Source organism: Athene cunicularia, assembly GCF_003259725.1.
Source record: "Athene cunicularia isolate RWA chromosome Z unlocalized genomic scaffold, athCun1 chrZ_part4, whole genome shotgun sequence".
Taxonomy (NCBI): Eukaryota; Metazoa; Chordata; class Aves; order Strigiformes; family Strigidae; genus Athene; species Athene cunicularia.
Window position 1 is genome coordinate 164906 of NW_020799145.1, and position 123791 is coordinate 288696.

Here is a 123791-nt window from a genome sequence, read left to right on the forward strand (position 1 = left end):
GGGCCCTACCCGCAGCCCTGGCGGGCGAGGAGGAGGAAGAGGCGAAGGAGGAGTGGGGTGACGCCCTGTTAGTCACGCCCCCGAGGCGCTGGGGCAGTCCGCCGCCCGTGGCGCTGAGGGCCAGGCGGAGACGGCCGCCCCGGGTGGTTGTAAGGCGGGTCACGGCGGTGCGGGTGTGTTTGCCGCCCGGCTGCGGAGATTTCCAAGCTAACGGGCGGGAGTGCGGGCGCAGCTCGCTGGGCAGGGCCATTGCTGGCGTGTGTATGTGTCCAAGGTCCGATGGGCTCCTGAAAGAATGGTGGCTGTGAGGTGAGGCGGGTGAGCAGCGCTCTCAGAGAGGTTGTGCCACATCTCCCATTTCAGGAGCCCTCCTTGTCGCTGTAGGCCTTACTTCTGCACGCTTGGGAACTTGCTAGGCATTAAAGACAAGTCAAGCTTAGATGTGACTGATTTCTTCAGTGCTGAACCAGTTCAGTCACTGGAAATGGGAGAAGATGCTTTTTGTCTTGCTTGCTAGGTGCAGGCAGTGTGGAGGAAGAGGCCAGCTTTGGTAGGAGAGGTGAGAGAGCCCTGAAGTGCAAGAAGCAGCTGTGTGAGAGGACAATAAGTCAGAGAAGAAAGGTCAGGATGCGCCACTTGTAAGTGGGTGTAGCAGCAGTAGGACCTGAATGGCAGTGGGACTAAAGCTGCCCTGCTGGGTTAGGTGCAGCGTTGTAGCTGGTGAGTTGTGAGGGAAACAATTTGGGTTTATGCGAGTCAATATGAGAGAAGCCAGAACAGCGGTGAAAGGTGGAGTGATGCCTGGGAAATAGATGACAGGAGGAAAAGGGAGTGGATTAAAGCCCTGCTTGAGGGGGAGATAGTTTGGTTAGATGATGACATTGGGGGAAGATAGGATGTATAGGTTTTTGGAGGGTATCTGGTTTTGTGTAGACAACTAGGGAAAATGGAATTGAATGAAGAACCAAAGAGTGTATGGAAGTACATGTAGGGTGTAGGAAGGAGCTTGTGATGGGTGGAAGGCTTCAGGCTTTCCAGAGTTGTAGATTTCTGGATGTTAGTGACCCTTCGCTGTCTCAACTCTTTTATATCCCAACTCAGCTACCACTGACTGGAAGGTGGGCTTCAGTTGTGCAACACTTGGATACTGCTGTGAAGAGTCTTGCGGTTAGGAAAGATGAGGAAGTAACCATTCCTGTATTCTGTGAAGTATTTCAGTGAAGAAAAAAAGCAGGAAGTTTTAAAAAAAGCCTGAAGAGAATGGAAAAAAAAGATGGGCACTGTTTGTTATGACCACAAGCCGAAACTGAAGAGTGAAAGAGCATAAAAATGTATAATCAGACTATTTAAGGACATTTAATTATGTTTATATGGAAGTTTTCTATTATCTGATTCTGGTTCTGTTCTTCTAATATAGAGCTTTAATAATTAAAAAATATTTATCTGGTGCTTATTTTTATATGAAGTATTTTGTCAGGCTAAACTTTAAGTTGTCTAATACCACTGAATGATTAGACTGCTGCTGTGATATGTATTCTCTCTCTTTTCCTGTTTCCTTTTATATAAATACTTTTTGTGCCAAACCTGTCTTACAAATTTAACTTAAAAAAAAAAAATCTTGACAAAACTTAAGAAGCTTGTTGGCTAGCATCTACGTGCAAATGATTTCTCTCTCCAAAGGATGTCATCAGCTTTTCCCCTCCATACACCACTTGGGTTTCTTGTAGTGTTGGGCTTTGGGATTTGATGCCTGTGATGAAAGACAGGATTTCAGGAATATAATTCTTCAGTTTGTGAGATTCTGACTCAACCTGGCATGAGTTTTCAGTGAATTAAGTGGATGTTGATTCCTCTCATATGACTATAGTCATAAAACTGTAATCTTGAGCCATATTTTGTGATTTAAGATAAGAATTATTTTTAACTGTTTTGTTGGTTTGGTTTTTTTTTTAACCCTTTTAATATAGTAACTGTTTAACTATGAGTAATGCATATTTTAATTCCAGACCCAAAGTGGTAATATTTGGCAAAAGTGGAGCGGAAGTGTTTTTTGCCTTACAGGAAAGTACTGAGGGAGTTGTTTGGTTAAGTCTGCACCTGGTTGTATGACAGTGGTTTTGGATGTTGATGCTAACAGAGAAAATAAATATTTTGGACTGCCAAGGAAAGCAATCCTAGAACTGTAGAAAGATACAGTGTATTTACACCTGGAGTATACAAGAAGCCCAGAACAACCAGGAAGTCATTGCTTTTGAAATAATTTCTGGGGTCACAGTGAATAACACTTCTGAAGACAATGACAAGAAGATTACCATTTGAGGTGATAAGCAGAGAAGTACAGATGTTAATTTATTGGTTGGGTATTAGTCAAGGCTCTTTTGATGGACGATGCTTCTTATAACAATAACCTGATGAAATAGAAATGAAAATTGCTAACTTTGCATTCCTTTTTTTTTTTTTTTTAATTAGCAAACATGCTTATAATTGGCAAAGACATTTATGTGATTTTGATTGTTTGCCTAATGATGATGGTCTCTAGAAATGAGGACACAAGTGCAGTAAGTAAAACTAAATGCTGGTCACTTCTAGAACAAAATCCACAGTGCAGAAGAGATGGTAATATGAGATTGCTCAATAAAATCACAGCTGTTAGAGTAATTTTTCTCTAACGTGAAATAGTGGATGTGCTGAGATTGTGCCCTGTTCAGATGTTTGAAAACAGAGTGACAGAATCCAGACTGTCCCACACTGTCCTGAAGAGAATGTAACCACTAGAGGAATATCCAGTGTTTATAGTTCACAGCACACTTGAAAGCTTTTCCATTGTTTTTCTGAAATTGTACAAGATCCTTGAGTCAAGGCTGATGCTACTTGCTTTGGTTCAGTGAGAGCTGACCTTTATTAGTATACTTTGAAATGAGCTGCTGAAAAGTGCATGGAGATAACGTGTAGTAATTTTGACTTTATAAATGGCAACTTGTGCGCTGTGAAGGTGTGGACTAAATGAGGTGATGGCGCAGAAGTCAAGGGTGACCCAGTTCTACGGTTCCCGTTAAGTTCTGTACGGCCAGTTCACAGCAAGCACTTGGTATGCATAGAAACTGCAAAGCTCAGTTGAATAAGAACAGTGTGTTTTGCTTTATTTAAATTCTGGTAGACTCAAAAGAGTTATACTTAGAAATACAAGGATATAAAAATGTTTGTTTTATTAGAATTGTCAATTCATAGGCTCAGAAATGACAAAAGCATTGCTGCAAACATTCTGTAAGCTTGTGAACCAAACTTAATTAACGTTGAAATAGTTCTTTACAGTTTGGCAGATAGCTACAAAAGAACCACAGAAAAGAGTATCATGCTGGCTGTAATGGAAGGGAGGGTGAAGTAGGCATTGACATCCTCCCCCCAAAACAGCAGCCGACTGGATCTGTGTCACTGTGCTCATGCAGTGTACCCTAGTGACCTGTGAAGGTCCCTCCTCCAGGAGGAACTGAGAAAGACCCAATAAGAAAAACAAGCTGACTGCTCTTTTGGGGCCTGGGCATGCCAGGAGTGTTCATGACTTGGCTGATGGTCACTGCCTTCACCTCACACCCTTCTAAGAAGTGTGTGAATGCAACAGTCTTGTTAGCTTTTCTGTTAGCAAATCATAGACTCATAAAATAGTTTGGGTTGATAGGGACATTTAAAGGTCATCTAGTCCAACTCCCCTGCAGTAAGCTGGAGCACCTTCCGGGTTGTTCAGAGCCCCATCCAGCCTGATCTTGAATGTTTCCAGGGACAGGGCATCTACCATCTTTCTGGGCAACCTGTTCCAGTGTTTCACCACCTTAATTGTAAAGAATTTCTTCCTTATCTCTACTCTGAATCTACCTTCTTAGTTTAAAACCATTACCCCTTGTCCTACTGCAACAGGACCTACTAAAAGATCTGTCCCATCTTTCTTATAAGGACCCTTTAAGCATTGAAAGGAAATTAAGATGTTTGGAGAGAAGTGATTAAAAGTTAATAAAATTCAAAGAGGTTATGCATTAACCCTAATAAAAATCAAATAGCTTTGTTTTGCCAGAAGAGGTAGACCTGTATCTTACATCTGAATCTTAATTTGTTGGGTTCGCTTATCACGTTTGCATTTAAGGGAAAGGCGTGCCAGATGCTTCAGCTGGTGGTGCTGGTGGTGCTGGCAACCCTTAACCTGTCGCACTGCACTGTGACGGGATCAGGAGAGGAAGGTAGGCCCCGTGAGTGTTCCTGCATATGCCGCACCTGTCAGAATAGGTGTCTGCGACAGATACCCCTTCCCTGGATGAAGGCTGTGCTGCCTGTCATAGTCAGGAATCAAAGGCAGCACAAGGAGCACAAAGGAGAAGGGCAGCTTGGTCGTGCTGAGGAAGGAAGCAAAGGGGATGCAGAGCTCCTCCATTTCTTATCATTCAGTGCACACAGAGACCCAGTCTGGACTTGAGGGAACTCTTCTCTGTGTAAGCTAAACTGCACATTTCTAAAGTAGCCTTAAAAGACTTGTAATTTTCATTTTAAGTGTCCATCATCAGTGCCCTTATTTAAAAGGAATACAAGGCCAGTCGGTTGGGTATATATCAGAAGAAAATGCACATTGATGGTGTGTCACTGACGAGTTCAATTAACTTCTAAATGTAAATGAGTAAGTGGCCCCAGTCCAGGAGAAACCCCTTACTAGAATTCCTCACTACAAGAAAGACACTGAGGTGCTGGAGTGTCCAAAGAAGGACAACAAAGCTGGTGAAGGATCTTGAGCATAAGTCTTGTGAGGAACGGCTGAGGGAACTGAGGGTTGTTTAGCCTGGAGAAAAGGAGGCTGAGGGGAGACCTTACTGCTCTCTACAACTGCCTGAAAGGAGGTTGTAGTGAGGTGGGTGTTGGTCTCTTCTCCCAGGTAACAAGCAATAGGACAAAAGGAAATGGCCTCAAGTTGTGGAGGTTTAGATTGGATATTATGAAAAATTTCTTCACTGAAAGGGTTGTCAAGCACTGGGACAGGCTGCCCACAGAAGTGGTTGAGTCACCATCACTGGAGGTATTGGAAAGACATGTAGATGTGGTGCTTAGGGATGTGGTTTAGTGGTGCACTTGGCAGTGTTAGATTAATGGTTGGACTCGATGATCTTAAGCTCTTTTCCAACCTAAATGATTCTGTGACTCCAAGGGTTAAGTGTTCATTTCTAGGCTACAAGGTCAGACTGCTTACTTTGTGACCTGTGAGTCTTGTATTTTGGTTCAGCAGAGGTCTGCATCCAGGTATTTTTGTCTTCCCATTGTGTTATATTTTCCAGAGCTGTAGGTGCTGGTTTTACAGCAGTTTGAGTAGAAGAGAATCCTTGATCTTCCAGACTGAGGGTAGGTCCCAGCTGGAGGTTATTTGCAGGTGAGGATCTGTTTGGAAATATACAGTGAAATCTGCCATTTTGAGGTTGACACTATTGAAAGTGCTTGAGTTGAGTGGTCAACATGTAGTGGTTTACATTTATCTTAGTGAAAGGATCAATATTTGTATGACAGATGGTGACACTATATCATCAGTTTGTGATATCAGAGCTAAGGTTGTTTTACTTTTGGATTGACACATGCTGAATGGGAAGTAATATCTCTTAAGGTTATAGAGCAAAACCTTACCAAGTTGTACGCCAGATGTTATTGGCTTGATAGGTATTTTGAACACTTCTAAGTAGAACACACAGAATATGCTGGAGGCATGTCAGTGCAGGTTATGATTGCAGAGGTCTTCTTGCTTCCAGCTGTTCGTATTTATGAAGTTCATGAGGGCATGGGCATTTGCATGGAATTCACTGGTTCATGAACTAACCAAATGGTTAAGTAAGTGATGTATGTAGGTGGATTGCTCTCAAAAAACAGAAATTTATTTTTAACAGTCCTACTTCGTATTTAGAGAGGAGGACTTCTGTAGTGAAATTCAGATTTTGCTGTTTCACTACTGATTTTTGTGGATAAATAAAATGAGCTGTATAAAGCTTACTTTGCCTGCTGATATTACCAGGCCACACATCAAATGAGGGCTTCATCACACTGGGCACACTTTGATGTAGAACGTATCCCTGAGAAGGTTTAATGATGCCCTTGATTAGGGGTATATAGATCTGAAGGAGAGGTAAGAATTCTGTAAATACTGTTTACTGTTCCTTAGTAACACTATTTTGACATACTATGGCCTTCTTGTCAACATTTCTTTATTAATTTTATCTAAAGCAGACGCATATGTAGAGTGTAAGGTGTTTCTGTTGTGTAGGTGATTGATCCAAACTGAGGATGGTGTTTATGTCAGCTTACAAGTTCTCTTTTTGTGGTAATACTTAAAGGATATGTGTCTCCAGTTTCAAAATAAGGATGAACTGCATTCTGATGGACCCACAAGTGAAAAAGGAAAAAAAACCCAACAAACAAACAAACAAACAAACCCCCAACCTTACAGGTATTATTTTACTGGCCCTTCAACAAAGAAGTTACAGACCTGGAAGGATTGTTTATTGGAATTGCATTTGAGGTGGTTCTTAGGAATTGTTCAAACTTAGTTTTCTATTACAGCCTGTAAAGTGCCAGCCATGGAATGTTTATCACCTCCTCCTCCTTAAATTAGAGTACATGTCTTAAGAAGTCACACAGTCTTTGTTTTAAAATCAAGTAGCTAAAGAACCTATCATAAGCCCTGTTAGTCATATACAAGTTTGGTTCACCTTTCCTTTACTGTGCTGTTGCCACACATGGAATGCTGGTTTTATACCTATGTTCATGTCAGGTGTGATGAAGTCACTCCTTAGACTTCAGTAGTACAAAATAGACGCAAATCTTTGGTGTCCTGTTCCAGTCATTTTGTAAGTGCCATGTTTTTTTCTTTTCATATTGGCTTTAAAGTAAATTAAATTCAATAGCATTTTTAATGTCTTCTACATTTTACATTTTAGTGCATCCTGCTTAAAAATTAAAAAAAAGAAACAAAGAGTGTTAGCTTAATCATGACCAGTACTTTCAGGTATGATTATAAATGCGGTAGTTGGGGTTTTTTGGAGGAACTTTGCCTAAGATTATTTTTTTGATGTTTTGCTTGCTTTATGTAATTATTTTGTCATTATTAATGATGAGAATTCATTTCTGTGCAATCTCAAAGTTTGTTCTCCTATGTTGTAGAATTCATCATCACAGAAGAAAGGCAGGTTACTGATTTTTCTGGGTGTTGTAAGTGCATGCTTGTGCATGGATGTATCCAGGTACTGGAGCTGAAAGCCTTTCTCTAATGGTACCAATGGGATACTGCCACACACCTAAGATACTTGTCTCTCAGTGTGAAAAGTGATTTAAATGGCTGTGCAGCACCACAAGTTGTTGGATTTTCTCAAACTTAGATTTCTCTTCCTTATTCAGGAAACTTGTAGCCACAGGTAATTTCTGAAAGCCTTGAGACAGAGAGAAAGGGAGAGGGTTAGTTTATGTGTCACGAAGAAGAATTCTGAATATTAGTCCTATCTTTTTTCTAACATATGGCCTGTAGGCCTTTTTATACTCTGAATGACTCCAAGCAGACAGTCACTAATAAACTTTGGATTATCTGAAAAAAGATTCCAGAAACCTAAGATGAAAGTAACTAGGAGACTGCTCTACCTAGGAGACTACACCAAGGTCTGTGTCTTCTCTACATGGTACCTGACTATACTATAGTGTATACAATTTAAATCAGCTTTGTGGGTAGAGCTCTTATTTAAGGGATAAGAATGTTTGACTTGGTCCCATAACATGTGCTTGAATCATATCAGTCAGCTTAATTGTCTTCAAGGGCCTGGTAGGATCTGACACAGACACTGGGAAAAGATGGGTGGAGACTGCAGGAAGATCCTTGGAGAAAGCAACAACAGAAATGTGTTCTGTCCAAATAAAATCTAAGCATGTTAGTATGTAGGGTAGAGGGTGTTGCTTGTGTTGTGGATGAACAAGATTTAGGACATGATGGAGGGAGGTGTAGTTTGGACTACATGAAGCTCAGAAATTACCTTTCTGTAGGAACTTTAGGTCAGTCTAAAGTGAACCTTGCCTCTAAAACTCTTTTGTATAGGCAGATCTGTCACACTGGCCTATTTCTTTTCCATTCATTCTAGCTGAAGTAAAAGACACCAGATAGCAAGTTTTATTGAGGTGGAAAAGCGTAAATGAAAACAAAAGCTCACCTCACTATACCATTGAGGTCAAGAGAGTAAAATTAAGCTTTCTTCACAAGGAACTTGTTTCTTCATTAGAAGAAAAACTTGAAGGAAGATGCTGAGAATGGAGCTTTAATCAAGTGGGTTTGAATAAAAGGAATAAAATAATGGAGTACTAGTGGTAGTTAAATAGATACTCACTGAACTAAAATGAGGTCCAGAAAGCCAATATAGCCTGGAAGAGGTTGTTCTAGTAAATGAAGGAATGGTTGTTTCCACAGAAATCACTCATTTTTTGAACTCTTTCTTGTCAAACATATTTTAATCTCTGAAGAGTTCATTAGTTTGGCAATACTTCAAGTCTGTCCCTGCTTTGAGGAGGGGACATGGCTAGATGATCTCCTTCTAGCCTCAGCTCTTCTGTGATCCCATGAAGATCTGCAGATTTGTTGCCTGCAGTTCTAGCCCTGGATGTCTTTTAAGAATAGTTGAGAAAAGTCTCTAGTAATCCCATAGTGATATGTTATTTTGCTCTTGTTTATTTGATCCTCAAGTATCTTCATGCCATTTTGTGTGATGATTAAGTGGTGAAAACTGTTTATACCTGAGATGTAATTTATTTTTTTTTCTCCTTCAGTCTTCTGTCATCTGCAAAACTTCAGTATTTTAATATCAGATAACTGGAAAAGTATTAAATATTATGAAGTCTGCAGGAATCCACCAGAAATGCGCTTAAAGTTGATTCCCCTTTTAATTATGTCTTAAGACTAATTTTTAATCTGTCATGTTCTTGCATTGCTCTAGTTATAAGCCAGAATGTTGTGTACTGCTAAATCGGGAATCTTACATAAATCATTTTTTCCTTTGACCCTATTACTCTTATGATCCAGTTTTTAAACCTAATCCTAAATTAGTTTAAGACTCTATTCAGCACATCCATAACAGATACTAATTAACTATTTTAATTTTGTTATCAAGTTCTATATTACAGTTATTTGGATTGTCACCTTTTTTTTTCCCCCTCTTTTTTGTAATGGTGCACTGTTAGCTTTCTTCTAATCTTCTAATACTTTCCAGCATTTTGAGTTTTTAAGCATATTATTTTAAGGACTTTTTAAAAAGCATTTTAAATTAAGCATATTATTTTAAGTAAATAAAAATTAATGGTCCATAGTATGGCTTATTCAATTTACTGAATTCTTGGATGTTGTTTATCTGATCTGCTAGTTTAAAAATATTTAGCTTTAGTAGATGATGTGTTAATATCTCTCTTTAGATACTGTTGGACTGCAAAGTATTTTCACCATGTGACTACATAATCTAGATATCCTGTAAGAAATGTGGCAATGTATTTATCAAGTAATTTTCTTTCTCCCTGTTTTGTGTTCTTACTGGTTCTGGCATTTCCAGCTAGTATGGGTCTGATGACACAGTGGAAGTTAGACATTTGTGTTGTTTTTCAGAATAAACTCCTTTCCATCACCCTCAGTTAAACTATCTACATGGACTTTCGTACCCCCGGTGTTTATTTGCATTTCTTATCAATCTCTTGCAGTTTATGACTTTAGGCTTTTTAGCCATCATTAAGAGAAGTCTTTCATTATGTCATTGGAGCCAGTTGCTTTTAGTTCCCCTCTGGCTGTGGTTTAGTGAACATCTGAGCCAGCCCAATGATATGTTCCTGCCAAAAGGGGAAGATCTCGTTCCTTACCTGTTCCGTGCTCTTAGGCTGGGACCTGTGCCCGGTGTTTGCCAGACCATGCTGCAACCTGGTTCAGGTGGCTTAATTTAGCATAAATATTTTCTTCTTCCCCCTCTGCATTCCATGTGTATCTTGTTGGTGAGTAAAGCTGACTCATAAATAGATATGATGCACAACAGAGCTGGTACAAGGTGTGGTGGGTGAAGACGGAGAACATGGCCTACATCCTTTGGCAATATTGAACTGCTCAACAGGCTCATCATGAAACTGTAGCCTAAGCCAGTTTGGCTGGTTTTAATTCATGTAGGCATCTCAATCTCAATCATGGGATTATTGATTTATGAGCATCTAGAAAAATCTAAAAGTTGACCTGAAGTACCACCTGCCCATACAATTTGAATCTGATTATAAACAACAAATTCAATCAAGTAATGGTGACTTGCTTTTCACTAATATTTGGTTGTGAAGTCCAGCCAGGCAGCTTAAAATGAGGTATAGTTTATGATTCTTTGTCTGGTGACTGCATCAGAGAGTGCTTCATTTATGTTTATTTCTTTCCACAACCTCTATGCTCCAACCTCCAGTTTTCAGCTGTTTGGGGCACTACAAATGAATTGCCCATAATCAGCTCACAGCCAGCAAGCATGGGAGCTTCTGAAGTTTAGGACCCTCCTAGAGGAAAGCAGCTGCTGTACAGCAATTACAGAATTTCTTAACTCAGGAAAGTACAGGCCAAAGGGAGTCTCCAAGATTAGATATGGCTGACAGCAGATCATTCCAATGCTAACAGTATCTCTCTAAGTCAAGGTCTGAGCAGACTGTCAGAAGTTCCAACATGGTCCTCATGGGCAGCCCTCTGTGTTTCTGATTTACAAGTACATCTTGACTACAGCAAGGAGGTCTCTTGCATCTCTGTGCAGGGTGCTTTATTCTGGAAGGATGGCACGTTTCTTCACTACAGAAATACTCCTACATTGCATTTAACATATTCCTTTCCTTGACCTGATTGCTACAGTTACCTTAGTTGGATTACAGAGATGACAGTGGAGTGTGTACAACATACCGAGAATATTCTCTGTAGAGCCAGTGAAGTCTGGGGGGAACACTGAAAAATGTACCTGATGTGACCTAACATTCATTTGAATCAGTATTTGCAAATACCTGGTTAGATCTGGTTGTGTATCTATTGTAAACATACAATTCATGTGTGTCTTTAAATATAGCTAGTGGCAGCAATAACAGTAGAAAAAAACCTACCTTGCTGGGAGAGAGGTGAAGAAAGCTTTGCTAAATATTTATGGTGGAGACACAGAGGCAAGTACAGAATACTTTAAAAAGTCTAAGAGAATAGAAGATCCTTTAACTGAAAGAAAGCGTTCAGAAGAGACTTGAGAAGAATTTTAATGCAGTTGGGTAATACATCTTTGGACTGGACAGATGGGTGGTTGCAAATATTGTTGTTCACTATGAACACTAACCAAGGTCTTAAAAATAGCCTATTGTTTTCTTAATTCCAGAGAAAAAACAGTAGAAGAGATTATGGGGCTTCAAATACAGTGTCAGGAGATTCCAAATGTTGCCAGTTAACTTTTACAGGGTGATGTGGAAATCTGTCTTACTTTTAAACTGTTGTATATGGCACATTATGCTGTGAATACCTTACAACTTCTTTGGAGCGCATAGCAGGCTGCTGGTGGTGCTGGACGTAGGAGTAAGGTCTTAAGATTTGCTTCAGATGCTAAAATAACAGCTTGTAGACTATTGTTAGTAGTTGAAATAGGGAACATGTCTTCTGAATAGGAGGTATAGCTGTGTCAATGTTCTCCTGGGCTGGGAATGACTCTTTAAGAGCAAAACTCAGCATAATTTTTGCTTATAAATTGGTGCTGAGATAACAGTTACCACTTAAGGAAGATGGAACATTTTTTGAAAGCTTGTTTTCAACTTGTGACAATTGTTGGCTTTTCCTAATTGTAGATAGTATGAAAAGCAGGACACTGCACTGCTGCTGTCACACAGGGGACGAACTGCTTCCTGAAACATAAATTACGGTTTTACCCTTTTTGATCAAAACCAGGTTATTGTAGGACTGTTTTAAGCTGGATAATCCCTTGGAGGAAAGGCTAGAAAATGCTATTTGCCAAAACCCTCTAAATTCTAATGTGTATTTTTGTGGTGTCTCTTGGGGATCAGCTGGCAAAAGTGCTGCCACTTTGAGCAATCTGGAAAGGTCATAGCTCAGGGAAATGGGGGAACAGGTTCTCCACTTCTCCTTCTAGGAAACTTGTTGCCTGGAAGCAGAGACTGATGCACTGAAGTGAACTATGCTGCCCATGCTCGGTCAGCATGGAGTGAAGTAATGTCACATTCTAGCTCATAGCTATGTGGACAGAGCAGCACTTCTTACAAGGGAAGACAACCTGCATGCTCTCCCACAGTATTAAAGATAAAACTTCAGTTTTGAGAAGGTTGAGGGTCTCCTTAAATATCTTGCAAAATGCTGAGAATAGCTGTAATGGCCATTGACATTTTTTTAAGTTTTCACCTCTATGGGAAAATTGTGTCAAATACATATTCTTCCCCTTAAACTAAAGAGAATGCTGGAGCCCACATTTGTTTTTCCATGTATTTTCCTTATGATGTCTCCTGTGAGTATAGTGTTTGTTCTATATTGCCTAGAGAAGTTATGCCAGTTTGTTCATCTGAGGCCAAGTTTCTTGTCCTAGATGTACAAGATGCAATTCTTAGATCAAGAAATCTTCTGCATTTTATATCTTAAATAAAACTATATTTATTCTGTCTTCTCACTAGAAGTGGACATCCAGCCTACTGTTTGTTATCAAGTGACTCAGAACATGGAAATGTGATTTCAGCAGGAGAAAAGATGCAGCAGCATTTGGCTATGGGAACAGACAGCTGAGACTTGGAGAGATGTCAGCTACAGAGATGGCAGATCACAGATTGTTACATTCCTCCTGTGCTCACATACCCAAGTATTTAGTGTCTAGGAATGCTCAGAAGCAAAAAAGGACTTGCATACAGATAGATGCTGAGGGATTCTGACATGTGGAGGACAAACTTGTGTTCAAGAATGAAGTCAGGTGCTTAGTCAGGGGCTGAAAGTTGTGTTTGTTTGAACTTTGGTTCTCTGTCAAAATTCACAGTTCTGCAAGACTCCAGAGAAACAGTGTGCAACATATGTGAAAGGTAAGTAACTTTTTGGGCTTGGGTTGTTGTGTTTTGGGTTTTTTTCCTTCCCAAGTTGTACTGGTGCATCTTGCCTGGATGCAATGTCTCATCAGTATTAACACTGGGACAGCTTTAAGATTTTTCTATTAGTGATGAGTATTGATAAAACCTACCAATTTTCCAGTAGTGGAAAGTGGAAGACTGTGCATATTATAGAAGGAGTTTATCTATAATTATAAAGCAGGAGGGGACATCTGGAGGGCAGAACCAGCAATTGCTGTAAAAATGGGCTGCTTCATTTACCCGTGATGAAGAAAGAATTGACTCATCACTGAACATATGACCACTGCTAATTTTCTGGAGCAGAAAACATGACTTAGGAAATAAGAACTTCAAGAAGGCAGACTGGGTGATGCTAAGAGGAAAGAGGAAAAGTTGAATCGTAATCAGAGTGGTGAAACTGGCATGATTTATGGCTTGTGATTATTAACCTGCTTCTTAAAAAAGAAACAGCTGAGTTTTAATAATTAAAAAAAGAGCTAAGTTACAGAACAAGGCTTTTTAAAAGAAATACAGCTGGGATAATGGCAAACAAAATCATACTTTAGGCTAAAATTAAAATAGCCATCCCAGATTTAAAAAAAGAATGGATCCCAAAGGAAGCAAAAGCACCTATGGAAAAGGCAGAATTTTAGTATTAAGTATTTAATAAGTAATCCAGAAGAGACCTCTTGTGTTTTAAAAATTATTTTATTCTCTAAAGGCTGTATGTTTTCTATTTGTTATTGAATGAACTATGGGAGAACTTAAAAAGCAACATGTCAGTAAAAACTGAGGTCAAACTGAGTTGAGAAGGAATACTCAGTACTGTAATAATATGCAGAGTTGAAGATAAACATTGTTTTCAATTAAGAGGCCCGGTAATCAGTCCAATCAAGTGCACCACACAGTAAATATGTTATTTGCTGCTTTAGTACCCTGAACTGTTTTTAGCTTACTCTGTCCTTGGAGGAATTCCCAGTTTTTTTTCTTGCATGCTCTAAAATTGCTCTTTCATGACAACTGAAATGGAAACCAATTATCTAGCAATTCCAAGAAAAAAAAGGTACACAGATATTAAGATGCCTATCTTAAGCTTCTCAAACACACAAGATTTGAAATGTAATCCTTTCTGGCATGATGCAAGACCTTCCTTTCTAGTTAGATAGCAAAATCCACTACACCTGTAACTCCCATGCTGTTCCAGTTGATAATCAAATACCTTAGCTCCTTCAAATACCCAACATAAATATTATTCGGCAGTGGTAGAGGTAGTCAGTTATCCCTGAAAAACTACCTGATCATGTACTTAGATAATCACAAACTTGCTTGAGCAGTATAAATCCAGTTTATAGTAGTTGTGAGTAGTATGTGGGCAGTGGCTTACGGTTAACAAAGGTCAAATGCTAACAGAACTGCCATAGCAGTAATCTCAGACACTACGTTCAGTGAATACTAGAAGAACTGAGCAGCGCTGTACCCTTTTACATCCTTAACCAATAACTGAGGATGCTGAGGGACTCGAAAGGAAATGGCTTGTGGCCTCTCCATGCCATAGTCTGTTCATTGGCCATTGTTGAAGACAAACTACTGAGCTAGATGGACCATTCGGTCTGACTGTTGGGCACTTGAATTCTTCACTCCTGCTTTTCAGCAAAAGATAGGAATCAAGCCCTTGGACTATTGCTTTCCAGCATGACAAGAATGGTACTTACTGCAGTGATATCCAGCCAGCTGAGAAAGTCAATTTAATAAGTCATTACTAAACTTACACAGGCTGTGGTTATCAGTAGGAAAGAAACAGATTCAAATGCATTTGTTCAGTTTCAACTTCTGTTTCTGTGCTTGCAACTTAGAAGGAATATTCTCAGGCTGCTGAAGTAGTACTTTAATCGCCTACTTTTTTTGACTAGTGGAACATAAATCTGAATTACTTCAATCAAATTTTTTTTTTTTTCCTGTGCATTCAACAAAATATAAGCTTATTAAGGAAGTTAGGGAATGTATTTGATAGCACTATTTACAAAGGGCAGTTCATGTCTACAAGTCGAGATTTTTCTGATAAACATATCTGGAGTTTTACCTAATCTAAGTTATTAGTTAAGCATATCAATTTAGTAAACGCATAAGTAATTGCAGACATCGCGGGCATTCCAGTTTAGTAAAGATACAACTCTTCGCAGAAGTCATCTTTCCACCTACCTTCTCTGTGATCTTTTTACATATATAGAAGAGTTCATATACTATCTACCCCGTGTCACTTAAAAATCAATTAGCACTTCTAAAATGTTCAATACAGGCATAGTTTTCTTCTGTTATCTTATTGCTTAGAAGCTCTGTGGGACTAACTGCAAAAGTATAGGCATTATAAATCAGTATTTAAATTATATATTACATGTTTATTATGGGTGCAAATTTTTTAAAAATTTACATTTTATGAAAAATCAGAAGTATTTACAATTTTTCTAAGATAAACTTGTATGCTCTAATTTACAGTCTGACGTAGTAACAATTCATAAAAATTCAGATCCTTTAGAGCTGTGTTTACAAATCAATTTTCTTAGGAGGCAGCTACAACGGATATTGCTGTATACACAAGCAAGAACCAGCTTGCTATATACGTGGGTTTTTTATCAGATAGCTACAGGTACTTTTTACATTGTTTCTGAATTTCTTTACAAAAAGTCTATATAAACTTGTATGGCTTCAAAATTGTAACCTGCACCCAATGCAAATGTATGTATAATCACCTGAATGAAGGCTAGTTTAAAAGTGCTGAAACATAACTACTTCATTTAACTTAGAAATGAAAGTAATACTTGATTAAGAATAGCAATAGAGTTTTGAGTTTTCACTAACAAAATATTGTCATGTTAAACACAGTTTGACTGTAAAGCAGATTACAATTAAGATTCCAGTAAAAAGACTGTACCATTTGATGAGTTAAAAATTTACCATTCAATAAGATTAGCAAATTAAGAGCCAAATCTACTCTTCCAATCAAATCTACAGTACAGTATGTACTTAGTGCTAACAACGAAACTCTCCATCTGCAAAACTGTGTGATATACATTAGAATTTATGCAGCCTCTACAAAGCTTAATTTCTTGTAAAGCTTCAGCAGTCCAAGTCGTTACTGGTTTTGCATGAATTAGTTCAAGCATGTTTTATGGTTTTAATAGACAATTTGAAATAGATACTGGTATTCAAAATGGTCACATGAAATTTCCATGTGCAGTTTATTGAATTATTTTGCCCCAATACTTTTAATTTCAGCACTGAAAAAATACTTGACAATACGAAGATATAGAAGATTTTCTAAATTAGTGACTTACTTTAAAAAATGCTACTAATGTGTCACTTCCCTGTGCTTAGGCTGTGGCAAGCAGATTAGATGACAATACAAATATTAAAATTGGTGGCTAAGGAAAAGATTTAAACTAATAGAAAGGGCAGTACTTGTCATCCTGCCGCCATAGAATACCCTTCTATAACACTATTCCTTCCAAAGTACTATGTTTACATTCACATCACACAACCCCAAATCCACTCTTAAGTCCAAAGACTTGCAGTCACAGTGAAGGGAAATGCTGTTTGCTTTTACCACTGTTGGTGATTTTTCAGGCATCTCATCTCTGGTGACTTTAAAGTTACTGTATCAGTGTTTCAAAGACCTGCATGATGCATCTCCCTTTACTATGACCACATTTATTGCAATTACCCCATGAGGAAGTAATCCAGTATTTTAAACCTCTTTTAAAACAATCTCCAGTTTTTGCAAATCTGCCTTCTAAATAAATCCCAGTCAAAGGATTTTTTATAAAGTTGTGTGTATTATACAAACACTGTGCTTTCTTGATGAAGAGCCAAACTTTGAAACAGGAAGTGAGGCACGTGAATAAAAAATTGGATAGGCACAGGCTTTTTTTAAAGGCACAAATGTTATGCATTTCATAGAAAAATAAATTAAATCTACAGCATTAATTAAAGCAAACAAAACACCCCAAAAATTTACTAAATGCAGAAGTAAATCTCTGCTGTCTTTTGCAATTTTGTAACACATTGCACTTAGGAAAAAAAACCTTTATAACCCAACTTACATGTTAATAATATATGATACAGGAGCATCAAGTTACATTTCTTTTATACATCTCTAACTCAGCTGGTTTTGTGGCATGAGTGGATAGACGAACTACACGAGACTTTGCCTCTGCTTTCTTTAAAAAGTGGCAATTAAGAAATATGAAAAATTAATATTACTTATGGAAAGCGCAAATATTTCTTAATTGCTCTCCTACATTTTTAGGCTTAATGTTTACAGTATAACATACAATTCCATACTTTCATTGCAACTATGGACTAATATTTTAACTTCATCTATGTAAATTTACTGAAATTTCAACAATTTTCCCCAAATATTGTAGTTGATCATTTACAGACAGTGTTGAAGTTAACTTCAGTGCTATTATAAAGTAATTAAAAGTTTGCAAAATGACTTTAGAAAGTGCATTTTCTGTACTTCAGCCTCAAAGTTGGTCAACATTTTGAAAAAATTAATGCATGTTAATATAGTGTTTAAAAAGTAGAGAGGGCAGAGTGAGCTTCTTACACTCCTTTGATCCAATGGCTTTCTTGGGTACATCAGCAGTCTGCCATATACCGTCCTGAAAAATAAAGGCAGATTTTCTGCAGTCAGTAAATAAAACAGATTTTTGTCACTGGGAACAGTCTGAGTAACTATGGAAAATCAAAAACCTCTGAAACAGTTTTCAGCCATGTTTTAATTAAAAATAACTATTTATGCATCACTTATCTAACAGTTTCATATTTTATAATTTATAGAATATATAATATTCATTTGGATATACAAGCATGTCAGTGTCTTACCAGTGGCAAATCTCTTCTTAAGGAGGGAAAGCCGATAGCCAGTGCCTACAAGTTCCACATCTACTCCTGAAAGAGTGCTTCCTTCACTAATGAATTGCACTGCAAGCGTTGCTGGTTTACTGGGTCCTTCTGAAAGTTCAAATTTTGCCCTGAGGGATCCAGAACCTATACAAATAACAAAACAGAAAAGCTGGTTGATTTGCAAGAACAAGATGATCTCCCAAAAATTTCAGTAGTAAGAAGTGAAACTAAGATGGTGATATTTGAGATCTATTCCTAGTAGCAGTCCTACATAAATTTTCAAAGAGATGAGCCTACAGGTCTGTTTTTCCAATACTCTGTTTAAGACAATGACTAGTGAATGATTTAAACAATACACATTTCTGCAGATTATACAGAATATGTGTATCAGACAGTCTGGTAATCATTGGTAATTATTACTTGAAATATCTGATCAGTCCCTATAATATTTATGCTTGCTGGTCTGTAATGACTTAATATTATACACTTATCTTGTATGTAGTACTTTTCATTAGCAGATTTTAAAGTACATCAGAGTATTTAAATGTTGTCACAATCTGTCTGGATGAGCGTACATAAACAAATTCACTGAAAGAAATGCAGCTATGCAGTAATATATAGCTGCATTCTTAGAGGAAAGAAATTCTTATTTTTTCTAATAAAGTCAAAGACTGATTAAATACTTTTCCCCACAAATTTCAGTTAATTTCTCAGAGATAGTAGTAAAGTGTCATCATTTTGATGCTATTATGAAGCAGTAATAGTTCAAAATTACTTTAAGTATATTTCTGTAGTCAGTGCTGGGGAAAATGAGATTTAAATAATTAATAATGGAATAATTAAAGTCAACTATTTTTTACTTCTTTAAAACAACTTGCTATTCCTAGTCAATAGGAACTGCTAAATGACAAGGAAAGTTAGCAACTGAAATGTTACTGGGATAAAAGCAGGAATTAATGAATGAAATTGTTTTATGCAACGGCTTGTTCTTGATAAATGTGGCTTAAGGTCAATTTAATTTCTTCAGTAGGTCTGTCATAGTTTGGGTAAATTGGTACTTCTTTCCACTGTAAGCATGGAAACTCAAATATTTAAGTGCTTTGAAAGTTTGTTCTGTGTTTTATCTCTGTCTGCAACTGACAGCTTATATAATGTGTTGGATCATAAAAAAACCCAAACCAGAATAAAGTACACCAGAATAAAGTACACCAGAATAAAGAAGACTTCAAGATGTTTGTCCTAGTATTAACAGTGCTTGTGCAAGTTCTGCCTTTGTTTCTGTAAGTGTAAGACCAGGATAGTATTGCTTCCTTTTAAACACATAATTGTGAGTTCTATGTGTTTATACTCAAAGAGGAAGAAAGATGGTGGGAAGAGAAGGGAATATAGCAGAAGCAGTGGGATATGTGCAGTTCTACTGAACACACACAAGATGCAATCTGCATCACTGGCAGCCCATTTTATGCTGTTCTGCGGGTGTATGTTTTTTATGCTGCTCTTCATCTGGCTGCATTTGTGTTTTAGTGTGATTTTTTTCTTTTAAAAGAAGCTCTGCAGTTTGGAAAAGGAAAAAAAAAGAGGTCTATCCCTATGTAATCATAATGAAAGACAGGTGGCAAAGAACTGTGAGGTCAGTGAAGGGCAAAGTACACCAGACTACAGCAACAATCTGTCAGATAAAATTCTCTCCAATTTTTGTTTGAATGATGACCACAACTTTGCAGTCTTTGCACAAATAGAAGAGGTCCTTCCTTTCCAGGCTTGTGGTTTCTAGTCATATTTACATGCAAATCTGCTTTCTTAATGCCCTTCACCAAATTATTAACAAGGGCTAAATGCCTTTCCTTTACACCATGAATTAATTTCTCCACAGAGGCTTTGAGGATGAGATGCCTCCCTTTGGCTCCTATTTTTCTGCTTCAGAAAAACACTGCACCTACAGGGGCTGCAAGGGCTGTGACATCAACTGGACCTCCCCGAAAGGCAGCTGGGCAGAGCATAACTAGTGGTACCTTACAAAATGCTATATAAATTACCACTCCAAGCAGATGTGTATAGATTTTTTTTTTTTTTCCCCTGGAGTTCTATATGGTAAAAACAAAGACCCTCAAAATGTTGGTCAAGAATCATTTATGGTTGAGTCTATCTCAGCACAGGACTTTGGGATTTTTTTTTTTTCTCCTTTCCCCCAGTTCTTCCACTTACCTCTTTCTACTTTATTTCAGTTGTCGGTGTGTGAAAAGACACATAGATTAAACATATTTTCCTTTGAATAACTGCTCATTTCCAATCTGCTCATCCATTGATGTTAATAATTTTCTACCTGGTCTAAGCTCCCTTTTAGAACTACTAACTGTTTTCAGGGGGCTTCTCTATTTTTACTTTCACAGCTAATTAATAAATTTATATTTTGACATCACACTGCAATGGAATCTCTCAGGAGGAAATTAATTGAGAAGGATGTGAACTGATAAATAGGATACAGCATGAGAAGACATGAAAACAAGCATGAGGGTGTAGAGGCTAAAATAATAGCCTTTTTGCTGTTACAATTTTTCTGTACAAGAAAACAAAACAAAAGAGGTTAACTTGCCTCCATTCTCAGACTTCTCTGAAATACTAGATATTTTCCAATATGCTTTCATCTGCTCTGCATTCCTGTAAGAGAATGGTAGATTAGTTATAAGCATCAGTTTTAGCATATTATTTCCCTAGATTTACACTAGTATGTTACACACATCTCTACATGGAAGTTTATAAAAATACTTGATCACTTTAAGGTAAGTTTCTGGAAAACTATACAAAACAACCAGGAAAAGAGAAGGGTGTGTCTGCATTGCCCCACAGCAGCAGAACTGAAGTACGCGCCACCTTTTCATGCAGCTAACACTGTCCTATGCCCGGTTATGGCTCCGTAACTCGAAGCCCTCTGTAGCCTGAAAAAGCAAGGACAGGCCAACACCCTGGGAGTAGTTTGAAAGCTATGTCTTTGTGCTTCAAGATGGTGGTATGAGGGGAAGCAGTGGTGATTGTTCTCCCCTATGTGAGACTGCTGGCAGGATGAATCTTATTCCATTTCCATTCTAGTAAAACTAGTTGGTAAGTGACACAGGGTTTAAACTAAATTCTGACATTGTAAGGGGGCAGAAAGGGGCACCAAGCACCAGAGTCTCTAAACTGACAGGGCATTTTAATTCCTGGAGTACTTTGCAGCAGTTCCATCAAAGGAAAGTCAACAATTTAAACCTCAGAGCAGCAGTGCAGATGGGTTTGAAATTGCTTTTGGCATGGTTTATCAGGAGTTAAATGCTCACACAGGTAGCACAGATGGTAGTGGTTACTTGCAGGACATCAATTTACAAAACATTTATTTTTAAAAGAAACAGCTGCCCCCCCTGCCATCCACTAGACCAAACAGGTAGCACAACTAGAGCTTTCTGTGACATGACTGTATTTTTTTTTTTTTTTTCCAGTCAGCTTTACAGGCTCAAACAGCCTTGTATAGTTGCCTAGGTGAAAGAGAATCGGGGCTCAAGTCCCTTAATCTGATGAATCTGTAATGAAACTGTCACTGTGATTTGTGTTTTCCTAGCTAACGCTATGTGTTCTGCATGGGTGTTTCTGCTCTCAGGCTGCATTACAGCAGGGTTTGTGGAAGAAGCCTGGGCAGGAACACTGGCTTCATCGGACATGTTGTTCAGGCAGGATAATGAACCTGTCCTTGCTCAGAATAAGCTTAAGGTGATTTGATTAAAAATATTGCTCCCTTGAAATACCAAGTCAAGAAAGATTCAGTCTTGCTAGGATTTTTTCCACTTAAAATGATACTGTATTACTACTTAGTCCAATTAACACATTTAAATGTATTGCCTCCAGAAACATCAGAACTTATCTCGTAAATGCAACAAGTTTATTTTTCTTCTGAACCTTGCTTTCTAAGGTAAACTGATCTGTAAGTAACAAGGTTAACAACGCCAACTTGGTATTCTTTTCCTTCTCCATGTTAAAAAGACCCTCTTGGAAATAAATAGTCCAGGAATTACATTACAGCTGGGCAGGTACCTGCATGCTGCCAACCTACATGCACAGTGGTTGAATTCTACTCACCTTTTGCTTCAGGGATGTACCACTCTGCCCAGTCCCACTACACTCTGCTTGTTTTCACAAACTTGTAGAAGCATAATTACCGGAGATCTGTGTCTCACTTTCAAGTGTTACTGTAAATGCAGGCTTAGAAGGTGGTGGCAGGTAGCTGCTAGTCAGATAATAATCTGCATGACACTTGAATTGAGAGACAATGCTACCTGGCTTATGAAGAGCTTGCTCCTCAGTTACTGAGGTTTGTTTTAAAACCATTTCAATTAGAAGGTAATACTTAAGCTAGAACAATCAAGAAATCTTTTCAAGAACTGCATTTCTTCTACTCTATGGATATATTTACACCCACAGAGAATATTTTTTAGCCATTAAGAGATTTTGGTTTTAAATTACTATATTAAAAATGTCTATCCAGTCTATTGGCCAAAAGAAGGCAAACACTGGATATTTCATAAAGGCTTGTATTATTACAGTTGGAATAGGTGCATATTGTCTCAGTTTATGTGAACTGGCTACACATTATCTGTTTTGGACCAGAAAATGTTGTAAACATCTGATACTACTCATTTTATCAAGACCAAAACCACTAATTGTTTCTTTCAGTGAAAATTTTCAGGCTATGACACTAATGAATACACCGAAATAAATCTGAAATAATAGAAGTATTCATATTACCATTTTGCAGGTGGAAGTGATTGCATGTTTGTGACTCCTCCATCTACTGGGACCACAACCTGGATATTAGATAGCATACTAGGCACATTCATAGACTCTGGATTGTACTTATAATCCACTCTCACATCAGTAGTGCTAGCATTACATTTCCAGTAAGTTGCAAGGTTCAAGGGAGTGGACTGGATGCCGTTTGAAGATACCTGTGTAAGAATAAACCATTGAAAGCAGCTTGATTAAAATACTTCCTTTTTGAGCAGAATTAGGGAATGATGGTAATGAATATAACTCTTAAATCGTGACAAAATATCAAGAGAACAATTGACCTCTGAGTCCTTAATCACAGAATTCCTAAGACTGCTGTAGCCTAAAGTAATTCCCATTCTTTTAATTTTAAATTAAAATAATTAAAGAAAAGGTTTAAACTCCCTCTGGCTCATGAGGCTCCTTCCTATTCTGGCTTTTACAAGTCAAAGTAGTTTTGTTTCAGTCTTGTGTTCTGCCTCACACACAAAGCATGCTTCCAACAAAATGACTTAATTCTTAGCAGTTATGTGCTGTACTAGTTCAGCAGCCCAAGCAGCCAGCAGCAGAGGGTAATACCTGTCATTATGGGACAGGCATCCAGTAGAACAGTTCTCACCCATTCAAAACATTACTTTCCTGCTGCAGGAGGGCTGAATGCTGCTTCTGTAGCTGAGATTGTGCTACTGCCCTGCTGTGTTTCTACCACCTTCCTAGTCTACTTGAGGAACCTCTATGTCCAGGTGCCCCCTCTCACCTTTCCTTGGCAGCCCAGAACATTTTCTGTCTGCCAGGGCTTTCACCTGCCAATGACACATTTTTCCCTGACAGCAAAGATCTTAAATAGATACCATACTTTCACAATACTCATTTCTGCAATCCACAGAAGTGTTTTCTTCCATTTTTCTCAGGAATTCTGTGTGCCTAAACATGCTTTTCATAGATTCAGTATGCCAAGATTTTAAACTATACTGGGAGTATGTGGAATCTACAATGGTATCAATAGCTGGACTGACAGGTTGTTTTGTTTTTTGATGTAGACAATTTCTCAGATGTTCAACCATTTAAGTGCAGGCCTAGCAAATGCCTGTTTTCTCTCTGAGGTGAGTCTATCTGTCTTGAATTTTCATGAAGATTTATTATTGACAGGCAGAACACCTTCTCACAGATTCACAGAATAGTTGAGGGTGGACGGGATCTCTGGAGGTAATCTGGTCCAACTCCCCTGCTCAAGCAGGGCCACCTTGGGCTAGCTGCCAGGACCATGTCTATATGGCTTTTGGATATCTCCAAGGATGAAGACCCCACTACCTCTCTGGGCAACCTGTTCCACCACTGCTTGGTCCCCCTCACAGGAAAAAAATGTTTCCTGATGTTCAGGGGGAAACCTCCTGTGTTTCAGTTTGTGCCCATTGTCTGTGGTCCCTGTCACTGGACATCACTAAGAGCCTGGCTCTGTCCTCTTTACACCCTCCCTTCAGGTATTCGTATACATCATTAAGGTCCCCTCCTGAACCGTCCCTTCTCCATGCTGAACAGTCCCAGCTCTCCCTCACAGGAGAGATGCTCCAGACTTCATCATCTTTGCGGCCCTTTACTGGACTCTCTTCAGTATGTCCATGTCTCTTTTGCAATGGACATCCCAGTACTCCAAGTGTGACCTCACCAGTGCTGCATATAGGGGAAAGATCACCTCCCTTGACCTGCTAGCAATATTTTGCCTAATGCAGCCCAGGAGAAAGTTTGTGGCCTTTGCAGCAAGGGCACATTGTTGGCTCATGTTTGACAACATGTCCCCCAAGTCCTTTTCTACCAAGCTGATTTACAGCTGGGTAGTTCCCAGAGTATATTGGTGCATGGGGTTGTTCCTAACCAGGTGCACTTGTTGAACTTCATGAGGTTCCTGTCAACCTGTTCCTCCAGCTAGTTGAGGTCCAGTATATCCAGAGGGTCCTCCCAGTTCAATGTCATCAGCAAACCTGTGGAGGGTACATTCTGCCCCACCATTCAGATTATTAATGAAGCTGTTAAATAGGACTGTAAACTCAGTATTGACCCCTGGGGTATACTTGCTAGTTAAGGGCCTTCAACTAGACTTCATGCCACTGACCATTACCCTCTGGGACTGCCCATTCAGCCAGTTTTCAGTCCACTTCTGTGTCTGCTCATCCAGCCTGTACTTCACCAGCTTCTCTATGAGGATACTATGGGAGACAGTGTCGAAACCTTTCCTGAAGTCTAAGACAATATCCACTGTGTCCCCTCATCCACCAGGTCAGTTATTTCATCACAGAAGTTTATTAAGTTGGCCAAGCATGACTTTCTCTTGGTATATCCACCCTAACTATTCCTGATGACCCTGTCCTTCATGTGCCTGTAAATGGTTTCCAGGATGAGATGTTTCATTATAGTGTGAGAGGTCAGAACGTCGCATGTTCTCATATATTACAATTTGGCAGCTACAGCATCAAAACTTATGTAATTACAAGCTCAAAGACAGTACAAACTCAAACAACCCCCCAAGCCCCTAAATACAGAGAAAATTTGGCTCTGCTAACAAATACCTAAAGAAGCAGTGTTTGAAGCTTGCACACATGAATTGGAGTGACATGAGAGCAAGCTGCAAGAGGTCATGAATCCAAGGGAATGAGATGAAGCATAGCAGGAATGCACTAAGCCTGGGCACAGCCTATGCATTGTAAGCAGTGGCATACCCAGAATTGGTCTAGATGAGGGATGACAGTTCATCTGCATGCTAGCAGGCAAAGAACAATTCTTTTAATTTCTGTGTAGACATAAAATCTGCCAGAGTTCCTTAAAAAATTCCAAAGGGAAAAAAGTGTTTACCTGATACTTTAAAACATCCACATTGTAATAGGATGCAGATGGATTCTGTTCTGATAATTTCTTGAGGTAGACAGTTATAGCTTGCATGTTCATCCAAAAATCCTTAGTACTGGAGTCACTTTGTGACTGATCACTACAAAGAAAAGTAGGAGTCAGAAGGCAACACTGATTTTTATTTTTATGAATGGTTAAAAAATTAAGACTAGATCATTCCCCTTCTTCACTATTTCAAGCAAGAATTTGTTCTAGTGCTTTGTAGCACATAATTGTACATTCCTAAATATTAAGACAAATTAACTACTTGTTATATCTGGTAAAAATTCTCCTTCCAGGTTGTGGAGCAGTGATATTCCTCCAATGATGATCTGCATCACAAGATGGAGTTAATGCTGAATTTGCATTTTACATTTAATAAAACACAATTTTAATACCATTAGGTGCTGTGAGGATGTGGGAGGTGGGTATGAAAGTTGTAGTTGAAAAGGGATGTTATCCAATTTGGAATAAATCCTAAAATTATAATTAGTTTGGGTTATGATGTAGCTTCAGGTGCTGTATGGGTTACCATACTTTCATATATTTGTAGAGAGTGTAAGCTTTCAAATTTTTTTCAATTAAAAGCGATTTTAAAATTATTGTAAACAATTGTTTTGCAGATACTTACAGATACATTCAATCATAGAATTTATTATATCACTTCTCTATGCAGGTAAGAGCGTACATGACTGCAGAAGCAAAATAATGTTTGGGAGCTACTGGAGCGTGGTGTTCGGCAGATCAATAATATCTTCAGCTCTGTTTGCATCAGGTTTATTTCGAATAAGTATAAATCTTTTAAGAAAAGTGATTCAAACACAAAATTCAAATCACTTAAGAATCAAAGACCTCCTCTGAATGTCTGTGGATACAGTGAGGAACTGCATCCACCCCTAAGGAGGAGTAAATATGTAAAGTAAATATGACCACAGTATGCATACAGTTAAATATGACCCCAATGGGTTGAATATCCTAGGACAGTGACTTACGTACCAGTAGATTGTCCAATTTACTTAAAATTTGGTTCTCAATACACTGCTGTGATTCAGGAAATTTCCATTTTCCATAAAATATGTAGATAAACACTTATCACTACAGAGGCCTTCCACAGTTTAAATAAATAAAACCAGTAGTAAAATCTTTGTGCTGTTCCACAGCCAAGTGCAATTCAAATCAGAAATTCTGGCATCACCTCAAATATCACTCTCATTAAAAACTTTAATCGCTATAAATACTAAGCAAATGTAGTATATGATGAAAAGTCCATTACTATATGAGCATAGCTTCATAAATATCCATTACATGCTTCCTTTCTAATTAAAGATGAAGTGTTACAGCACAGACAAGAACAGACATTTTCACTTTTTTTGCAAAACACACTTTTTCAGTATAATTCACTGTCAGATACAGCTCTGCTAGATTTTCAGTTATAAACTATCATGTCAAAAAGCTTAATTTTGTATGAATTATTCAATACATTAAGTATGAATGATCAAAATGAAACTAAATATAACAGAATGGATGCATATGGTTTGATTCTGTATTTCAGTAATTTAAAAAATTGAGCATCTAAAAGCATTTAACTAATTTTCAAATAATTTCTCAAATAAATTAAATAGAAACTGCTCAGCTGAAACAGTTCTCTGCTAAATAATTACAGCTCTTATAATTTTCTTTAAAAGATATCCAAGTGCTGTAATTTCAGCAGTTATCCCAATCAACAGCCTTTTTTCTTAAGAACTCTCCCAAGCATCCTGCTACACACTTGAGAGAGTGTTATGTAATGAATCAGATCTACTGAAGAAATGATACAACCTAAGAATACACTAGTAAGTGACAAATTAGATTAGGTGTAGCTCTGCTACTTGTTTTTCATTTAAGGTTACTGTTTCATCATTTATCTTACCGGTGTTACCACTGTATAAAGAAATAATATATAAAATGCATGTAAAAGCACAACTACATTTACAAACTATTTTTCATGGCTCCTGTTACACTCAGCACAAGTTTCAAGTCCAGTAATGACTAGATTTTTAATGGTGACAGGGAAGAGGACTCAGCTGAGCAAGATTAGTTCAGGAAATTAAATTATGTATAAGCAAATCAACAAGACTGTAGAGAATTCCGATTTACATATACAACAACTCACATTTTACAAATCATGTAGGTTACTATTATATTAAAAAAAATACAAAACCTGTATACAAGTTGTGCATTTGGAAGAATCTGCTCTAGTTTGCTTGTGTTTTTCACCCTGAAGCACAGCACAGCTGGAGATGGGTTGCTGGTGAAGACTTTAATAATCCCACTTGGGAATGACACTGTCATATCACCAGTTATCTTCACGATACATCTAGAAGAGAATGAAAACATCAGTTTCATTGCAACTCATTAACTACCTAGTTTTAATATTAAAGCAACCACTGTACTTTCACAGTCTGATGAACTGAATTAAAAGCAGAAAATCAGTTTCAAATTAGGGTAATGTGACAATGTATTGTCACTCTCAACTTGGAAGTCAGATGAAATAAAGAAAAAAATCTTAGCTGGTTAAGCATACAGTAGGCTTGGTGGACATTTTCCAGGCTTTGAAAACATGGCAAAACTATGCTTAGGCAAGGCCTAAGTAGCATAGTAAGGGATGTGACAGAAGGAAAGAGGTGCTTTTAGCTGCCCAAATTTACATGTAGCACCTATCTGACTACGATAAAAACCCTTCTCATTTTCAGTGTTCTCACTGAAAACGTTTTTGTAAAGCAGGGATATATATGAACTTGTAGCAAAATGCAGGCCAATACAGAGCAATAAGCCACTGTTGTCACTTACACTATGGAAAAAAATCCCTCTTTGAATCCCCCTTCCAATTTTATATACATTATCCCCAAAAATATTAAAAGCAAACCCTGTGTTTTCTTATTGTAACTTATTACATTCAAAACAATTCACTATTTAAACTAACTTTGTGGGGTCTGCTCCTTTAAAGTAGGCGTTAACAGATTCAGTAAGGGCTACTGCAACAGGCAAGGTGTCCTGGTTTCCAAGGCTGACAGGGCTGGGACCACGTGAAACACCTAGAATACATACAGCATATAGGTTTAATTTTCAAAAAGCTTAGCAACAGATTTCAGAATGGTTGACTACATCTGCAGTTTTCACAAAGGGTACTACCGTCAAGGTCATAGTAGTGTCTGAAGTATTACTTGAAAAGTATGTAGAAAAATGTAAACAATCGTACCATCAAAACACTGCTTAGCAGCCTAAGAAAACAGGACTATCAGTATGACATTATGTAAATGGACAGACACAAGGAAATATATACGAGACGGAGGAATATTGCATTAAAATGGCTAGTGATAAAAGTCAACAGATCCAAAGGAAATTAGACATTGACTAGAATACTTAAAAAAACCACAACACCCTACTGTATGCTTATTTCATGGAAAAAAGTATGATAAAATGGTGATGGAAATGCAAAGAATTCATTTACAGTATGCATGAATTTAAATGCAAATACATTAATATTACCCCACATAAGTCAACTGCTGAACATTCTTTTAACTACTTCAGTCAACAAAGATTACAGCTCCCATGCAGGTATTGTTGGAGAAGCCTTCACATATGCCTGTGCCAACACAACACATTTCTAATGCATAACTATAAAAATCAACTCAGACCTCATGCTAAGGCTTTTTGAAACGTGTGTCTACAATTGACAAAACTGATTGTCATGGGATTTTGCTTTTCAACAATTTTCTATGTGTGTACTGAATGTAAAAGGCAATACTGGAAGTCCCATCCTTTTATTAGTTCAGTAGTGTAGTGCAGAGCATCTTACTAATTTTTTGTACCACTGCTGAAATGGCCTGTATCACATACTATTACCATCACAAAGGAGGCACAATCTTTCTCTTTTCATGAGCAAAATGAGACATTTTTCTTTCATACTACTATAAAGTAGAAACAAAATGCTGCCATATAATATTGCTCATGGCAAACTAATCCTATTTACAACAGCCTTCTGAGCTCTTTCAGAAGCAATAAGGAAGTTGGGAACTTGTTCTTCTCAGAAGGTCTGAGATATTAGACCTTACATTCAGAGATAAGTGAAAGAAGCAGAAACAGAGATTAAAAGATAGGAGTTGATGTAATTCTGCTACCTCATACCTCACTCTCCATCATGATTTCTTGCCTAAGATAGTAAAATGTTCCGAATATTTCTCAGCACCATCAAAAAAATCTTAGTGCAACATTTAGGCCTCCTTAGATCAAAAGTGAACACTTGTGACTAGACTATCAAAACCAAAAATTCTTAGATGAGTAAAAGATTATGATGCTGGCTACAAAACACTGATTTACTTTTTCAACATGAACAGTAGGTTGGTTTTATTTATTCTTTCAGACAATACATAGGACATGTTTCCAAAGTCTTCTTTCTCTCCCTGAAAAATACCAGTAAAAGCTGTGATTTTCAATAGTCCCAAAAATTCAGAAATCATGGTTTCAAGAAGCAAATGTGCAATAAAATAATGAGTTAAAAACAGCCACAAGTTCTGTCTGGTGAAATACTGAACACCAGAAGTATTCTCCACTAAAACTGAGTGCCAAATATGCACTCAATGGATGTGCCACTACCGTTGCCAGGGTGTGTTACTGTCTTTTCCCCCAATTCACTAAGGAACAACAAACAACTGCAGAGCAGATCGGAGGTGATTACCCCACATTAATTATGCCAGCTTGTTTACAGATGTATAAATTATTTTAACATACTATACTTATAATGGCCTCTGTATATTTTTTATATTGATATTTGAAAATCATGCAGAGTAATGCAAATATATAAATGATATTCCTATCAGTAAAAGACAAATACTGATTTCTTGACTGAAGAGTGAAATTTATTAGGAATAAGAACACTATTTTTACTTTTGTTGGGAAATATCAAAACAAATATATATATATGTGTATATACATTTCTCTAAGATGTCTTTGATGGACTACAAATGAGATAGCTTCTTTCTTATCTGCTTTGCCCCCACAGTTCATCATGTTTTGATTCATAAAAATCTATGCATTCTCCTAAAAATCAGTAAATTGAAACAAACGTAACTGCTTAACCTCACTTTTGTTGTCTTGCTGCTTTGTCACTGTTTTGTTGTCTTGCTGCTGAAAATAACAATGCAGTGCAGTGATATCCAGCTTCAGGGTCTTCCATACCTGCTGTGAGCTCTCAGAGGGATGGGATGTCAAAGAGCTGCACCAACGTGGCCGCATGCATCTCAGGCTGCAGCCCAGCTCCAGGCTCCAGCTCTAGCACAGTGACAGCAGAGCTGGCTGGCTTTGATGCCCCATCACCTACCTCAGCCCTAACCACCATTAACAGCCCCAGAGCTGTGCTGACACAAGAGCTAGTGACACAGCCATGCAAACAGTTGCACTGACACTCTCAAGGAGGTTGCCAAACTGCATTATTGCCCCCAAAAAGGGCAAATAAATAAACAAACCTGCTCAAATTGGTTTAGGTCAGTTTAGGAACAAAGATACATAAAATTCTAATATTAGCTAAATAGCTGTCATGAAAATAAAATTTATTTTTTAAAAAGATTACCTATATTATGTGTATTTTCAAAGATTTCTATTATATGTAAATATAGAAACATTTTTATCTGCTTGCTTTATGAGACTAAGGATTGTCAAAGTAAAAATGTATTCAAGTTACTTGAAAGAAAGTAGTAGTGACAAACTGAAGAAGCAAGACCAAGTTTCAGCTTGATTGGTGGGGGGATGGGGCAAGGATAGAAAAAGGTTACATTATATAAAACCAGTTCTATCTTTTGGTGATTTCAACAACATATAACTTGTTAAGTAGTTGCATTTTCAAGCTACTTGCATCTGCCAGATACCAGAAATAGCTGAAGAAATTCGTTTCAAAACAAATACCATTTCATTAGGTATAGTGTATTAGGATGATTAGTTAACATGTAAATCTGCTTTAAGTAAAATACCTGGTGGTGTCTCACAAAGCTTTTCAATTGTAGGAAGATTTCCAATCAAAAGATAAACCTCTATTACATTTAAATGAAACAAAGCATTGCAAAAACCCAAAATATTTCAAGCAAAAATAGATGTTAAAAAATTTAATATAAATAAAAATACTTTGCAAATTAAAATAAGGCTAAAGCATAAAAGAGACATTAATTATACATGCCTCCAAGTTCACTTAGGAAAAGATAAATGAATCAACGCCCTGTTATTTGTAACAAATGGCGCAAGGGAAACACTGGATTGTGCAAAAGTCAAAAGAATACACAGTAGTGCAGAGTATATCCTCATGCCCTGAAGTTATTCAGCTGTCTGCACTGTCCTTCCCAGCTCTCCAGGACTATTTAATTCATACAGTCGGTGCAGATGGAACTGGCCTTGTTTATTTTTGCTAGGCCAGGTTAAGAACCATGTCAAACTTTGGTGTCAGCACACACCTCCTTACCTCTTCCCTCACCTCATGATTTTATTCTGTCACTGTCTCCAACAACACACACTCAGAGCTGGGGATATTGATGCTGCTGCCACCAACTTTTGGTTCCTTGGCACCAGTGTTGAGGCCTGAAGATGTGAACCGGGATGGACTTTGTCAACCAAAATACCAGTTATCTTTCTGTGATGCTTCTCAGCATTTGGGAAACTGGTGGACACTGAACTGTAGCAACTAAGGCTGGGCAGACCTTAGTAGCTTTGGTCCTGCACAAGGTGGAAACAGCTGCAGTGCATTCAGTGCAGAACTCCCACTAGAAGCTTTGCAGATGCTCTTCTGAGCTGCTGAGCCTGGGCAAGGAATCCTTGGCATCAGTAACATTCACAGCTAACTGAGCGTTAACTCAAAAACCAGATATATCTTGGGGCTGAAGTGGTAATGTTCAAAAATGAAATACTTAAATTCTGCTACAGAAACAAGTTAAAATGTCTAAAAAGATCACACACACCCCCTCACTCCCAAGTCTCCTTTTACTTTGCTATAGCCAAATATCAAAACTGAAGTACTTTCCTTTAAAAACATCAGAAAACCTGAAATTAGTGGCAACACATGAAGACTGATTTGCTTTTCATCTTTATCTTTTTTGTTTGGTTTTTGTTTTGCTTTTACTAAACACTTCTGTTTAGCTTCTATACTTCAATAACTTGGAAGAAAAAAGATGCATTAGTTTAATTTTTTTTGAAACGCAATTACAGGATAACAAAATAAAAAGAACATAGAAGAACTCAATTTTGTGAACATTTATATGAATTCAAATTTATCAGTATTCAAAATATTGCTGGACCTATACAATAATATCTTCAGAACAAACACATGATAACACGTTGTGCTTGACGAATGCATATACAAGCATACCAAATAAGAATTCATGGAGTATTACTTTTGAAAAATATTTCCCTAAAGAACATGCCATAACTGGATCTATGGTCTAATCTAACTGAATCTACTGTCTCTCAGTGTCATTTAGAATCAGGTATCACAAAGGATGCTTGAACTACCTAGACTGGACTCACATATGGAACAACTAAGTCCAGTGAACGGTTTTCCTGACAAGTGAAACCTAGTGGCATAATTATGATATTTCTAAAGTAAGTTGAAATGGTTAATTTAACTTACCAACTGTAGGTGTGTTGGCAGCACTGAGGGAAGCAGAAGAGGATATTGAGGAAATGCTCTCTGCACGTGCCAAGGGAGCTGCAGGAGGTGGACTTGAGTTAGAGGTCAACGGAGGACTGAATGGCCTAGGCTGAACAAAAGAAATTACAACAGTATTACACAGTGGTTTTAAAGAGATGAAAAAATGACTGTAAATAGAAATGTTCTTCATTTCATGTCCCAATCAATTTCTCAACATAGTTCCTTTAATGCCTTATCCACCCTAGTTTTTAGTATAAAACAAAGAACTTCTATTTTCCACTGGAATCAATTCCATTATTTAATAGTTTATCATTGTTAATTTTTTGCCTGGGTAGTTAAGTCTAATATATTTGATTATGTAGCAGCCTGTCAATAATTGTGCCATAACACAGTAGCAGAACATAAGCCCTACAGCCCTGTGCTATGTATGCAGCAAATGTGGATTTACAGAGATAAGGAAGAGCTACTAACATAACTGAGAGTCCAGCAGAGGGCAACTAAAATAGTTGGGACTGGAGTACATGAGAGAGAGGAACAGGCTGAGGGACCTGGGTTTGTTCTGCTTGGAGAACAGAAGCTTAAGAGATCTACTAGCAGTCTTTTACTAGCTAAAAGGAGGTACAAAGAAGGTGGTGTCAGGCTCTTATCAGATGCAACAGCTACAGCAAAGGAAATTTCAGCTGAACCTAGGGAAAAAATTCCTTCTTGTTACCTTGTGATTAAACCCTGGGACAGGTTGCCCAAAGAGACTAAGATCTCCCTCTCTGGAGTTTTTCAAAACTCAGCATGTTCCTAAGCAACCTGACGCAATTTTGAAGTTGGCCCTTCTTTGAGCAGGAAGTTGGCCTAGAGATCTTCAGAAGTCCCTTCCATCCTAAATCTATGGATGGTTTTATGATACACTTAACTGTTAAGGTATTAAACTAACTAATGATCATTTTGGGATTAAGCTATCTAAAAGGCACTAGAACCAAAGAAGCATCTATTTTTTGGCTGAGTACTGGCTGGATTTCTTATTTATTTAGGTCCAATCACACTTTTTGCTGGGTACGAGGCTTTTGTACAAAATATGGGAATTGTAAAAGGAGTTGATATATATTAAAGCTGAGTGACAATCTTCCACTTATATCCGGATAATAGCCAGTTTCTAAAACAACAGTATAAAATGAATGTAGCTTTGTGCACAATCATACTTTATAGCAGAACAGCTCCAGATAAATTCTTCTCTTTATTTATAATATGAAGAATAGATTCCTTGGTCTAAGAGCAATTACTAAAATTTTATATTGGAACGAGAAAAGAACCTCAAAATGAACCCTATTCTGACCTTTCATAACTGCGAAATAGTTCAAAAATGTTTTGGTTTTGTGAAAGCATTAAGACCAGAATTTTGTCCGTAACAAGAATATGCTGAAAATATTTTGCTACTCTGCAAGACAGTAAGAGTATCTTACCACGGTAACATTTTTCCAAGTCAGTAAGTCAAATGAAATCTAAAGACTCCTCATATTCACAGAGGAGATTAAGTGTAGGTTGTTTGGATATGCTGGCTGTGTATTTGTATTCTTTGCCACATTCCTTACTGGCAGGTAGACCTGCACTGCAGGCAGTGAGCAGGATGCAGGCAGTGTGCAACCTCTCAGTATGCTGATGGGCAGCAGCTGCAGTCTGCCACCTCCCTTCTTCACCAACCAGCACCAAGAGCAGGAATAAGTCACAGCAGGGCTACTTGTGTCAACATGACTGATAAAGATCTACTTAATACCATTCATTCCCTGAAGCTTTGGTGATTTCCCTAAATCAATGGATCTTTGTTAATAACTTCACTAGTATTTCACATTTTAAAAACTTCAGCCTCATACACATAGTATACTTTCATTATCAAATTACTGGTTTGTTCAATTAAAAACCTTCAGCTGATGCAAAAATTATGTTTTGGACCTCTGTAGTTATGATAAGAATTATTTCATTATAGTAATATAGTTATCATACTTCCAGGCCTATCCAACAATGGTGAAAATCTGCGTATGTGATTCCTTGAACACTGGATGGAAAGTAACCCCACTGTAACAGTGTAAATGAATGGTACATCTGAAATCAAGTTACAATGGAGAATAAAAAAACCCAATCAATACATACTATTTCATTAATCCCACTAAGTTTCCCGGTAGACAGCTTTGGTCTTGAAGCAGGCCTTGGAGGGGGTACAATGGTGCCTACAGAAAGAGGAGTTGTGGGCCTTGCTGAAAGAAAGCAAATTTAAGGAAATTAGTATTAGATCACACTGAACATAAATACATACTCACTTTAATAGAATAGCTGGAAGTTACGTTTCTATTAGAAGTTCCTATTTTACAAGCTCCATTTTGTAAGATTTGACACTAACCATAAATGCTTTTAAAACAGGGCCATGTGATACCCTGAAAAGTGACTCTAAAAATGGCATCATGGGCTTTCTCATTGCTCTCAAATGATTTTATACCAACTGTTCTTGGAGGTGTGTATGTAAAAAGATGGTTTTACCTGTGTTTCCTTTGATGTAGAGTCTATAGATTCAGAATATAGCTCAGTCTTTCATGTCTCACCACAAAGGGAAAATTCAGTGGAAATTCATATTTGGTCCCGGCTAACAATGGCATAAGTCAGTTCACACCGAATTTTGCCTACTGAAATTGCGTTGACTTCAGTAAGTATATACCAGTGTAACAGACAAACTACTCCGTTGATTGTAAGAATGCACTAACTCCTTATTATCTCTTAGCTGAGTTATCAGAAGTAAAAAACAGTTAAAAAAAAGTACTGACCCCTTGTCTTTCTAAACCTAACAGAAACAACTAGCAGAAGGTGGCAGCAGTACAAAGATGCCACTTTTACAAAGTCACTTTTCTGAATAGAATGAACAGAACTGTATTTCAAAATAGATGTTAGATGCTATCCAATGAGTAAACCAGATCTAAAATTAACTTCAAAATAGACTGAAATCATAATATACAACTATGTTGTTGCAGCATGTCCTACTGCCTCATTTAAATTATTTTGGATGTTTTTTTTTTCCTTAAATCAGTTAATGTTACTTAAAATGTGACTTTTAGATATGGACTTTTCTCAGGCATTCAGCATAACTCTGTTGTTATTTAAATACAGGAGTTTCATCACTGACTTAGGAAGAAAGAAATTAGACTAATATTGCCCACATCCCCTTAAGTGTTGCAAACTCAAACATCCCCAGATAAATTAACTTCTAAAATATCAGTCATTCCTTTAAAATTCTTATTATGCTCTAAGATGACAGTGTATGCTAAACACTGAGTAGTCTGCTGCAGTACCACGGGTATGCAGTTAATCATGGCACACTTGCCCAAATGCACTTTCCTTTGCCCTCTTAATATGTTGTATTACCGTGATACCATCCATGCTTCAAAATAATGGGTGTTAAAAAGGAACAGGTATAGATCTACGTAAATATCCACACAATATCTACACAAAGCCATTTAGGAATGGAATTGTTTTTGCAAATTCAATCACTTAGAGATCTACATTTCACAAAAATACATTCCTATTTCTAGAAAAGCAAAGCTCTGCATAGTTAAGAGAAAGCAATGCCTTTAATTGAATAAGTTTAATTTATCTTCTTATTTCAACCTGAATATTTACTACATTGTCCTAACTTTCAAGGAAGTTGGTGCTAACAAGCAGTTTAGTACATTCTAAGTAAGAAGATGAGTTAATTTTAACATCAGGTGAGCAATAATAACAAAAATAAAATGAGTCCACAGCTTGCTTTTTGGAGTCAGTTATTAGCAAAAAGCAGTAAACAGTGCATGCTTGCCATACCCTTATCTGTATGAGCACAAGAAGACACTAAACTATAGTCCAGTAGTGCTGAAGATGATGCAGGAGAAATTTCAGCAGCAGTGCCAGTTTCTTCAATGAATAATTGTTCATGGCATATAGTATTATTGAAAAGGTCACTTTGATCTTCAGAAGCACAGCTGTTGGAAGAATTCCCAAGCAAAGCAGGAGAAGCAAGGCAGGCATTTTCAGGTTTAAAATGCAATCTTTGGGGCTCCTTGTTGTCTGCACGTGTGTGTCTAATTGTAAGAAGTTCATCAGCAAAGGAAATCCACTGACTCTGAGACTGTGAAACATAGGATGGAGCACTGGTACTCCCTGATGGCGCTGCTGTAACACCAGATTTGAACAAAGTGCTAATAGTAAAGTCTGGTGAGGATGGGCTTGTAGACCCAGAATCTGTCTGGTGTACAAGCAAAGACTGAGATACTCTACACCCAGGCAAATCAGTGGTAGATGAAGAGGAGCTCCTATTGTGCTCTTTTAGTGTAGCTGAAGGAAAAGGGAAGAATTGAAACTAGGACCAGCACTGAAAAGATAAAAATGTCAATATTCAAAAAAGTATTCAATATGCACTACATGAGGTATCCAGCATCCACAGCCAGCATGAAAAATAACTGCTCTACTAGACTAAAAATCCCATCACTGACAAATAAAAGAAAAAAAATCCCATCCACATATCACATGTAATTTGTTCATACTTCCAGCCACGTCACTTTCCATTTTTTAAGTAAGCCAAAAAGGAATTTATTGTGTTTCTCTCCACTTAAGGCCCTACTTCTCATGACTTTCCTCATTCCTCTAACTTCCTCCCTGTTATGATTTAACTTCCTCTCATCTTTGTCTTTTCCTTCTTGTGTACTACTCCACTTTTGTTTCCCCTCCATAGTTTTCTGCTTTTCATTTATTTCAAAAGTATTTAATCAAATCTATCTTATCTTGTTCCTTCCAAACATTTTTATCCTCTTACCCTTAACATTTATAATGGGAAAGCCCAACATAAATGGCTGTCTGGTGAATGAATGAAGGCAATGAAGACATCAGATCCTGTTTTATATTCTTCTGTCTGCATCTCATGATTAACTGTATGTATGAGGCAACATCCACTGCAGTTTATTTCCTCTCTATCCTATAGTCTTCAGGCTGCCGGAAAACAGGAGTTTTCCACAAGTAATCTCTGTACTTGGCTATTGCCTGTTGCAGCAGATGACAACAGAAGCAGAATATATGACACTAGTTAATTCTCAACATCTTGCACACTGGAGAAACACCAGAGTGACATAGAGAGTCAAAAAAGAGCTCAACAAATTTAAAAATTCAAATCAAAAGTATAGGTGTCCTCTCTAGACTGGTCCTTTTGCCATGAACAAGTACATTCTCTAAGCCCACATAAATGGAGTTTTAACATGGCTCTCCCTTTCCAATATATATTTTGCATATCATTCAAAGGCTTTAAAATACTACTATAAATCCTATTCAAAAAGCAGTGTGGAACTATTCAAAACTATTTAAAAAATACATATGGGTGAAAATAAGGAAGATAAATAAAAAGCATTTTTACAATATCATTAGCTGGCTAAAAAAAATGTTTGTTGTGTTTGTTGAAGGTAACCAAGTTAGCTTAAACTTCTAATAAAGCAGGATTATTCATGGATGACCAAAGTTTACTTCTGTGCTAAATAAATCACTGTCTGCTCAAATATCATGGTAGTTTAGGCATTCAATGATTAACAAAGACTTATGAAACAATATCTAAAGAAATGTTTTAACACTAAAAGGAAAAAAAGTAATCAGTGGAATATGCTGTATCATGATACGCAGATATGCTGTATACAAAACAACTAATTCATGCAATTTAAATTTTGGATTGAGATTTCAAAAGCTTTAAGCATCAGCTTACCAATATTAACCTTCAAGTTGAAGATAAACCACTAATTTCAAGGAAAATACAACCAGATCCACTGGCCAATAATCTTGACAAAATTTAAAAATGTATTTTTAGAAGTCTTTAGAACTAAGGTGTAGCTTAGTGAGCATCAGAACTTGATTTAAACAGCAATATGACCTACACCAGTCCACTTTCCCCCCCAAAATGTATTAGTAATTTGTTATATTTTAGAACATTCACTTACTACTTAACTCCATGGATCATTTCATAAGTGCAGATACCTTAGTTAACTCATAGAACAACCACACTTTAAATAATTATTTAGAAGGTAAAGTTTGCCAAGGCATAGGTATTTTATATCTAAAATCCCTTACGCCCACAGGACACTATATTACACCACTTTCAACGAAATGTAGGGCACTGTGCATAAGTCTCTTTTGGGTATGAGGGCTCGGGTAGATGACTACCCTCAGATATAACTACAAAGGATGTTATGGATCCCAATTACCTGTTACTACTCATCAGTCAGAGGCTACTTTTTCCACAGCCCTGCTGCCAGAAGGGACTGTATGGACATTTCCTAATTTGCTTTGACTTCCCATTCAAGCATAGCAATAAACAACCCAATACAGTAAAAACGACCAGCACAACAAATTAAGCATCCTCTGCTTTCTTCTACAGAATCCTAACACGAGATCAAAGCTAGTAAAACAGATTATTCTGACAAAGCACCACTTCTTTTCAGCATATTCCAGTACTACATAATTCTATAGAGTTTATCATTAAATATGTTACAAATTTGGATCCACTGGCCAATAATCTTGACTGGTTACCTTACTGAGGAAGAAACAATCTAATGATTTCTGTAAGCTAGATTTGTTAAAAACTGTAACATCTAAGGAAAGCAAACATAGTGAAAGAGTACGTTCCACTTAAAACCAAAGGGTTACATAACAATGTTGGTTGCTGTTAAAAGGACATTACTAAGGCCAAGAAGAATTAACACTAGTTGTGTGGAATTTCCCTACTGATATATGCACTCTTCCTTACTATTCTTCCATCTGTATGATCAAGCAAAGAGGATAACCACTAGGAAGCTGTGACTGTGAATGAAGAAGTGATGTCTATTATAATTTTTGGACTATGAATACCTAGATAAAAGAAATACTGTTCACTTCCTTTCTCAGGCATGTGGGAGGTGAAGAGTCTCTACATTAAGACAGCAGGGGTTGGAAAATAGATACACAGTAGGCAGACTGAAAAGAACTATGGAAACAACCTATCTGCTACTGTGAGTAAATAGCAGATTCTGCCTTAAATCCCTGGAGATAATCCACATAAACAATGAAATATTTAAATTAATACTTTTAGTAAGGAGATCTAACAAAGCCATAATACCTGTTTTTGTTTTGGTCTCTTCCTTTTTCTGAACTAGTTTCTCAACATCTGCTCTCAACCTCTTCAACATACATATCTACTCATATTCTGCCTCCCTCTCCTTCACTACTTTTTGAATATAACAATCAATATAAACTGTTTGGTTTGTTTTTTTTTTCCCAAAGACCAGGTTTCTGCAAAGCCTGCCAGTGTCTCGTCCACACTAATATCCTCTAGAAACCTGCACCCCAAAATTCCCACACAACATCTGTCCTCTCCCTCCACCTCCCATATTCCTCAGTCCACCCTTTTCTTCCCACTAGTCCTGCTCTCAGAGAACTCTCTCTTCATTCTCGTCTCAGCCCTGCCATTATTATCCAGCTCCCCTTTGATTATGCCCACATATCTCCTAACAGTCATGGTTTCCTACTACATAGCTTAACAGACTTTCCTGGAAAGAAGAAACCCTCACCTATTCAAAGTGGAAGCTCAACTTGTCTCTCAGTTGCTGTGATAACCTCCATTTCATTTCTCAGCCTTACCAGCTGAAAAAATAGGATTATATTCTAGATGGTGATAATTTTTTTGGCAAGTGAGAGAAGGTGCTAAAAAAAGGCAGAAGCAAGATAGAATTTTCTGAAGGTTTCTAGTGTTTCTTCTTCCTCCTTGATCCCTAGCTTGGAAGCGTGACACACTGCACCCTCAGCTGTGTATTACTTATAAGGTAGTATACTGTTTTACAAAATTCTTTCATTTCAATAGTCAAAGCACATCTCCTTGCAATAACTAAAAAAGCAGTAACAGAACATTCTGAAGTACATAGAGAAAACATTTTCTACTACCAAATATTTCACCTGAGGAGGATGAGGATGCCAAGGAAGCTGAAGAGGAAGATTCAAGAGAACTGCTGAAGAGCGGATCCCATGCCAGGAGGTCACTGTTCCCCTTTCTATATTGAGTTATAATTGAATATAAATTAAATATACTCATGAGATATAAAAATCAATCTACAAATTCAGTGGTAGTTTGATAATATAATTAACATAATAAAGTGATAAATAAAATTGATAAATTCTTCTTTATTGTTTAGTCTTTGCATCTAAATATAAAAGTACTTACAAATTGCCGGTCAAGGAACTGGTTTACACATAAGGACACTATCTGAACTGACACCTTGGTGCAAGTTTGTGTGTGGATATAATTCACAACGTCAGTTAAATGACTGTCATTTATACATCTTCAAAGCCATTTATTTCAGTATATATATATATATATATATATATATATATATATATATATATATATATATATTAGCAATGCATATAGATCTGTCCAAATTTGGGACTTGCAATTTTATATACTTTATCATGGAACAGTACAGGACTGAAGCTAAACCTGTCTTATTTGAAACCTGATATTTTAATGAAAAACAATATTTTTGAATTATTTAATTATAAATATGAATTGAGACAAATCACAGTGAAGCAAATGCATTAGAAGGGGAAAACAAATGAACAGAAATCTCCATTGTTACATATGATGCAATCAATGCCCAACTTAAAATAGCAGTCAGCTGATACTTTCAATGAGTTTCTGAGTATTAGATCAAAATAAGACAAAATTCCTACAAAAATGCATTTGATAGAATTTTAAATTTGAACTTACTCATTAGTTGGAGCAGAAAGCTTTGATTTTGTTAACTCTTCACCTAAGCAAAAGACACAATATTATCACCAAAGCTGACACTCAAAAATTTCAGCTTCATTATAGATAGTATAATAATAATAATAATAACTAAAGATAGTAAATACTAATGGTTTCAGTTCAGCAGTAATTATGAATGATTAAAATGGAAAAGAGAAAATGCATTATTTCTGATAAAGTCAGATACTCCTGAAATACCTTCTAATAGGAGAGGACTACACCAAGCAATGCATTTTGAGAGGAAGTGCTGTTCACTTGAAATTTCTTCCTTAAATTATACTGTTTACATAAATATTATTCTTCAGCAAATCTGGCTTGGTTTCCTACTGAAAGAAAACCCTATAGGATAGAGGCTGATGCTCTGTCCTCTGTCTCCATGGCCATGTTTTATGTGTTTGCCTATAAAACAGAGAGAGTGTGCTTTGCTGGTTTGTGGGTCATACTAAACTTGAGCAGGTGGAAAGGTTTTAAGAATTTGCACAGGAGTCTCTTCCATGGGGTCGCCCACTTTGGCTCTTGGATGTGTTCCTCATCACTGACACAGACTGATCTGTTTCCCAGAATAGGGAACAGCTGAGTATATAGAAAAAGAAGAGGTATCTAGAACTGACAAGAGAAATATTTTTTTTTTTCCTATTTAAAATATAGATACTTACAATGTTTATTTCTTCAACAACTGAAAAAAAAATCTATTTTCATGCTATGTTAAAAAGCTAACATAAATAGACTAAAAGTTAAAAATTCACACTTACTGGATGAATTTCGAGTAATCTGTGCCTGAAACCGGAAAAAAAAATTAAGAATAAAGTCTTTTACTAACTGTCAAATAGAATGCTTAATAGTCCTAAGCTTCTTATTTCCACTCAACTTTATGTGAGATGCTTTGCTTTCAATGTCAGGCAAAACATTCTGAGCTTTCAGAAGACCAGAACGTGATCCAGGGCAGAGCAACCAGTGCACACCCACCATACCAGTAAGAAAAGGCAGGGAACGAACACTGTAGAGCTGACAAAGGGAGCAGGATTACTAAATCCCTTTACAGGCTGGGGCAGTAAAATTAAACAGCTTATATATCACATGGTATATATGAAAAGAAACATTCCTGAGATTTTCCTAGTAACTCTTCTCACATACTACACTTACTTGGTTTTAATCTAAGTGTGAATGAAAAGCCATTCTGTACTTACAGGACTGTGTCTCTGCTTTCAAAATGTGGGGGGAAAAAAAGAGAAAAATCATAATTATTATTTTAATATGTTATGCACAATATTTTCCTTAAAATCAGAGCCATTTTTATTCTGATCTGAATATTGTACTAGTGTATGTTGATACTATTTATTTGTAATATCATCTCATAGCATAAAGGATCATTCTGTGGATTGGCAGAATATATCAGCAAAGACGCACTGCAAATGTTACATGTATCTATATTATATGGTCTGTTTTAAAGGTTTCTTTATTACTGAATACTAATTAGTAAACTATGTTAAAGGTCATGCTCAGCTAACTCCACAATGTATTCACATGTCTTGTGGTGGCAACAGTAGAAAGACAAGGGCTGAGCACTCCCAAGACTCAAAGAAAAGTTCACTGGTACACTGCAATACAGTGTACAAAAGATGACCTAATGCACAAGAAAAAAAGAAACACTGAACTCGAAGACAGAATAAAACCTGAACAATAAAAACATACATTTACACTACAGATTCTTTTACCACTTTTCTCTCCTATGCATTAAAATTAAAAGGAACGAAATAACTTACAGATACTGCTGGAGAAAGAGTGATGTTTCCTATAGATACTTTTAATTCATCCAAGGAAGGCATGGTATATTGAGAACTATTATTTGGCTGGACAGGTTTTATTTCTACATGGAACCTCCTAGGTTCATCATCTTCAGAGTCAGAATCACTGGATGAATAGAAATGGTTCTCTTTGGTATGTTTTTCTCAGTTAAGGTGGAAATACTTCAGAATTAATCTGCTTAATCCACTTCACAAATGTGCTCTACAAAATGCTCATATTAAGTGAATACCACAGACAAAATGCTGCCTAACCTCTTTGTGTATTTATGCAGAAACTTCAAATAAATCCACTGTCCAAAATTCACAACTCAGAGTTTAAATTATTTTTCATATTCCATTAATCTTTGTGATTATGTTGTTCTTGTGTTCTGAAAGGCACAATATCATATAACTAAACAACTGCATATTCAAAGGCATCAGGATAAATTAAAGATTTGACAGTAGCAACAGTTCTGCATGTTAAATTTATGATTTGTAAGACTCAACTAGGGATTTTAACACATGTATGAAAAATGTAGAAATTATTTTAAACCAAGTGAAGGAAAGCCCTAGCCTTTTTAATTAGCAGTAGAATGCTCATTGTACCTGTACAAGCATTAACAGTACAGGAAGAAGCAGCAACAGTCACCGTTCACAGAGTGGCACTGAAAATTTTGCAAGAACTTACCAGTTACATAGAAGGCTGCACAGTAAACTGAACAATGTCAGCTGCTTGAAGCACTGTGGTCCTTGGCAAAAAAGGAATCACAATGACAACTCAGTCCTCAAACTAAGCAACATATACAGATGAATTTAGCCTTGGTTCTTTATATGCACAGGAGCTGCACTGAATAAAACTTATGAAAGGCCTATGCTAAGTCTTAAAAGACGAAATTGTTTTGACAAGGAATAATTTGAAAATTTTTCTCTACTTAAACACCTAAGGGAAGCATACATATTATATAACTTGCTTCTGCTATTTTCACTTGGAAATATGCCAGACATCTGAATTAAATCTCTTCAAACTACGCCCTGACAAAGATTAAAACCTGAACCCAAACGACATTCCACATCCATTTCAACTGAATATCTCTGAGCCATGGTGAGGAAAAAAATCAAGTGTCTTCATCTTATAGCCTATCCATCCCCCAAAATGAATCATATCTAAAAAAGAATGTTTCAAAGACAAGTTGTTTTTCATTTCATGAAAAGATGTCTTGAAAGTTTCAAGATTCATCTCCTACTAATCAGACAACTCTTGTAAAGTGCTCTTCCAACATTTAAGACTAGACTTATTAAGACTGACTGCCATTATGGTAAAATAATGTCCTCCAACAAATCATCTTAAGAGTTCCCATCCACAGAATAAATATCCATTCTTGGAGGCTAATAGAGAAAAGAAGAAGGGAACTGCTGAGTTCCTGAATCCAGTCAAGATTTTCAGAAGCTGAAGTATTACCTGGCTGACTGGGATTGCAAATCATTGAGCTTTCTCACTGAAAGTATGGCCTTTTTGATTGTTTCACAACATAGACGATAATGCAGAAAAGGATGCCCAGATGAATAACTTACAAAGCATGAACGTAGTTCACTCCTCTCTCCCTTTCATAAATACATGCAAAGCATGAAATAATGTCCCTCTAAGAACTGAATAAAACCATTTCACTTTTAGATCTGTTTTGTAAATAGGAGATAACACAAACTGCTTTTATCGGTACAGGAATCTTCACTGGGTCAACAGAGGCATATTCTGCAAGGCTGGTGAAAACAGAGAAGCTGTGATGATGGACTGGCCCACTTCAAGGTGCTGTTAACTGCTTATAAGTTTTCACAATTTAAGGTAATTGCAAAATGTAACTCTACCTTTTATCTGCAGTACCCCAAAAATTCAGTGAATACATTTCCAAAAATTAGCTATTTGCTAATTGGCTAACATATTAGGCTTGCTTAGATCTACAGCATTATTCCTAGTAGTAGAGCTTCCCTCTGCTTCTGATGGGGGCGAAAAAGGACAATAATTTTTTTCTTTCAAAGGAAGAGCAGAAAAAAATCACAAGCATCCATAAAAAATTACTTATAATGAAAATCTATGCTGCATATCAGAGCTATTATTAAAAAGACAATACAAGCTAGAAGCACCAATTAGAAGCAGCATGTGGTCTAATGACTTCACTAAGTAACAGAAATTCTATTTCTAGACTGCTGGACCTCCCTATCATTTTAATGGTGTGTCCTGATCCAATGTCAAGGGAGGGTTTCTGGGTGACACCCCCCAGACCAATTCACAGGCTGCAGCAGCTTCTCTTGGAGGTTTGCACAGACACAAGCAAGCTTTGAGACAGTCATAGGACATTTCAGTCTCTCATATGGTGTTATAAATAAGTGGGAGGTTACAGATATAGAACCAATAACCACTCTGTATGCTTAAAAAAGTTTACAAACTTTAGAAACTTTCTGAGAGCTTTTCAAGGATAAAGATCAACATGGTCACCTTGAAGCTTTTGTTCAGGCTTTTTGTTCTGTTTTGTTTTTACTGTCAGACACAAACCATTCTCTAGAGTTCCAAAGACATCTGATCTAATCTTTAACATTTACACACACACAAAATCTAAGACAGACAAAATTTTGTATGTTTTCCAAAAGCTATGAACATAAGAATACAACTTTGCAACATAAGCATGAAAGTCATTCATCTCCCTTTAATTAACACTTTAATTACTACTTCCTCTCTTCAAATGGTAGTAACATTAAATAACTTGGCACAATAACAGTGAAAAGGATATCCTGTGTTGCTTCTGGTTTAATGCTGTATCCTTCATCATCTACATCAGGAATATTCTAAAAACAACAGAAATTATGATATTGACAAATTACAAAAAATGTTGTTCTTAGATCAGATTTAATATCATTGACAAATTAAAATTTGATTATGACAGCTCATGAAAGTCATTGTTATTCATCATTAATTACTAGTTATCTCAAGTTATGATCTGTAGTTCAGAAGTAGCATGACAAGATACTTCAGGAACAAAATACAACAGAACAACCTCCAAATTTCCTATAAGAACTGGCAAGTTTGAATGCATCTGCTTTTACTGGTAAGCTATCAAAAAGGTCAGAAACCAAAAGAAGCATTTTAGCTTTATTACTGTTAAATAAGCCTACAATTCTCTTGGCCCCAAATATTTTATACTTTTAGTTCTCTCAGCTAAGTCACTGGAGGCTCTGATGGTGCAGGATCAAAACCTTTCCTAAGTATTAATCAGTATTTTAATATGTGAGTAAAAGTATTCCAGGTTACACAAGTTGAAACTTAAAAAGGCAGCAAGTGTGCACTATTGCTTTAGCAAATATTCACATTAATTAAAAGTTATGGATCAAACTTAAATACAAGTGCTCCAAACCAGGTTCCAAAGTTTTCCTTTACACATCTCCAGCACCATCCTGGATGTTCAAAGCTAATAAGCATCTGGGAATTTCAGACTAGTTCTCTTTTTCAGTTCTTGCAGTCAATTAAACATAAATTGAAGAGAATTATGTTAAAATCATTTAGAATACTTAGCTAAGCACTTAGTTGCATAAAAAAGTTTTGGGGCAGAGAGAAATAAGTCTCTAAAAAATAAATAAATTTTAAAAATGTGCAAAACCCCACACTCCTTTATATTATATATAAAAGGGGTAAACTTTGATACACAGATACTCTCCCCATTCAGAATATAAAAGCTTACTCATGATTTTGTATGCAGTTAGTCTATATGAAGTGCTCAAATGCCTCAGTAAGTTTATTGTAAAAAAACACAATCCAAGTGCCTTCAAAATGTAATGATATCAGCAGTTATAAATTTCTTACAAAAATGACAAGATTCATACAAAAAAAGTTTTTTTTTTTCCTAGTGTATTAAACAATACACTACCAGACAGTAGGTACTGGGAGGCAGTTTGACTAATATACAGTATGGCCAAAATATACTTTTCTGTTATAAGTCATGAGATATAACAAAATGACTTACACTGGAGACTTCAAGTGGATTAGCAAGGAACCACTTGACTTCACCTAAAATTTGAAGCCAAATTTAAAAAGATATTCACTTTGAATAACTTTTGAATTATAGAGGAAGATAAACATAAACATATGTAGTTGTCCCTCTATTCCTATCACAGATACCACAAATAGGATATCTGATATTTTACTATGAAAGATTCTCTTTTGTACAGCTCTCTAAATCTAGCACTTCTGAATTAAATGGAATGAATTTAAACATAGACCAAACTTGCTGCTAAAAAGACTTAAAAATACAATCCTGTATAGGAGATGTAACACTGTACCCAATTAAACAGCGTGTCAAACTAAGGCCAAAAAATAACTTTTAAGCTCAAACCTTAAAATATGGAACATATAGATACAATTCCTTGAAATACTTGTAAGATCTGGACTTCACCACTATTTGATTAAAAAAAAAAAAAAAAGAGGAGGTAAGGAACTGAACAGAAAAAAAGTTGTAAGAGTAGGATCACACGGTCCAGTACCTTAGCTCTACTTGCTCAAATCAGGGTTCTTAGCTACGCTTGACCTCAGGTTGACCTTGTTTATATACCAACAAACACTAATGAAATTTGACATCAAAGTAAACAGAACAAATCATATAGCTAGAGGGTAGGTAAATTTTCCTACAGTACTACAAGTTCCAAATTCTGAAATATTTTTAGTTGTTATGCTAGGCAATTTTCAACAGATCAGGATCATTTATAGTTAAAATGAATTGAAAAACCAACAAAAATCTTTAAATATACAACATTTAGTTTTTCTTCCAGCTGGGCCAAATATGTAAAGGATATTATTATGAGGCACACACAGCATGCACAACATTACTAGCAAATCTGACTATTCTGATATAAAATTGTGAAAGAACTTAGTATGCAGAAGTTCTCTTCATTCCATTATTTTTAATTTACCAAGTAATAGCTAGTAAATCCTTAGCACTAATATCTTAAAAGCTCTTAAATATATTTCTTAATATTTTCATGTTAATTATTTCTTATCTTGCAAAGGTATTTGAATCTATTCCTCAGCAATGGCATTTTACCAAATTGAGATAAATCTTGTACCAATTTATGATCATTCTTATACCTTTTACTTTCATTAGTGAGATACTGAATTTACATTTTTGTGTAAACCAGCAGAAGAAAAGGGTGGACGAGATACTCGATGTATCAAAGCAAGTAGTACCTCAAAATCTTACTTACCAGTTAAATAGTAATTTCAAAATATTGTTTTCAATATTTTGAAATGCTGAACAGGTGAACGGTTCTGCTTTCTGAAACATCAACTGTATTTACTAGTCTACATTTTGTAACAGTGGTAGAGGACACAGCATTTTGAGAGAGATACATATTCATGAATCTGATGTTAATGAAGGCATTTACATACACTTGTCTAATTCACACTTTCTTCTCCGTAATTCTACAGAACTGTATGTTATGTTGCAGATAACAATGTATCTTTTAAGTACCAGGCACACCATACAGACAAGACCTGATTTGCCTACCATGTTGGTCAGAGGAGAAAACCACAACCTTATTGTATGCGTGTAATTTTGAAGCTCCAACACAGAGGAAGATCATCTTTGCAAACTGTGTTTCTATAAGAAGTAGTTATTAATACAATGCAAATGAAAGTCTTGTCTAGTCCCCTACCCAAACACTTTATTTGTAGCCTTTGCAGTTAAAAAAAACACAACAACTCAATATAGATGTAAATTGAACTCTGTGGAAGTAACTGGAAAGGAGGACTTCCATGGAAGAAGGTTTCACATCCTCAGAGGGTCTGTTAAGCAATGAAACACATAGCTATAAACCCCACAGTTTTATCTGTGTTTGCAGATGTAACACAACACATTATTAAGTAAGGTATTGCATAGTTTTAAATATATGTTAAAAATTTAGGCTTATAACTCTGTCTTTGCATTGTGTGTTCTATGAACTTTATGGAGTGAATAATTTTTTGAAGAAATAAAACATAAAAACATAATAAATAACAAAATAAAACTGCCTATACAAAAAGCATGAGGACTAGGCATTCTATTGCCAAAACTTATTTTTTGAGTTTTGGTGAATACTTTGTCTCAGTTTCCTTGCTCTCTCCCATCTGTCATGCAAAAGCAATGGAAGAAGCCACACCCTTAGCATGTCATTAGTTCCTCTGGGCTACATACGACGGCCAAGAGAGGAACCTGCGGAGCATATTGCAGTCTAGTTACTTCATTTGGCCCTGCATCAGCAATGTTAGCACTGCTTAACAGGTTGATCATCGGTCAAGAAGCAAAGAACCTTCACGGCACTTCAGCTTGATTTATGTCTATTTTATCTTCTCCTGGGATATCTACACTGGTTATGAGAGTTGCTTATCAAGGTTTCCTCAGTGTATGCTTCAAGAGACAGCACAACTGAACAGCTCACTCTTTCTTTTTCTGCCAGAGGAACTTTCTACCATTTTACTGAACTGGACTGACTTCCTGTAATCCAGATGAGGACTAAAGCAAACTCAAAGTAAGCAACTGAAGCTCATAGCCTGGAAGAAGAGAAAAAAAGAGCCTGTCCACTTTTGATATATTTGAGACGTAAATTTGATGCAGGTATATCCTTAGGTTAAGACAGAGGTATTACATATTATTAGACTCCTCTCCTTAGGGTGCCTATTAATTCAAAAGACACAGAAGAAAGTAGCCAGTCAGTTTCTTTCACTGCAGAGATACATAAAGAAAAATATGTGTTCAAAGTGCCCGTTTGCTGTGTTGTGACGACAAAGCCTCATACCCTGTATCAATGGCAGCTATTCAAAATATGTCAGAATTAAACATTACAAAACACAAATAAAGAAAAGCATTCGAATTTCAGTAAATATAAGGTTATACTTGTGTTCCACTAATTAGAGTTTGAAGGTTCCAAATTCAATCAGTCCCCAGCAATAAAAATAACAAAAATGGTGTATAATTCTATACAACTGCAATTGCACTACACTCATATGTAAAGAGGTTAATGAAAAATTTTGGATGCCTCAATATATTTGCTTCCATTCCTATGAAAAAAAGTTGCAGCATTATGTTCTGTGCATCTGTGGCTCCTTTCTTAATTACTTTTGAACTTACTGGACAATTTCAAATGGATTTGACAGACAGAACAGAGGACTCAAAGATAATTACATTACTACAGTCTTCATGAAAATAGGCAGTCAAGTAGAAGAAGTTTATCTGCAAGTATCCCAACCAAGGGAAGAGTTGCAATCCAAATTCAGATCTTACTGAACACAAGTGGAACACTGTATATCCTTCCTCAAAAGAAAAGTTTCTACTACAGCTCATATATTCCTACAGACCATCCCTAGAGACATGGTAAACTCATGGGAAATTCTGCGTTTAAAAAAACTTGCTAAGTAACAAACACATATAGAGCCAGACTTTAGTTGCTATCTCTAGTGTACACTTATCTTTTTACTTTTCTTAATTATCAAGGCTTAGCTTAATGGAAGTTACATGTGTGGATTGATGTATAACACAGGAGTTTTAAATCTCATCACATACTGTCATATGTATTTAAACAGAGACTGCTTATTGAAGTGGTGAACCTTTTTAACAAATACCACTTCCCAGTTCCCAGCTGCCTTCCTACTCATGAGCACATAAAAACCTCTTATAGTTACAAAAAGTTATTGATAGGAATTAACAATTCAAATGCATCACATTTTCCAATATATATAATCTGGCAGCTACAGGAAGGATGAGCATAAGTGGATAGCTTGCCACAGATAAATTTGAGAATTTACATTTTGGCACAAAAGACACGTTTGGACCACGTTTTGATTTCTGGAAACAGGGAATACACGTTGAACACACTGCATTATACATTTTGGACTAGTGAGAAGGCTCTAATGGTATTGTCTACACACTGTATGTTCAAAGATCCACATGTCACACAGAAGTGGTTAATAAAGTACTGAAGTCAGTTCCTACAGGATCCTTAACTTTTAAAATTTCAATCTATTTACCTCAGTGCTTATAAATAATTGCAGAGTGGTTATCTCTTACATTCCTTTCACACAATTAATTGACAAATTAATTAACAAATAAATGTCACCTTTAAAAACCCCATCATAATAATTAATAATATTAATAATATAAAAGCCAGAGAGATATTTTCTGTGAGTGACCAAAGCTGACCAAAACCTTAATTGTGACACCTTAAATAAGTTGAATTTTCTGAGGACTGGTCCTTGGTATTTTCTAGCAATCAAACACAAATGATAATTGCTTTCATTTTCTTTTTCAATACTTTTCCAAATACTTTTAAAATACTTCTCCAAATTCAATTTCTTGAAATGTGTAATTTATTGCAAAGATCCATACAAAACAGATAACAGAGATCACAGAGATAACAATATAGATGGCTATAACTATTTGGATCAAGTTTGAAATATTAAATAGAAAGGAAATCTTAAAGTAAAAACCAAGAAAAATTAAAAACATTTGCAAAGGGACCTTCCAGAAGAGGACGCCAATCTTAAAATGTAAAGGTACTCTGGAGTGCTTGTTTGTAAGGGGTGAAATGAATCTCATCTATGGTATGCTGCATAAATTTTCACAGGAATTACATTAATGTCTTCAGCTATTAAAGCACTGTACCATTCAGGATAATATTGTTGCTTCTAAAAAACAAGAAGAAATTACAGACCAGATTTTAAATTCCAAATGCAGCCATAAATATTGGGCATTAAAAAAAAAAAAGAGAATGCAATGAAGTATCAATTTTGTTGTTAGACACTGTTAAAGTCCTTTTTTAAACCCAAATATAAATTACACTTAGACAGAGTAGTTAACTCAGATGATCATATGGTGTGCATTATGGAGCCAGAAAGAATGTCATACATATTTACAGCTGAGTTTTTCGTACTAATTATTTTTTAAAAAACATAGAGACCAGGATAAGCAAAGAAGAAATTAAACACAGTCAAACCCAGCTGTGGTTCACTCCAGTGATAAAACCTGAACTGTCAAAACATATAATTTCCATTAAAAGCCTGATAATCATAGGGATAATTCTAAAATCACTTTAAATGTACCCAAGAAATTTGCTCTAAATCAAGATGACCTTGCATGGGATAAAATAACTGCCTCAGTGATGCTTACAAGGCTGGTTTTACACATATAGGTCTATTAAGTAGCAAATTTTCTTTTTCCTTATTTAGAAGAATGGTTCTACAAGATTTTTTAAAGCAAGTTTCTCAAAAGAAATTTTAATATTAGGTACTAAAACTCCCAGATAGAAGAAAATCTGCAAAACAGGTGAACTTGGAAACTTAAATTCTTTAATATAATTGGCATCTAAATAAATGAACTGAAAACCCAATCAGTCTACAGAAAATCACTTAAATTATTGTTACTTTATATTATTCCTTACTATAGGTAAAGGGAGCTGCAGTCTCTGTTACATATAATTCAAGACAACATACATGTTTAAAGAAAATGGCTCAATTAATGAACTAAAAAAGCATTGACATACCAATTTAATTTGCAACTGTCACTTACCTGAATTTAATAAATAAAATTGTAATATGTATCACAGATCAAACTGACAGCAATAAAAACCAGGCCATTAATAAAGTGCATCTAGAGATACTGCATTTAAAGACCTATTTTTAGAACTATATTCCTACACTCTATTGCCAGTGATAAAGCAGAACCCCACTGATATTAGAAGGATTTCTCAGAGGAAACAGTATCAGGAAAACATAATGATGCAAAGTTTGTTCCACAATAAACTGAACCTTTTTCTTACTTAGAATCTACTAGCTAAGCAATTTAAACTAACTTGAAAAATAAAGTAGTAAATACTTGCAGTAAAAACACCATATTTAAAAACTAAAATTGTTAGGAAATATAAATGTATACTGACACATATTTGTATATATTAATAAAGATTATGTTTTGAGCAAAGTTAACACTTTGACTATGTTATCATAATACTACATCCTCTATCAGATGAGAATAGCAGGGACTGTATATAAATTGTTTCATCAGGTTGTAGTGCTTGAAAATATTAGCATATGCATTTATTTTGGAAGTAAGTCTACTTACAACTGAGTCTGCATCTGGACACTCCCTATTAGAAAAGAGAAAATATACAATCATAAAATGTACAAATTATTTTATTCATACAGTTCTGGTACTCCACTTAATATTTTCAATTAATTTGAAACACTACATTTGATCCTTTTGCCTCTTAGACTCTGTTAAATTTTTGTTATAAATAATCAACATTCAACTGAATGACATTTAAATAAAAGTGGTAAGTTTATGTTCAAAACACCACGGAAGAAAAGCTCTAAAGAATGCTGAAAAAGTAAACTCACAAGATATAAAAAAGAAAAAATATCAAGGGAAGCCAGGAGTACCATGCTGTATTCTAGATGAATTTATTTTAAGAGACAGGTCTCTGTTGTTGATGTGCACAGTAAGTAAAAGTCACCATTGCTAATAAAATAGTCCACATGCAGTTGCAAAACACTTTGGACAATAACGAGTTCCCAAAGAAATTAAGGCTATTCTTAGAGGATTTCAGAGCTTCTCTCTTTTAGAATTTCATTGTTTATGAAATTCTAAAAGAGAGAATTTTTTCATTCTCGTTCATGTCTGCCAAGCACAGTTCCAGTCAAGCACTAGAAGATGTTGGAAAAAATAAGAATACCCGCCTAATAAACACTTAAAAAATCCAAACAGTTGTCAGCAGAAAGGCAGTGATTGCAAGCACATTTTTCACGTGTTATATTTTTCCACTATAACTTTGATTTAAGCAGTAGTATTTAAATAAAATGAATGACACTGATTCTCTCTGATGTCTGCAAAAAGCAGAAGCAGTTACATTTACAGAATGTGGGAATAATTGAGTAGCGTATAAGTTCTCTCTAATTTGCATCTTGACAAATGAAACTGTAAGTGCCAGTGTAACTGAACAACAGTGTTTTTATATAATCAGACTGAACACCCTAAACACACGCTTATAGAAAAAAGAGGGGAAACCCCCCCAATTTATTGCAATCTACATCATCTTCTTTAGAAGGCTAAACAGGTCAAATGTAAAAACTATAGTGTCTATAAAAACAGGCACAAAAACCTGCTAATATGGAAACATGAATAAGAAATTCAGTACAGCCTGTTAAGGAATTGACAGTGAGATGAAGGATGCCATCTCCTCTGAAAGGCCTCACACAAAATAAAATATATGTGGCCAAGTTTCTAATTGACTTACATCTTATCTCCCTCTGCTGGCTAAACTGAATTCATAGCAATAGAAAGAGCTGTTTTAAAAGCTATTTTACATCTTGAAAAGACAAAGCACTAGACTTCTCTCAAAAGATACAACAATCAGATTTTCAGACATGAGTTTTTAAAAAGCGTACTCAAACAAGACAGCCTGAAGTCAATTAAAATTAAGAAATGTGAAAGCTGTGAGGCAAACTACAATGAAAGTCGTTCAGCTCATAAAGAAGATTTAAGTTAAAAAGGAAAACTCAGCAGTTTGCAAGTGCTGGTGAATTGAAAAATGATGACATTGGGTTCTAGACAAATGTGCTTCTACATCACTAGATATATGATCTTTCTTTTAAGACTAAAGAAATAGGTCATGCTTCTAGTGTAAGGTAACATTTCAGCAAATGGGGATTCTGTAAGGAAATTTAAGGATTGTAGATGAAAACTAAAACAACCAACTCATGCAAAGCAGTGGTTAGAAAAAGAAGCAAAATCCTTGACTAACCTGTATAACAACATTATGTAACAGAATACCCTGTGTATGGTATTTTTCTGTGTAAAACTGTTACTAGACATAACATCCAGCTTATGTGTCAACACTTTAAAAACTGTACTGATAAACTGAAAAGCCTATAAACCATCAGAGTTTTTCTAGATGTGGAAAGCCTGCCCTACACAAACTAAAAAAGCTTAAAGCTTAATTTAACAAGAAATTCAGAAAGGACTTAACCTCTATGTGCAAAAAGTTTCTCATGATACGTTTCATCATGTACAGGATCATCAGCTGAAGATTAAATGAGACAAAATGTAGACTAGCAATTAGATTTTTAAAAGAGATCATATCAGAATATTTTACTTAAGTACATAATGAATCCTTTGTTACTTATTTGTGATGTTCTTGTTAATTTAGAAACTATGAATTAATGCAAGAATCTCTGTAAAAGCCTATGGCATGTGTTACGTAGGAAGTCAGTATCATGCCATTATGCTTGTTTCTTTCTAACTTCATAATCTATTCACTTTTGTATTGTGTGTAAATACAGAAACAAAATAAATCAAATTTCAGTCCAACTTGTTGAAAGCAAGGCAATTTTTTTTCCCATTTCAGGATAACTGAGCTGATTTATATTTTCTGATATGAAAACCAAATTTTTTTTCTAGAAAGGGAAACTGATACAATCTTTCAATGTTAAATAAAATTTCTTTGGGAAAAAAGCAGCTTTTAGAAAACTACAATGGATAAGCATACAAAGGTAGAAAGTGTTTCATACACTATAGAAGCCATTTTTCAGCCCTCAGTGCCTAAGAAAATTTTTCCATCATGACCTCTGAGTATGGATACATTGAGTCATACACCTGAGAAGAGTTAATTTGGAGGTTCTGGACCTTTACTGACTCCACAAAACTACTTTTAATAGCTGTAAATCTTTGCTGGGGCCAGACAACATTTCATCATCCACCAAAGAATAGATGGAAAAAGATGCATGGTTTGAAAGGAGGCTTATAACATACATGACATGCGATTAGCTTGAGTAATAACTCATGTGGTGGCAAAATAATCATTTTGTTAGACAAGAAAAGGTGACAGCTACAGAATTCAATCACTCAACAGTACTCAATACTACCAAAATCACTACTCTGCAATTAAATATATTCAAGACACAAAAGACAAGTGACTGAACATACTTTTTCCTTGCTATTTGATACTGCAACAGTTTTGCATCACCCACAAAAAAAATGTAGTATCTGGAAATAACTTTCCAGAGAGAATGGATTACTTCTTAAAAGGGCACTAAAGCTGTTTAAAACACAAATATCATCAAATATCCATAACATTTTAATTTAATAATTGTAAACTAAACCTTCATCAGGAAAAAATAATTATTTGTAACAGAATAGTACTCTCAGATTACTGCTGACCAAAATCACACTATATACAACACTTCTTTACTCCAGCTTAATAAAGTACAGAAGAGAGGGTGTAAGAAAGAATAAATCACAGAAAGAACAGAAATACAGAGAAATTACTTAAGAAAACACCACCTTGTAGCTCTAAAGGCATGACAGAGAGAAGAAAAAGCATGGTTTAGAAGTGTATCACTATTAAAATTAAACACAAGAAGAAAAATAGCTATATGCAAGTAATTAGCACCTGTAGTTCTTAGATCATTAATTTTTCAGCATTACATTAAAAGGTAAGGCTGGTAAATTTTTTTTTTGAGGTGATTTTAAAGTATGTATGTATATGTTGCCTCAGAATATTTCTATATTGCTATGTTTGTCAAACTATAAGTTATTTTCTGTTAAATCAAATACTCCTATTGTGAAAACACAGCTAGATAGTATGAAAAAAATACACTGGAATATAGTGACCATGACTACTATGTAGACTGCAACCAATCCTTTTATTCAAACTCACTTTCTGGCGAGTTTTAACTCCTGGGAGACAGAGCACATGCAATGGATACAGCAAACGGTATAGCTGGGACATCAGTTATGAGTTAGAAAGATGGACTTTCAGAAATGAGTGTGTACATGATGTACTGAAAAAATATTCAAAGATTTTTCTGTCCTTTGATACTATACATAAACAGTTTTTCTAATAAAAGAGTAACTGAAGCTTCAATTCTGCAAACATAGGCATCCAGTACTTTTTCCATTATTTTATTAGGAGTAGACATGAAAATTACATTATCTACAATGTTCAAATGTCAACCAAGGGAGACCTACTTACATATGCACAGGAAACAATGAAACATGAGTACACTACTATGAATACATTTATGTTACTTCCTTAAAATCATTAGGTACAAAAATCGTAAACAGCTGTGACATTTTGATACTCACAGCGTACTTCTAAACTTCTGTTATAAACCCATTCTTTTGGAAAAATCAGCTAATATTTATCCCCATACTTCCACTAGTTTTCATACAAGACAAGGCTTCAAGATGCAAACATACTTACACAGATTCAGTATCTTTTTCTTTTTTCATTATTCCTGATAAACCAAAAGGCTTCCTCTTCCGTGGTTTCATTCCTATGGAACAAACTGTTTTCATTTAAAGATCAAAGAGGTAAGTACGTATTAGCAATGTAAAACATAGGTGCTTACCGATGTCAATATATTTTAAATGCTGTCATGAGTGATACAAAAATGTAACAGTGGAGATAGGCATAGAGGCAAACTCAGGGAACATTATTCCAATTTGTTGTTAAATAATATACCAATCAAAAAATTAAATTAAAATAAGGTTCAACACATTAATAACTAAGTCCTTATAAAACTGCTTTGCATTGTACACCTAACTCTTCAAGTTGAGTATGCAGACTGTGACTTTAATAGAAAATGGATTACTGCCAGTTTGAAGGAAATGGACTCTGCTCACAAAAACTCATCAGGAGCTATTGCTCCAGTCAGCCCCAAATAGCCAATGCACTTGGATCAGAAAGTGAACCCTGCCTCTCCCAGCTACTGTGGTTCAACATCTATTGTTATTGTCCTGCATGTAGCTGCAAGCCCCTGTCTCTCCTAAGAAGTAGGATCGTGGTCCTGTAAAAAAAAGAGAACGTCTCTTGGCTCTCCAGCTGATGCTGATTTCATGATTTCGCAGCGCTGTAGTTAACTCTAAGGCCGGCTGTCACTGAGTCTGGAACCATGCCTCCCCTCTGTTGTTTCTTCCCCATTTTTAGAACTGATATATACAGCTATAGTACAGAAAAAAAAGTTTACTTTCATAACTGTTTAATGTACTAAAATACAGGTAAATATTCCATCAGACTTGCTATCACATCTGCTCCTCTCCCCAGTTTTTGCTGAAATGACGTAGACTGCCAAACAAAATGACTAAGTTCAAGTATCTGATCCAGCCAGTCTACAGTTTTGTTTTGATGTATGATACTACTGACAGCATGCTTTTGAGCAAAATGGTGGAAATAATTTGATTTCCAAAATCTAACAACTGTCAATTCAAGCACATCATTAAAAAAATAATTATATTCCCCTTTACAGAAATACATTATATAGCACATAATGTCTCTCTCCACTCTTAGAAATTTTCAGGTTTAAATAACTCAAAACTTCTCAAATCAGGTAACTCTAAACTCAGCCATATCTTATATTTCAATAGAGACAGTATTTGCTCCAAAATTATTTTTAAATGTTAGTCTGGGCTTTATTTTCTTTCTGTGCCTTATGCTGCTCAAAACAATGACAAAAAGAGTATGAGAGTAGTTTCTGAACATGGATCTCTCTGCTTCAGTCACAAAAGATTTTAAGTCTCAGCTGCGATCTTGGCAACTTAAAAGTTGTCAGCTGCTATAGCTATACTGTCAACTCCTCTGCCTCAAAAGTAAATACACAGTTTACGCAAATAAAGCAGTTCTTAATCACTTAAAATAGTCCCCTAAGCAAAATAAGCTGTGCCAACAAAGAAAGGCTTTGAGACCATAACAGTGCATTAGACTTGGTATAACTAATATGGTAACAATAGAAAAAGCCTGGGCCTTGTTTTGACACTTGTAAATTAAGTTACAACATGGTCATCAGTGAACCAAATCCAACCTCTGCAAAGACAGCATCTTAGCCAAAGTATATTTATAAAAAACATTAAAATTCTCTGAGCTTTGGGCATCAGGCTTATAGAGTACCATTGGTCTTATTTACACTGAAGTTTGTTTCTCACAAGGAAAACCACTTTTTAGTCTACTGGAGTACTTTGAAGTTGTAGAGATTCACACACTGAATACTCTTCACTCTGTAGTTTCAGGTCCTTATCCACACCATTCTTACGTTAATAACTGTGCTACAAGAACTCACCTTCAACTGCACTGGATGTGTTACATTCTTCAAATTCAATAGGACCTTAAAGAAATGACAATGAAGGTCAAACTTAATCTAAGATATTTTAACGACTATTAATATTTCCTGAAAACACTAGATAATCGAATTATAAATCTGGGTGGTAACAGAAAAGCACAACTACCCTGCCAACTGTCAGATTGTAAAATCATACATGTACAAGTGATCATTAAACATTTGCACTCTTTTCATTCCCCAAAATTAAACCACTAGTGCACACTGTCTAAATACAATTCATTTGCCCATGTTATTACAGCCACAGGAAACATCTCTAATTAGTGCCCTCTTCTCAATCAAAATTGCATCTATAATATAGCACCAGTGTAAAGTTTGCAATTTATCTTCTTTTAATGAACAAGAGCTACATAAAGAAAAATAAAAACGGAAAAAAGCACAGCTACAGCCCTAACTTTGAGATTCACACTTTTGTTAACTCTATATTGTTAGTTATTCTATTTCTTCTTCATAGCTAATGACCTAGATGGTTAAAAGTGCTATGCAGAATCTTAAACACAGCAATAAAGAAGATAAAAGACTTAAAAAAAAAAAATTATTAAGACTAAACAGGATAAAACCACAGAGAACACTAGTTAAGTGCTGTATCTAAATAAATTCATTATTATGGCTGTCAATTACAGTTGACACAAGGTATCAGTCAATTGTCATTGCAAAGTGAAGTCCTAACCCTTATTCCTGGAATCTGACCAGGTCTAGAATTTATTTTACCCCACTATGAGCCATTTTTGGGAAGCAAACGTGAAGAAAAAATAATTACTTTCCTGCTTGGGGAATGGCAGAATCATACCAGAGCTCATGAAAGTACAAAGAAAACAGCACATGCAGGCAGGCACCATTGCCTTCAGCCCACACTAAGAACGAGCCCTCTAGCCCTTGTTTGAAACAGTAGCGTGCAACTGTATCAACAGAATCTAAACCAAAGTTTAGCATGCTAATGTTTAGCATGGGATAGAGGGGTTATTACTTACCTTCTTGTAGTAATTTTGAGGGAGTGCACACAAGTTTATCTATAGGTATATATTTTATATTACAGGTAGAGGGGAAGAAAAAACAATTCACAATTCTATACTTCAAAGGCAGCCAAAATCCACGCTGCCCCCCCACTTATGCAACTATGTCAAGTGAGAGTAAAATCTTGAAAATTTTAATTAAAACCAACAGAAGTAAAGCGATTGTGGAAACCTCAAATATAGAAACTGCTTTCACTCGCCCCAAAACACACATGCTAGTAAGTGATTTGATTTATTTATCTTTATTATGAAGTTATGATTATTTGTGAGCATCTACCATAAAACCATGAGCTGCACAATTTTCAGGGTATTTTCACATGAAATAAAAGATGTACTTGAAAGTGTTTTCTAGGATTTTCACTTATATGTTTTTCAAAATGAATGTGTCATACTTTCAGTCTTAAAAATAGATAGCTGATATAACTGATCTCAAGTACAAGAAACATGGAGACTACAAGCTTCAGTTTGATTTTAAACAGTACACCATAGCAAAACATTGTGCTACAATTAGAGGTGCCACAATGCAAGTAAAATTAATTTAGCTCTGAATTAGTATTGTAAATTACACAACTGGGATTTTTATATGATTCATGCAGTTAAGTACCTCAAATGGTTCTATTAGCAATGTCACCCAGAGTATGTATATTATACTCCTGCAGTGCAAAAATGTGTTCAACTCAGCATAAATGCTACATTTTGATAGCATTTCTCAAAACTGCAAGTGAAAAAATTTATGCTTATGTCAAACAGATAGAAAGACAATTGAGAAGCTGACAATGTAACTCAACACTCAACAATGTTAAGCGAATTATTTTAGACATAATAGATAAAATCTAACAGATTTTCTTCGAAATCTTGCAGAATTCTAAAGATTTTTTTAAGGAAAAAGTGTGCTCAAAGTAATGACTTGTATTTATTTTAATTAAGACTGAGCCTGCAAAAATTTTTCTTGCCAGTAAAAAAAAAAAGGTCTGAATGCTTGTAAAACTATTAGGATGAAAATCTGGCACTAGAACCCATCAATATCCTATTCATAATTGTTTGGCCTTCAAATGAGGCTTCTGAGAGCAGAATGTCAAAAGACCAATCTCAAATGGCAATCTTCACTGCCCTTTAAATTCAATTATTAAATAATTTCAAATGGAAGTCTAATTATACAATATAACAAGAGAAAATACAAATTCCTAACAGCTCTCTCATTCTACTAAATATTGTAAATACACAGGCATTTCAAGCTGGTCTTCCAATCCCTTCTCCTTTGCTCTCCACTAGTCAGCACACTCCACAAGTCAGCAAATCAGGGTATCTCACAAAACAAAACGCACCAAAAAAGTCCAGAAAAATGGATTTAGAGGAGTGTAGATGTCTACATACCCACAGTAATTTCATCAACATCTGTTTTATGAATTTAAATTCTATTGTTCAAAATATATTGAGCAAGAAATTCAGAAAAATACTATAAAACATAGAAGCTGAAGAACAAACGTATTACTTCTTCAGCATTACAGTTCAGACAATACATTTTTCATCACTTTGCTAAGGATTCAACTACTTCTGTTTCTTGCTTCTATACATATTCCCATTTGGCCAGGAAAAAGAAAAAAACAAAACAACAAAAGCCAAACTAACCAGAAACACTCATCCCCAAAACAAAAACAGACGGAAAAAACCTGTGAACAACAGCGACTTAAACATATTTTTAGAGAAGAACAATACACAAACTTGTTTGAATACCATCTTTTTCTTTACCCTTTCCAGCTATTAAGACTTCTCCCAGTCTTTTAAGACTTTTACACTAATAATTACGATAAATATTCAAGATTCAAGTAAAACAATCTTACTTCAGACCAGTATCTTTATCTTTCACTTCTAACATAATCAGAAAGCAAAAATTTTCTTTAATAACACATTCAACATCCTATACTTTTTCTATTACACTTGCCTTACACTCGTCTTTGAAGGTGAGTTTTTTTACAGCTTGATAAACATTTTATTTGAAGAGACAAACATTCATGCTTAGTACAGAAACACACAGATATGAGAGTCAGATTAGCATTTTCAATTAGGTTTAACAAAAGCTGGTTTACCCCCTAAAAAATTAACTTCACTTTTGCAACAATGTATTATTTTTTCATAAAGAAGACTATAAAATACAACCTGAAAAAATCTCAGTTACTGAAAAATTGCCTAGGATAGTAATGAGAAGGAAGCTGCACAGAAAATTTCAGTAAGCAGGTCCCATTTTCACTAAAGTCTACAAAGTTAACTTGGAAATTTTAAATACACTTTCTTCTTAATTATACCTATTAGCTTATTTTATGTTTCACCAAAATGGGCAGAGTTATCATTAGAGTCCCTTCTCCCCACATGTGCTCTTTTTCCTTCCCCTGTATCTACTAGCTGCTTTACTGCAGGAAAGATAAATAACAATCATGAAAACAGCATTTTCTTACAACAAATTGTGTGGATAAGTTACAATTCAAAAGCATCTTTTGATCCTAACTTACTTTTCCTATTTGACTCAAATTTCTACAACAGCCTTCATCCTTTGGAATCTCAGAAGTTTAAGACACCAGTGGGTGTCACTAGTGAATCCACAAACATTGAAAAATTAAGTTCAGCTTTTTCCTCCAAAGCCCAAAGATGTTTGCTGGTTTTGTAAAATTTGTAAAATTTAACCCAACCCTACTAATATAACACACGTTGCATTACTTGCTTGCAGAAAAGGCAATTTCATATATTTATACCTTTTGAGCAGAGCAGAGTTAAACTTGTAACAGTTTGAAATTTTCTTAGTTTTGTTCTGTAACTTAAGATCTCCCAACAGTTCTGCTTCCTATATGCCTCCTATAAAGAGTATCATGTTTTGCCTAGGGAATAATATTTTTAAACCAAAATAACATTACAGAAATAGACATTGTCTGTGGTGCTCTACGGTGATTCAATTTAGAAAACAGGATAGCTTTTGGTAGCCCACGTACAGCTGGAGTCTCCTGTGGGCAGATGACTTTGTGCCCGAAGAGGTAATAATATTGTAGCCCAGCCAGAAGTGTGTACTGTGACCACATCATCTCCTGCTAGAATCAGCTGCAGTGTCCTAGCCAGCCAAAAGCCTCAGGCACACATATTGCTATGGAAGCATAGCATCAATAAGGAATTCAGATGCTTTCTTAAGAAGTTCCACTGCACTGTCCACTGTACTTGTTTATATGGAAACAAAATCATCTGCACTATCACTGCAAAAAACCTCAGAAAGCTTTCTTCTATGAGCCCCCATACATCTATCTTTCTGATTCCTGATTCCTTAGTCATTAGATAGCATAGTCAAAAACACCCAGTGGGTTGCCACTAATGGAGACTGGCAGACAGGTGTAATATATAGATGCAAGTCAAAGCATGCAAACGCATGTGCTGGTATCACCAATAACTTCTGTAACAGCTACATAAAAATTTTAAGGTGGAGGCACTACTACTCTAGAAGGCAGAAAAGTTTTCTTAATAGACTTGTGCCCAATGATTGAAGTATAGATAAAGCCTTAACATGGATTTCAGCTCAAAATCTGGAATATTATAATGGCCAGAATTTCTGAAACAAGTACACAGATTCACTGTCCATTGCAGCATCCAAAGAAAACCAGTTGTTTCACATTTATGAAGTATTGCTGATGCTGGGGACTGAAGTCATTCCCTGAAGCAGTCTCTACAGTTCCTGCCACGTGGTAGCCCAAAGCACCAAAAAAGACCATCTAGATGTTGCCATGCTACAGTAAAGATGATAACAATGATATTCTGCAGTACAATACTCAAAACACTTATATTTCCTTTGTTCTCTTCCTCATGACAAGACAACAATGTGAATTGAGGAGGAAGCCTGTTCTCAAGCATTTGTATGAACAAAAATAAAAGCAAATACTAGAACTAAAGCAGCAGTCCAAAAAACCCCAAACGCCCCACATTTTAAGACACAGAGTAAGTAAAAAGTTATAGCTAAGATCTAGTCCAGTCACTGCAGAGGCCTCTGAACTAATGTTCTGTTGGGTTAAGCATGTATAGTTTCAGGCTCAAGACAACTTTTTTTACACTTTGACCTGCCTGTTGTTACATTGGTTCATAGAACAGCAACAATGATTTGAGGATCTCAAATATCTGTACATAGACTTGAAAGTATTTGTTACTGTACACACAGAGACAGAAAAAAATAATACAGTGCATATGAAGGTTAGCCTTTATAATAGAAAGAGATATGAGTATCTAGTTGGATTTCAGTCACTTAAGGATACTTACCTAGCTATCAGTATGCTAGTCAGAATCTAGTATTCTACAAAGGGAGCACGCATCAAAAGAATAGTAAGATCCTCTAATTGTATGTAAACATTCCCACCAAGCATCATCTTAAAGCATTTTCCAAGGCAAGCTGCTGCAGCTCACAGCATTCTACCAGCCAGGACAGATATGGACACGAAGAAAAGGCAAATGGATGATGGTTTTATAGACACATGGAAGCAGACAGCTGCTATTTGACAAAAGGCTGAAGCAAATAAATCAGGAGTGGGTCAGCTCTTAGGCTCTTGAAAATGAGGAAGTTTTTGTTTGCTAGAGCAGAAAAGGCAAAAGGTAATCTGAATAAATGGAAATTTTTAATTTTAATCTAACATCTTACAATAAATGACACAAATTAAGCACCAGTGAGTTTGCAGCTTGTGATGCATATCGTAAACTGTTCAGAAAATACATGTCCTTTTTTTTCCTGTTACAAGAGGCATGTGAGTATGTGGGCTTTCATGACACTAACATGCAAAGTGGATGGCTAGCAATAGGGAGGTACTGATCTTATTCAAAGATGAAGAAAATGTAATTGCACTGTAAATTGTAATACAGGATCTATAACATATTTAGCCCAGGTCTATGAGAACAGTATTTTTAGAGTATACACAAGGCAACAGTAGAAGACAGTTTATAAATAACAAGCTTACACCTGCTATTTAATTTATCTACAAAGTGACACTAATTATCTTGAAGACAGACAAGTTTGTTGTCAACCTGCCTTGAAAAAGAGGTACAAAACTTATCTCCACAAAACCTCTTAAAAAAACATCTGTGAGGGAGACATTGGAATAATGTTTTGCTAAGGTCAGAACAATAAAATAATTAGCACTTTCCTCAATACAGGGAGAAAAAAAAAAAAGTGTTACTGTTTGGATTCCTAAACAAACAAGGCAAATATGAAAGCTAACTACTATTACTAGGTAGGAAAACACAATATTATGTCATACCCTGAAAAAGAGCCCCCAGTAAGTATATCAATGAACTGGAAAATCCTGCAGAGCTAAAAAGGTAAACAAATCAAGAAGTCATCAAATCCACTAAAAACTGCTTTACATTTCCATCTGCTTTTGTAAACTTTTGTAAACTGTTTTGTAAAATTTCTTGTTTAGGAGGGGTATGCATGACAGAAAGAAACGTTATCCCACCTAAGCATATATTTTTATTAATTATATTTAATTTTCAATAACTGGAAACGGACATACAAAGAAAATCTGCCCTTCCTTGCATCCTGAGGAATCAGTTTACACACACGCATGCACACATATAAATATTAACGTATCTGTTTCAAGAAAAAGCTTTAAAAAAACCTCCATAAATCTGTACTTGTAGTTACAAATACAATAACAAACCATATTCTTGTTTTCGATAAAAACAAAAGTTTGTCTCTTTGAGTGTAAATCATGCATGAAAGGAGGACAATTTTTTTTAAACTGCATATGCTTCACATGCTGCTTCAAACGGCAAAGCTTTGCGTGCCTGGCTCAGTGCCAGTTGACAGCTCAGCTGGATATCAATGCACATTCTGACCCCCCTTGCAGCGTGTCACTTCTGAATTGTTTCCGCAGTAGAAAGTTTATTCAACCTCTCTCTCAAATTCAGTGGACCGACCATCATTCTGCTATTTAATCATAGCAGAACAGGATATTTTTCTGACAGCACTAAAGCCAAACAGCAATTCCTAATGAACAGCTTGATACAAGTGGAATTTCAACTGTTTTAGCCTCAATTAATTCTGCTGTCAAAACAAATGACTGCTTTTAGTGTTTAGATGTCAAGCTGCATCACAAAGGTCAATTTTGTATGTACACAAACACATACGCAATCTTTTTCTTGCTATCATCTGATCCTGTGACATGTTTATCAAAAAATTTCAAGCTTTCAAATTTAGGAGCCAGGAAGCTAAAATGTATTTTCTCAACTTTACTCTTTCTAACACTAACTTATCATTTTTTATTGCCTGTCTAAAAAAGATAAATGATTTTATAAAAAGATACAGAGAATTTTATTTTTCTCCAGAAAAGGACTTTGTATTCTAGATTTAAAATAAGAAGAAAGAAAAATTCAAGCATAGCGTATTTGTTGGAATGTAGACTAAAGATGAATGGCTGTTACCATCTTTGAGGAAAATAATGTATTTGTGATATATCTATATCTATATCTATCTATCTATATAGATAGATAGATACAGATATATATATATATATATCATGCTAGTACCAGACTGCTGCAAACAAACATTAGCTTGCGGATTCAGTCAGCTCTACTTTGCCAAAAACAGGATAAGGGACAGAAAATACAACTGGCCTGTTAAAAGGCCAATCTGAGAGAAAATACTGAATTAATACTGGTAAAACTGTATCCTTTAATCTAATTCTTCAAATGCACAGTTTCACTACAATAAACACTGAATTTCTGACTCCTCTTTGTAACATCTTCAGGATTATGCATTGGGCTAGCTGATGCATAGCCTCTAGAGATGCTTAAGACTTGACTGAATCCTCCATTTTTTCAAAACTCATGTTGAAAAAAGAAAACTATAGCATGGTGATAGTACTCCTTTTGAAAAATAAAAGATAAGAGGTGATAGTGGCAGCCTAACTACAATTATCAGTAGCAACATATGTCTTTTTTTTAAATGAAGAAATTAACATACAAGGAGAGCATCTATTAAACAAGCAATCAATTCTAACCCTGCACTCAATTCACCAGATCAAAGGAAACATTATTCATCTCAGGCTCTTTTGGTACTGTGGGTACAAGCTTCATGAATACGGCAAGCACACTACTCTCAAGAGGCAGTATTTCCATGTGGCATACAAAGCAAAAACAAAGCAGAAAAGGATCATAATCCAACTAGCTTTAAAATAATTATCAATTAGATGCTTATCAGCAGCCAGATTTTTTTTTTTCACCTAAACTAAAAAGGTGGCAAACATCTTCAGTTACAAAGAAAATATTTTTTATTGCTCAGATAAGACAAGAATTTTCAACAAGATTCATTAAACACATATCCAAGGTCAGAGATCCAAGCAGACTGCAACACCTGATTATGACAACAAACACTGGAAGTTACGTGCGGGAGCTACGGACACGCACACGACCAGTATGATCAAGCAATGCCAATTTATTGAAGGTAAGAAAGCCCTTTTAGAGCTTTCTCCTTTGCACGCAAACGGTACGTGGTACAGTCCTTATGAATGGACAGTTAGCTTTGTCCACGCGCTTCAAGCCTTCTTGCAATTGGATAATAAGCGCCACACTCAATGTCTTTCTCCGCCCAACCCATCTCCTGGGGTTGGTTGGTTGTTGAGTTGTTTGTTCTATGTCCTTGTCATGTCCTTGCTGAGGCATGCACACGTGGAGGATTGCTCACATGTCCATTATCTCCCAACATATCCCTCTTTTTGTTTTTGAGCAATCCACATTCCTTGTGGGCTTTTTTGCGAGATTGTTAATACAACAAACTAAGCACGGCAAAATAATAACAAACATAACAATTCCAACAATTACAACAATTCTCCCTTGTAACAACTTCTTCAACTATCCTGTGAACATAGTTAACTTTCCTATGTAACTTGGGCCCTACTGGTTTGGAAGGGATTTCAATAAACACATTCAGAATGTATGAGCATTGATCACTGCTAGAACCATTGCAAGGTTTAGGACTGTGAGCTTGACCTTCTTTCCAAGGCCTCACCCACCGAGATGGAACCCACTGTAAGCTATGATCTGTAAGGAAACACATATAACCTCTGCCTGTTAATTGTACTTTAACAGGTCCTTCCCATTGCCCAGTATTTATTTTTGAACATAACTAACGGTTGTTGTGCGCTCACAGATTGTTCAGCATCACCCTTTATTGCTAAACTGTGAATCATCATTGGTGGTTCTTGACGTTCTCCTGTAAGCCTCAAAAAATTTAAAACATATAAAACTCTGTTTAATTGTTCAGTTGGCATCATACCTGACATTCCTCCTATTTGTTTTTGAAGCATTTGCTTCAGAGTTAGATGAGCTCATTCGATGATTGCTTGTCCAGTGGGAGAGTGTGGAATTCCTGTGCAGTGTTTAATGCTCCATAAGATACAGAAGCGTTGGAAGCGTCCAGAAATAGATGCTGGACCATTGTCTGTTTTGATCTTTCTTGGCACCCCAAGTACAGCAAAAGAACTGTCTAAGTGTTTTTCAACATGTTTAGCTGTCTCTCCAGCTTGAGCTGTAGCCCAAATAGTCATAGAGAAGGTATCAATAACAACGTGTACATATTTTAACCTACCAAATTCTGCTATATGAGTAACATCCATTTGCCATAATTGCTGACAGGATGGGCAAGAGGCGACAATGCCCTTCGCATTCGCAAAAGTAATTTTAAATTGTTTATGCAACATTTTTGCTGACTGATGTAAAAAACTATGAGATTCTCTAGCTTGTGCGAACAAATGTGGAGAGGGCCCAGACCAGGTTGGAGGAACCAACTGATCAGCTAGTTCATTTCCATACCCTAATCCTTCTTTGGATTGGTGACTTTGACGTAATAATGTAGACAACACTTCTCTGATCAAGAGTGTGAACTAGTTGTTGCAACAGTTTCCCTAAGTATTTATTTTTTACTTCTTTTACTTGTCTTCATTCAATCCTTTTTACTACTCCTACTACATAGAGTGAATCAGACACTACATTTAATCCCAAATCTGGCCAGGACAAAAATGCCCACAAAACTGCTTGGAGTTCTAATGTCTGCAAGGAATCTTCTCTTTGGCCTTGAATGAGGTGTTACTTAGATTCCTCTCCTTCTAACCAGGTACATGTAGCTTGCTTTGATTTTTTCCCTGCATCTGTAAAAACTGTTAACCCTTGAACTGGTACTTCTGATTGCATTGGAAAATTTTAGATTACTTGGTTCATTAGCAACGGTAGTAATCGATGTGCTGAATAAACATTAGACAGTTGGCCAGTATAATCTTCAAGAAAAACTTGTAATGCCTCAGAACGTCTAAGCAGCCATTCTAAATATTCTTGTATTAGTGGGACAATAATAGTTTGAGGATCAGTGCCTATAATTTCAATAATTCTGTGTCTGCCTTTCATAATTAACTGTGATACTAATTCTGCTCTTGTAGTTATGGTTTTCTTAGGGGTATGTGCAGTAAAAATCCACTCTAGGATTTGCAATGGTTGTCTTTGTTCTGAGTTCCATTGCATAATGATGGCTAATGGATATTGTCTATTTCCTCCACTATTAATAATCATCAGTTGCACTGGGAGCTCCAATTGTATTCGTTGTTGTGATGGTTTAAGCCCTGCCAGGACCAGCGACCACGTTGCCATTGTCCCTCCCCCACCCTCAGCTGGTCAGGCTGGAAGTGAAGCACAAACCCCGGGTTAAAATAAGAATAAATTTAATACAACAGTGTAATAAGCAATCTGAACAACAACAGTAGCAATGATAACAACAATAAACAGCAATGACAGTAAACAAGACAAAAGATATACAGAGAAATACCGCAATGGATACAGACATCCCTGTGCTCCCCGCCACCAAAGCCACAGAGGAAAAAGTTCCCACGCTCCCATGCCTGGACCTGACATCAGCATGGTATGAATAACCCGCCTGGAGATCCCTTCCTCCTCTCTGCTGGGGAAACTTAACCCTATTCCAGCTGAACCAGGACAGTTGTGCATGACGCGACTCTTATCTGTAATTTTCTGCAAAGCAATTTTATGTTCCCGTGTCAAGGTTCATTTACTATCAGCTTGAACAGTAGTGTTCAGTAATGGCATTAATGGCTTTAAATCATCATTGGTAATACCACATAAATTTTTAAGCCATTGGATAACTCCAATCATTTTTTGGACATCATTTAATGTGTGAACCTCTGTGTTAATTTTTCATTTCTGTGGACTAATAGTGGCATTGGTTATTGTCCACCCTAAATACTTCCAAGGAGAGGTAGGTTGTACCTTTTCAGGGGTTATTTTCAAACCTTTATTGGACAGTTCCTTTTGCAAATGACCTAATATAACTTCTGATTGCATGTGTTCCCTGCCTATTAATATATCATCCATGTAATGGTAAATAATTAGTTGGGGAAACCTTTTTCTGACTGGTTCCAATGCCCAGGCAACAACGATTTGACACATAGTGGGAGAATTCTTCATCCCTTGAGGTAACACTACCCAATGATACCGTTTTGTTGGCTCAGCCTTATTTATAGATGGTACAGAGAATGCAAACTTCTCCCCATCATCCTCATGAAAAAATGGTGCAACCACCTCACACACAGCAGCTGCATAAGCTGTAACATTAGCTTGCTGCATCCCTCTATTGGTTAATTCAATCATGTCAGCACAGACGCTCCTTGCGGGAGGGTAACTAACAACCGCTTGGTGGAGGGGTTAGCATTCTCAAAGACCATTAATTTAAACACGTTTTCCTTCATTTCTACGGTCATGTCATACTGCTGTTCAAGAGAGTCACAGAGGTGATCTACAAATGTAGAATAAGGCTCATTTGTTTTACTGTTTTACTTGTTTTACTGTTACAAATTTATCTTGCCGTTTCCCTTCTGTATAGGGCACAGACATTAGGGCTTGACAAGCTAGTAACTGCAATAGTCGCAACACTTCATTAGAGAAATTGACTTGCATATCTACTGCTGCCTAATAACATTTGCGCTTGAACGAGATAAAGTGGATCGCCTTGTGGTCGTGGCTGAGCTTGCTTGTTATTAGCTAATTTAGTCCATGCACTTTCAGACACCTTTTGAGATGGGAGTTAATATAACTGCCACTATTTGATCAATATCTTTTGGAATTAACAGTGATGATGAAAAAATATAATTAATAATTTATTTTGTTAATTGATGATGAAGACCATTTTGCATTACTGAAGCTCTAGCCCTTTCAAGCAATTTCCAATCTAAAGGATCCCATTCATTAGTACCACTAACACTATTAACAGAAGCAGGAAATGCTTGTACGCTTTCAAGGAATAAAAGACCCCTCCACTATAGCATCTCTAATAATCCCTTTCCATCAGCGCATGGCCACAGAGGCACTCTGCACCTGTGAAGAAAAAAGATGTGAAGTTGTAGGGTGAGACGAAGGAAGCGCAGCCTCCGCCTGTGATGATAACAAGAATGGATTAGAAGCAGGTACTGGAACTCAATACTCAGGTGGTGGATCAGGAGCAGACGGTTGTGGTTGCGTGCCAGATATAAAGGTATATGATCTGTGCTCCATTTTCTCCTCCCGTGTTGGAGCCAGTTTATCAAGCTTGCCCACAAGTTGCAGGATTAAGGTTTCTTCGTTTGAAATGCCAAATTGTGAGGTGGGGGTTTTCTCTCCCTGCAAGGAAGGCGCAGGCAGCGATACGTTGGTTCCGCCCATGTTCCCATCACGCTTCGCCCACTGCTGGACTCCGGCGACTTCCCCGGTCTCTCCTCACTCTCCTCTCTCACGGCCCAGGCGCACTTCCAGCATCTCCAGCTCCTGCCTGAGCAGCCCCCGGTCCAGCCCCCACTGCCTGATGCAGCCCCGCCAGCATGACCGATGGAAGCAAACAGGTTTTTCGGCTGACCTAACGTGATGGGATCTGCTAGCGGCGCAGGCAGCAGAGGCGGCATATCAGAGCCAGAAGCCGCTTCTATAGCTGCAAAGGCGGGAGTACCAGCCACGCGGTTGCCAGCCACGTGGTCGTCGCTCAGCTCCTCTATTGTTTCACGGATCAGCTTCCAGAGCATGGGATAGTCGCTCACTTCTTCTGCCAACCTTCCCCTCTCACTGATCACGTCCCAAAGCTTTTTTCCTATGGATTTCCATGTAGGTATCTCAAATATGAGACCTGCACCTCATGGAGAGGGTATTCTGGAGGACTTTCACCACTGCTTGCTTGTCCCTGTCGAGAGCAGACCCCATTCCTCCCCGGCCGCCACTTCTTTTCGCAGATCTTCAAACCAAATTACAGCACAATGCTTCTCGCCTTCAGGCTCCGGGGCAGAGCCTGGATCAGTTTCGACCGGCTTTCCACCCAAGACTGCACCTCCATCAAGTCCTCAGTGAAGACTTGTGCCAATCTTAAGTATCCCTGTTCGGGCTCCAGATGCGGGACATATGGACATGCACATGACCAGTATGATCAAGCAATGCCGATTTATTGAAGGTAAGAAAGCTCTTCTAGCTTTCTCGTGTGCACGCGAACAGTACGTGGTACAATCCTTATGACTGGACAGTTAGCTTTGTCCACGTGCTTCAAGCCTTCTTGCAATTGGATAATAAGCGCCACACTCAATGTCTTTCTCCGCCCAACCCATCTCCTGGGGTTGTTTGCTGAGTTCTTTGTTCTATGTCCTTGTCATGTCCTTGCCGAGGCATGCACACATGCAGGATTGCTCACATGTCCATTATCTCCCAACGGTTACAGCCACAATTTACCAAAGCATGAGGTCCATGAGCAGCAAAATTAATGCCAGCTAAGACACCTGTCATGGTTTCAATGCAGCCGGCAGCCAAACACCATGCAATCTGCAGAATGCTATATTCCCTGAGTCCAATCCTCCACACCACTTCCAGCCCCTTTTCTCATCCTCTTCTACTCTCTTCCTGCTTTATACTTCAACTTCACCCCATATTTCCTTTCTGGTTGCATAAACAACTGGATATGAAATGTGGCTGGTTTTGAACTATCCACAGCCTAAATGGCTGACCAACATACACACATACACATAAACACACTCAGCTGTCTGCTGACTCTCCAAATGAGTAATTTGCACCATAACAACTGCCTATCCCTCACATAGCATCACTAGTTTGAGCCCTTCTTCTCTACTCGACTCCTTATTTTTATAAATTCTTTGAAATTTCTACTTTTCCATTAAACTGTGTGGGGAAAAAAAACTAAGAAGCCGCAAAACTGCATATGCTTAGTCTATAAATGTAAATATCTGTAACAAATGGCTCTGCCTGACTGCAGGGTGCATGATGCACCTGCTGAAAGTAGACCATGCAAGTATGCAGTGATGAAAGAAATGCATAGACACACTCAAGTAGCTTACTTCTTAAGTAAGAGCCAGCTAAGATTTTGGAACACTAGACATTGTAAACATGTTAAATTATAGCCTTATGTCTAATACTGGTTTTCTAGATATCCTCTTTCCCCCCAAAGGGGCAATCAATAGAGAAAACTCTTCAAAACAAATTCACTTCAACATTAAATAAAGAATTTAAATTACAAACACTTAATAAAATACAGGAATTTGAAATTTTATTATTATGGTTAAACCAGGTCTTAGGTCTGTGCACTTAGCTCAATTAGCTACTGCTTAGACATTTTCCTTTTTCCTAACCTTATACTAATCAGGCAACAGGTCAAGGGGTACCCCAGTGTACCTTACATTAACAAAATGCAGACAAATCAATATCCATCATTTAAAATGGAATTACTGACACAGAAGGCCACCCACGTGATCTAAAACAATTAAGACAACAATAAAAATATAATGAAGACAAAGTAGAAAAGATCTTCCATTTTCTAAGAACCACCATGGACACACAAGGTCAGATACAAGTCAAGTGAGAATTCATTTTTAAATGTGAGAATAAATATTTGTGTTCAAGAAAGAGTATGACATACAGATCTAGTTGACAAGACAGTCAGTTCAATGCAGAAGTTGTCCGATGGTAGTTTGTCCTGGTATAATGTACCATCACGGTGCAGTATTGTTGTCAATGAAATTATGAGTTAATTAGAAGCAGAACCCTGTGGAACACAACTTAGTGACCACTAACACTAGACAGACTATTATACAAAAAATTTAGGAGTTATTTAAATTTTACTAGAAAGGCAGACTATTAGGCAAGGTATGTGGTTTTGACTTTGTTTTTAAGTCCGACTTTAGCTTCCTGTGTTTGCTCAGAACTACATTTTTCCTCATAAAGCTTGTGTTAAAAGACTCAAGCCATTGCTCTTCTCTAACATTGCAGTCTACTAAGATTAAACCACAAGTACAGATGTTTTTAAATAGGTTTCCAAATCTTTTCAGATTTCAGAAACTTTAGTTGAGTAAGCTTTATCTTCTGATATTAAAAAAAAAAAAAAAAAGAGAAAAGAATATACTTCTTCCTTGTAGTTTTGCTAAGAATGTTCCCTGTGAAAATTTCACATTTGAAAAGGCCATTTAGTTAATGGCTTAGTTAATTCTGTCCAGAGAACACTTCCTATCTTAAAAGAATAAATAAATAAATTAAAACCCCCAAACCTTTCCATCAATATTAATTCTATATAACGTTACGCTACTTTAAGTAACTAAAGTACAGGTCTTATTTATTAGCATAAACCACACTTCAGTAAGTTATTTCTATTTTCAGATGTTTAAAAGCTCTTCAGCATTTTTTTTTAGTATCATAGTAGCCCCTATCTTGCATACTACTGCATTTTCTGATGACCATCAGCTAATTAATATATTTTTCCTACTTAAGTTACTGAAATGGACATTGCTTTGCTCCCAAAGCCCCAAAAAACTATTTGTCTCAGGCTGCAACTGGGTTTTTTTGTAACAAGAAAATCCAAGAGGACCCAACAGTACTTCCATGAATGTCCAAGATCCTTCAAAACAGACGTTTGTCCTGTTGTATCTACAGATGTTGTCTAAAGGTATTTTAATCAATGCTACTAGTCTTCCATTAGCATTAGGAGACTTTTAGAACAAAACTTGTACCGTTATAACTCTCCAGACCATTAAAAAGAAATAAATAACAGTCTAAACTGTGTCTGCAACTTAGGTATACGCAATTATTAAAAATCTATGCTGGCAGATGAGACTTCCTAAAGTCCACATGAGCTCTGGCAGGTTTGTTGTTTATGAAGGAACCCAATTTTTGCAGGCAAAATAAAACACATATCTAGGATGGCAATCAAGACACATTTGTTGGTACAGGTCTTGAGCTTGCAGCACCCCACCAAAAACAGTGCTCTACAGCATAGGACCCTTAAATACTTTTGTACCAGCCTCAAGCCCAGCTTCTCATAAATATTCACAAAGATATCCACACTTATTTTTTTCCATTAATTTCTGAAATATAGCAATGATCTGTTTTCTTTTACAAAGAATACTTTTCTGAATCCCTTGGATATTGTCAGTGTTGAAAAACTAAACATTCCTCAGTCAGCCTTTGGCATAGAATTATGTGTGGGCACAGGCTTTGAGAAACAGGGAAACTTCAGGCTATTTATGGACTTAATTCACAAGTGTTGGCAGCATTAAAATATTCACAATATTTACAGAAAATACAAAGAAAATTATTTATAAGAACATAAAATAAATACCTGCTTTGTTACGTTTCCTTGTGAAAAAGAAGCTCAAAGATGTCATGCAGAGCTGTTCAAAAATTACTATTAGCCATTTTCTGTGTTTATTTTCATCTACTTTGTTATTGTTTAGTGTCATAGAAAAGCATTTTTATAAATGCCATAAACTATTATGTTATCAAACAAATCCATGGAAAAATAAATGCCACACCCAGAACCATTTCAAGACTTTCTCTCAAAGCAGAGTTCATTATTCAAGCACACAAAAAGCCAGGAGCTTTAATCAAAGCAAGCTTCGGTACTCCATGGCCCTTGTTTTGCCTCTCAATCTCTAGGAAAGGACTAAGTTGTTTCTAGAATTTCTTAGAGGAGTAATTCTTACTCTTAACCCTTTTTCTTCCCCTTTATCCTGTTTATCTTGTACATTTCTGCATCAGATAGAAAACATGTAGTTTAACACAACACACTAACTAAACAGGAATACTAACATGAAGTGAGCACAATATGCATTTACAGCATTTGCACTAGCTATTTGCACTAGCTTTGCAGTTGTGGTGCAGTTCCCTCTTATAATCTTGCATTCACTTTGGAAAAAACACATAAGCAATACACTCCCCATAAGCATTTAGGACTAGAATGCCAACATAAGCAATTAGAAAAGACCTGATAGAACATCATAAATTCCCACCAAACTTTGCACTAGGCCCCTACCACTGCCAACAGACAGCCACATAATATAATACTCTAATCAAATAATCAATAATACAGTTAACTGAATCAGAAATCAGTTTAATTAAAGCCTAGGTAAAATTCGTTTTTCAAATGTTTTCTAAATTGAAGCTTTAATGCTTTATGATTCTGGTAACAGGCAATGCCGGCAGCATTTATAAACTTGTAAGGAATCCAGATTAAACTGCTTGCTTTGTCATCCAAATAGCAAACATTATATTTATCAACAGATTTGCAGCCTATGAAAAGTCCACATTGCTTTCAGCAGAAATTCCATACCTAAATAAACCACTATTTTTTAAGATTTCAAAACACAAAATACGTTAGCTCTCCAGAAACAGAGCTCCCAAACGTGATCCCTCAGAACAGACAAGGATCACCAGCACATTAACGAGAATGCCAGGATATTTTTTTCTGATAATGCACTACCTTGTGAGGCAGTAGACATCTTGACATTATAGCTATCTTAAGTCATGGATAAAATTCTCAATTCTAGACTACTTGACAGGCTTCCCAGAATTTCAAAACAATTTAAAAAAGCATAATCCTGAATTAATGTCTTCATCTGACATCCACAACCCTAAACTTACCCACAGCTGGTGTTACCATGAGCCTTGAGACAATATTTTCTGCATGGGCAAATAAAGCAAAACAGGTTTCAGCAGCTCCAAAAAGCAACAGGCCAAACATTGTTTTTTAACCAGAATTACTGCAATTACTGACCAAATTGCCAATTTCTGTATTTGGTAAGGGAGGAGACAGAGTAGGAATTTTACAGTTCTTTTCTGAATTTTGTTATCTGTGGATGCACCATCCGATTAAAAGGACTTACAGTATTATTCCTAATATCTACAAGGACAAGGAAGACAAAAGTCAAATGCTTTACTGTATGTGCAAGAGCCTGTGATGGCTGATTAGCAGCAATTATGGATAACAAACACTGTGGAGTACTTTCATTACCATCTAATCCAAAGAGATGGTGGATTGCAGGCACTAATTTCACAATGTTTTAAACTATGTCAGTTTCTTCTAGCCCCTCCATGAAGTTCAAATTTATTGGATGGATAATGAAAGGATACAAGAAGTATTTTTATGGGCTTGTGCTTTCCACAGCCCAAATTCTAAATACTTTTACTGGTACACTTAGAAGACAACTTGCATGTGACTATTCCTCTTTGCCATATCTCTGCCTACTTGTATGTAGAGTTGCAAATCATGTTCTGGCTTCTTCAGACTGTGAAAAATGGATCAAGTTAGCACAAAAACAATTATTTTTTTTTAATTAAAAAGATGACACAGGTCCTCTCTCACACTGAATAATTGCACAGCATATGTACTAACTGCTATCTACAGATCATTATATTATTGGAGGGCTAAGGAGCCAGCAAAGATTATGGCTTTCCATTTTTGTCTGTACTACAATAAAAATTTTTATTTCCTCTTTATTAATTTTTTAATAAAAAAATGCAAAAAATAAGAACAACTTAATAAATTACCAACAGCCACTAACAATGACAACAGAACAGATTAATGAAAAGAAATGATCTGGATTTGGCTTTTGTTTGTTTTTTTGGGCAATGCAGCACAGTTGAGTCTTCTCATTTGGCCTTCAAGGCCACTAATACAGGGACAAACACACAAAGTTCCTCCCATATGAGAAGAGGGCACAGTAATTCAATAGCTAAAAATTAAAAATCATTCATGACCAACTACAGCTATATAGGCATTCATTAATCTCTTCAAACACATTAGATATTATTCTGCCAATTTCAGACATAAGACCTAGGAAGAACATGAGCTCATATGCCCTAGCAGTTTCCATTTCATGAGGCATCAACTCTTCATACTGGAACAAACGAATTTTTTAATAGATTATGAGAAGATTAAGTAAATAAAGCTAGCATTTACTGATATGTCATTAATCTGGAACAGACATCACCTCTGTTATTGATTTAACATATACTTTGGGCGGAAGAAAAGCAGACACCTTCTGCCATTCAATAAATGAATTTAACAAGGAACAAACAGAAAACGGATTCATCAGAAGTGGCCAACAAGTTTTGATGAACACTGCGGGACCATGTGAGTGACAAAAGCATCTTCCAACCGATGGTACCAAACCTGCTATTAGAGGTAACAGCAAGAACATAGTATGGAATCACAGAAGAGTTTGGGTTGGAAGGGACCCTTTAAAGTCATCTAGTTCTAACCCTACTGCAATGAGCAGGGGCAGCTTCAATTAGATCAATGGCTCAAGCCCCATCCAACCTGACCTTCAATGTTTCCAGGGATGAGGCATCCACAGCTTCACTGAGCAATTTGTTCCACAGTGTCTCATCACCCTCATTGTAAAAAGTTTCTTCCTTATATCTAGTCTGAATCTATCCTCTTTTATCTTAAAACCATTACCCCTTGTAATACTGCTACAGGCCCTACTTTGTTGTGCTCATCTTTCTCACAAGCCCCGTTGTAATTATTGAAAGGCAACAATAAAGTCTCCCTGGAGATTTCTCTTCTCTAGGCTAAACAGCTCCAACTCTCTCAGCCTGTCCTTGATGAAGAGGTGTTCCATCCCTCTGATCATTTTTGTGGCTGTCCTGTGGATGTACTCCAACAGGTCCACGCCTTTCCTGTGCTGGGGACTCCAGACCTGAACAGAGTACTCTTGATGGGGTCTCATGAGAGCAGAGCAGAGGGGCAGAATCACTTCTCTCAACCTGCTGGCCACACTTCTGTTGATGCAGCCCAGGATACGGTTGGTTTACTGCACTGTAGGCACATGTTGCCGGCTCCTGTCCAGCTTTTCATCCACCAGTACCCCCAAGTCCTTCTCCTCAGGGTTGCTCTCAATCCCTTCATCTCTCAATCTGTACTGATACCAGGAGATGCGCTGACCCTGGTGCAGGGTCTTGCACTTGGCTTTGTTGAACCTCGTAAGATTCACAAAGGCCCACTTCTAAAGCTTGTTCAGGTCCCTCTGAATATTAAAAACAGTTCAGAGGACACACTAAATTCTGATCTGAAGCCTTACTGGTTACAGCAGGTTCTGCCAGCATTCTTTCTGTTTTTCAATGTTTTACAATAAATTATTTTCTTCAGTTAGAATTAAAAGAATTGCAACTAGATATATATGGCCATTTTTTTTATTACACTGAATGGAAGTGAGAAAAATAACTTCTTCAAATACTGTATTACTAAAATTTGTAAACTAAAAACTGAAATTAAAAAAACACATGGTAAATTCAGTAAGAAGCAGGTGATAAAGCTGATTAGGTAATTTATTTATGTAGCAATTGAAAAAGAGCCTGTGGGAATACAACGAAAGATTGGAGAGAAGGACTGTAAACATACTCAACTGACTTGCAGCTGGGGTATCGAAAAACACATATATCATCCTGATTGTTGTTTAGCTTTGACTGTTTGATGGGTGGAAAGTCTGTGCTTAGATAACACAGACCTGTTAGAGACTCAAAGACACACTACTGAACACCCTTGAGAGTTCTGCCCTGCTGTGGGAAAGATCAAAGCACAATGGAAAAGTACACCTGTGAAAATCCCTAATACATACAGGTAAAAGCAACAGGTTCAAGATCTTTTATTCATCCTCCTCTTTCTGGCTAGCAAGGATTGAGCTCTGCATTGCCTGCATCCCCCTTGCATGCCTCTGCCCTGGTGCTGCTGCGGATATCCCCCCAGGGCCATGAGGTAACAAGAATAAATATACTCTTTGCATTTAATCGGTGGTTTTGTGATTTTTTCCTGCATCCTGCCTGTGCATACCACACAGAGCCATTTGTACAATAGCCCATGAATGAAGAAACCACACAAAGCATTACTGCTTGAAAGAAACGTTATTTGTATTAGAAAAACTGCTAAACTCTAGAAGCCACTGTATATTACGACTTCAGGTGACAGAAGTTAGCCACTAGAGGGAGCCCACATATCTGGTACAAGGGACATCACTGTACAAAGAAAAATTTCAGATATGCAGATGAGAGTTTAAGAAAATAATTGCCTATATCTAGGAAACTTTACTGTAAATTGTTTATAGTCCGTGTAATAAAACAGTCCTTCTCAGTACGTCATTTCACATTAATTCTTATTTTCACAGATACAAATAAAAGCAAGTGAACTCTGCCATGAAGAACTGTAACTATAGCTAGAATATACTGAGGTAAACTAAAATACTTTGCTATGTGTTACCTTTTTAGGGTTTTTTTGTTCTCAGAATTCAGTATTTCAGAAAGAAGACCAGTATGCAGCTTAATATATTAGTCCACAAATAATATGGAAGAGAGAAGGTCTACATAGTCCTGGGGAATTTTAAAGTATTTCCTTCAAACAGATTTAAGACTGGAATCTTGAGCAACAGTAACAACCATAAAATACAATTGTTTTGTACGCCAAGTCAGTATAATTTTTACACTGAATAGCTAGATTTATCTGAGGAGCCATCTCCTCCTCCAGGCTGATTAATAAACACATCACACATAGAAAGACTTCCAACATTTGCTCCACAAGTTAAAATACTACCAGGAACAGTTCTCAAGTGCAGAAAAGTATTTTTTAAAGCAAGAAAAATTACCATACTGGATATTTCCATTTCATTTTTAGAAGGCTGATACCTCATTTTTCCTTCTAAATCTTTGTAATTTTCAAAGCTGTATGATTCTAAGTTAATAAAATTACTATAATAGAAACAGTAACCATAAATAACATCACTAGCCATCTGTGTTTCTAGTCTTTGACACTTCACAACTTCTTGTGAACCTGTATTTTTTACTGCTGAATTTGCCTATGCTTTCCCTCTGCACCATGACTGCTTTACAAAGTTAGTATCAATACAACAATTTAACACTGTAAAAGAAAAATACAAGGTGCATATATTTCCACACTGAACATACTATCTTTCCTTAGAATACTTTGCTATTAAGAGTTGAAGAAAGGAAATTTGCTACGGCAAAGCTTTTATTTGGCTCCAGAGAATACAAATGGGATTTGAGGAATTCTGTAAAGTAGCAAGTACAGAGCGTGTATAACTTCTTCCACTACATTAAAAAGTGAAGTGTTACTTTTCTTACAATTACTCTGTTATCTAGCACAAAACCAAACTAATAGCATGAATGACTCAAACAGCACAGTGCTCTAGGATACGTTAGCAAGGGGTTTTGTAGCTCAGGGAGTCAGAATCCCAAATACAAGATGGAGATCCCTAGCCAAGACATTTTGGCAAAAGCTTGTCAAAGAGGTCTGAACGATGAATTTTCACATATCTTTGTACTGATTTCAGACCAGCTGAACTTGAACCCCTGAAATTCTTTCTCAATCTTTACTGAAAAATTGCAAAATACAGGAAAACATTTGAAAATTGTCCGCACATACAACTTTACCTCAGCCCACTCACGTATCAGCATTAGTGTATCACGTAAAGAATATGAAACTATGTTATGTTAAAAACACCTCACAGAGCTTGATAAGATATCTAGTAATCATATTTAACAATTTAATACAAATTCTCCAGATCTACTCTGTTATGTACATCCTTGCCCTGAAAAAAACCTTTGTGCTTCTATACTAGAAGACAGAGATGCTAGTCAGGACTCCCGGTGCTGAAGAACATACAAAACAGTACTACTGAATTCCTGTATTCACACACACCTAGTGACTGTGTATTCATGGGCAAATAGTAAAGCAAAGTCTTTGTTTTTCCTACAAAGCTTGATACACAGTACTGTGAGATTGTATACAGTTCAATAAGCAGCTTTATAGACATCTGTTCTGAATATATTAAGAAATTTATGGAGAAACACAGCACATAGTTTGTACAAGGAAGTTTCCTGACAAATTTCACTTGATGTACCAAGGAACAGTATAGTTTAAAAGATTCCTTGAAGGTCTACATAGAGGGCTATAAACTGCCATGCTTTATGAACACACATACTACATGTACATAATAAATTGTCTGTTATCAATTTAGATTAATCTTTCAATATCAAAGCTAATGAAATCTGAGAATTTGAAATTTCAAGTACATTAAAAATATAAACCATTAACAAATAGGAGTTTGACCTTTTATTAGGAGTGGAAATCTACAGTTTTAAAATTAACATTTACTACTCTGTTATATTTAATCTTACCAGGTCTTTCCTTGCCAGTTCCTTTTGACTCAGCAAATTTCTGTATTAAACTCTCAACCGTAGTATTTGTCATGTTATTAATAAACTCTTCGTGCACCTTCAAAAAAACCACACCACACACAAAAGGAATTTAAAAAACAGTAATTGAAAGAACATAATTAACTTTAAAAAGTGGTTTTCTCTAGAGTTAAGGTTCAAAATACTTCCCTCTGATATATTTTGCGGGGCTTCCAGAAATCAACAGGCATTTTATCAAGAAGATTGCTTCTTTGCTCTAGTATTAGCAAGTGTGTGTACAATATAGATACAAATTAAGAATTAAAGAATCCAGCTTGATGGTGGGTGTAGGATATATTTCCACTTCTTCCATCTAAATGACTTGTGTATATATAATCTTCTGAATTTGTCAGCAACATGTCCCACTACCATGTCAAGAAGACAAGTAGTCTCTTAAGCCAGCACCAGTTTAGGGTGTGAACTGTAACTACTTCATTATCACAGCTCCCACCTGCTTAAGTAAAAGCATTACAGTTGCAACGTTTTTTATCTGACAAAGAAACAACCACATGTTTTTGTTAATAAGAAGTTTTTCCAACCATGCTTTAGAAGTAAATAGCACGACCCTTGTGACCATCATTCATTAGCAGAAAACCTCAAAATTGAGGAAAACAGTGACTCTGTGCAAATAAAACTACACTTCAAAACATCTAAAAATTATGGACTACTTATAAGGATTATTAATTAAACAAATTTACATCTAAAGAAAAGTTCCTATTAAAGTTTCTATTACTGAAGATCTTTTGCTCAAAAAACCCAAAGTGTATAAAAAATGTTGAAACTTTTGAGTGATACAATTTTAAGTTTTAGTCAAAGAAAGCACAAGTATCCCACTTATCTGTGAAATGAGTATATTAACTATTATATTTAATATTTAGGGAACAGGACTTTGAAATACACTAAAAATTCTTCAAATTGTCAAATACTTGGTTTTCTGATAAGACAAAATTTATTCAGACTTGGTAAATTTTGTGATACTGAAATTATAAATGCAACAGAAAGCCATAAAAATTTGCGCATATGTCAAACTTAGCATCATTTGAAATATGTGATCTTCTAACTGCCACAAACACAGTAAGAAATGCTCCATTTAATAGTTAAGAAAAATATGTAGCACAATTCAAGCAAACAAATAATAATATAAACATTACCTCTCCTATTTGTAAGTGAATTTCTTTTATGGTATTTGACAATGATTCTATAATCTCCTTCATACGAAGAAGGTGTGTTTCTTCAATGTCTTGAAATTTCTGTAAATCAATAGAGACAATTAATTACAATGAAAACATTTCTTGAAAGACTAAACCTTAAATTTTAATAACTAAATACACTAAATGGAAAAAAACAATTATTATATTCAGATCTTGATCATGATAATTACAATGTTTAAGAAGGAACGTATGAAATTCACAGAGCTATGAAATAATGTACTTTAAAATACAATATATCCTTTTCAGAACCATTATCCATTTTTTCTCCTTACTCTTTAAGTTTCACCCATCTTGGTTTTAAGAAAAATCTCACCTATTTCTACCAAATGAAAATAGGGCTGGAGAATGTTTTTTAAAAATCTCTATTTTCTCCATTACTAAGAGTCTCATTTTTTCATCTAAACACAGAAATCTTACTCCTGGATCTATTTTGCACTTCCTTCTTAATACCCTCACCTCCCACTCACAATATACACATGCATTCTCTTTTTCTAGTTAAAACTTGCTTCTTTAAATATGATTCATTTGTTTGATCTTCAAACTTACTATATACAATCTTTGCACAATTTCACACCTTCTGCCACTCTGATTCATAAACACACAGTCACATACAGACAAATCAAATGTCTAACTGCTAAACTCTCAGTCTTTCTTTTGCCATCCTTACATACCTCTCTAGCCATCAATTAAGAAGATTATTTTTTTTCTCCAGTAGCCTTCCTTTTAATTACAGAGAATATGGTCATTCTCTGTAGCCTACTCTATGATGTCACTTTTTTTACTGATTGCCTTATCATATAAACTATATTATTTTGCTTGAAAAATTATCTATGATCCATCTCTATAATATCTGCTCTCAATCACTATCGGGATGTCAACACATGTACACAATGTGTCCTTCCAATGCGTGCCTGTTTCCACTACATAATTTTAACCTAAACGCCGAATCAACTTTTGAGATTATGCCAATGATGCTTCCTCCATGTTTGGCTTGATAAGCATATATGGGGACAAACTCCCCATAAAACTGTGCAAAACAGAGGTACCAGTCTCAATTAAATTTAAATACAACTTCTTTATAATGCATTTCAAAACAGCTGGTCATTCAGAGAATTTTTTTGTTTCTTGTGTCAGTGGAAAGCATCCTTCGCCCCCCAATTTTTCCTTATTTCTTGTTTATTGTTTTAAACAAGAGCTAAAGTCTTCTAAGTAGAAACATCTTGGCCTTGTACACTATATAATACAAAGAAGTTCTGATCAAAGAATAAAGCTAGGTACTATTATACAACCTCATCATTCAAACCAAATTGTTTACTTTCAATTTGAAAGATCAGTCCAATTAAAAAAGATGTACTGAAATGCATCTGTAATGTTAATGACGAAACAAAGCCACTTCTTAAGTGTTTGAAACTACAATGCAAAATTCATCGACAGAATCTTTAGCTGTCCAACTCAGTATACGTAGTTTAGGCAAGCATTACTTCTTTTCACAAACGTGTATTTTCCTCTAAGTTTTACAATGTTTTTTAAAAATGCATTATTACTCATTCTCAACCTTTATTTATATGCAGACTGCTCAACAGCAAAATCATCTAAACTCAACTCTACTCAGTTCTAGATATGACAGAAAACTTCTAAAGAATAATTTCACACTTTCAGCTATCAGATCCTTTCCAATAACCTGACTGTGCTACATGATAAAAAAAAGTTTCTATCAAGATGGAAAATCTCAGAAATAAGACATTGTGTTTTCTTAGCAACTGCATATCAATTGCATATATTGCAATTACTGCAATATAGCAAATACAGCTTTAGTCTGAAAAATTTTTCAACATGAGGAATTTCTGTCAATCAAAGTTCTAAACAACAGTGAACCAGGTAAGATAGTAAATGACAAAATAGGAAAACTATGTAAAATTTATGCAACAAGATTGGTAGAGTTTACTAAGAAATGAGGACAGCAATGTTCCCACTTATTACTACATGATTACCTAGAATAATTCTACAGCAACTGAAGATGTTTGTCCTCAGAAAAATAGTATGTGAAAGTATATGACAGATTTAAGATAAGCCAACCGATTTTGCAGTGAAACAGCTGAAAATGCTCATACTCCATATTGATTGTTTTCAGAACTAGTATATTTCAACTGAAATGTACTCTAAGATAAACAAGGCTGTGCTTTATCTAGAAGTGGGCTTTCACATATTAATGGGTGCTGTTACTTTTCCTGTTGCAACATCTTTAAAGTAGCCTTCCTGAAACCAAACTGCAGATGCAGCTATACACTTAAAATTAAATTTCACAGATAGGACTTATACTGGCAGAATGGCAATTTTCATTCCCAAGGTGGACAGGTGTGGAATGTTTCCAAGTGTTTATTATCATGTTAAATGAAAATTTAAATTTTAAGTAAAAGGGTTGTTGCAGTTAAGGAACTAAGGGAATTTAGACGTGTGGTTTGTGGTGAAAGGTTAATTAGTACCATTTTTGTATTGGGAAAAACCCCAACCCAGCCCAAACCAAACAGATCTTAACTGTCGTCCCTTTGCTCCCCCAAAACCACCAAAAAACAAAGCCGCCCAAAAGCATGGTAAGGTTTTCCCAGCTCTAACATCTGCTATAATATAAAATCTTTTTTTCCCTCTCTACATCTCAGCCTGGTTAAAATACATAAAACCTATCTAGTAACACAAATAAGAAATCTAAACAAAGAGCACACCCATATTCTGCCTCTAGATACAAAATAAAATGTTACTTCTCATCCTTTTGTTGTAGTCGATTATTCAAATGGATTTTTTTTTTCTTTAGTACATAATGAAAAGTTTGCTTGCTAAAAGGCCCTACATTTTCCTTCACTATTTCACTGACAATAAAATCCATTTCAAATACTCATGTTTATTTTTTGTCAGTTCTAAACAAGAACTCATTCTCATTACTCACAGCTTTCCTGATCACTGGGGACATGTTACAGTGCAATTTAGCAAGGCCAACATATTGAAGTTACTGATATTATTCTTCCCCTATTGTTTCAGACAGCAGTAAGTCAACTGCTATAAACACAGAGTCTTTCTTGTAAGGTAAGCAATAGACAGCAGATAGCTTTTGTGAGACTAAATGAAGATTTAAAGCAACCTGACTGAACTTGCTCTGCAGTGGATCAGAAGCATTCACAGGATCTATTTCAGCAGGGGTTCAGTAACCTCCACAGCAAGGTAAAAAACAGGGCAGGAACTTCTTGATCCAGAAGAGCCACACTTGTATATATGACTTAAGACAAATAAATGGAACATTTCGGTATTTTGTCTGGCATTGATTTCTTTGTAGTGAAAGGTGTGGTCTACAGTGAAAGTCTGGCCGCACTACAATTTATACAAATCACACAATGATGGAGTTACTGGAACGCTTACCGAGCAATTACAATAGTTACATTACCAAGAAGACTACAAAAATGTTACCATTTTGGGTAGCAGCAGTATGTGTTCACATGCCAGTTTGATTCCACCTACTCTTATTTCTGGAAACTCTCCAGGAGGAATGTTACACTTCCGTGATTTCTTTTGTTGTTGTTTACAAGAATTGTTTTAAGATACATATTTGTTCTAAGCTTAGAAAGGTTGACTTAGTCCCAGAATTCTCAGGTTATTGTAATCAAGCCTGCCAACTTCAATCTCAATCCTAGTTAATTTACCTAGGGATAACCGATATGGAAATATTTTAAGTTACAGTGAGAGATGCACAATGGTAAGACAACAGATATAAACGTGTAAGGTGGACATGTATGCAAGTAAATCCAGGCCAGTGTCACATAATAAACCAGTTTAAAGATGAAATTGTCTACCCTTGGTCCCACATTGCCCCGTCTTTGTGCCAGCACAAATGCTTCTGTGATCGCTTAATAAACCAGGCTGCAGATCTCCTCTGGATTAAAGCCAACTTTCCCTCATAGATTAGTTTTAGCTGGGTTAGTTCTACAAGATAGTTCCTTGCACGAACACTTGACAAAGTAACAAGCATGGAAATAGGACGGCAACACTAAATTAAAACATGTATTGAAAACACAACTTCACACATCAGAGATGGGAGAGAAGTACACCAGGCCTTATGGGCTTAGACCGCTGTCCTGGTTTCGACCAGGATAGAGTTAACTTTTGCTGGGTTGGGAGAGCACAGCTAGAGGGTTGGGTCCTGATCAGCCACTGGAGTATTTCATACCATGTGATGTCATGCCCAGGGTATACAAGTGTTGCTGTGGGGGGGTGGTTGCCGCACTCAGTAAGCCACTGTTCCATTTTACCTGTTTTCTTTTTGGACTCACTATAGTTACTGTTGTTCTCTTGTTATATTTAGTAAACAGTTTCTTTTTACTTGATCTACGAATTTTCTTCTTTTTGTCCCTCCCCTATTTCACTGGGGAGGGGGAGGTGAACGGCTGACCACGTGGCCTCTGGCTGCCACCTGAGTTCAAACCTCAATAGCTTTTGGCACCCAATGTAGGGCACTGAGGTTTTTTGAGATAACAAAACAAGTAAAATGTGGATTGCTTGGCTCCTTAGGATCTTACCACCTCATTTGCAATATGTGTTTCCCATGCTGTTGCTCACCTTCCGTGAGAGTTGGGTTAAGATTCTGTTTCTGTTGTACTGTGATGCTAACCTATGACAGCATGCGGTCATAGGTCCTGGGGCTATTTACAGTTCTGTTTGAGAAATTTGGTGAATTCAAATATGTTTGAAATGTTGACATAAACATGGTTGCTGTGCTGTTAGGAGCTAGTGTGTTTCTGAATGTGGTTCTGGTTTTGTTCAGGGTTAAGCAACTAGATAAGAATATCACCTGGAAACCTATCCCAAGGTTGGAGAATTATGAGTGGCTGGGGGTATGGAGTAGAATGGGCAAGTACTTAGAACAGTGGGCACCTCCAGTGTTTTGGAACTTCACTCCTGCACAGGTACAGAATCCTGAAGAACTAATGAAATATTTGGAAAAAGTATGTTGTCACTCGGGTAATTCCAGAGAGGCACAGCTCATTACAACATGCTGGGGCATAGCCCACGCTTACTGGGTGATATTAAACACTGTTCAGCACCCTCAAGAGGAAGAGAAGGGCTCTGCACCTGGTAACCAAGTAACAGAAACTGCAGCCACTACAAGCCCGAGGACAGGCGCTGCAGCTGAACCAGAGAAGCAACCCATGACAGTGTCAGTTGCTCCCATACAGAAGAACAAATACACAAGAAAATCCCCTCACAGTGTACAGGGTGATGATGAACGAGGCCCATCAAGAGGAGAAGGAGGCTGAGACAGTGATAGTCACCCAATCCTTATCCCCAAGTGAGTTGTGAAACATAAGATTTCAGCCACCATTCAAGCGAGCAACTCGTTACCTGGGTGCTGGGACAGTGGGGCCAGTAGTATGGAACTAGAGGGCAGGGAGGCGAGGCAGCTGGGATCCCTGTCTAGGGAAAGAGGCATTGACAAAGCCACTGGAAAGAAGACACAAAATCTCAGTCTCTGGAGATGATTTCTGTGAAGTGTGAGGGAGAGGTATCCCTTCAAGGAAGACTTTGCATGTCAACCAAATAAGCGGACCACTATGGAGAGAGGCATTCAGTACTTGAGGGAGCTAGCTGTGAGTAAGGTAGTTTACTATGACCCAGATAATGCACAGCTACCCACAGATCCAGATGAAGTCCGATGCACCTGGCCCATGTGGAGGACTTTGGTACAGAGCACACCCTCATCATATGCCAGTGCTTAGCAGTAACGGACTGGAAAGACAAAGAGGGACCAAGAATGAATGAATTGGCTCACTGATTATGACAATATGAAGAAAATGTCTCTTCCCTCATCATCGGCTGTGAAACAATTATCTCAAGATGTCCAGCAACTTAGGGAGAACATGTCCTACTCCACACCTGCACAGACCAGAATCTCAGCTATAAGGAGCAATCATTTCTCTACTGGAGAGAACTGGTACACACCACGAGGGAAGCTGTGGCATTGCCTGCGTGACCATGGAGAAGACATGAAGAAATGGGATGGAAAACCTAACTACCTCCTGGAAAAGCAGGTATGTGAGCTGAAAGGAAGAACAAGTATAGAACGTCATCCTTTCAGAAGAAATGCTGCTCCGGTTTCCGGTTATCAAGATGAAGCTGAAATCCCTGAATGCCACTCTAACCCATTTGTCGTTAGCGGGTATTATGACCAACACTAGAGGGGCCCTGCCTCCAGCCAGGTGGAAGACAGGGAAAACTGAGTTTACTGGACTGTGTGGATTCGATGGCCAGGCACATCTGACCCCCAGCAGTATAAGGCTCTAGTGGACACTGGTGCGCAATGAACCCTAATGCCATCAAAATTTAGAGGAGCAGAACCCGTTTGTATTTCAGGAGTGACAGGGGGTCTCAACAGCTGACTGTACTGGAGGCTGAGGTGAGCCTAAGTGGGAAAATGGGAAAAACATTGTGACTGGCCCAGACGCTCCATGCATTCTTGGCATAGTTTATCTCAGAAGAGGGTGTTTTAAGGACCCAAAAGGGTATTGGTGGGCTTTCAGTATAGCTGCCTGTTGAGCTCTGAACTTAGCTGGCAGCCAGAAGCCACATGGCTGGCCATTCATTTCCCCTCCCCGCAGTGAAATAGGGCAGGGACAAAATGAAGAAAATTTGTAGGTTGAATAAAAAGAAATGATTTATTAAATATAACAAGAGAGTAACAGTAACAATAGCAAGTCAAAAAAACCTGGGTAAAATGCAGCAGTGGCTTACCAAGCACGGTGACCGCTCCCACAGCAACACATGACCAGACTGGAATGGAACCCGAAAACTGCACGCGCCCACCTGTATCCCTGGGCTTGACGTCACATGGTATGAAATACATCAATGACTGACCGGGATCAGCCACCTAGGTGTGCTCCCTCTCAATCCAGGGATAGTTAACTCTATCCTGGTTGAAACCAGGACACTGCCTTGGAAACAGTAGGAATTAAACAGCTGTCTGTGTTACCCGGTCTCTCAGAGGATCCTTCTGTTGTGGGACTGCTGAGGGTCAAAGAACAATGGGTGCTAACCGCCACTACAACCATGCACCGATGGCAATACCACACCAATGGAGACTCTGTAATCCCTACTCATAAACTGATTTGTCAGCTAGAGAGCCAAGGAGTCATCAGCAAGACGCACTTCCCTTCTAAGAGCCCCATAGGGCCAGTGTGAAAGTCTAATGGAGAGTGGAGATTGACAGTGGACTATCGTGGCCTGAATGAAGTCACGCCACCGCTGAGTGCTGCCGTGCCAGACATGTTGGAACTGCATTATGAACTGGAGTTGACGGTGGCCAAGTGGTCTGCCACGATTGATATTGCCAACACATTTTTCTCCATCCCTCTGGCAGCAGAGTTCAGGCCACAGTTTGCTTTTACCTGGAGGGGTGTGCAATATACCTGGAATCGACTGCCCCAGGGGTGGAAACACATTTGCCCCACCATTTGCCATGGACTGATCCATGCTGCACTGGAACAAGGTGAAGCCCCAGAACATTTACAGTACACTGATGACATCATTATATGGTGTAATACAGCAGAAGAAGTTTTTAGGAAAGGGGAGAAAATAATCCAAATCCTTCTGAGAGCCGGTTTTGCCATAAGGCGCAGTAAAGTCAAGGGATCTGCACAAGAGATGCAGTTCTTAGGAGTAAAATGGACGTCATTAGGAGTAAGACGGGCATCGTCACATTCCAATGGAGGTGATTAATAAAATAAAAGCTATGTCCCCAACAACTAACAGAAAAAACCCACAAGCTTTCTTGGGTGTTATGGGTTTCTGGAGACTGGCACATTCCAAATTACAGTCAGACTGTCAACCCTCTCTATCTAGTGACTCAGAAAAAGAATGATTTTGTATGGGGCCCAGAGCAGCGACAGGCTTTTGAACAAATTAAGTAAGAACTAAGTAGCCCTTAGCCTAGTCTGGGCAAGGACAAGATGTTAAAAATGTGCTCTACACTGCAGCAGGGAAGAATGGCCCCACCTGGAGTGTCTGGGAGAGAGCACCAGGGGTTGACTCGGCGTTGACCCCTGGGTTTTGGAGTCAGGGATACAGAGGATCAGAAGACTGCTACGCTCCAACTGAAAAGGAGATACTGGCAGCATATGAAGGGGTTCGAGCTGCTTCAGAAGTGATTGGGACTGAAGCACAGCTCCTCCTGGCACCCCGACTGCCAGTGCTGGGCTGGATGTTCAAAGGGAGTGCCCCCTCTACACACCATGCAACTGATGCCTCATGGAGTAAATGGGTTACATTAATCACACAAGGGGTCGAATAGGGAGCCCCAGCCATCTGGGAATATTGGAAGTGATCACAACTTGGCTAGAAAGCAAAGATTTTGGAATGGCACCGGAGGAAGAGGTAGCACATGCTGAAGAGGCCCCACCATATAATAAACTACTGGATAACGAGAAGCGATATGCCCTGTTTACCGATGGGTCCTGTCGCATTGTGAGGAAAAGCTGAAGGTGGAAGGAAGCTGTGTGGAGCCCCACATGATGGGTTTCTGAAGCTGCTGAAGGAGAAGGTGAATCGAGTCAGTTCACAGGGGTGAAATCTGTCCAGCTGGCCTTGGATACCGCTGAGCAAGAAAAGTGGCCGGTGCTCTACCTCTGTACTGACTCATGGATGGTGGCAAATGCCCTGTGGGGGTGGTTACAGCAGTGGAAATGGAGCAACTGGCAGTGCAGAGGCAAACCCATCTGGGCTGCTGAATTATGGCAAGATATTGCTGCTCGCGTAGAGAATCTGGTTGTGAAAGTACACCATGTAGACACCCATGTACCCAAGAGCCGGGCCACTAAAGAACATCAGGACAACCAACAGGCGGATCAGGCTGCCAAGATTAAGGTGTCCCAAGTAGATCTGGACTGGCAACATAAGGGTGAACAATTTCTGCCTCTCTGGGACCATGACTCAAGCCTCAAGCCATCAGGGAAGAGATGTGACATACAGATGGGCTCGTGACCAAGGGGTGGACTTAACCATGGACGTTATTGAACATGTAATCCATGAATGTGAGACGTGCTACGATCAAGCAAGCCAAACGGTTAAAGCCCATGTGGTATGGAGGATGATGGTCAAAATATAAATATGGGGAGGCCTGGCAGATTGATTATATCATGCTCCCACAAACTCGGCATGGCAAACACTATGTGCTTACAATGGTGGAAGCAGCCACTGGATGGTTGGAAACTCATGCCATGTCCCATGCCGCTGCCCAGAACACCATTGTAGGCCCTGAGGAGAAAGTCTAAAGGCAGCATGGCATGCCAGAAAGGATTGGGTCAGATAATGGGACAAATTTCTGAAACAACCTCATAGACACCTGGGCCAAAGAACATGGCACTGAGTGGATATATCACATTCCCTACCATGCACCAGCCTCTGGGAAAATTGAGAGATACAACGAGTAGCTAAATATAAACTACACTGAGAGCAATGGGTGGTGGAACTCTCAAATACTGGGACGTGCATTTAGCAAAAGCCACCTGGTTAGTCAGTCCCAGAGGCTGTGCCAAGCAAGCTGGCCCTGCTCAATCTAACCTCCTACATTCTGTGGTTAGGGATAAAGCCCCCACAGTGAGCATTAGGAATGTGTTGGGGAAGACCATCTGGGTTACTCCTGCAGTGGGTAAAGGTAAACCCATGAGTGGGATTACTTTTGCCCAAGGACCTGAGTGCACTTGGTGGGTGATGCAGAAGGACGGAAAAGTCCAATGTGTGCCTCAGGGAGATTTGATTTTAGGTGAGAACAGCCAATGAACTGGACTATCAAATAACCCTGTTATTGCCATTGGTGCCTCGCAACATCCCCATGCCACATCCTAAGTCTCCTGCTCCACCGACTGAGCCAACTCTGCCTCAATCCTCAGCCTTATAGACTGTCATAACAGATGGAACCTGAAGTTATGGACCAAATGAACTCAGAAGATATTGTGGAAGAATGGCCCACAGACTAAAGGAATAATATCTGTGAGACTTGGGCAAAAGAGGTTGTGATTCCTTAGGGTGTCTTTGGAACCTGAGTACAACATCAATGGTATGAAATAAGGGGTGGAGACTGTCCTGGTTTTGGCCAGGATAGAGTTAACTTTCACTGGGTTGAGAGGGAGCACAGCTAGAGGGTCAGTCCCTATCAGACATTGGAGTATTTCATACCATGTGATGTCATGCGCAAGGATACAGGTGGGCGCAGGCTCTCTCGAGTGGGCTCAATTTTCAGATTCCTGTCCAGTTGTGTGTTGCTGGGGGGGCATGGGGGGTGGTAGCTCCACTTGGTAAGACACTGCTGCATTTTGCCCATTTCTTTTTGGACTCACTATTGTTACTGTTGTTCTCTTGTTACATTTATCAATTTCTTTCTATTCAATCTACGAATTTTCATCTTTTTGTCCCTCCCCTACTTCACTAAAGAGGAGGGCGGTGAACAGCCAGCCATGACGCGTCTGGCTGCCAGCTGAGTTCAAACCTCAACAACCACAGTACCGATTAATTTTCTTGTTGAACTTTTATTCTTAATAAAGCCTTTTTATAACACTGAGTAAATGTCATCATCACTGGTTTACAGCCCACAATAAAAACCCCCAACATTTAAAAGTCACAGATTTCTTAAGAGGAGAGAAAAATAATGTACAAATTTAACTCAAACTGAAAAGAAAAGCAGCTCCTTCAACCGTAACCAAGTCAGGACACTTCACAAAAAGATGCCTTCTGCAAAATCTTCAAAGAAAGGTTGTCAAGACTCCTAATGTAACAGTCATGTTAGAAGCAGAATTTTGCTGTAGCATGCCTTAGCACTTCTTTGTTGCAAATGCCTGGACTGGGGGATGGGAAGGAAGAGTTCTGATGTGTGATATATGTGGTATCCTTTCTCTAACAGCCGTGTTAATGTCTATTCAGAGATGAACTAGATCAAATTCTAATGAAGTTCTTGAAATGGGACAGGGCAGCTTTTTCCATGTCAACCTACACAAACCCTGTGCTGTGAAATCTTAACTTCCAAGGACTTAAGGAAAACCCTAATACTTTCCTACTTAAAAGTTAAAAATACAAGTATGACTGAAACTCCCTAATAGTTCTATCTATGCCTAAGAATTAAGCTTCGAAACTAATGAAAAAAGGAAAAGATTTTAAACCAAAAAGGAAATTCCTATGCTGTAAAAGCTGTACTACACCAAGAAATATATACAAATATATATGTCAGCCACTCCTCAACTATTGTTACTAAAAGTAGAAATAATAGTTTTCTTTCTGAAATCTAGGGCAGTGGAGAAACGTCTGCTCTCAACAGATTTGAAAAAAACCCCTTTAAAACATAACAAGAAGCAGCATATACAGCGAGCGTGATATCCTCTAGAATACAGACTAAAAGACTTTAAAAAAACCCAGAAACTTGAACAAATGTAAAGGCTTTTCACAACCTGAGGTAAACCCTGGGAAGACACTTTAACATTCCATAACTGAAATGTTTTGCAGGAATGATAACGAAAAAATCATGATAGATCCTAATAAAAACCTATTATGAATGAGTTCTGGGTGTTGAGCCATACACAGAATCACAGAATCATCTACGCTGGAAAAGAACTTGAAGGTCATCTAGTCCAACCATTAACCTAGCACTGACAGTTCCCAACTACACCAGATCCCTCAGCACTGAATTGACCTGACTCTTAAACACCTCCAGAGATGGGGACTCCACCACCTCCCTGGGCAGCCCATTCCAACACCCAACAACTCCTTCTGGAAATAAATAATTCCTAATATATAGTCTAAACCTTCCCTGGCACAACTGCCTCTTGTTCTATCGCTTGTTACTTCGTTCAAGAGACTCATTCCTACCTCTCTATAACCTCCTTTCAGGGAGCTGTAGAGGGCGATGAGGTCTCCCCTCAGCCTCCTCTTCTCCAGACTAAACACCCCTAGTTACTTCAGCCACTCCTCCTACGACCTGTGTTCCAGACCCTGCACCAGCTCCATTGCCCTTCTCTGGACACGCTCAAGAAATTCAATGTCCTTTTTGGAGTGAGGGGCCCAAAACTGAACCCAGTCATTGGGTGCGGCCTCACCAGTGCCAGTACAGGGGTCAGATCCCTTCCCTGTCCCTGCTGGCCACGCTATTGCTGACACAAGCCAGGATGCCATTGGCCTTCTTGGACCCCTGGGCACACTGCTGGCTCCTGTTCAGCCGGCTGTCAATCAACACCCCCAGGTCCCTCTCTGACTGGCAGCTCTCCAGCCACTCCTCCCCAAGCCTGTAGCGCTGCTGGGGGTTGTTGTGGCCCAAGGGCAGCCCCCGGCATTTGCCCTTATTGACACTCACACGGTTGGCCTCAGCCCATGGCTCCAGCCTGTCCAGGTCTCTCTGCAGAGCCTCCCTACCCTCGAGCAGATCAACACTCCCACCCAACTTGGGGTCATCTGCAAACTGACTGAGGGTGCACTCGATCCCCTCGTCTAGATCATCAATAAAGATGTTAAACAGGACTGGCCCCAAAACCGAGCCCTGGGGGACACCACTCGTGACCAGCCGCCAACTGGATTTTACTCCGTTCACCACAACTCTTTGGGCCCGGCCATCCAGGCAGTTTTTTACCCAGCAAAGCGTGTGCCCATCCAAGCCATGAGCAGCCATTTTTGCCAGGAGAATGCTGTGGGAAATGGTGTCAAAGGCCTTGCTAAAGTCAAGGTAGACAACATCCACAGCCTTTCCCTCATCCAATCAGCAGGTCACCCTGTCATTGAAGGAGATCAGGTTTGTCAGGCAGGACCTGCCTTTCACAAACCCATGCTGACTGGGCCTGAGCATCTGGTTGTCCCACATGTGTTGTGTGATGGTACTCAGGATGAGCTGCTCCATCATATTCCTGGGCACCGAAGTCAAGCTGATAGGCCTGTAATTTCCTAGATCATCCTTTCAACCCTTCTAATATATGGGAGTTACATTGGCCAATTTCCAATATGTCGGGACCTCCCCGTTCAGCCAGGACTGCTGGTTTAATGATGGAAAGGGGCTTGGCGAGCACCCCAGCCAGCAACTTCATCACCCTTGGGTGTATCCCATCCAGTTCCCTAGAGTGATGTATGTCTGTGTGATGCAGTAGGTCACTGACTATCTCCTCCTGGAACGCAGTGGAGCCATTCTCCCAGTCTCTGTCTTCTGGCTGAGGAGGCTGGATTCCCTCAGTACAACTCGTCTTTTTATTAAAGACTGAGGCAACGAAGGCATTAAGCACCTCAGCTTTTTCCTCATCACTCATTGCCATGTTTCCTTCTGCATCTAGCAGGGGATGGAGGCTCTCCCTGGTCTTTCTTTTGGTGTTGAAGTACTTACAGAAACATTTCTCATTATATTTGACTGCTGAAGCCAGATTAATTTCTAGTTGGGCTTTGGACCTCCTGGTTTTCACCCTGCACAGCCTCACAGCATCTTTGTAATCATTGTGAGCAGCTATCCCAGGGTTTCCCACATTATCTTAATGAATCTACAATACTTCCAGAAGTTCATTTTGCTTTCTTCCTACAAATTCCTTTTAAAAGTCTTTCTAGAGTTCATGCTCAACTGTGTCATTCAAAGACAGTGTCTTCACAACACACGTGGTCTGTGTTTGCCCTTCAAACATATTATTTCTTACATTATTGTTCATATCAATTTCAAAATATCATTCTATCTTGAACTAAGTTTTCAAAAACTTTGATTTCAGATTTCTTCAGAAATTAAATAACATATATTAAACTATTTTAAAGGTAACTCATTACATGTAACACTTACCTGTGCAGTTTCTGTCATTTTCTGTTCAAAATCAGATTTAAATGCAGCGTATTTCTCCACATACAGTTTATAGGTATCTGTAGCTTTTTTGGATTTAACCGCTGCCTGTAGACCGGTACAAAAAAGTGTCAAATGTCACACATACAATCTGATCCATGTTTTTTAAAGGCACTATTTAAAGAAAGCCTAGGATGATCTATAAAAAGTATTCAGGGGCATATCAAAACAGTGAAGTGTCATAACAAAATTTCACCACCAAATAACTCAGATTCCAGCCATGACATGTTTCTATTTAAAGTTATACATTAACCACATAAAAACGTAACAAAGCAACTACCTCATTTAAATCCCCTCCCTTTATCAGCAATGACATATTTATAACATACTTATTTTCTAAAGAAATTTGTATTGCTGAAGTTAGCTAATTAGCTTCTGTCAAATATTCAGATCTGCAAGAGAAAAACATGATGAAAGCAGGGATCGAATACAGAGCAAATAGTTATTTGTGCAATTCTGAAAGAGTCCACTGTAAAAAAAAAAAACCCAAAACACCAAAATGTCACAGTTCTCTGTTAGAATTGAAGAAATTAAAAAGTACAGGTATTACATCAGTGGAAATTTTAAGATTAAGAGATATTTGAAAGTGAAATTAATACAGAACATACTGATGGCCAGATGTATGCATCTCAGTGTTGTTTATAATAGTCTTGTTGGCTTTATAATTTATAGATTTTGTTTTCATTATTTATTGCTAATGAACCAATATAATCTTTCTGGGAATTTAATATTCTTAAAATACAAGACAATCCCAATACTACATGGAGAACAAAACTGAATGAAGTGATTTTTTATGGTTGAGAAAAAGTTATTTGAAAAATTTACAGCATGACACAAATGAGATGGGAGTTTTTCAAACTTCTGATATTCTTGCTATTTCCAAGTTAAAAGCCAAAGAAAATAAAAATAATCTTGAACACCAGCTTTTTTTCTAGCTTATTTGTTCAACATGCCTACATTATCTCATTGAATTTTTCCATCAGTTGTAACTCAGAAGTATTCCTGAATTATTAATGACATCGGTAAAGACAGCTATGTATTTAATATTTGTTCTAGTTCTGAATAACTCTTCTCCTCTCTTTCAAAATAATTTCATCTGACTCATAGTAAAACCAGAAACTATTTCTGACTTGCAACGACTTGTAAAGCTGACCACTATCTAAAACTTCAAAAGAATTAATACAAAGATGCCCTCTGGAAAGACAAAGTTATATTCTGCAATTTCCAAGAGAAAAATAACTGAAAATCTTGAGTAAAAGAGTAAAATTATAGCATTAGCACTTGTTCACCTGGGGAAACATCAATGAGGACTTCAAAGGAAGATGAACCAAAGCTACATTTCTTTTTTTCCAGTTACAAGAAAGCTTAAACAGATCTTAGTCACATAGTTTTCTAAACCCAGCATAACAGAACCTGAAAATACTTCACTGTATGAAGATTATGAATCTTTCAGGCATTAAAAGAAGAGCATGGCAGGTTTTATCAAACCCATCAGTTACTTGTCCTCAGTTTTACTTCTCATATTCTCACTCTTGCACATTCACACAGGGGAATTACCAATAAGAAAACAGTACTATTTGTCTCCCAAATGACATTGACTATGCTGAAAGTTCAAGGTGCTCTATGAACACTTGCTTTTAAAAATAGTTAAGTCTGTTCCGCAATAAGATCATTCCAAACTTAACCATTGAAAATTAAAGAAATGCCAAGATAAAATACTTCAAAAATAAGTTTTTTCATAAAGCATTATGTAATTGAACCCCATATGCATGAGTTTCCATCTCTTGTAATTGTGTTTAATGATGAGCAGAATCTGAGTGTTACATGCTGAAGAGCATCTACAAAAACCAACTAATCAGCAGGACAGACAAAACAATAACACACTTGAACATTGTATGATTAATTAGTAATCTCTTCTGAAAACAAGATGTGTCAATTCTCAGGTGCAGCAATTGCTACAACGCTATTTAGCAGATTTACAGTAAGCGAAAGAATAAGAATCAGTCAAGAATTTTTTGTCAAGTCACTATAAATAGAGAAGCTCACATGTCAGAGGACAACAGGAAATTATTACACAAGTTAACACTAACTTCCAGCTGCAATTAAAATGGCAAGGTCTCAGATATCTCCTCAGATTCTTCAATAAAGTACTTCTCCAAATATGTGGCTTTGTCATAAACTTTTAGCATACTGGTGCAGATCCCCTGCTTTCTGATAAAGTAGTTACCCTGCAATTTTGATAGAACACATTCTTCATGTGCTAAAAGTAATAAACCTATTCTCTGACTAAGGAAAAATAAATTGTTATCTTTGTCACCATGTTTCTGAAATTACAAGTGTAAATTTGAATAAAGACATGACTGAAGAGATATGACAGTCAGTTACCTGCTCCCACTGGCAACAATTTTAAGTGCTTACAGAGCACTCAACTATGGCCTAATTTTCAAACAGAAGTATCTAGGCAAGATGCATAAAACAGTAAAAAAAAAGCTACATCCTATACTGTTTCCTCTTTCTCCCTTCTCATGTAGATGTCAGTCAAACTGCTTCCTCCTTCTCTGCTCTCATGTACACATCAGTCAAACTGACTGTTATTTTGTATCCAACTGAACAAGAATAATGTTACATATTAAAAACAAGCCTTCTATCAAGTCAGCTTCTCCTACTGAGAAGTTTCAATCTATTTACAAGAATTCAGAATATTTATACTTGGAATAGATTGGCAGAAAAACATGTCAAGAATCCACACTGACTCATTTGCGACAGAAGCTGGGAAAAAAAGCTAGATTTATATTGAAGTTAAAACAATCAGAACATGGTCAACAGGATCACTTTTGTCATCAGTGAAAAAGACAATAACCAACTCTTATCTGCTCCAAGATAGTAGTATAAAAGGTACTAAGATCATTCTAACAAGAAGAAAGTCCTACAAAGATCAGGTAATCAAAATGGAAATAGACAAAGGTATCAAGTTTAAAAAGTCAGACACACGGAAACATGTCCTCTTTCCTCTACTACTTAGTTTCCTGGAAAGAGGAGAATGTTACAGTGATGCCAGCTGGTCAAGGGAAGCGATCCTTCTCCTCTGCTCTGCACTGGTGCAATCGACCTGGAATACTGTGTCCAGTTCTTGGTTGTCCATTGCAGGAGAGACATGGATGTACTGAAGAGACACCAGTAAAGGGCCACAAGATGATGAAGGGACTGAAGCATCTTTCCCATGAGGAAAGCTGGGAGAGCTGGGACACTTCAGTGTGGAGAAGGGAAGGCCCAGGGTGGGGATCTTATATATAGATACAAATATCTGAAGGGAGGGTACATAAAAGACAGACCCAGGCTTTTTCCAGTGGTGCCCAGTGACAGGACCACAGGCAATGGGATAGACTGAAACATAGGAGGTTCCCTCTGAACATCAGGAAACACTTTTTTCCCATGAGGGTGACTGAACAGTGAAACAGGTTGCCTAGAGAGGTTGTGGAGTCTCTACCCTTGGAGAAATTCAAAAGCCATCTGGACACAGTCCTGGGCACCTGGCTCTAGCAGCAGGGTTGGACAGGGACCTCCCTTCCAACCTCAGCTATTCTGTGATCCTGTGAATGGATCAAACTCTACCATAGCCCAAGGACAGTACTAAATATAGCATCAAGATACTCATCTCGTGGGTTTTTGCACCACGAAACTGGAACCTTTTAGGTTAGCATTGGAAGTGATGCTAACTTGTTTTTTTTCTCAGTGGAACAGACTTCCAATACTCTTCTAATTAGCTACTTTCTCTCACTGAAGGGGCAACACAAAACCTCCTCAATTCAATAACAAGGGCATTGAGTGTTCGTCTATTTATCTAAGGAAATTTATCCAAAAACATAACAGATGCTGAAACAATTATATGCCATTTCTGTAAAAGCCACTAAACAAAATTATCATATGATGCAGGTATTTACAAAGTAATGACTGCAGTGCAGTTAGAACATAACTAGATCTTCAAAATATCATGCACATTACAACATAGCCACAACTACTGCTTTTATCTAGCCCTTTCTGAGCATTTCACTTACTAATACAAGGTGAACATATTACTGATGGACAACACAATAAATTAAATTACTATGTCACAGAACTACCTTATCAACTTCTCTCTGTGTTGCTCCTTCCTTTTTCAAACGTTCTTGTTCCAGACACTTTGTATTGTAGTTTTCCTTTGATTTCTGTAAGGCCTGAGTGATACTTTGAATATTTTGCACTGCTTCCAATGTTCCTGAAACATCTTCTTTAGTCTGCCAAATATCACATGGTTGTCAAAACCAAACCACTTTAATTTTAATGTTAAGTCATGGACATGCATAAGAAGAAAATTAATAACCTTTTTATAAGCTTTGATTTGTTCATCTCCATACTTATGAACTTCTTTTATTAGCTCTTGCAATCTCCGCACAAGATCCAAGTGACAGCTTGCTAGTTTTTCTGTTGAGGTTTTGAAAACATCCCAAACTGGTGCAAATGTCCTAGATAGAGGGAAAAAAAAAATTAAATGTTAATGTTTCCCTTTAGTTAACTGTGATTTTTTAAAATAGTGTTACAGTATAATTGACAAGTTTATAGAAGTTCACTTCTGTTCCTTAAACTGAAACAAAAAAAGCCCCAACTGCTATAAATTCTCATTAAATAGGTTTCAAATGTACTTGGAATCCTATCTACTAATTTCTCCATGCTTTATGTTTCACCTGTATTGACTCTAAGTGAACTTTGTTGTGTTTTACTCATTAATATTCTTTATCAGCAGCGCACAATAATGCCAAGTGGTATTCCTAAAGATAATGCAAGAGAAGCTGAGAATAATTCAATGTATAGAAGTGTTTTTATGTGTATGCTTGAAGAGTGCAAGCATATCAGAAATTATTTGGTTAGTTAAGTTTCTAGTTGTCATATCATTACAGCCACAAGATGCCAGAAAAAAATCCTAGCAAAGATGGTCTGCCACTAAAAGGGATTTACTGATTAATAGAGATTAACCATATGGCAAAGGAAGGTGGAGGATAGGTCATTCCTCTGATTTGGATTTCTATGTTGAATGGACTTCTCCAGGTATTCTAAAGATACACTCACACCTCAGTTTCCTGGTTAATGCTGCTGAAAAATCAATACTATACATCGCTTTTAAAGCACCAATGTTCAAACTAACATGCAGATACAGAACCTTTGGAGAGTAGCAACAAATGGTATCAAATTACCCACTGATGAAAGCTCCCCACATTTCTAGCTGTAATTACTACAAATAAAAAAATCTAGCGTCATCTAAGAAGTCTAAGTTCTCACCAACATAATGTTTCTAATGAAAAAACACCCATTAATCATTCCATTTTTTTAAAAGATACCCTTGTATAAAACTTGAATTAAACTATGGAATAACTCTACTGAAAAGTGCCATTCTTAACATCTCTGAAGACAGAGGTAACACTTCAGAAAGCAGAAATAATATAAATAAATAAATTTATTGCCACATTTGCTGACCATATGTTCTCTCTTTGGAATAATTACCACAGGTTTGGGAGCACAGAACAGAAAGTCACATTCTTTATTATATCTGAAAAGAACTCAACCTTAAACACAGAGGAACAGACACTCTCTCCATGTTAGGGCTTTGTGGCTTTTTAAATTGTGAATAAAGAACTGTACTATCTTTGTTTTTGTTACAGCTTCATGATATTTCGCATGGTTACTGAAGAACTAACACAATAATTTTTAAAGGTGGCAAAGTTATGTTACCTCCAACATCATCAATAAAATATTCAGAATCAAACTTGACTCTAACATTTATGAAGTTACCTATTTCTCTCATATGTACAATTACTTACCCAAGTTGTGTGTAATTGCTTGCTGATTTGGCTAGTTTTGTCATTGACCTTGAATATGCCTCCTCTATTGTAGCCCTGTCAAAGAAAGCCATGAAAAGCATAATCGAAATTTTGAAGATATTTAAAGACAGATGAATACGCATTCTAAAGGCACAAACAGAGAACTTTTTAATTTAGGTGAAAATTACTCCATTTTAATGACCCCTCAAAAGCTATATACAGAAGTATATTTTAAAAAAAAAGATCTAAGAACCCTGTGACAGAATGTCGCAGGGAACAGAGACAAGTAAAACCTAGGGACTTAAGACTTGAAAAAGATTAACTACTTCTTTCTATACTCTCTGATGTTCCCCTCTGCCTTTACATTCTTTAGTAAGTCAGAACAAAGTGACATAACAATCACCTGGCTAACACTGTCTAAACATCAGAGAGTTACAGAGCAACAGATTAAAATGTATTTGTAATGAAAACATTAAAATAAACAAACTGAATGCTTACTGAGCAGTCAAATTGAATAAAGTGGGATCTTGACTTGTCTTTTTGTTAGGGGGGGTGTTTTTTTGTTTAAGTTCTTTGTATAGTGATGTTTAAGCTTGTAAAACAGTGAAATAACATGCAATGAAAAGTATTGTAATTTACTGTTTATACTAATTTTTAAAGTCTCAACGCATTTTAACTTATTTTGGAAAACCTCTTCCCTGTATAAAGTTTCATTATATTTTCTTGCACTCAAACCCACAATTTTATGTCTTTTGGCAATTTAAAATCCAAGAGTCAGTAAAGATTTCCTCCTTAAAGTCTCTGCTGGGGCAATTGCCACGGAATAGCAGTCCTTCCCACATCAATCGTCCTCATCCTCCTATAACTAAGGTAAAGATACACACTATTTATTATACATTATTATCTGCTACTGTTTTTTTATGTGGGCACCAATGACACAGCCAGGAGCAGTCTGAGCAGTATCAAGAAGGATTACAGAGCCCTGGGAATAGCTGTAAGGGATGCTGGAGCACAGGCAGTTTTTTCATCAATCCTCCTGGTCAAAGGGAAGGGTCTGAAAGGGCCAGGCGATTCCGGCAAATCAACAATTGGTTATAGGACTGGTGCCACAGCCAAGGATTCGGCTACCTGGGTGAACCTCAGTCCATCCCACTCCTACCAACTTGATGCTGGTGTCAGCAGTGAATGCCCAGGGCCTGAAAAGGAATCACAGGTCAGCAAGAAAACACTTGAAGAGCAGCACGGGGGAGTTCCAGCGTGTAAGTCAGCTTCACTGGGGACCCAACTTAAATGCCTCTATGCAAATGCATGGGGAACAAACAAGAGGAGCTAGAGATGTGCACACACTTGCAGGACTAAAATGTTACTGGCATCACAGAGACATGGTGGGATGGCTCCTATGACTGGAGTGTTGGAATAGAAGGATACAGACTCCTTAAGGAGGACAGGCAGGGGAGATGAGGAGGGTATGTCACCCTCTATGTCACTGACCAGCTGGAGTGCATGGAGCCCTGCCTGGGGATGGATGAGGAGCCGACTGAGAGCTGACTGTGGCTCAGAATCAAAGCGGGAGGGCAGGGACAGGTGACAATATAGTGGCGGGTCTGCTACAGGCCACCCAACCAGGAAGCCTGAGCAGATGAGGCCCCCTTCAACAGACAGGAACAGCCTCACATTCACAAGCCCAGGTCCTCATGGGGTACTTCAACCACCCCAATATCTGTTGGAGGGACAGCACAGTAGGGCATAAGCAATCCAGGAGGTTCCTGGAATGCACTGATGATAACTTCCTTCTCCAAGTGACAGAGAAGCCAACCAGGAGAGGTGCTATGCTGGACCTTCTTCTCACCAACAAGGAGGGGCTGGTGGGAAACGTGAAGCTCAAGGGCAGCCTCAGCTGCATGACCATGAAAAGGTGGAGTTCGGGATCCTTAGGGCAGTGAGGAGGGTGCACAGCAAGCTCATGACTCTGGACTTCAGGAAAGCAGGCTTTGACCTCTTCAGGAATCTGCTTGCTAGGCAGAATAGATTGGGATAAAGCCCTGGAGGAAAGAGGGGCCCAAGAAAGCTAGTTAATACTCAAGGATCAACTTCCCCAAGCTCAGGAGTGATGCATCCTGACAAAGAGGAAGTCAGATAAAAACAGCAGGAGACCTGAAGGGATGAACAAGTAGCTCCTGGACAAACTCAAACATAAAAAGGAAGTCTACAGAGAGTGGAAGTAAGGACAAATATAGAGAGACTGTAGCAGCCAGGGGTCAGGTTAGGAAGGCCAAAACCCTGATAGATTTTAACCTGGCCAGGGACATCAAGGCCAACAAGAAAAGCTTCTATAGATATGATGAAGATAAAAGGAAGATGAGGGAAAATGTGGGCCCTCTCTGGAAGCAAAAGGGAATCTGGTTACCCGGGACATGGAGAAGGCTGAGGTACTCAATGACTTGCTTGCCTCAGTCTTCACCAGCAAGGGCTCCAGCCACACTGCCTAAGACATAGAAGGCAAAGGTGGGACCTGGGAGAATGTAGAACCGCCCATTGTAGGAGAATTCTGATCAGGTTCGAGACCATGTAAAGAACCTGAAGGTGCACAGTTCCATGAGACCTGATGAGATGCATCCATGGGTACTGAGGGAAGTGGTGGATGGAGTGGCTAAGCCACTATCCATCATATTTGAGAAGCTGTGGCAGTTTGGTGAAGTTCCCGCTGACTGGAAACGGGGAAACATAATCCTCGTTTTTAAAAAAGGGTAAAAAGTATGACCTGGGGAACTACAGGCCAGTCAGTCTCACCTCTGTGCCTGGCAAGATCATGGGAGCGGATCCTCCTGGAAAACATCCTAGAGCACATGAGGAATAAGAAGGTAATTGGTGACAGTCAACATGGCTTCACTAAGGCCTGACAAACTGGGTGGTGTTCTGTGGCAGGATTACAGTGTGAATAAGGGAAGAGCAACTGATGCATCTACCTGGACTTCTGCAAAGCATCTGACACTGTCCCACATGACATTCTTGTCTTTAAATTGGAGAGAGTATTGGGTTTGTGTATGGCGGGGTTTTGGTAGCAGGGGAGGGGCTACATGGGAGGTTCCTGTGAGACACTGCTACAACCTCCCTGGGATCTGAGTTGGACCCAGCTCTGGCCAAGGCCAAAATCAGCAATGGCAGTTGAGCCTCTGTGATAACTTATTTAAGAAGGGGAACCTGCAGCAGAGAGAGGAGTGAGAAAAACACTTATGCAGATACCAAGATCTGTGAAGAAGAAGGAGGAGGGGGAGGTGTGCTAGAGCAGATATTCCCCTACACCCTGTGGTGAAGATCATGGTGAGGCAGGCTGTGCCCTGCAGCCCCTGGAGATCAGCGGTAGAGCAGATGCCCACCTGAAGCCCATGGAGGACCTCATTCTCAAGCAGGTGGCTGCACCCAAAGAAGGCTGGGACTCTGAGGGAAGGAAGCCTGCGCTGGAGCAGTCTGTTGCTGGTAGAACTGCAGCCCATGTAAGTGACCCACGCTGGAGCAATTCATGAAGACCTGCAGCCCATAGGAAGGACTCACATTGCAGTTCGTGGAGGACTGTCTCCCATGGGAGGGACTCCACTCTGGAGCAGAAAAGCATGAGGAGTCCTCCCCCTGAGGAGGAAGGTATGTCAGAAACAAGTGATGAATTGATTGCATCCCCCATCCCCTGAGTCACTGCTGGGGAGGAGGTAGAGAAATCAGGAGCAATGCTGAGCCTGGGAGGAAGGGAAGGATGGGGAGAAGGTGGGGTTTTTTTAAGATATGACCATATTTCTCACGTACTCTGAAGCTGATAGAAGCTCTACTTGCTCAAATTAAATTTTCCTTTTTTCCCAAATAAAGTCTGTCTTTTGCCTGTGACCATATCTGGTGAGCCATCCTTCCCTCTCTTTGTCTTGATTCCCGAGCCCCACCAGGTGGGGGAGGAGTAAGCAAGTATCTGTGTGGTGCTCAGTTGCTCTCTGGGCTTAAAGCACAACAGAGAGACGTGGATTTGATGGATGGCCCACTCAGTGGATAAGGAAGTGACTAGACAGTTGCACTCAGAGTTGCACTCAACAGCTCAATCTCTTAGAGGAAAACAGTGATGAGTGGCATTCCTCAGGCGTCAGTGCTGGGGCCAGTGCTGTTTAACATCTTTATTTGCAACACGGACAGTGGCATTGAGTGCACCCTCAGCAAGTTCACAAACAACACCAAGCTGTGTGGTGCAGTCGACACGCTGGAGGGAAGGGATGGCATCCAGAGGGACCTGGGCAGGCTGGAGAGGCAGGCCTGTGAGAACCTCATGAAGTGCAACAAGGCCAAGTACAAGGTCCTGCACATGGGTCAGGGCAATCCCAAGCACAAATACAGGCTGGGCAATGATGAGCAGATTGAGAGCAGCCCTGCAGAAAAGGACTTGGGGGCATTAGTGGATGGAAAACTGACTATAAGCCAACAACATGCACTCACAGTCCAGAAAGCCAGCTGTATCCCGGGCTGCATCAAGAGAAGTGTGGTCAGCAGGTCAAGGGAGGGGATTCTGCCCCTCTACTCCACTCTCATTGAGACCCCCCCTGCAGTACTGTGTTCAGTAAAACACTGAAATTTTAATGAAAAATTCCAGAAAACAAAAGCTGGTTTTCTGTACAGCTTTTACTGCAAGAAACCCTCACTGAAACAGCTCCTCAGTCAATCTCATACAATTTTTTTCTGTATGTCATGTGGTGTCAGTAACTGAATTAAGACAAAATTCTGAAGCAGACATACAATTAATTTTGTCCAAAATGAAAATTCTTATGTTCAACATAGCATCAGCAGTTTTCTTTCACAAAGAAGAACTAAATACAGCACTAGGTCATCTTTTTTTGAATTTTTCACATATGCAGATTTCAGTTCTGTCCCATCCCACAGAGAATGTGTTATTTTCTTCATATTATTTTCTTGTCCCTATTTATCACTTTGTTTTCTTTAAAAAACCTAGTTTCTCAACATCTTCATTTGAAAGTACATATTTTTTAAGATTATACTAGCAGTTGCTAATACACTAATTCCATAGCTGTAGTCAAAAACTTTGTGAGACTGATGATTTTGGCTACTTTAAATTATTGGTTTTCTTCCAAAAATGATGAAGAATTGGGATTAATAAACTGCTGGACACCTAATATGACACTTCCAACTTTTTACTCTTTTTTTTTTAAATTCAAACCTGAAAAATTAGAAGCTTGTTCTTAATTGATGCTTAAGAGTCACTATTCAGTTCTAAGTGGATGGAATAAACCTAGATATTCTTGCAGGATACTAAGAGAAATTTTTAAATCCTCACTGATTTTTACATATTTTGCATGTTACTGTTAAACATAACAATAAACTTAAATAAAACCCACAAACAGTATATTAAAGATCCAGGATTACCAAGGATGAATACTTACCTCTCTCTTATAAAGTCTGCTAAGTCTTTTGTTGACAAATGTCCATGTTTCATGTTGTGATAGAGGACATCAAAGCCATTGTTCCTTTCCCCCTAAAGACAGTTAAAAGAAGTAGAACTATGAAACACAACATGCTAAAGCAATTACAGAACCAAGTATAAAGCCTATATTTTAGTAACTGATTGAGTTTCATAAAGTGAATGATTTCTAATGCTTCATGTTTTTACCAATTGCTGTTAGTTCCCTTCAATCCCCTCATGTAAAACAAACCATCATCACCTCAGCAGCTACTAATACCCTTCTAATGACAATTCTTTTATTTCATATTTCTAGGCTATATTCAAAGACATTTCTTTTCTAGATTTCTTGTATTCTAGATTTTTTTTTATTCTTTCACTTTCTGTCAATAAATACATACTTAATATTGTACTCTCTCTTAATTTTCTCATACATTCATTATTTTCTATTAACTAAAATTCACACTTTGGGATCACTGGATATCCCACTTCTCCAGTTCTTCACGCTTAATGTATCTTCCTCTATTTTCTTTAAAACTGGTTAAAAAATCACTAATCTCTGCCTTCTCAGGTAGCTTCCCTTTGACTATTTTTAAATTTAGTTTTGAAACTTAAAACATTTTTCAGTGAGTAAGTTATACCTCACCATTAAAACTGAGACACTGCATTAATAAACTCAGCCAGCTTATCACCTCTGGCACCATGGTGAATTTCCTCTGGAAAGGAGATGACTAACAATAGAAATTAAAGGAAGGTGAATTAAGGAACAGCGTAATAATAGCACTGCTACTATAAAGGTTCTCCTGTCCAATATCCATTCCCCTTCTCGCTTCCAAAAGCTTCAGATCCATAATACTGCTGCTACGAAAGACGCAGAAGCACACCCTCAGGAAAACTGCATGCCTGTTTAGAGTGGAAGGGAAAGAAGGATTGAATGGAATATTTCAGTTGGAAGGGACCTACAACAATCATCTAGTTCAACTGCTTGATCACTCCAGCACTGACCTGAAGTTAAAGCATGTCCAAATACCTCTTAAGCATTAGCAGTCTGGGGGCATTGACCACCTCTCTAGGAAGTCTGTTTGTGTTTGATCACTCTCTTGGTAAAAAAATGCTTTCCAGTGTCCAGTTCAAACCTTGCCTGGTCCAGCTTTGAACCATTCCCATCTGTCCTACCACTGGATCCCAGGGAGAAGAGCTCAGCACCTCCCTTTCCATTTTCCCTCCCCAGGAAGCTGCAGAGAGTGATGAGGTTGTCCCTCAGCCTCCTTTTCTCCAAACCACACAAACCCAGACTGCTCAGCTACTCCTTATAGGACATGCCTTCTGCCTCTTTCACCAGATTTGCTGCTCTTCTCTGAAGGCTTTCAAGTACCTTAACACCCTTCTTAAAATCCTGGACTTTTCAGAACAGCAGCTCTATATCTGCAGTGAGAGAAGCCTGAAGATTTGGTGATAGACCCCTCCAAACACTTCTTTCTGTTCTGGAAAAATTTGTTTGTGTATCCGTAAGGTGCACCTGATCAAGGAAATTATACAGATGAAAAATAATGCTGGCAAACAAAAACAAAGATCGATGATCCAGATCACTGTGAGGACATAAACAGTTGCACTGCTCAGCAGAAGAGGTGGGAGCAAGAAGGATCTGCTATCTTAACTCAGTGGAAGCAGCCACAGGTGGACTGAAGAACTTTGCAGTGGCCATAGCAGTAGGCCCAATTCTGTTAAGTGTTAACTACACTAGATAACCCATCAGTAAAAAATATAGCAAGTCACCTTAAAGCACATCACACATAGACACTGAAATTTACAAATAACAGACAAATGAAGGTAATCTGATTCAGATTACAAATCAGGATTCTTTGCTCTACTTCTTCCAAACATCAGGGAACATAAAGCCAAACTAACAGAAAGAAAACACACCTATAAAAATCACAGTTCTCAAGGTTGCTGTAAGTTGTAACCTGAAAAATTTTATCAAAATGCAGATCAGTTTAACGTAAGTACAATGAAGAAAGGTCTGTAAAAAGTACAAGCAGAACTAAATTAAATACTTTAAAATACAGTGGACTCTAGAAGGACCAGCTACAGAGTAAGACTTTTATATGTTTGCAAGACAAAAGAAGAGTAAGAACACCAATTAGTAGGAAATACACCTGTTTGACAGAATCTCTTGGGAGATGGTCCTGAAGAGTATAGGTGTTCAGGAAGGCTGGGCACTCTTTAAGAAGAAAGTCTTACTGTCACAGGAGCTGGCTGTCCCCAGGTGCTGTAAGTGATGCGAGCATCAGAGAAGACCACCCTGGCTAAACAGGGAGCTTAGGCTGCAACTCAAGGAGAGTTTTCAGCCTTTGGAAGAAGGGGCTAGCCACTCACAGTGATTACAAAGATGCTGTGAGGCTGTGCAGGGCGAAAATCGGGAGGTCCAAAGCCCAACTAGAAATTAATCTAGCTTCAGCAGTCAAATATAATGAGTAATGTTTCTGTAAGTACTTCAACACCAAAAGAAAGACTAGGGAGAGCCTCCATCCCCTGCTAGACATAGGAGGAAACACGGTAATGAGTGATGAGGAAAAGGCTGAGGTGCTTAATGCCTCAGTCTTTAATAAAAAGATGAGTTGTACTGAGGGAATCCAGCCTCCTCAGCCAGAAGACAGAGACTGGGAGAACGACTCCACTGCGTTCCAGGAGGAGATAGTCAGTGACCTACTGCATCACATGGACATATACCAGGCTATGATATATCCGAGGGTGCTGAAGGAGCTGGCTGGGGTGCTTGCCAAGCCCCTTTCCATTATTTACCAGCAGTCCTGGCTGACTGGGGAGGTCCTGACTGACTGGAAATTGGCCAATGTAACTCCCATATATAAGAAGGATCAGAGGATGATCTGGGAAAATACAAGCCTGTCAGCTTGACTTCGGTGCCCAGGAAGCTGATGGAGCAGCTCGTCCTGAGTACCATCACACAACACATGTGGGACAACCAGATGCTCAGGCCCAGTCAGCATGGGTTTGTGAAAGGCAGGTCCTGCTTGACAAACCTGATCTCCTACAACAGGGCGACCTGCTGATTGAGTGAGGTAAAGGTGTGGATGTTGTCCACCTTGACTTTAGCAAGGCCTTTGACACCATTTCCCACAGCATTCTCCTGGCAAAAATGGCTGCTCATGGCTTGGATGGGCACACGCTTTGCTGGGTAAAAAACTGTCTGGATGGCCGGGCCCAAAGAGTTGTGGTGAACGGAGTAAAATCCAGCTGGCAGCTGGTCACGAGTGGTGTCCCCCAGGGCTCAGTGTTGGGGCCACTCCTGTTTAACATCTTTACTGATGATCTAGACGAGGGGATCGAGTGCACCCTCAGTCAGTTTGCAGGTGACCCCAAGTTGGGTGGGAGTGTTGATCTGCTCGACGGTAGGGAGGCTCTGCAGAGAGACCTGGACAGGCTGGAGCCATGGGCTAAGGCCACCTGGGGGAGTATCAATAAGGCCAAATGCCGGGGGCTGCCCTTGGGCCACAACAACCCCCAGCAGCGCTACAGGCTTGGGGAGGAGTGGCTGGAGAGCTGCCAGTCAGAGAGGGACCTGGGGGTGTTGATTGACAGCCGGCTGAACAGGAGCCAGCAGTGTGCCCAGGGGTCCAAGAAGGCCAATGGCATCCTGGCTTGTTCCAGCAATAGCGTGGCCAGCAGGGACAGGGAAGGGATCTGACCCCTGTACTCGGCACTGGGGAGGCCGGACCTCGATTCCTGTGTTCAGTTTTGGGCCCCTCACTCCAAAAAGGACATTGAATTTCTTGAGCGTGTCCAGAGAAGGGCAACGAAGCTGGTGCAGGGTCTGGAGCACAGGTCGTACGGGGAGCGGCTGAGGGAACTGGGGGGGTTTAGTCTGGAGAAGAGGAGGCTGAGGGGAGACCTCATCGCCCTCTACAGCTCCCTGAAAGGAGGGTGCAGAGAGCTTGGGATGAGTCTCTTTAACCAAGTAAAAAGTGATAGGACAAGAGGGAATGGCCTCAAGTTGCACCAGGGAAGGTTTAGACTTGATATCAGGAAGCATTTCTTTCCAGAAGGAGTTGCTGGGTGTTGGAATGGGCTGCCCAGGGAGGTGGTGGATTCCCCATCCCTGGAGGTGTTTAAGAGTCAGGTCGACATAGCACTGAGGGACATGGTGTAGATGGGAACTGACAGTGTTAGGTTAGTGGTTGGACGTGATGATCTTCAAGGTCTTTTCCAACCTAGATGATTCTGTGAATGTAATTTATTTTTTTAAATGTATTACTCTTTCAAGTACTAGTCTAAACTAGTTAAACATTTTCACTCCCCTTTCACTCTTATCTAACCATTTTTCCTTGTAGTTTGAAGCACACAATAATTTTGAGTACCGGTGAACTTATAGGTAGCTTACTAACTTTGTGTATTTACACAATCTAAACCCTGAATCCTACCACATTACAAAAACACCAGAATAACTATAATTAAGACCTCACCAATATTTTCAATTAGAATACAAAATAAAGTTCTTATTTAACTACTCCAACGTTGTTACTGTAATCAAAATTGGAGATAAACACTGACAAGTATTAAGCATTTATTCCGGAAATTAAAAAAATTCTCCTTTATGAAATGTTCTCTCCCCTCTCTTTGAGGTGTTTCTTCTAGCAAAACCAACACATAGATCAAAACGTGTTGAACACAGACTGCTTCTGAACTTTTCACAATGGGAGCTTTAATGGGCACTTTTCTACACTGGAGCTCCACAAATTTCCTGCCAGCTTAGAAATACAGGAAGGGTAGCATAGCCATGAACCAGTCAGTCTCTGGCTGCAGCCTTCCTGAAGGCTGATAAACCATCAGAAATATAACTCTGCAAACCTTTAGAGAATGGAATGAGCCAGAACAACCAATTCTCATCATCACCTTGTTCCCTAACTATAACTGAAAGTCACTGCAAAGGAACTCATTTTTCCACTTAAATTAAGTTTTCTAATCAGTCCTACTGTCTTCACATTGAATAGCAGAAAGCACAACAGAGGAACAGAACAGCTACTTTCCTCAATTAAGAAAAAGTCTCCTGGAAGCCACATCTTTTATACATTATCAGTAGTTATCAGAAGCTAAGAGGCTATGTGAAAAATATATTAAGATTTAAACAAAGCAGCAAGTCCAAAGCAGGCTCCCAGATTTGAGAGTCTGCGTGGTTTAAGCTTGGCACAATTAAACGACATGTTTTCACTTGTGAATATAATGTCAAATGTAGTCTGCCTTGCCAATATCTGGCTCTACCTATAAGTACAAACATCTAGACTGCAAAACTGTTCAATAAATTACATGATCAATAGTTCTGATGATTGACCTGATGACAATTCTATAAATTACTTTATCTTCTACTTCTGTTTAGATACATAATAGTACTTATGTCAAATTAAGTATGTCAGGGCACAGAGCAGACATTTCTCTGCTTAGGAAAAGCTATACAGCCTATCCACAATTCTTTCATTCAGTAGTTATGTTCATGAAAAGTAGCTCAAATAATTCAAACAACAAGCATTAGAGTTAGGGCTCTGTATTTAGGATAAAGACAGAGATGTATGCTGTGGCTAAGAGGAAAAGTAGTTCAATTTACAAAAAGCCAAGCATGCACATATGCCATCAACACTGTTTATCTGTGTTTTGGTTGGTTTTCCTCAACACTGCCCCTCCCCTGCATTGTATTTCCATGAACTGTATGTATTTCCATGTACTGTACATGGAACGTGTGTGTCTAGCCAATTTTTCTTCATTAAGTGTTTTTCCCTGCTCCTTCCTGGTGGGAACAGTAATAACTGGGATCACTATAAGTCCAGTAGTGGCCTGCTTAAAAACAAACAAATGCAGCACATAGCAGAGGGAACTGATAAGACTTTTCATTTACATTCAGAAGCATTTACCATCCACTGCTATGACAGACAGACAGTGAAGTCAGACGCAGATTCTTCTAGAAGTTTCATCTTGGAGAAAGAGGAACCTCTGTGGTCATGTGTAACACCAGGTTCTACGCAACAGACTTGCAGAACAGTTTGAAAGACCATTCTAATGTAATTTTGCAGGTAAAACACCATCTGTTGGGGATGATCCCATCATCACTCAATAGAAAACAACTGTAAAGCTATGTATGAGAATGCAAAGTGTAAGCGGCCCCCTTTCCATACAGGCTCCATTTAATTACTTTGAAATTCATCAGCAGTTTTCTCCTTCTTCCCTTGAGCTAACAAAACTCTTCCTTCAGAAGCTGGTGTTCTTGTTGAGGTTCCCCATTTGACACTGCCATAATAGAGCTCTTTTTTGTATACAGTATAGATGTCCCCTGACAGCCAGCCATAAGAGGAGGCATGGACTTCAAACACAAGTAAATGCTTCACTTAAAAAAGCCTATAATGAGGCATTACTGACCAACTTTGCATACAAAATATATTAAGTCCTGCAAAGTGAGGGCAGACAGACCTTCTATTTCCCTTCATCAAGGACTAACTGCAGTGATGTTCTCATGGAAATGAAAGTAACTCTGTCAGCAAATGTGAAATCAGGATTCAGCATTTCCATGACTTGTGCATAACAGGAAACAGATTACAGGAACTCTGTTTTACTGAACTACTTAATAGACAGTGAAAATTTTTAAGAATCAGTTTGTTGCATATAAACACGGTTATGAATTTAAAACCTACATTTGGTAAAGTAGTCAGAAATTTCTGGGCAATCTGCAGCAGTATTTTTTTCCTATGTTTCTAATCAAATTGTATGAGAGCAGGTTCTGTCCACTTTGTACTAAAAATGTTCAACATTAATCTCTATTAGTGTAAAAAGTTAATACTCTGTTAGAGCACTGTCTTTTTGCCCAATATAAAGTACTTCTCTATTATTAAGGCGACTCTGAAGTTCCCATGGCTGGTAAGATACATACTACTTGTTTACCTAGTGTGAGAAGCAAGAAAAGGACAGCTGGAGATACTGTTTCTACAGCAAAAACAAGCATATGAGACAGTAAAAGACACATGCAGTTCTTAAACATATTTTGACTCTGGTCAAACTTGATGACAGAAGTTCACATAAAGTTTGACTTTTTCTAACTAAGTTTATCAAGCAAAGAAACATCTGACAGTAAGTGAATTACTGTCATTTCAACCTATGCTTTTATAACACACATTAGGAGTGGTTAAGCATGCACAATCATTCCTTCAAGCCTTTGAACATGACCACATCACCACATTAAAAAGAAGAAATGAAACAGAGTAAGAAAACTGTACTTTTTATTATAAACTACTTAAGTCATAACCTGCCTAATCCTCTTTTTAAAATAGCTTACCAAACCCACAACATATTCTCTGAGAAACAGGCAGACGAATATTTAAACTGCTACATTTGGAAGTGGTACTGCAACTTAATTACAGGATTTCTTCTTAGCCATAAAAAAGTTTAGGTCTCCAGTTTACTTCAAATTGTCATAAAATGAAAAGTGGACCCTCAGCAAATTAAATTTCCAAATCCTAGTTAAAACTTACAAGTGCCTTTGGCAAACATGCTATTTCAATGAAATATGACCAACAAAGCTCCCCTCTTGTTATGTAAAAGTTAAATAGGAAAAGACTAGAAAAGAATGAATGTGGGAAATAGAATCTCTTCATTATTTTGGGTGAGAATAAAAAAAAATTGTGTCCTCTGCCTCTTGCTTTGGTCAGATCCAAAGAAGCTGTCCTACAGCTAGTTTTACACTTAAATTATTGCTTGTGATTCTCTGTCAGGTACAAGTATGGAAAAATCACACCCCTGATCAAGAGATCATGCATGCAAGAATCCCAATACAGATAAATCCTAATGGCATCAAAGTCTTTTTGGTAAAAAAACTTCTGTAACAAAAAAACTCCAGAGTTGCACTATGCAAAGTAGTAATGGTAGGCAATCCATAAATGGGGGGAGGGGAGCACAACTCCCTCATATATAGGTGAAGTTCAGTATTTGCTGAAACTAGGTACAAACGTTCAGCAAATACAAGATTTATGCAGCTTAAAAGACATCCCATTTTAACAACATAATACAAATTTTAGCACAACAGCACAATAGAGACTGGGTGTTCACCCCTGCAATTCTAAAATGCAAGTTCCAAATATTAACCAAAATCAATCTTTTCTTTACCCATAAACTTAGAAAGACATATACTATTCATTATGGCTTGTCCATTTGTACTGCTGACTTCTTTCACTCATAAAGGAGTAACATTTTAAAGAAATAAAGCAATAGAAATTCTCCTAACTCCAGGGATATACAAACTCATTTCAGATGCTCTGAAAAACTCCATCATTTTCTATAAACTGTTACTCCTTCTTACACTTTCAAATAAGCCACGTTTCATCCTTTCCGCCTAGGCAATTACTGAATTTAACGGGCCCTGTATACAAGAATACACTCCTGTGATTAGCATTACAGTGTTATATTTTGAAAGCTAGCTATCGGTAAATTTTAATTTCTGTGTGAAAGAGCTACAGAAAATTGAGAGCATCAAAACATGGAAAAAAGCAGCCATCTGATGCTTACACGGGTAAAGTGTCTTCTTAGATTCTGAGAGGTTTAACAAGTTTGAACACAAAAGCAACCATCAGTTTCAATTTCCTTCTTCCAGCTTCAATAAATTAAATAAAGATCAGCTCCAAAGAAACTCTATGCATACGAGGAGGGTCAGATATTTTCATCTATATCTAGATAATTAAAAATATTTTTTGAACAAAAAGATGGAAAATTGCCAACTGATGCTGGATGCACAGACGTAGAGGAAGGAGACTAAGCAAATACTGCACAACAGTGCTTCTGAAACTGAGCATCCAACTGTATGCCAAACAGAAGAGTAGCACTCATATGAATGGAACTCCAGGTGGAAGCAGGACAAGGCTCAGTGTCACTCATATCACGTAACTGCATTAGACAATACATCTTCCATTTACTAGAGCAAGCCTCTTCACAAAGCTAAAATTATTAACCCTGGACTCACCAGTCCTTAAATGTTACAAAAGATCTTGAAAAGAATGGCTGTGAGGAGGATTCCTTTCTCAAAAGCTACATTAATACAAATGATTAAAAAGATAAAAGGAATTTGTCAAAGCCAATTTAAACACGTTTTTTATCCCAGGACTTTCAGAGTTACCAAGCACAGTTTTACAGAGAGACCAGTTTCACCTACACACAGAACATCCAACAGTTTAATCAAATAAATTTAAAACAATTAATGAATAAACACGGACTGGCTTGGAAGTGGTTTATTTTTGTTGACTTGACATGGTTTCATAGACTTAACAATTAAGTATCACCTGCACCAGTTAGTTTAAATGCAATGTGAAAGCTTATGCAACATTGAAGTGCTGTCCTATAGATGAAACCTGTATATTTTACAGCTGAAAACCATTGTGATCGTAGGTATTGTACCAAGTTATAACAAACCACCTATTCTGATGTAAAAAGTATTTAAATACTGAAGCCTGAACAAAAAGGCCCCAAGCCAAAGCTGCTAACTTAGTGTGTAATCATTAACAAAGTATGTAAGCTCCTTAGTGACAGATGCAGCTTAGACAAAATATTATCAGTAGTGAGGAATGTCTCCAACTTCCCCTGTTTAGCCTTGTTCAAGGCAGATAACCCAAGTATCTGGCCTTGTTAGAAACTCCCTTGGTTTCCTCTCCCGAGCACTGGCCAGGCTTTGGGTGGAATCCAACAGGAGAATGAAACCAGAAATTTTGTGCTCAAACCAAAGGTGCTGGCTATTCTGGCCTGTCCATCTCTGGTCTATAGGGCTGGGCCCGTTTGCAGCGACTCTGGCAGCCTCACCTATGGGTGGAGGCACCACGTAGGATTTCCCCCTTGCCGGGACAGGCTCTGCAAACCCTCGCTGCAACCGGGGCTGCCCAGCCACTGCGGGGCTGGGTGATGGTAATACATGCAAGTGGTGATGTATTTTTCTTAATCTTCGTTCTCTCTCTCATGTAGTAATGATTTAATGCATTACCCTGTTTTTTCCTGTTTGCTGCTTTAAGTGCACTATTCTGCTTTTTCTTACTGCAAGTTTTCTGTATTACACTGTTACACTGGTTATCACCAGTAAAATATGCCTGCTCTTTTTACTCTGGTGTCCAAGTTTAATTGGTATCCTTAATCAGCAAAACACTTCCTAAGCAGTATTAAGAAAACAGTAAGTCAATGATAATGAGCATTTTTTATTCTACTGTACCAGCATGAGTGTACTCAAAAGTGACAAAATGTTGCTACATATAGTGAATATATGAAAGTGTTCCCTTTAAATTACATAATTGTTTTTTGATGTAGCATATACATAGCAGCAAGAACCCAATGTTTTATGACAACATCCTAATTAGGAGTTGGGAATGTTTGGCCATGTGACTTGAATGCCAAAAGCTCAGTCATAAGAATCAAAGCCATTTATAGCCTGTACTACTAGTTCATAGTTTTTCATACCACAAAAAAGTAACTGTATCCTATTGACTTTGAAAACCACTGTGCTGGAGTGCTGTGCTCTATTAGCAGACCTCTACATTTTTTAAGTGATAGTAAAATTCTTCAAGTGACAGTACAGGCCTCTGTACTTCAATTTCACACATCTTGAAAACAGTCTTGTTCACCTCTCAGTGACCTAGAAGCAGACAACTGATAGCAGGTCTGTAACACATCCATTTTTCTTACGTTCTCTAACAAAAAAAATTGCAACTATGAAGACACTTTTAAAAGCAGCAGAAAAGCAAAGTCTCATGATAAGATTCAAGACTATTACAATAAAGAAGCTTCAATTTGTTTTGTTTACATAGGCACTTTTAGGAAGTTCTTAAAAGACAGCAGCCTAAATAGTGTGTAAGAAATTGATTCGTGTCACATATATACCACTCCCCTTTTCTGAAGAAATCAGCTAAGTCCCTCAAGTTTCAGATGTCTTTTTGTATCAATTACAGCAAATTTGCAAATCAGGAGTATCCTACAGCTCAAGATTCAGACTTTCATTTCCAATGCACAATTTGAGCTGCATTTGACAGCATGTACATCAGATAATTAAATATTAATTATATTTCAGATTAATTTTCTTGTCAGTGATTTAGAAAGTATTATTATCGCATTTCATAGGTGATAAAAACCATTTTGCCTGGTGTTACCTAGAAGGGCAAGGCAAAATCAAGAAACAGAAGACAATTCTTCCAAAGTTCTACACAATAACACCTTTCTTTCTCCTTATGGACTTCTCTTTGGTATTTTTAGTCATTGTGTATTCAGTGCACTTTAACAGCAATCTTCTAATTTCCAGCTTAACTTTCTCACCACATTTCAAAGCACATATAGATAGTATCCCAAGTCTTTCAAAGCACTGCAGTAACAATTCTGAACAATAAGCTATTCTGAAAAGTTAGTAGAAATGGAGAAGCCTAATAATTCAAAATGCACAAACCTTTAACTTATGCTTGATTGTGAGGATATACAGAAACCCAGTATTTTCTGACTTTAAAAACCCACCATGTTTAGACACTACAGTTAACCTTGAAAGACATTTACCCACAACCGCAAAGAAGGAACAGTTCCCTTTTATTTTCCTGTCATACAAAATAAAACCCTGTCCATGGTATTACTTGGTTTCTAAGTCCAGTTTTGCAAATTTAACACTGTGCTAATGTCTTTGTCATCACTGCAAGACAAAAAAGAATACACTTTGATGCCCTAGTTTGTGTAATTTTTGTAAGTAGAAGAAAAACCTGCACCGATACAAGAAAATCTCCTTCTTGGGGCACTCACTGCAGATGAATACTCTTAAGTTTTGCCAAGAGAGCTATAAGGCAGAGACTTTGTAGAGCAGAAGTGAGAATGGGAAGTTTGGGTCGATGTCTACTACCTTGTGTTTGCTGGAAGCATTTCTGAACGCACAGACAGGGAAACAGAGTGTGTGGGACTGGCCCACTGCCTTCACTGATTTAACAAAATTACTGACTTACTACAGTATAAACTGTAATTGATCAGAAAAACAGTTAAATGAACATGCCATAGTACATACCATAGTCAAATGGAAAAGTGTCTGATTTCAGTCGAGATAGCTGAATAAAAAACCCTTCTATTTTATTTTAATCTTAGGAGGAGGTAGAAAATTTTCCAATGAAAATGCAACTCATATTAATTTAAATCTTATTTTTATGAAAGATAAAAAAATTCCACATAGTAGATTAATACTTATCCCCCACACTAAGGCTTCAAATGAAGCAGATCTGTATGCCAAGAGAGCAAATCTAAAATCTTAGAATCACAGAATGGTTTGGGTTGGAAGAGGCCTTGAAGATCATTTAGTCCAACCCCCCTGCCATGGGCAGGGACACCTTCCACTAGACCAGGTTGCCCAAAGCCCAATCCAACCTGGCCTTGAACACTGCCAGGGAGAGGGCAGCCACAGCTTCTCTGGGCAAACTGTGACAGTGTCTCACCACTCTCACAGGAAAGAATTTTTTTGTTACATCTAAACTAAATCTACCCTCTTTCAGTTTAAAACCATTACCCCTCATCCTATCACCACAGTCCCTGATAAAGAGTCCCTCCCCTTCGTTACTGTGGGCCCCCTTTAGGTGCTGGAAGGCTGCTATAAGGTCTCCCCGGAACCTTCTTTTCTCCAGACTACAACCTGAACTCTCTCAGCCTGTCCTCATACAGGAGGTGCTTCAGCCCCCCGATCACCTTCATGTCCTTCTCTGGACCTGTTCAATCAGGTCCATGTCCTTCTTACGCTGGGGGCCTCAAATCTTGTTTCATTAAACGCTAGTATTCTGTTAAAAGCAAAACTCAGAGTCAAAATTAAACACAGTGCTGCAAACAAAACATGAAACCTGGCTTGAGCTATGCTTTATATTCAAGAATAGTATGTTGTGTTTGTAAAATCATTTTTCTCTAAACTTTACCGATAACTGTTACTTATACAGAAAAAGCATACATCTAAAAGATACTTTCTTTTTTTTCCCCCCAGTTTCAACATATAACCATTTTTCTGTTTCCCCTATTAACTGGTAGAGAGAGATGCAAATTATAAATTAAACATGCAAAGAAGTAACAACATTGTAAACAGTCTGATGATTACAAGGACAATTATTTTAATGTTTCGGATCAGCTACAGTCACAATGAAAACAAGTTTTAACTTCACATGAATCTGAATAACAATCCAAATCCATATTTTAATTATTTCTCCATCTGTATCTATCCACTTAAAACCATATATACCTGGGCAGAGATGACTGATACTGTGTTTCTCAAACCGACTGGGAAGTCTGTTGTTTCCTTAGCTGGCCGCGTCTTCTGACAGGCAGACAGACGAGCTGTCGGTACAAAAGCACCGAGCTCCGAGGCGCAGCTTTGGTTTGCATGATACAACTGTTGTTACGGTGCGTGCTATTTCTCCGAACTGCGCTGTTCGGGAGGCTTAACGAAGAGAGACGGGGCTGCCGCCCCAGCCGCAGCCACGCACCACGGTGCCTGCGACAGACTCCCGAGCACTGGGTCTCCCGCTCCTGTCCGCGCATCCCCCGGCCCCACGGCGACCAGCCCGCCCTCTCCCCAGCGGAGCCCGGCGCACGGACCCCCGAGGCGGAGGGCCCGGCAGGGGCAGGGCGCGGTGGCTCCCCTCGCCCCGCCGCGGGCAGGTACCCGCTTCCCCCG

General features: G+C 37.9%; 1 protein-coding gene across 2 annotated transcripts; it reads right to left on the reverse strand.

Moving 5' to 3' along the window:
• Positions 1 to 13754: 13754 nt before the first annotated feature.
• FCHO2 (FCH domain only 2) lies at positions 13755 to 110164 on the reverse strand. Of its 2 annotated transcripts, none has more exons than XM_026866767.1 (25): positions 110076 to 110164; positions 104647 to 104721; positions 103155 to 103296; positions 102916 to 103068; positions 98738 to 98842; positions 84859 to 84957; positions 83651 to 83747; positions 60084 to 60128; positions 58232 to 58304; positions 54094 to 54118; positions 46750 to 46804; positions 43946 to 44124; positions 43370 to 43381; positions 42935 to 42959; positions 42144 to 42186; positions 41333 to 41427; positions 35501 to 35604; positions 33341 to 33470; positions 28655 to 28766; positions 27893 to 28048; positions 25660 to 25792; positions 22792 to 22991; positions 20612 to 20676; positions 17998 to 18162; positions 13755 to 17774 (listed from the first exon to the last, which is right to left on the reverse strand). In XM_026866767.1, exons 1-25 carry the CDS (start codon positions 110126 to 110128, stop codon positions 17752 to 17754), a joined length of 2364 nt encoding a protein of 787 aa, XP_026722568.1. In that variant the 5' UTR covers positions 110129 to 110164; the 3' UTR covers positions 13755 to 17751. The 2 variants fall into 2 exon arrangements, with proteins under 2 accessions (XP_026722568.1, XP_026722567.1); XM_026866766.1 differs by having other exon boundaries at positions 43370 to 43384.
• Positions 110165 to 123791: the final 13627 nt, after the last annotated feature.

What these genes read in the sequence shown, in the direction of transcription:
- FCHO2 (XM_026866766.1), bottom strand. Translation starts at nt 110,128, where the DNA reads ATGAAACATGGACATTTGTCAACAAAAGACTTAGCAGACTTTATAAGA. An exon ending in GAAAAAGATACTGAATCTGT is followed by an intron (nt 54,119 to 58,231) that starts GTAAGTATGTTT and finishes CTTTTCTAATAG; the next exon opens with GGAGTGTCCAGATGCAGACT. An exon ending in TTAGTGGGATTAATGAAATA is followed by an intron (nt 33,471 to 35,500) that starts GTATGTATTGAT and finishes TCTTTTGTTCAG; the next exon opens with CCTAGGCCATTCAGTCCTCC.